The sequence below is a fragment of the Ambystoma mexicanum genome, chromosome 2q (assembly GCF_040938575.1).
Source record: "Ambystoma mexicanum isolate Mex_15411 chromosome 2q, UKY_AmexF1_1, whole genome shotgun sequence".
NCBI lineage: Eukaryota > Metazoa > Chordata > Amphibia > Caudata > Ambystomatidae > Ambystoma > Ambystoma mexicanum.
Window position 1 is genome coordinate 1,272,436,954 of NC_090924.1, and position 144,179 is coordinate 1,272,581,132.

Below are 144,179 nucleotides of genomic sequence, written 5' to 3' on the forward strand. Positions count from 1 at the left end.
TAGGCGAAGACAAGAGAAGTAGCTAGGGTACGAGGTGCAACAGTCATGCTGCCATATGATCCGAGTACCTAGACAAAGTATAACAATACCTGCCAGATAATGTGAGCGCATGAGCATTCAATGTGAAAGCCTATTATATGGTGAGAATACCGGAGTACAAGATTTCAATGTTTCCATTACATTTCCATGAATAAAAATGCATATTATGGCAATCACTGCCTAATGGTGTGAGTCCCTGGGCATATAATGATAACATCTAGAAAATAGCTGTGCCCGCCAGATGAGTAGCTCACATGCCAAGTGCTGGTTTTTGGAATGGTACAATGCCATGCGAGAAGTTTGACACCCTGGAAACACCGATTAGGGCCTTCTTCATTCTGAGGACAATGACTCGAGTACCATTAGCAGGTAATGATAACTCACATTAATACAGAGCTTAGAAGTGGTCCATTTACATGAAGCCCTATACAGATCAAATTATAAATTATATGATGTTTGTACAATGTTAACATTTTGAAATGCCTAGTAAGTTGTGCTTGTTGCTGTTGTCTGATTCACAACAAAAAGTTGGTAATTTGTGTGACTAACCGGCAAATAGGCACATTGCTTTTTGTATGATGACAATACCTGTGATAGGTTTTAGGTTGACATATCCTGGCAAAACCTATCAAATGATGGTAACGAAGACGTGCAATTGTAATGCTCGGCACAGCGTGAACGCACATGGGCAAGTGATCGCAATACCTACAGCAATAGGAAAAGGTTTTCACTGCACACATGCCAAACTGTTGGCTTTGTCATTTATTGTCATTGTTCTTACAATAAATGTGTTCTGCCTTTCCATATAAATTTTTACGCGATACATTAAAAAAACACACCCACAAAGGAAGTAATCTTCTGTGCAATCCCCTCAGCCTTCACACTTCTGGGCCCTTTGCTAAAACTTAAAGTGCAGCAACAAATATAAAGTAACAATATGGCTGTTTTACTTTCTTAGGCAAACTGTTTTGCCTTCCAGTAAAGAGAATAGTTTGGCACATTGACACTATATCACCTGAACACTTGTTTCCAATCCTGGGCTTTTGTGTAATAGATCAATGCGTTCTGGGAGTTGTAGTCGTTTGACTCAACTGGAGTAACATAACAGAAATCAATGATTTTCAAAAGAAAGCTCAGTGGTGTTCAGATGACATTTGAGTCACTAATATGATTGCCCTGAAACTTCCCTTAGGCGGTCAAATGAGCCTAGTCACCAGCTAAAAGGCCACAGATGAATGCAAATTCATCCCATCCTCATATTACACCTTCGTTTGGCCATTCCCTTTGGTCTACCACTCCTGCCCCCACATACTCCTTCACCTGAAGGCTACCTCTGGCCCTGGAGTAAGCCAGCAACAAAAAAAGCCCTTTAAGTCCAGCAGAAACGTCCGGCCCTCCATTCAAGTATACCAGTGATATGCATACATTATCACACTGTTTAAGCATGATCAGGTTCACAAAGAGATCCTAATTTGGGAGGTGTGGGCCTTCCTAAAAACCTCTGAACAGAGTATTAAGCCATTGGCTGCATCATGGGAGGTAGGTGGCTATGGTCAAGGCAGGCGTGTGTCCCCTTCTCCTGCACGTATAGAGCTCAACTGTGTTGAATGGGAAGGCTTCCTGCACTCTCAGGAGGGAGATTAACAGTCTGCCTGCTGCACCCTGCACCGGAACTGTGCCCCAGGCCATCACCCGGTTTGCCTACCCCTAAAAACAGGCCTGTGCAGGAGGGTAATGAGGTTGATTAGATTAGTTATTATTGTTATTAGGGTATTCATTGAGCATGAACCTAGCTTCGAGAAGCAATGGAGCACTTTACAATCATAGGGGGAAGAACACAGTGAGAGAAGCAAAGAAAAGGGGAGCAGGGAGCTAACAGGGGATGGCGAGGGTGGGCAATTGGCAGCAACATATCTACCAGCAACCGGGGAGGCGACAGTGGGGAGCACTTCACAGAGTGTCAGGTAATGTGGGGAGTGCAGGGTGTGTGGACCGAGGTGTTAAGGAGGAGACATTCTTTGAAGAGGAAGGTCTTGAGCTCTTTCCTGATCTCTAGAAGTGATGGGGCAAGTCTGATGTTGACGGGGATAAAGTTCCAGAGTCTAGGAGTGTAGACAGTGAAGGGCTGTCTTCTGGTTGTTTCCTTCCTGCACTGTAATAATTTAAGTGTTCACATTTCCCTACTGATGGTCGATCGCAGCCCTCCAGAGATGCTCAGTTTCTCAGTGAGGTAGCTTGGGGACGTCAGGATGACAGCCTTGTAGATGGTGCAACATGATTTGAAGATGATACAGGCTTGCCGTGGCAGGCAGTGCAGTTAGCTTAGGGTCAAGATTTATGGGAATTTGCGGAGTCCATTAATGAGTATTGCTCCTGCATGCGGAACACATTTTAGGGTTGCCAGAGTATTCGCCAAAAGGTCTTCCAAAAGGGCATTACTACCATCCAGGTAGGAGAGGACCATGGCTTGGACAGCTGATCTGAAGTTGTTTTCTGGGATGAATGGCTTGATTTCCCAGAGGAGAGAAAGATGTTATTATGCTATTTGTGTCTTCTTTGCTATGTTTTGTTTTAACAAAGTGTCTGTCGATGCTGAACCCAAGGGTCATAGCACAGGGGGCCAGCTGGGTTGTGAATGTTGTTGGTCAGCAGTAGGAATTTAGTCTTGGAGGGGTTGAGCTTCGGGTATGCACTAGACATCCAAGACTGGATCAATGTGAGGCAGGCCTTGAGCCTGCGGATGTCTTCAATGGAGGATATCTTGAGGTAGATCTGCTTGAGGTAAGGGATTTGCGCTTTAGTCTGAAGGGCCTTCAGTGTGGATTCAGGGACGATGTTGTGCGCATACAATGTGGACTTACAGGATGCTAAGGTGAAAATGAGGTCTTCTAATGTTTGAGCCTTGAAAGTTGTCCAGGTAGTTGTGGTTTTGTGAGATGGGATGTGTAGTGCGCTCTCAGTTGTGGCGTTGGTGTCTGTGTTGGTGGATCATGTTGATCTTGTTGACGAAGAAAGAGTTGATGGAGATGGATTTTCTGAAGGAGTGTGGGTTGGTCGGACAGAGGGTTCATTCTGTGCTTGACGGCTTTGAAGAGGGCTCTGCTTTCATTGCTGGCCTTGGCTATGGTGTTTTGGTAGAAGCTAGCCTGGCAGTGTTGATCAATCGCCTGCTTGTAACACTGAGTTCTTTGAGCAGGGCGAGGTCAGATGCGCTGCAGGATTTTTGACAATTCTTTTCTTGTTTTCTGATGGTTCGTTTGTTGTGGTTTAGTTCTTAAGTTTAATAGTGAGAAAAACATTGTTTCTGTCTCTGAGAGACAATGCCTCTATCTGAAAATGTATCACAGTGTGTGGGCATGACATGTTGCCTTCTTCCGAAGAAAGAACAATGGCTTCCAGAACCTACCTTGGCGAATTTGATAGGTTCCTGCAACATGACATCTGTAGTTCTCCTTACTCTGCTTGAAGCGGAGGACACCAGTCCCTTTCTCTAGTGGAGGTGTGGTTTACAAAAAGAAAACACCTGGAACCTAATATGCAATTAACTTGGCACTTTTAATAAGACAAATCAACCTGGGGATGGGCAGAATCTAACCAACAATGAACAGAAACAAACCATTTGTCCATTAAGATACCAACGCTTTGAATTAATGTAACGTATATACAAAAAATATCCACTTGACAAATCCCAGACAATGCAGTTCAGTGAGTGACTGCTGTGATCATAATTCGTATACATCTTTGCTGTGTGAAAAAATAGAAAAATTTCCACTTAACATGGGGAGAGCTTAAAAAGACACCACAAGGTTTAATAGAAGATGAAAGCATACATGGGAAAGCTTTCAGAAATGTATGCGCATTCATGGAAAAAACAGAAATTGAAACACGAAGCAACCCCAAATGCAAAATGATTCAATGCAAGGAAGTTTAGGAATCATTTCTCTAATACTGGTGACTCATAAAGTGATGAGCAAGTAATTTCTCCAAGCACACATTTGCTTAAAAAAGATCCCTTTGACACTTCCCCTGATGAAAGTCTAACAAACAATTAAGGAAAACTGAAACATGTGTAGACATTTAATAAGTAATGCATATGTAGGTTTGAGGACAGGCAGTAACAAGTGTAGAATTTGGAACAGGGCTCAGAATGTTCTTGATATCCTAAGATTATTTGTCAGCAATTATGAGACATCTAAATATGTTATCAAATGAACATGTGTTTATGATGTGATGGGGGGTGGTATTATTGTTAAATTTGGTACATGAATATATTTGTGTATATAAATTCATTCATTAGAACGATGATTGACACAAATCTGTGTTTCTATTCATTATAGGTAAGATGATGTGAATGACCACCGTATATCGTGTCATGTCACAGTGTTATATGGTAGAAATGCCAGTACAAACTAACTTAACCTCTCAACCCTCCTTGCGGAATAGTGCAGAAGCCTGTAAATAAGGCACTGAGGATGTTGCTTCTTGTAAGAGTGATGGCAATGGTCAGCATCTTACACCAAATGGGTATTGGCAACAGGCAGCCAAGGAGGGGATCTTAAGTCTAGTATTGTGTTGCCTCTCCATGTCAGTCATAAAGGGAGCAAAAAGGTCCTGGTTACCTTGCAGTTAGAAAAAATATTTAACCCTTGTAGATAAAAAGGATCTCACGCAGATTGCTGTGTTTCCTTGTGTGGTTTTATTATCCATGTTTTAGACACTAGGTCTAGAGAGGCTGGTCAGCTAACAAGTGTTTCAAACCCAAAGGGTCTTTATCAAGGCAGGTAGGTTTGATCTATGGGAGGATTCCCAAAAGGTTCAAGAGTGCCGCTTCGTAATATCTAATATACAAGACAGTCTGATGGATTATTGAACTTTGAGTTAAAGTAGAGCTTTGTAGTGGGAGTTACATGGATTCACACAAAACACACAAATATTAAACATGCTAAGACTGTCTTACCATTCTCAATTTTTTATTCTTCTTGTAGAGAATATATATATCAACCATGAGAAGAATAACACGGACTAATTGGATAATTATATGAGTCCAATAACAATGGAAGGGAAATGGTATTGGCTCCTTATTCTTAGATAGATGTGGATGAGAAGACAACACAGGTCAGTATTTTGAATTTAATGTCACAAGGAAGGGGAATGAAATTCATAATCACCACACAAAGAAGGGAAAATCCTTATCATTGATTGACTGATTAGATATATGGAAATGAATATTACAACTAAGTGTGAGGTCACATATGGTTCTCAGTTAACATAATGAATGACTAGAGTCCCTTTTTTGAAAATTGGGATTTTTTGAAAACTGCAATTTATGAATTCTTACACTAATGTTATGGCATTGTAATTAAAGGTGTATGCAAAACTGAGTTGCATATTGTACAGAAGAAGATAAAATATTGATTATGTTTTTTGAATATATTATTTATAGAAACATTAGCCCCTGAAGAAGAGACATTCATTCTCAAAACGCGTTGGGCATTAAAGAATTAACATTTAAAAACAAAGAAGTCCGGAAAATATTTTTCTGGGAACAAGTATCATTTGAAGTTTGAACATTTGAATAATGAACCTTCATGGATGAAATTACCTCTAAAAAAAACTAAATTGAAGTTTAAAGTACTCTAAAAAGTTGGGCTTCCTTATTGAGCCAATTACAGTGTGCAGGGGGCGCGAGTTACCCAAATAGGGAACTTATTTATTCCTATATTTTGTGAAGACTCAGTTTTGCAGTCTTAAGAAATAGCACACAATTGTGTAGCTATCCATGCAATGGTACCATTGCTGTTCTTATCACACTTAACTTTGGAGACAAATGAACTCCCCTACCTCGCAAGAAGCTCGTCAATGTCATTTTCCTTGTTTTCAGAAGGGCATTCAAATGTAGCTTGAGGGCCTCGCATGGAGCTAAAGGGAGCCATATGGACTTGCAAGGTGTTTGGGGGAGGAAGAAAGCCGTTACGGAGGGAAACAGCCCGATCTTGAGACAAGTAAAAGTAGCTATGCAGCTGCTGCCAATGTGGGCCCGAGCCTCGGGCAACTCACAGACCGGCCATGTCAAAGTCCCGTCCTTTTCTGGGACAACCAGCGGCAAGTTATCTAAAGTCCATCTTCTAGGTTGCAATATTATCTGATAAATTGGAACGCAGATTATATGATTAAAAACTTTGGAAATGTTTACTGGTAGGATTGACAAGCAGCTGCTGGATGACACACTCTCAAGAATCAACACAAGTATACATTTCTGTGGGTTGGTGGGAAAGGTATTGCCACACCCGCTGGAGTGTTAACGTCTCCAGGAATCACACAATCTTATTTGTCAGCGTAGTACGTACTATATTTTCCAGATGTGTTACCCTTACGAGGTTCTTGCAAGTGATATGTAATCAAAGTCAAGCTAAGTGTGATATCTAATTCCCCCAGTGCCCATACAATCAGGCCAGAAACTATTTCTAAGATCAGTTTATGCCTAGAAGGTTAATGGTCTACATGTGGTGTGCACACAGTAAATAGCACAAATGTGTAAGTAGTCTTTATTCACATGGAAATTGCCTTTGACGTCCATCTTGTTTACTTAGAGCGATACAATGCCTTTAACAGCAAAATAAGGCGTTTGTACGTTGGGACTTGACAGGGGATGACGTTGCTGCCATAAAGATACTGAGGGGGGTGGTTAAGGCAGGGATGTGTCCTGGCCCCTGCCCTGTTATGTGTCTTAATTAACAAACCAGTACAGATGCTGATTCCATTAAACACTGATGCCCCAAAGCTGCCCAGGTGGGATTCCCTTGCCCATATTAACTTCTTTGACGCCTGTAGAACATAAGAAGCAATTGGTAGTCTTAAATGAAGGATGTAAAGCATATGGCTTGGCGATCCATTTTGAAAAAACTAAAAGTATGGCCGTCCACTATTGTTTTAAGAACAAAGTACCAAAGTTACACCTGGTGGTGGATGGCTTCATTATTGACCAGGCAGTTACAATTATCTTGGTATGAGTTTCATGGGAAATTGTAAATGGTCAAAGGCAGCCTAAAGCTGTAGCGAAGCAGTAATGTTAGGCTCAGGTTTTATGCTAGGCATGGGGACGGGGCATTCCCCCTGTCCTTGAGTTATGCAATTTCCAGGTTAAGGCAGCCGCCTGGTATGGTTCAGAGCTCTGGGTACATCATCAGTCCTTAAAAATGACCGCCATGGAGAATTAGTTACTTAAGAGAACATTACATTTGCCTAAAAAGACAGCGTATCACATGCTTCATCCAGAACGAATCCAGAAATGCATATTGGATCCAGTAAAGGTGAAACGAGAATTGTTTTGGATACGGTTGCCTGCTTCTCATCATCTAGAGAAATACAGGGAGGCATTAGTAATGTGCTAAGGCAGGACCATGGAATGTCCGCCCCGTGGTCCAACCATATGAGAACGGCCTTGATGTCGCTAGGGCGGATCCACTCGTGGTACTTTTTTCGATTTTGTGTCTTACAGCAACGTCAAAATATAAAAGGAAAAAATATAAAAGCTGCAGACCTAACACATCACAAAATTAAATTAAAAAAATCTTTAAGTGCAGCAATTGGCAATGCCCCGTTAAAAGCGCTCCATTCGGCAATAAAGTGCCTTCGCTAACACAAAAATAGGTTCATGAAATAATAGTTCAAATTGGAATTACAAATGGAAACTGGTTGCATTTCTAATCAACCGTGCTCTGTGTATATAGTTGCTCACTGAAGCAGTTACTACAGTTTTTTTTAATCCACCTGCATAAAGAAGGGCTTTAACTATAGAGTTCTAAATTTAAAGTATCCCAGGCAAAAAATTATAATGTGTCCTAATGTTTCTCCTGTAGTCATGCAGCCCGGGTACATGTCTCAGTGTAAAATATTCACAGCTTTCGACTAGGATTCCAATCGCTACATGACAGCACGTAACTCCATATATAATGAAGGATCTTGCATAGTCGCTCTTCAATAGGCAGGGGTCAGAGGTCAACGTGTGCCTTATACCAGGGCTCTAGATTTCATAGCTTGTCCATATGCTGTTTTTACAGTGGGTTTTGCCCCGGCACTGGTCAGGGCAGTGTTAGACCACGAGTCCCTTTACCAATTGCCACCTATTTTTTTCTCTCTTGGGAGATTGGGATCACGCAATAGTGTGGAACCCATCTCCCGAAAAAAAATAATGATTTGCACCCCCGAGCAAACCCTGGGGTGCGAATAGTAATCGCACCCAATGCCGGGGGCATGCATGGGCAGTAACGGCCCGCAGCTCTGGCCTGCCTTGGCTCGAGCTAGTAGGCCTTTACTGGCCATGTACGCCCCCCAGCCCCCTGCCTGGGGTGTGATTGCTACATTAATCAAATACAATGCCAATCCACTTTCCTAATAAGAAGCAGGGCACTATCTAATGTAGTCTTCCGTAACTATGCCCCCCACCCCATGTGGAATTTGGCCTTCGGCCTTCCTTAAATAAAGTACATGCCGCATTTTCAGCAGAGCCCTGTAATTGGTTGAGATGAAATCACGATGCAAAGTAATAATTCTATGAAAGCTCTGCGCATCTGTGCAGGGGATCAAGGAAACAGCTACTCTGCTTCCAAGCCCACCCAACACATATGATTTCTAATGGCATGGTCAGTAAATCAGCATTTCCCCATTCAGCGTGGCCATCCTAGAGCCATGAACCCTGCCACTGTCTGTTCTATGCAAACTTCTAAGGGGTGGTGGGGCACATGGCAGCTGTCAGCATAGCAGCAAACGAGACCTCCCCCCTCTCTCTGGGTTAACCCCAATAGGCCTTTGATCTGCGGCACTTTCCAGCCACCTCTCACGACCATGGCATGATGCTGACTTTACTATGCAGCGCCAGGGGTGTCACTGTCGTATTCCTAGCTTCGTGTGCTTTTCACTGCCACCGTTTGGGATGGTGCCCAATGGGAACTTCACCAGTCTTGCTTGGCTGGCCCCTAACCATACCAAATGTGACAGTTTCCAAAGGCCCAGTTAGAGGCATTGCAGGATCGACATAACAGATAACCATTAGCCACGTATTACACCTGTCCAGTAGCATGTGTTGTTATGTTAAACATATGCAACACCATAGAGTACAATACATATATCAAGACTGCTTGGGAGACTGCACTAATTAGGGCCAACCTTCCCAACAGTTTTTCATCAATTATAAGACACGGACACCACTCCACACTCATCACAAATTGAACCCCCCCCTAAAACATATTGGGCCTCATTACGACCCTGGCGGAAATCGCGGTGCAAAATGCAAAATGCAAAATGCAAAATGGAGCACGGCGGAAAGCTGCCGATAGCGCCATGGGGGTTGGTGGATTTTCCGCCCCATTCCGACCTTGGCGGGGCGGTAAATCCTCATCCCCCATTTTACCCTTCCCCATTCCCATTTTTGCCCCATAGGGTATAATGGGAGTGGGGAAGGCGTTAATTACGCCACCGTAAAATACGGTGGCGTAATTAACAACAAGGTCCCGTAGCGCCATGGATTTCTCCGCCCGGAAAAACCAGGCGGAAAACGCTCCATGGCGCTACGGGAACTCGTAGTAGGGCGGACGGGTCCGCCGCGAATAACGCTGGCGTAAACCCACTCCGCCAGGGTCGTAATGAGGCCCATTAAACCCTTAAGTGCCAAGGACGAGTATGCTCGTCCTTTTTGCATAGACTTGCATAATAGCCTGGCAGTTCATTAAATTGATCTTTTATATCGCGCTCCTAGGACTGGGATTAGAAGCTCTGACGCTCTGCATTGTCTTGCTTCCGAGACAAACGCGTTGCCCCTGGGCTATCCTGGGCAGCAAGAACTTGTCATACCGATGGATAACAACCTCATAAACGTCCACCGTCAGCTCAACAACTGCATGCAACCCCAACCACCCAGTCTCGCTCTAAAAATCCACTAACAGAACTCCTAATGAAGCCGAACCCTCATCCACACTGTACCTACCAGCACCCTTACACTATTGAACGCAGGATAGCACAGTGGCAATGCGCTCGTCTTGGAAACAAGATTAAGCAGAGCAACAAATGTTTGAATCCCAGAGCAGTTACGGTATTACGTGCGTTATAACAAAACAATTAAATAAATAAATGGACATAGCTCTCCACACATGGCAGCTTTATATGCCTGGTAGCACTACCACCACCTCATTGCATGGTCTACGACACCTTTAGTTCTGTAACACACCTTTCCCATCCCAGTGTTGCCTTCCAATAGATTTTGAGTTCTGCACACCGGATCAATCACATAATCAAGCGTCACTGCCATGTACCATGTGGAGCCATGATAGCACTCAGGACTCAGGGACTACTGGCCTGCACTCAACATTACTTCAGGTTTTGTATTTTCCCGCTCTTCTACCCAAGTAATGTGTTACCTCCCCTTTTTTCGTGCAAACTTATCCTCCGCAAAGTTCCCAAAATGGCGGGAGTGTGCTATAAAAGACCCCTGTACATGACATTGACATGCCCAAAACAGATACTACCAGTATACTTATTTATTTATTTGCGTGCACATGTTTGTGACCTCACCATTATACAACAAAAAAAATTCAAAGGGATGGCTGTTTCCACTTTCTTTTTCAAAAGCCTGTTTCTAAAGTATTGCTCGTTTCCTTTGCCCAGTAACATACTTTGTATATTAAACATATATAAAGATACATACGGCTAAAAGCATTCTATAATATCACGTTTAAAGCACTGTTTGAGTATTTATTTCTTCCTCTTCCAGCAAACCATATTTGTAACTGAGCCTCAGCGCTGTCATCCCGAAAATAAGGAATTTAATAATAGTATTTCCGAATGTTTGAGCTGAACAAAAGGTGACTGAGGACATGTTTGACTTGGTCGCTTACCAGGTCTCCTTACCCTCTTAAGTGCACAACATTAGGCTTTGTTTCCTGTAAACAAAACAACAGGCTGTGTTCCCAGAATGTAAGAAAGTTCTTCTCCAAAACTGTGGTTGCGTCAGAGGGCAGCGGGCAAGCCCAGGTTCACGCTCATTCAAGTCGTGATGGGGGCTTTTTTGTATAGTTGCAAAACCACCCGGTGAAATCCTTGTGGTTTGAATCCTAACAATGTGCCTAAAACGGAACTCACAGGGGGAAGTAACAACATAGCTCATATTCAGGGAGGTTATCCAGATCATAAATTCACAGCAGCGCCTTGAAGTTTGTTTCAACAGTGGGACCACACCCTGAAGAGAGCAAAACGACCACATTAATATATAATAATATAAAAGCAAAAATCAATATAAACACAGACATTCTTTAGTTAAAGCGCGAAACATGTACGTGACAGGTTGGCGCGAATAAACATTTAGTTCTCCAATATGTGTGAGTCTGCAAAAGCTTGCATATAAATTATCAGCAGAGGCAAACCTATAAACATGTAACAATTCGCTTTTTACAGTGATGCACTCTTCCAAAAGTGTAAGACCATGATGAGAATTATTTATTTTTAAAGGGCAACTAAACCCAGGAAGGATCCGGTGTCTCTGCACTTGCAAACAGGAGAAACAAAGAAAAAAAGACAAAAGAAAGAAAGGGCAAGAGAGACAGAAATAAGAAATACAGAGGTAGAAAGCAGGAAAAGGGGAAAGAAAGAAAGAAAGAAAGAAGGAAGGAAAGAAAGAAAGAAAGAAAGAAAGAAAGAAAGAAAGAAAGAAAGAAAGAAAGAAAGAAAGAAAGAAAGAAAGAAAGAAAGAAAGAAAGAAAGAAAGAAAGAAAGAGATTATGGCCTGAAAAGTCCCAAATTACACAGAGATCTTGGAGCCGGTTCAAACCTGACGCAATAACAGAAATAGACAAAGTGCAAGGCAAAATGCAGCTTTATTATCATCAAAATAAAGCATGGACAGCATACAAGCATTGAAATCTTGGCACTTTTGCGGTTCACATAAAAAAATAATGGTTTATATATTCAACATTTGTTATTACTAACATCATACTGTGATCTTAGTTACCAAAACCTACAGGGTACGGGTATTGGCTATTAGTGGTGATTACATATACATTCTATAGCGGTTAGGTTTCTATTTGGGTAACGCTTTTCTGACTGCCCCTCCTGCGACCCCCTCAAAATTGATAACAGTAAAAAGACATAATTTCTGCAATGCGTAATATGACCGGCATACCATTGGAGATTTTCATTGGTTGGCTTCTTTTCTAACTAACCTTGGACAACTGACAGGTCGTCAAGACATGAGCCAAACAGAAGTAGGGATAGAGAGAGAGAGGTCTACGGACTGCTTTTCTTTCAATTAAAGAAGATAAGGAAGGCGGAAGGCGAAGCCGGCCGGCCGCAAAGGCTGGACCAAAGACCAGTGATCCTCTCTGCAGCTCCACTGCGTTCGTTGTCTACACCGGGTCAGCAGGACCCCCAGCAGGGCACAGAATCCATGCCCTGCACTGACTCTACAGCTAGGGCAAGTCCTGATAAGATGGCCGCCACAGAAACACCTGACTTCACAAGCACACTGTCGAGGCCAGGTGAGCCCCATGATTAGCACCGCCAGGACCTCAAGCCATTGGTTCATCCAAGCCGGAAGGCGACGCCGGACATCCCCAAAGACTGGACCACGAGGCCAGTGATCCTCTCTACAGCTCTCCTCTGCTCGTCGAACGAGGCGCTGGTATCAACGCATCAGGTTGACCCCAATCTGCATTGGGGAAGCTAAGCCCTTCATACTTGATTGTACCTATGGTGCTTATGTTGAAATTAACGAGGTCGCAAGAGTTTTCTGCCCAAGGCACTTCCCCTTATCTCAACCATGCATATATTCCAACAAAGCCAACCCACATACACCGCTATTAGCCCCACCACCGGGCCATACTCAAATGTTAAGCGCCGAAGATAACATTGAGAGAGCATCGCCTGAGCTCACCGGACCGGCTAGTCAGTTAACTCCTCGTGCTGTGAAAACAGAAAAATAATATGAGGCCGGGAAGCCCAAAAGGAAACACACCAACACAGGTTACAAAGAAACATACAAGTGCTTTATTTCAAGCTACAACAGTTACCAAGTCAACTGACAAACGGATAGCTATTCGGCTCTCAGTATAACATAACAAACTTCAACGAGGGTTCGATGTGTTCAGTGAGAGACCACACATTGGAATACCCGGGCTATTTATACAATTTGTCCAGCCCTTGGCCAACCCTCTTGCGGGTTAACCATTCTGCGAAATACAATACTGGTCTTAGGGTTCCTTGCCAGGTCAACCTTTAATATATGCATTTTGATTAGTTTCGCTGATATAAGTAGTACATTTACATATAGGTCAACAGTAGGACAAGGTCTCTGTTGGCGACCCCGACAAGTGGGCTGCAGGCATATTAATTATTCAGCTGTTCGGAGGTCACAACGACCAGAATCTTATTCGGAATGTCATTTGGCCTCCATTTTGATGTTCAGGGTGACTTCTGCATAACAAGAGAACCTAAAATGGCGGCTTAATCCAAGATGGCGGCTTACATTGATTTCTCTGAGGTCAAGACCTTGCCGTGGAGTTTGTTCGCGCATGATCTCTTTCCACTGCAGGGGCCTCCCTCTGGAACAGCCTTCCTACCTCCCTGAAACTTGAGGAGAACCACCTCCGGTTCCGGAAGCACCTCAAAACCTTCCTCTTTGCCTCCGCTTTCTCTCCCCCTCTCCCCTGCTAATACTACTGAAACTGCACTGAATCTGCAACTGGGCCATTCACCGTTCTCGGCCCAGCCACTCTCCCCTGCACTGCCTCCACGGCAACCCCTGCACTACGGGACTGTGTCTGTATCCATACAGCCCCCCTTCCCAGCACTTGTCTGCACTTACCTCGCACTTGCCACCAGCTGGCCCTTGTTATTTATCCTGTATGCTGTATGCTTATAACCCTGTTCTGCACTTTCCCCTCTCCCTTTCCCCCATGCACTTTTCCCTTCCCATCTACCCTTGCACTTGCGCGATCTGAATGACACCTGGCCTAGTAAGATCGTTGTCTGTCTCCCCTTGTTCCCCCCCCCCTGCCTCGTCGCGCCTTGAAACACTTGTGTATAGGCGCGTTACAAATGCCTTATCATATCATATCATATCATGATGTTTAGACAACTTGGCGTAGGCCAATACACATACAACTATTACAATAGGAGGCATAATATTATTTCTATTCCGACAAACCACCCTTTTGGCCTATGCCAAGTGCTAATACCATTTCTAATGTCTTTGTAAATAACTCCATGCATTGTCGTCCATACATCCTGAATCATTATCTGTAATATCTATTGCCATTAGGTCGTTCACCAGAACCTCTTGCAACACAAACTCTTTAGATGTTGTATCTGGGTCATACACTTTATGTCCTATCGTGCTCACCGCCTGAACGCAACATCCCCCTAGCACTGCACATATACTTGGTAGACATTGGATACAACAACAAAGGAATAGCAGAATTGCCAAAATAACCAGTATGACAGAAAGCACCTTCCAACCCCAGGATCGTAAGGAGTCCCAGAACCAAGCACTAATACTCCAATCTCCCACAGGAACATGCACTTCTAAATTAAGGACGTGCAAGTTATGTATTGCTTTGAAAATTGTCGGTGAGGAATCTGGTACGAAAACACAACAAGCGGACCCCACTAATTTACATACTCCACCACGTTCTGCCAGAATGACATCTAATGCCATCCGGTTTTGGAGCGCTACCAATCTTATTGCTTTCTGTTCCAGTGTCATATTATAGAGTATATCCATGGTCCGGTTGATGGTTCTCTCCAGTACTCTTGCTAGCCCCCTAATATTTTCAGAATTTGCTATCTGTCCCCAAAATGGCACAACTGATTTTGCTATATCTCCCAAGATTTGCCCAGGGGTATCTCCATTCTCGTCCCGCCGTGGGTGAGCCTTAGAAACTTCCAATGTACTAGCTATAAATACCCCAGGTAACAGGATCCCTAAATAGCAGGTTCCCTGCCAATCTTTGGGCAACCAGGGAAATGCTGTACTACTGCAAACAAAATAGACAGGCCCCCCTACGTACAAAGGCCTGTTCTCACTGGTCAGATTTACAACGTTCACACAACCTTCAAAATCTCCCATTGACCGGGTGCCATTCCTTTGTACACAGAAGGGAACTGAATCGGGGCTATGGTTAATAGAGTAGGAAGGAGGCACGGCACCCTTATTGCCTATTGGAGCCATTTTAAAGGAAATTAGAGTTTGGAAAGGAAGAGACAGTTTATCAGAAGGCCTAATAGAAGCAACATTAGGCTTACTTCTAGTTGCAAAAAGCGAGCATCCCAGGGAAGTCAATACACGTTTCTCAAAAATTAGTTCCATCAAAGTTCCCTGAGATGCTATCATTCCAACGACCAAAGAATAGCGCTCTAAGAGAGGCATAGCAAGCAGTCATTAAAGGTAAAGGGTGAATATACCATCCTAGCCCCTTGTTCCCATGTTGCGGTAAATGGGTGCAAATCCAGCAGTTACTCTTATTAAAAATGGCATGCGTTGAATTCATTATTATCATTAAAGTGTTATTGTGATACTTTTGTCTATGTTGGGAGTCCCTAGGTGACAAAGTATGAAGGTGTACAGAGGGAGTCAGAGCAGTAGGTACACTTTCAATTGGCAAAAGAGGCCCCAGAGGATACATTTCTTCAAAGTACCAGAGTCCCACGGCAGTAACTATACAAATTCCAATTACTATTATCACAACACAGCAATACGTTTTCGGGGCCCAGGCACATTGTTCATTGTCCGAGTTGGTCACCCCCTTATTTACAAGTCCAATGCGAGCAGCAGCGGTGGAGGTGGCAGACATCGTAGTTTCTCAATTGACGACCCCAATGTTCGTTGCTGGCGACACTACGGTCACGCAACTTCTTAGTCCTTCTCCAACCCTAGCCAGCAGAATCCCTTTTTTTCCCAAAACTTTCCTTTGCAAGAACAAAAACTCTCAATGACTCTTTTCTTTTCCAGATGCACAGGCAAAACCCGTGCTGTAGTTCTATTTTCTTCGTCCAAGGTCGTACCTGGTGGTTCCCGGTACTGTTTGATCCGGAAATAAGGTAACGTCACTTCCTGAGGGAAGCGACGTGTCAGAGGCGACGGAAGTCACAGAACTTGAAACAACGTTTTCCGGAAGTGACCTTTCCAAAGAGTGTGGAGACAAAATGGACTGTTCCCCAAGCTCCACAGGCTCAGAGGGATTCTCCGACACACTCACAGCGCTATTTGCTACTCCAGGATCAGAGATTGTAGCATCAGCAAGGGGTTCTGCTTCTTCTGTAACGTGTGGCGTCGGGTGAGGAAGTTTCTTGACATGCGTCGCGTGGATCCAATGCTTCTTTCCAGCCACCCGCACTGCTGTCTGGGTGACCAACAGCACCTGGTAGGGTCCCCACCAGCGAGGCGCGAGGCAGGAAGACCTTCCGTAGGCCTTCACCAGGACCTAACTTCCAGGCTGAATATTGTGTCCTGGGCCCGTAAACGGTACAGGTAAAGCTGATCGAACCTGATGATAAATGAAATACAGATTTTTAGTCAACTGGTTACAGTAGTCTGCAAGCAATATATTTTCAACATCTCTCAACGCTTTAGGCTTCGGAAGACCCCAAATATTAGCAGGCCTCCCCATCACCACCTTGAATGGAGAGAGCCTCGTCTTGAGTTTGAGGTGTGGCACGCATGGCTAACAACACAATAGGTAAGGCGTCCGGCCATTTCAGTTTGGTGCCGGCGGATGTTTTAGCAAGCTTATTCTTTAGGATACCGTTATGTCTCTCTACCAACCCAGCACTTTGAGGATGTCTAGCCGAATGAAATCATTTTTCGACGTGTAATGCTGTGCATATCTGCAAAATTACTGCTGCAACAAAATGTGGACCCTTGTCCGACCAAATTACTCTTGGCAACCCAAATCGTGGGAATTATTCCTTTACCATAGTCTTCGCAGTGGTCATGGCAGTAGCATCTTTAAAGGGGAAAGCCTCAACCCATTTACTAAAGGCACAAATGATCACAAGGACGTATTTTAGATTGTTACACCGTTCCATCTCAATAAAATCAAAGTGGATGACCTCAAAGGGGACAGAAGGAGGCCCAAAACTACCCCTTGGAGTTGCTGTCCCCTTCCCCACATTGTGCTGCAAGCAAATCATGCAATCTTGGACATAGCGCTGCACGATTTTCAAAATGTTATCATTTACCCAGACTTGTTCTAACATTTTCGTGATCTGCTGAGCGCACACATGCGTAGGACCGTGTGCCATCATAACCATCGCCAGCACATATGAATTAGGGAGCAACCATTTCCCTTCAGATGTGTCCACCCAACACCCATCTTCATCTAGTTTCCCCATCCCTTCGGCCCACTTCTTAGACTCTTCTATTGTGGCATCAGCTTGGATATCTCGTACAGACCCAATACCCTCATCCATTACATAGGCATCTCTTGCTTCTCTTAGAGCATACATGTCTGTGCTAAGGTCTGTGGCCGTTTGCCTGGCTATCTGGTCAGCAAAAGCGTTCCTTTTCCCCACATCATCTATGACCTTACGATGCGCTGCACATTTCATGATCGCTAACTGACTAGGGAGCGCGAGTGCCGAGAGCAATTGCACTATCAGGGGGCCATGCTGAATCTTGGTCCCATGTGAGGTTAGGAACCCTCTTTCCGACTAAAGCCTCCCAAAGTTGTGGGCCACCCCAAAGGCATACTGGCTATCAGTATATATATTTACTGTATGCCCTTCGGAGAGTTCACAAGCTCGGGTCAACGCTATAATTTCTGCGGCCTGCGCGGAGTTATGCGGAATTCTCTTAGTTTCAACAACCGTACTCAATGTAGTGACTGCATAAGCAGCTTTAGATGTACCATCCAGAAGTTTGAAGCAGGAGCCATCACAAAACAGCTCCCCTTCCGAATTATCCAAAGGAGTATCTATAAGGTCTATCCTGCCCTTTGTTTCCTGTTCAGTAGTATACAGGCAGTCATGTGATTCTTCGTCACCGCAAACAGTATTTTGCGGGAAAGATAGGAGTTCAGCCGCATTAAGAACACAACACCTCTTAATTTGAATGTGAGGGGCAAACAAAGTCAATTCATACCTCATCAGCCGTGCAGAGGTGAGGTGCTGTGTTTGGGTTTTATTCAATAGGACATCTACAGAGTGAGGTACCATCAGGGTTAAATCATGGCCTAGGACCATTCCCTCACTCTGTTTTACAGACGCGGCAGCAGCAGCGATGGCTCTCAAACATCTTGGCAAAGTGCATGAGACAGGAACAAGGGCGGAAGAGTAGTAGCCGCACGGTCTATTCTTCCCTCCGTGTTCCTGTGTTAACACAGCCAAAGCACATCCATCACATTCATGCACAAACAACACAAAGGCCTTATTGTAATTTGGAGTACCCAGAACCGGTGCAGAGCATAACGCGATTTTGAGAAGCTCAAATGATCGTTGAGGTTCCGACTTCTATGGCAGCGGCGAAGAAATGCTCTTCTTCGTCAAGGCCAACATCGGTTTTATCACTAGTGAGAAGTTCGGGATCCACAGCCTACAGTAAGAAGCCATACCTATTAAGGCTCTGACTTCCTTCTGTGTATTTGGGACAGACATGCTAGAAATGTGTTTTATTCTTTCAGGTGTCAATCTTCTCCCCTCCTTTGACAGGAGATAGCCTAAATAGCCGACCTCCTGACAACAATATTGACATTTCTTAAACGAAGCTTTATGACCATGTTCAGCCAAATGAATAAGCAACAATACTGTGCCTTCTTTACAAGCACTTTCAGAATCTGCAGCTAAAAGCAAGTCATCGACATACTGAAGCAGTGTACAAGTAGATGGCAATTCAAGGGTGTCAAGCTGCTCTTTCAAAGCCCTACTATAAATGCTTGGACTTTCAGTATAACCTTGAGGTGCACGAGTAAATGTGAACGAACGTTCCCCCAAGGTGAACGCAAACAAATATCTACTATCCTTGTGTATAGGAATACTGAAGAAAGCATTCTTCAGATCCACAACACTAAAGTGAGTAGCTGTAGCAGGGATCATCGTTAGTATCGCTGTCACATCAGGCACAATTGGAAATTGTGGGGCGACAACTTTATTAATAGCGCGTAGATCACTTATGAAACGGAATGGGATTGCATTGTCGCCTTTCTTGTACACGGGTAAAATCGGACTTTTACATAAACTACCTGCAATCTCTTCGATCACTCATTGATGCACAAAATCGGAAACAATGCACTTCAAAGCACGCTCGCCCTCAACTGATATTTTATATTGCGGAATGCCTGGTAGTTTAACTCCATGTTTCAAAACTATTTTAACAGGTTCAACCTGTAATACCCCGACATCATTGTCGTCAACCGCCCCCAAACATTCCGGGACAACGCTAAACTAAGGAGGCAATGGTCGAGTCAGAAACTGAGAACTGGGAAGTTACTGTGGTGAAATCGTCAGTCGCGCTCCGTCAGAGGAACAATGAATTACTGCATTTAATTTCTTCAACAGATTTAACCCCAGCAAATTCTCTCCACAGTTTGAAGTCAAGAGGAATGGACAGTGGTCCGTAAAGGGACCCAAAGAAACAGGCACCGGCGAAGAAACCGTACAAGCAACTGGTATGCCAGAAAACCCTACAGAAACATTAGTTTGCCCTGACAGTGGAATGTTTGGAGCCCGAGAATGATCAATGGAGCACTTCTGTGCTCCAGTGTCTATCAAGAACTGATGTTTCCTATTCCCCACTAACAGTTCAACGTAGGGACCTTTTTGACTAACGGGAATAGGTGAAGGTTCCAAACCCTGCTTCGGGCAATCCTAACGAAACAAGATGTCGTCGAAAGGAACCTCTTCAGAAAGGTAGGCAGCAGAAGGGTGATCAAATATGTTTCTTGTGTCCACACTCGAAGTCTGATTATGCCGTGAAAAAGGTTGCTGAGGATCTTGTGAGAACTGACCTCTATCAGGGCCCCACACTCCGGGGCGACCTCTAGGTCGTCTACCCATACTCCCAAATGTGTTGTTTGACCTCTGTCGAAGGACGGGGCACTGTGCACGCCAATGACCTTCCTGGCGGCAATAGGCACATTGATTAATATTCACAGGACCCAAGGGGACGTTCCCTTGCGGAACATACTGACCTCTGGTCTGTGATTTACCTCCTCTGGGATTTCTAACAATTTGCTGTAACAATACTTTAGTCTTCAAATCTCCTTTCCTCTTCTCGACTCTATCTTTTTCATTATTGACACGGTTCTCGTAATACTGAGCCATGTGCAAAACTTCAGATTGGGATTTCGCCTGCCCAGCGCTCTCAGAGGACATTATCTGTGACTGGATGTCAGGCAGCAATCCACGCACATCAAATTTGTCCACAAACAACCTTTTCCCAGACTCTGTGCCCAAGTCCTGTCCACTGAAGTCAGAGAATACCTGTTCGAATCGATTAAAGAATTCGGTGGCACCTTCAGATTTTCCTTGAACACAGGCCGTAAGCTTATCCCAAATAATTCTTTTCTCAGGAATTATGGTTTTCAATTTTGCAACAACCCTATCAGGCAAAATGAGTATTACCTGCGGTGGTTTCTCACCAGCCGGTCTTTCCCCAACAAGCCTAGTTATGTTAGCCCACGTATCTCCCAACCCAGGCACATCATCTATTGTTCGAACCTGCTTCCATAAATCTACGGGCAGAAGTACAGAGAATAGCAAGTTAATATCACTTAGGGTGAACACAGAGGACTGTAAGATGGACTCTATCTCTTTGTAGAATCCTGTCAGATTTTTCCCAATATCAGGAATTGATTGTCTAATAGTGTTCACTTCCTGTCGCGAAAACGGGACGTGAACAAATTGTGATACATAATGTGCAGGAATGTCCACAGCGGGTGCACCTGTCCCAACGTTAGCAGGAATATCAACCTTTGGGACAAATGTCGGAGGAACCTCTCTCATTGGCAACTGAGATATAGGTAATTCCGATCGCTTACTAAGCAACAGATCCAGGTCGAGCGGTAAGGCAGTCGAAGAAGTGTCGGGCGAAAAAGCCCTCTTACAAATACCCATTAACTCTGTAGGACAACTAACCTTCTTCCTTACACATTCATCCTGCAGGTACTGCACCATTACCTGAATCACCTTCCTCTGCATTTCTACTGTATACTGACTATACGTGTCATACACTTCAGATCCATCGAATCGCATCTTTGATACAGATTCGTACTTCCTCAGATGCCGATTTAGGACACGGAAGGAACCGTTTCTGTATATACATACTGTCGTCTTCATCATCCTCATCCCGCAATTCTTCTAAGTCCCTCCTATACTCAAATAACCTCTCAACATGACCATGTACTTTCTCCTCAGTGTCCCTCGAAAGCGCTAAAGTATTCAGATCCCTCAACCCTTGTGGGAGATCTGCATTATGTAATCTACCCCACATTACACATAAATAAGTCCCCAAACCTTCAATAAAAACATTTTACTCAGAAAATTTCCCATATTTGATAATGTGGAGAAAACATCAGCTTGATCACCTCTCTCCATACAATGCTTAGCCCATGCAAATAATTCCCATTTCTTTTCTGCAGAGACAGTATTTCGAGTGACAATCTTTGACCCCGCACCCTGATCAACTTCAGTCGGTACAGAACCACTCGGGAGCGGAGGTGCGGGCAAATTCAATGGAGGTATTACTATCGGCGCAGGGGGAAGAGGTGGTAGCGTAGGTGGAGGAACAACAGCTGGAGGAATAGGGGCAATAGGTTGTACAGGGGGAACAGGAATAACAGCAGGAATGGGCAGAGCACCAGGGAGAGGATCATACGGAGGTGGCGCAGAGGCACCAGGCCTGCGTTTGTTTAACAATTTATCAAAATAAATTCTTCGGAAACATGAAAATCTCTAGAGGGATAGATTTTCTGGATACCGAGTGAGAAAGCCCTATCCATACTCTTGACTGACTCTGAATGTTTTTCCTTATCATATAACAACGCCTTTTCGGCATTCGTTTTATGACGGCGTGCATGCTTATCCCTACTTTTAAGCTGCTGCAACGCTTCTTTTTTCCAATTCTGCAAAACATCAAATGCTGCAGGTCTGGCCTTCTTCTTTAACAAGACCGATTCTAGGTATTCAATACGGGGGATCTCGAAACTACCATTGATTGGCCACTGAAATTTGGGGGCATGTCTGGTTTGTCTGTGTCAAATGTCATTAAATACCATACTTCCAATGCCATTCTTACAGTACATAGTACACGCCGGCGACCCCTCCTGTGGTGCCGGGTGGCTAAATTCCAAAGATTGCCGATCGCTGCAGAACAGTGCCCTAAAGCAGCTAGACAATTTCCCAGGCATTTCACAAAAAATTGGTGTTACCTGGTCAATAATTGTGTCTGCAGATACAATACGCCAAATTGTCAGGGTTAAATTAAGTGTCGGGTCACGACTACACCTGACCAAACCTAAGGAGGACCATACGGTTTACCAAAGAACTTACCTAACGAATTTTACCTTGTGTTTGGTGGTTTCGACAAATCTGCCCGCCTCAAAAATGGACCCTCGTCAAGATGCCGTGTCAGACCACAAGACTATCATCCAAGGATCGGATCGTGCAGCGTTGCCGAGGTATCGCGTCTCGTTCGGTCGTGCCCGCAGTATCACACTGTCCGATCCCTGTTCGATAGCCTGCGTCAATCTTCAATGATCCGGCATCAATCTTGAGGGTCCCTATTCGGGCGCCAACTGTGAAAACAGAAAAATAATATGAGGCCGGGAAGCCCAAAAGGAAACACACCAACACAGGTTACAAAGAAACATACAAGTGCTTTATTTCAAGCTACAACAGGTACCAAGTCAAGTGACAAACGGATAGCTATTCGGCTCTCAATATAACATAACGAACTTCAGCGAGGGTTCGATGTGTTCAGTGAGAGACCTCACATTGGAATACCCGGGCTATTTATACAATTTGTGCAGCCCTTGGCCAACCCTCTTGCGGGTTAACCATTCTGCGAAATACCATACTGGTCTTAGGGTTCCTTGCCAGGTCAACCTTTAATATATGCATTTTGATTAGTTTCGCTGATATAAGTAGTACATTTACATATAGGTCAACAGTAGGACAAGGTCTCTGTTCACGACCCCGACAAGTGGCCTGCAGGCATATTAATTATTCAGCTGCATGGCGGTCACAATGACCAGAATCTTATTCGGAATGTCATTTGGCCTCCATTTTGATGTTCAGGGTGACTTCTGCATAACAAGAGAACCTAAAATGGCGGCTTAATCCAAGATGGCGGCTTACATTGATTTCTCTGAGGTCAAGACCTTGCCGTGGAGTTTGTTCGCGCATGATGTTTAGACAACTTGGCGTAGGCCAATACACATACAAATATTACAATAGGAGGCATAATATTATTTCTATTCCGACAGTGCAATACCGGAAGACGCAAAGTACACACCTGCTGCAAACACAGGTCCCAGTAGGTCTAACTCCACCAAACACCACTCTATGTAATCAGCACGCAAGACACACTTCCAGGTCGATACACCTCGCTGCCTCCTGGACCAGGTCCATGAGCCCTTCCTCTAATCAAAGCCTGAATGTCAGCAGCAAACTGCACCCCAAAGGCTTGTACACAACCGAGTCACAGGAACACTTGCTACTTCCTACCCAGTCCATAAGCTCACACACACCACATCTCCCCCTCCATCCATCCCCATTTTCATCACAAAACCTATACACTCCACCCCAGCCTCCACAGCCTATAGAAACTTCAATCTGAGCTCGAGAACATCAGTGGCACTAAAGCACTGCCTTCTTGCTCTCAACACAACACAAAACACCCACCTTAGGGCCAGAACCCATATAAGAGACCAACAACTCCTCTCTTATAGAGGGCAAGCACCACCCTGCAAGCCCACTCAGAAGACCCCACTACAAGCCGGCATGACCTATAATTCAGCCACTGTCCCTCTCCAACAACACGCCAAGCCCCTGCTTAGTCCGCAGGGCAATCTACACCAGCTCAAACAACCCAAGAAACAACCATCCATCATAGACACACACTATGCCAAGACCTACGCTACTAGCCCAGCCCCTCCTAAGTACATGAAAATGCTTGCCTCTGTCCCCAAGCCTTACCTTCTTCATGCAGCCCTCATTAATGCCAGATCTCTCACTGCACATGCCCTGGACATAAATTACCTCATCACCTCACATAATTTAGACCTCCTGGCCATCTCCAACACTTGGCTCCTGCCTCAGGCCCTGCACTATTCCCTCAGACCACCATATGCTTTGCTTCTTGCTCTCCCTACAGAAACAACCACCACTCACTACCAAGAGTCTTCCACCCACTCTTGCATGACGTTCTAGAAACATCACCAAAGAATCCATCAACCCCTAGCCTCATCCCCCTTGCTTTTGATCATGCTGACTCGTCTGACCCAGAATTCCTTGCTAAATTCTATTCAACAACTCAAACCAACACAGTAAACATGGTAGCCCCGCCCCTCCCCTCCCAAGAAAGGCTGAAACTGTAAGCCACATCAACTCCTGGTTCTTTTCTGACCTTTTAGTCCCTACGTTCCAAAAAGAGATTAGTGGAAAGTGCATGTAACAAAGATCCCATCACCCTCACCAAATCCACCTTTACAAGCCTAGCTAACGGATACAAGCATGCTATCATTGGGGAGAAAGCCTCAGCCTACAACCTAAGGATAGCCAATGCCAATTCCAACTCGCAAGAGCTCTTAAAAATACCCAGAGAACTAGAGACCCCCTCTGCTCCACCAAGTACTGTCATTAAGGATGAAACTTAGTGCAGTAGTATGCAGAACACCATGCAAGTCAAAATAACCTCCCTTCAGCAAAAAATTGCCAAAAAACAAGCAGCAGTTAGCCCTACCAACGTGTCCACCCCTTCTAGGACATATCACACCATCCCAGTCTTTAAATTCAGAAATGTAACTGAAGCTGAAACAGCTAAAATCCTCAAAACCCATAAAACAACGAGGTGCAAAGGGGACGTATGTCCAGCTACAATTATCAAAGAATGTTCTGAAACTATAGTCCCATTTATAACCAGATTTTCCAATGCATCCTTCTCATCCAACTTAGTCCCTTAGAGTCTAAAAGATCCCAGGGTACTCCCACTGCTAAAGAAACCCTCACTTTACCCACTCTCTCCAAACAACTATCGTCCCATCACACAGTGCTATTTCTCCTAAAGATCTTAGAGAGGGCAGCATAAATACAAATTTAGGCCTACCTTGAAGCTAACCATATCCTAGAGATGCACTGATCTGGCTTCCGACCATGCCATGGCACAGAATCTGCCCTGTTAGACCTAAAAATGCAAAGATGAAGGCAAACCAGCACTTCTTCTTCTCTTGGACCTATCGGCTGCCTTCAACCTGAATGGCCATAACACTTTATGCCTCCATCTCATCACAGCTGCCAACTTCTTCCCGGAAGTCACCTTATGGATAGACTCCTTTCTGACCAACAGATCTATGAGAGTCTTCTCAGACACCGATAGTGCACCCCCTAGCCCTCTACCCTGTGAGGTCCCACAAGGGTCCTGTGTCTCCCCCTCATTACACAATATCTTCATCAAACCCCTGTCCGACCTCTTGGACTCTATGGGAATTTCCTACACTAACTACTCCAATGTCACCCAAATCTTCCTCCCCTATCTGGATCCTAGCCGGACGACACACTCACCATTAAAAGAATCTACACAACCATCCAAACCTCGATGGCAGCCAACCACCTATGCCTGAACGACAACAAGACAGAGATTCTGCTAGTGGGTTCGCCTGCTTGGCTCAAGAAACTCAGTGGTGAATTCACCTCCTTCAACATAGATGGACTCAAGATACCAATATCCACCTCAGTAAAAACACCTTCACCAAACAAGTGAACGCAGTCGCCTCCTCGGCTGCTTACACAACAAAACTAATGCTGCCAGATGCTTCCTCTCCCCCCTCAAGTTTCCTAACCACGCCAGAGCAATCATCGGAGCAAGCCTAGACTATTGCAATGTCCTCTTCGCTGGTACTTCCAAACATAATGTGGATAAACTACAAGTCATCCAAAACAATGCTCGCCGGGCAGCCATTAAGATTTCTAAAAGAGAATGGCTACCTACTCGGGGAAAGAATCATATTCAAAACTCTATCCATCACGCACAAATGCCTCTCCAACACTGCTCCACAATACCTATGCCGGAAGATTGAAAGATCCACTACTATCAGGCCAGTAAGAACAACCCATGCAAACCACCTAACTGTACCAAAGGTCAAAAGGACAAGAGGAGGAGGGACCAGTTTCCCATCAGTCACAGCCAAACAATGGAACTCCCTACCGCCTGAGCTAAGAGCAGAAATCTCCTACTGGCCCTTCCGAAAGGCCTTAAAAACCTGGCTCTTTGCCTAATCTGAACCACCTTTGACATGACCTCCAACTACAGACAAGCAAGATTCCTCCCTGCTCTTTGTGAATTTCAGTGTAACCTGTTGTAACAGCGCCCTGATGCCTCTGGGCTTGGGCGCTTTACAAATGTAAAAATTAAAAATAAATAAATATCATCCCTCATTTCTAGGCTATGAGCCGGGGTGATCACCTTGTATTTGGCCTTTTGTGGCGTCTTGTGTCTGGGGATATGTGTAAGGAGTATGGCAGAAGTCTTATCCGTGTTCATTGCTAATGCACTGTACTGCACTGACTTTGCACTGCAAAAATAGACTGCACAGTTCCATGAATCAGGGTTTGTGTCAGCAGTGGAAAGTCACTTTGAACCGTGCAAAATATTCTATGAATTGGGCCCAAAGGCTGCACAGTGTCTTGACATAATAATGGCAAAGAGAGTTTAGCACTATACCAACGACATGCACAGTGTCTTGACATAATAATGGCAAAGAGAGCTTAGCACTATACCAACGACATTCCTCATATGTATGTGTAACAGAATGAAGCACAATATCTCTACAGGGCCACCACTATGTTGGTGCCCAGAATTTTTTTTTTGTCACTTTCAAATCCTGTTCTGGACAATGCCAATGTCTGGATCAAAGTGCCCCATTCTTTGGGGTTAAGCAGAGGAAAGGGTTGGCAACACGATCCAAATGGTGGTGGACATGTTTTACACAACATCATTGACCTGGAGTTAAGAGGAGGTGTTGTCAGGATTGACCCTGCCGAGCCTGACGCTGGAACAGGAGGAGTGGCTCGATGCACCATTGACAGATGTACAAGAGATTATTAAGGCGTTGCCTACCGGGAAAACGCCTACGGATGATGGGCAACTGGGGAATTCTAGAGAGGATATGCGAATACATTGGCGACCAAGTAGTTAGACAAATATGAGGAAGCGTATGAGAATGGGAAAGAGAATCCATCAAGCGCTTTGGTTTAAAGCGCTATTTAAAAATGTAATAAATACAAAATACAAATACAAAGAATAGTGCCTATTTAGAAACTGGGGAAGACCCCTCTGGAATGCAGATAGTATAGGCTTCTCTCCATGATAAATACTAATTGCAAGATTCAGAGGGCCACACTGGCGCAACGATTAAAAAAGTGATAGGCGGAATAGTGCACTTGGACTAGAAAGGGTACGTTCCAGGCAGGAATACTTCCTGGAATTTACAGGGATTACACCATATAATCGACTGCACCAATAGTGTTCAGGGGGCATGCTCAGTGGTTTCCCTGGACGCTATCAAGGCGTTTAACTCTGTCGAGTGGGATTGGTTATACGCTACACTACAACGATTTGGCATGGGCCCGGCCTTTCTGGGATGGGTACAAGTGATCTATGTGGCACCAAGGTCTAGAGTAAGGATGGGGCAGCCTATCTCTGGCATCTGAGAGCTCAAAAAGGGCCCAAGACAGGGTTGCCACCTGTCTCCCATGTTATTAATTCTGGCCTTTGAGCAGCTTAGAATATAGAGATGTAGGTATAGCAATAAGAGAGACGAGAGATGTCATATCGTTTTAGACAGATGCTATGATGCTTTATCTAAGCAGGCCAGAGGATAATCTTCCCTATATATTAGACGTATCATAGAGGTATTTCAGTGATCTGGATCAGCAGTGACAAATCCAGCTTGTTCCCATTGGGGGCCCTGAGGGCCTTGGACAAAAATCAGCTCCCGGACCTAGGCATAAAATGGACGCTGAGGTCGTTCAGATATTTGGGCATGGATATCTGGCATGACCTCACAGACACACATACGCAGAACACGCAGAGGGTGTGGAATGGTCTTCAAAAGAGCATGCTATTTTGGAAAGAATTACCATTATCAATGACAGGTAGGGCAGCGCTGATTAAGATGGTAGCACTGCCGAGATAATTGTATCACTCGGTGAACATCCCATACAGCATACCTGTTGCATTTTTTCGCACGAGTGATAGAACCATCAGGAAGTTTCTGTGGGTGGGCAAGAGATGCAGGATAGCATTGAGGATGCTGCCGAGCGATCATGCTGAAAGAGGAATAAGCATACCTACCCAATTTTGAGGCATACTATTTAGCTGCGCAGCTACAGTTTATTATTGGGTGGATGGCGGATGAGCCTACAGTGGATACGCAGCTTATGCAACCGTGGACCGAACCCCTCTACCTGAAAAAGATATTGTCGGTGGATGACAGGAATCTAATAAATATGCCACATTTGTTGCCCCACGGAAATAAGATGTGGAAGAGAGCCTGGAAAGTGCTAAAGGTAGAAGACCCCTATTCCACACACATTCCATTGGCAGGGTTAGTGAATAGGCGTCGGGCATGAAGGAGGTAGTCAGAATCCATTGAAAAGAAAAAGGGGTAGCCACGGTGGGTGATTTAATGGAGGGAGGGAGGTTGGGAGAGTTTGAGACTTTAAGGAAATTCTGAAGGGACAGTTGTATGAATATGGTGGGATTCATTGTGACGAGATGGCCTGAAGTTTGGACAGGGATAGCGATGGATGACACACTGGCAACCATGTATGATGTTACGGAGGGAGGTCATACGGTATCTAGATTATATGACTTGCTGATGGGAAAGAGAGAGCAAGGGCTCACAAAGACAAGAATGGGGTGGGAAGTGGACCTGGGCAGAGACTTTACAGACGCAAAGTTACTTCTTTACAGAAAACGGGTGTCCAGAAGTGCTAGATTTAAGTTGATCCAATTATATGTAACGCACCGTAGTTATATGACACTGCATAGGATAACACAGATCCCAGGGGTGGGTAAACAGGGCTTCCCGAGGTGCTCGGCTGGAGAGGCAGGAATGCTCCACAGGTCCTGGGACTGCCCAGTCATACAGACATTCCAGGCAGTGATTGTGGACAGAGTGGAAGAGGGAGGAGTTGACTTGAGGGGATGGCCGCCCGAGGCATGCTTATTAGGGATGTTTCTAAGGGGTAAGAGAGGAGAAGTATTAGGTAGAAAAACAGTGCATCTGAAAGATTTAATTTGCATATTGGCTAAAAGACAGATAGCCATGGCCTGGAAACAGGCCAGATGCCCAAGCATTGAAGTATGGTTGGGAGATTTACGAAGTTGGGCGATGGCTGAGACAGTGGTGCGGCACAGGGTGATGGAAAGGGGCCTAAGAGAAAGGAGTGAGGATGTACTGGCCTGGAACATGCTTACCCAGAATATGTTTGAGGCTGTGGAGCCAATGTGGAGGAGGGTAAAGAGGAAGGGGAGGAACAGGTCAGGCGAGGTCCTCCGGGGGGAACTAAGATGATATAAAGTAATAGAGGCACTAATGGTTGCGGACCGAAGTGTGTAATACGATAGTGAACAATATGAAAGGTGGGCCAGAAGACTATGACATGGCCTGGTTGGCAGAAGCCCAGGTTCACGAATCACATAAGTGGTGAATCAATAGTGGCTTTTGCACTAAGGTGTAGAATAGTTGCATAAGCCAGAAGCTTAAGGTGTTTGAACAATTCAGAGACTATACCCCATGGATGTATACCGAAAATATATTTAATGCTGGATCCCTTGAAGGGGAGTGGGCTGGGGATGGGATGGTGGGGTTTAGTATTTTGTTTGTGCAATGAAAACAATAAAAAAGGGGACTCACAGATTGTGAACCACCGTGACACGTCTGTGGGCAGGCCTTAGAATCTCAGGCTTGGAAAACAGGAGAATGCTTGCCACAGCATCACATCCCAAGAAAAGAATGTCTGCCTTGCCATCTTTAAGGCAAAGTTATTGTGTATCCAGGATCCTCGCCATCAATGCAGTCCACTCCAGATTCAAGGTTGATAAATGTCTTGGTGAAATCAGCATACAGCAGAAATGCACATTTAAATTTGCCAATTACAGACTACAGACCATCTGGGGGCAACAGGGAGATCGGTAAATATTTGGCCACTGTGATGAATCAACTTCCGGGGCACCAGTGATCCAGGGATGAATATCGGTTTCTAAACCATCAATCACAGCCACACCTCTAGTACACCAGAAGGGATCTGAACAGATTGGAAACACAAGTAAATTATAAACCTCCTTGTCCAATGTTGGTAACGTGGATGGAATGTCAGGTTTATCTCTTATCGTTGGTTAGTTGCAACACAGCGAAAATACAATTATTACCCAATGATAAAAGGGATTGTCCAGTTAAGGTTGTGTACAAATATGTACTTTATTATTATTATTACAACAGACAGTTCTAGCACACTACAAAATACAACCCACCCTGTAAAGGAACACAGAGGATACATAGTTTCAAGAAGGAAAGGGGATGCATTCTGAATACTGACAGGGTGGTAGTTGGGTAAAGTAATTAATCACAATGTTTAGGGATACTTAGTTTTAGCACAAAGGGAGCAATGGGTCTTAAAATGTCACCAGGGGCCTTCGGGGAAGGACCAGGGTGACAGAACCACAATGTACCTTGTGCTCGAGGCAAGATGCTTGCATCTCCTGCAACAGAGTTCAAAATGGGTGACAGCTGCGGGTCTCAGGCGGCAGGCAGTTTGGCAAGCGAGGTTGGACGGATGGCTGCAGGCTGGACTACATGGTGGATCTGGGTCAAGAATAATTTTCTCTGTGTTGATTGGCGGATCTGGAACAATGGTTGAGGCGTCTAAGAAGGCTTTAGTGACTGCAGCGTGACAACATCAGTGGTGCAGCCGGCCGCAGTTCAAGGGCTCAACTACCTAGAAAATATCCTTAAAAGAGGGAAACTGGTTAATGCTTGTCATGACACTCCACCTAGCTTCTTCACATGGCTTGTGTTGTACTTTAAGGCAGATGGCCCAAAGCTGAGGAGAGTTTTTGCAGGCAATGGCCTTGTCCTTTGTTAAGACACTCTCTGGCACTTCCCACCTAGGAAGCTTGCTGGTGGAACCTAGCAGGGCACGCTGTGTGCTGGCTGGGTACCAGTTCTGGAGCTGCTGGATGGGTCCTCTGAGTTCAGTATCTACCCCAGTTCCCTGGGAGATGTTAAGTGAGGAACCTTGCTTCCCTCTTGGAAATCCTGGCCTTCCTTCACTGGTGGAAGCGGTAAGGCAGAACTTACCTTCATCCAGGGTCCAAGTGAGTCCTTCTTCTTACTCCATTCAAAGTCATTGAATGATCTCCTAAGAGAGGGGCTCAGCCCTCTTTGAAAGCCAAATGGGCCACAGTGATTGGGGCAGGCTAAGCCTACCTTAATGAACCAATCCTGGGTCCCATCCAACAATTTTCTATTATGTGTGAGTCAATAACCAGTGTGCTTTGCAACAGGAAAGCTAAACGTGTGAAAAACATGTACCACTAAATCCAACCCATCTTCCTGTCTGTTGTGGATAAAAGGGTCTCTCTTGTTACTTGAGCTCCCTGAGGTCACTGAACAAAGCGCAGGTCTCCCTTGAAGTTATTTTGAGAACAGACTTTCTGTCTCCATCAAATCACATACTTCTTCCCTCTGAAAGGCAGTCCCCCTGGCTGGGGTTGCCTACTGTAAACAGTTGTCCCAGACATGGCGTTCACTGTCCTTCATACTAAGGGGTGGGAGCTGACTTCATTTGACACAGATGCATATCAAAAAGATGTTGGGTTTCCTGCCCTTTGTTAGTTCTGTGGCCAGGCCTCTTTGCAGGCCTGCTTCAATTAACTCTCATCAGTATGCGCTGCCACCACACAGAACTGACAATGAATAGGGCGGATCCATGGAGCCTTTGATATTTTAATTAGGCTGGCCATGGCAGGAGGAAGGTGTTGTCTTTGCCCTTCCTGAGATTCTTTGAACTACCTGTGGCTGTCACATTCCAGCTGAACATGACAGGAGGACTGCCCCTGTAGGCTGTATCCGCCAGAGTACATGTGACTATGTGTTTGTTGTGAAAATACACAGCAGCATGTTTATCAAACATTAGAAAAAGGAAAACGATGTTTACCCTGGAAAGCCAACAAGCCTCCATACACAGGCAGCCATTAACCAGTTCCTCCATTCCTTGGATTTCTGGGGATATGTTTAAGAAAAACAGGGATGGGCACTTGGATAATTGTCCTCAGAACCAGAGCTCTTCCAGGAGTCTGCATTCTGGAACCTTGAGGAGTGATCTATGTGGGCATCAGGCAGGGGAGCTGGGGGCGAGGCCACCTCCCAGGGAAAATCAACCTCTAACAATGTTAATACTTTTTGAATGCCACTGTCCTAAAATCCGGGCTGTGGCACCCCTCTGGAAAATGCAAACGTTGGCTCCTCTGCCACCACACAGCTTCTGCATCCTCACCCAGTCTCACCTAAATCAGCATATGTGACGAATCAACTTCCGGGGTATCAGTGGTCCAGGGGCAACTATCGGTTTCTAAACTATCAATCAGCCCCACACCTCTAATACACAAGAAGGGAACCGAACAGATTGGAATAACAAGCAAATTATAAATCTCCTTGTCCAATTTTGGCAATGTGGATGAAATGGAGACTTATCTCTGAAAGGTTGTGGATCGTTGGTTATTTACTACACAGCGAAAATACAATTATTACCCAATGATAAAAGGAGTGTCCAGTCAAGGTTGTATTAAAAATATCTACTTTACTAATTACAACACACAGTCTAACAACACTACGAAATATAACCCACCCTGTGCAGAGGAAAGACAGTTTCAAAGAAGGGAAAGTGATGCACTCTTGATAGCATTATTCAACTAAGTCTTCAACATGGCTTAGAGTTGGAGGCCTGTTTGGTCAGATGTACTATATCTTCAGTTTGTTCTTGTCACATTCTGCTCATATACCGTCCTCCTGGCCCGCTGGGTAGCTTTGGGGAATTACTGTCGGACTTTGTGACTAATTTGCAGATGAGATATACTCCCCTGGTAGTACTAGGGGACATTAATTTAAAATGTAACCTAGCCAGGTCCCGAGCACTGAATCTTTTCTTTGATAGCTTGCGTGATCTCGACCTTCATCAAATGGTATCTACCAGCACACATAAATTGGGTAATATACTGGACTTCATTTTTGCTAAGAATACCTTTTTGTCAGTGCAGTCAGTTGAGCCGGTAGTGTGGTCTGACCACCTCCTAATAACATCCAAGCTCAATGAATTGGCACCGTGTGCCAAGATCCCGACATCTAAAATCTGGCGCCGTTCATGGCGCTCTGTCGATACACAAGACTTGATCTCTCATGTTACAGCAAAATGTAACTTCTCCTCCTGCATCTCCCCATCCAATTTGGCCCAATCTATTCAGCAGGCCGCGGACAAGGTTGCCCCACTTAAACTTATTTTGCCACGCAGGCTACCTTCTGAGCCCTGGTACTCTGCTTCCCTTAAAGCAGAAAAGCAGAGACTTAGACAGGCTGAGCGCGCTTGGCGCAGCTCCTATGATCCTCATCTTAAAATATTATTTCGGCAGCAGTTAGCAGACTACTCTGTAGCCGTGAAGGCAGCTAAGATACACTACATCTCTGAGAAAATCGAAACAGCTCTCTGTAAACCCAAAGCGCCGTTCACGACTGTTAAATCCCTGTCATCGTCAGATAAACTAACCTCTAGTGTCAGGCCCTCACAAAAATTATGTGATGATCTATCTCATTTCTTTTTCACTAAAATTAGTGATGTTCGTCAAATTATTGCGAAGGCGGCCTCTATCTCTGCTAGCAATGCATATGGTCTCAATCAGTTGGCAGAGTCCATGGGATCGCCTAACTGGTCGGCCTTTCCAATCTTTTCTCAAGAAGCAGTTCTATCAGCTATCCACAAGATCAAATCATGCTCCCCGTCCGATGCCATCCCCATAGCCATTATGAAAAGGATTTCCCCCCAATCTTTTAGGGGAAATTACCGCAGCTATAAATCATTCATGTCAGTCCGGGTTAGTTCCATCTGAGCTAAAAGCTGTAAGAGTAATCCCTCTCTTAAAGAAGCCATCACTTGACCCCGGTGTTCTTGCAAATTTTCACCCTATCTCTCTTCTTCCTTTTCTTGATAAATTGTGAATCTCTGGTGTCCCCTTTGCTCTCTTCATTTGTGGAATCTTCCTCTCTTCTTGACCCTGCACAGTCCAGATTTAGACCTGGCAGAGGCACTGAGAGTGTTCTTGTCTCTGTCCAGGATGATATGGCCAAACTGGTGGACTCAGGGGGGTGGGTGCCCTGATTCTACTAGATCTATCAGCGGCCTTCGACACTGATGAGCAACCCAACCTGTTGTCCCACCTTGGCCAGATGGGTATATCTGGTCAAGTACTGGCATGGTTCACCTTGTTGCTGGCAGACCATACTCAGACTCTCTCTATGCCACCTTTTCTATCTACTTCCTGTCCGCTCAGCTGTGGAGTACCACAGGGTTCCACCCTGTCTCTGAATCTCTTTAACATCTATATTTGGGCTTTTGTTTGTCTCATCCGCTCCTTTCGCATCAGGCGTTATTCGTATGCCGACGACACTCAGCTCCTGATACGTTTAGATCTAGATTAGGCTGAGATGGCGTTGTGCGTGTGAAGATGCCTGACTGCTGTTGGTGAGTGGATGAACAACAACTGGCTCAAACTGAATGGAGACAAGATGGAGGTCCTGGTGGTGGGGTGCCCCCCTGATCCGTCACTCTGGGTGTCTTCTTTCTGGACCCTATCCTTTGGGTCCCTTCCCACTCCTGCTGGGAAGGTGAAAAATCTGGCCGTAACACTACCGGCTTCTTTATCTATGGACAGTCAGATCACTACTGTTTGTCAAACAGGTCACTTTCAGTTGAAAGTCCTGAAGAAAGTGCTCCCTTTCATCTCTGAGCCTCTTCGTCCTCCAGTGGTTGCAGCTTTCCTACTATCCCGGTTGGATTACTGCAATTCCTTATACTTGGCTCAACCAAAGGGGCTTATTCAGAGACTGCAACATTTGCAAAACCTGGCCGCTAGAGTGGCCACTGGCTCCCCGTATGGAGCCCATATTTCGCCTGTCCTACGGTCTCTGCATTGGCTACCTGTGAATCAACGTATCAGGTTTAAGGCTATGTGCATCGTGCACCGGGCTATACACAACTTGGGAGCTGAGTTTCTCCAGGACAAATGAGCGCGCTACTCTCCCACCCGCCAGTTGCGTTTTGCAACTGTGGACTTACTTATTGTGCCGCCATATCAACGTGCACTTGTAAGTGGTAGGGCGTTTGCTCTGGCCACGGCCTCCACTTGGAATGAGCTGCCACTTCCTATAAAGAAACTATCTGATCACTTTGTCTTTAGGAAAGCGATAAAGACATTTCTTTTTGTTTAAGACTGGCCTCTAATTTTGTTATCCTCATTGTGAGATCACTGCCTCTTTTCAGTGCCAAGATGCCTTCTGGTGAACGTTTGTGCTTTAGAAATAACATTAACATAACATAACATAACATAACATACTGACAGGAGCGAAGTTGGTATGGTTAATAACCACACTAGTTTCTTAAGGTTTCCTGGCAGTAGCACAAAGGTAGCAATGGGTCTTCTGGCCTTCTGGACCGGGGGGACAGAACCACAATGTACCTTGTGCTGGAGGTGTTATTGGTGCTCGACAGGGTCAAGTCGGCTTTAGAGCACTTTGCAGGCTTCTGTGACAGAGTTTAAGATGGGAGTCAGCTGCGAGTATCAAGCGGAAAGACGGTTTGGTGAGTGGAGGTTGAAGAACGGCTGCAGGCTAGCCTACACGGAGGCTCTGGGTCAGGAATCATTGTCTCAGTGCTATTCAGCAGTCCTGAAGCACTGGTCGAGATGTCTCGAATGTCTTTAAGCAATGGCGGCTTGACAACAGTAAGCACTTGTTAAGGATTTTAAAGATGCGGCACACTCCAGACCAGGACTCTTTCTACTGGCCAGGGCTGCAGCACACAATTGAAATGCTTTTAATTTTATTCTATTCAGATTCAATTTTTGAGAAGGCAGCCAACCCGTCTCACAACCCCCTTAACATACACCCTGTGTCGCAATGGACCATGAATCAGGCCGGTGTGTGATAACAAAATATTTATTTATTTTTATTATGAATAAAAATCAAACACATTCAATACAGGGAAGCAATCACCAGAGTGATGATAATTACACAGTAAAATGATAGGATACACTCAGTTTAACCTTGTAACATGAAATACTCAATGCACCAATGACTGAAAGCAATATTACTTTTCGGGTAGTATTTTCAAATAGCACCACAATTAGGCGTTCCCCCGGCAAAACTCCTTGATACCCCAGTTAACCAAATTGTATGAAAAATGAGCAAAATGGCACTCGGAACTACGGATTAGTTATTTTACATGTGCGGTTGAATGAATAAGGCAAGAATGTGTGTGGCGGTACTAACGACGCAAGAAAACCTACGAGCTACAAGGCAATGCACTAAACAACGGAAATACAGTTTAGAAAATCGGCTTTGGAAGGAAAAGACAGTGCAGCAAGAATCACATGTGGCAAAATTGCAATTGCTACGTTTCACAGGTTTAAAATAGCAAAACGGCTTGGAAAATTAGCTAAACAGACATAATCGGAAATCGGTTTTAATGCTAAGGTACAAAGGAACATAACAGTTATAATATGAAAGTGAAAGGGTGACTCTTGATGGGGACAGTATGGGATTCTTAATGGAAAATAAATCAGATTTTTTAATGAAAGCAGTTACAAGAGTGAAACCGATTTTAAAAGGAAAATGACAGGGTCTACTGAAACTATTTTTTAATGGCTAGATTAGTTAAAAAACTCACTGCCTGCGAAAAGTTTAATTTGCAATGTTAACCCATTCACGCTGTGTGCCTCTTTATATGGGAATTAATTAATTTATTCCAAATAGTACTAAGGATTTATATAGTGCACTAAAATGATTCGGAAAGAATGGCGCTAACACATGGAGCTTAACACAGATTTTCCCAAGGACAGGATACACAGAGGATTCTGACAATTTAAAGAATTTACTAGGATCCTTATAGGATTTCTTATAGGTTTTCACATGGGGTTTCTTATAGGGTTGGACAAATGGCAAGGTAACAAAGCATTGGATGCAGCTTTTTCATATTAGGGAAGGGTAATACTTACAGCAAGCAATTGAATGGAATAGTTTGGACAGCCAGCTGGTCCTCTGGACATGGGACAGGGGTCTGGTCACTGCACAGCGGCGGCTCTCCTCTCGGGACACAGCAAGGCAACCGGAGTCTGGTTTCAGTGGACAGCGGGGTGCATAAGCTGGGCAAAGCAGATAGCTGGGCAAAGCAGGTCTGGTCACTGGATACATCCAAAAGGGTTCAGCAGCCTTTCCCCCTTTCTCCCTGAATTATTTGGAATTTTTGTAAGTTTTAATTCTGGATAGTGGTTCTGCCTGGAAAGGAGGTACTGCATGGATCAGGATCAGCTACCTCTGTTCTGGCACTGGAACCTGGAATCTTGCAGGGTGAATGTGGAATGTCTGGATCTCTGGATGTTGCAGCTTTGATTTTTGATTGGTGGATTTGTTTGAATGTCCTGAATTTTGAATATTACCTCCTTATACAGGCCAGATGACATCAGATGATTTTTAAAATGTGGGAGGAAATAACCTAGACTTACCTCTAAGATTGGATAGGTTAGCCTGTGAATGTTGCTGCCTGCCTGTAAGCAGATTGGACTGGAGGAAGTGACTCAGTTTTAGTGTGGGTGTTTTTATGAGGTGCTTTGTTATACCATAGTTTCTTGTGCCAAAATCAGTTATGACACAAAATCTCATATTTATAAACGTCACCCTTATAAAAATTAGATAGACAAATACCATATTTCACATGGAGCATACTGTTCCAAACCCCAAGTTTGTACGATGCTGTTTAGTCCTTCTGTCAATCTTTCGCAATTTCTATGGCAAATATTACCCCTAAAAATGTACAAATGGGTACACTGAAGCTTATCAATATCGGACATATTTGCATTTAAGTTTCATAAATGTAGCATGTACGCTTCCCCCAGAAATGACACTTTAATGCGGTTCACATCCCCCACATGCTAGGAAGATCCACATTGTCTTAATTTCATGGCGAAACCATTACATTCAAACTGTCAAAATTGTACATTACTGCTTCTTTAGATTACAGACATAAATGTCTTTATATGAAAAGTCTTTTCAATCACATGGGCTGGCTTTGCTCCAAAAAGTGGGCAGTCCCTTCAACCCTCCAGCCAAATGTCATGCTCTGTCAGCTTTGCCCAGAGGTTGCTATGACACCCCTTTGATCCTAGGCAGTTGAAGCTGAGTAGAGGTGTTAGAGGAAATTATACTTCAGTGACATGGCTTGTCCATTGTCCCATGCTACAGCAAAGCCATTCCGTCTGACGAATTCGCCACTTCCCACACCTCCGGGCTTTTCATGTGGAAAAGTTACTTCCTTTCCCATGGGGCTGGCATGCAAAAACTGGTTTGACAGCAATTTCTAGCCATGATGTTGAAGTTCTTTTTGTGGGAAAAAATAAACTACACAGAGTACAATTTACCTATATGTTAGCAGCTTTTCTTCCCAACATATATAGTTGTGTTAGTTTTGTTCCTGGGCATATTACAGTATTATTTCCATTGAGCTTGTACAATATCCACTCACTGCTTTGCAGAGCAGTGCAACACGGGTTCACTTTACTTTCCCTGGTCATTTACAAATGCGATTTTCCTCGCATCTTCATTCTGAACATTTCCATGGTGCTGATCAATTTCTAATACACAGGGATCTGTTCAAGAAAATGGTTCTTTGAAACTGACATAAGCAAAGGGAGAGAGAGAGCTTCTTGTGAGGAATGTTGCTTGTGTTACTTTGTTGCAAGAGTAAACGCTTGACGTATGGCCTGAAACACATTTTTCTGCTCATTCACAGTTTTCACTTGACACACATGCCATTCAGGGAGGAATGCCCCCATTTTCTGGTGTACAACCTGAATATGGATGAACATGGCTGTGTTTTACTAAAACCCAAGCTGGGTGATGTTCAAAAATGAAGATAGTACCATTGCAAAGCTCTTTTACATAGAACATTTTTTTGGCAGTTTGAAGTTTATGCAAATCCCAGCATTTCAGTGCTGATCCAGGCTGCCTTTGAATTCCTCTTTTTGGATTCCTATGAAGAATATAAATGCAGACATTCTCGGGGTGTCTGTGCTCCTTCTCGCCCCATATGTGCACAGCAGACATGGCGCAGCCATGGTTTCTGTAACTGCTAAAATGCAGTTTTGATGCAAAGGAACATGTGCTCAGCCGCCAGAGCGCAGCCATTATTCTGGTAACTGCTGCAACGCAGTTTGATGGTGCAGGTGAGTGCTGCAGGGCTGGTAAATGTACCCCACACACTGCTGTTGTTTGCAGATCGAGGAACTGAATTGGTTTGAAAATTTCCTTTAAGGCAGACGCCAGTAGATGCTCGTCGAGGCACTTCTCCCAGCTTCTTCAATGTGTTTGTGTCATCCTTTAAGTCAGACGGCTCACAGCTGTGGAGTGTGTTGCAGGCAGTTGCCTTGTCGTTGGCTGTAGGTTCATAGATCTTCTGGCACTTCCTATCGAGGAAGCTTGCTGTAGAGACAAGCAGGGCATGCTGTCTAGTTGCTTGGGTACCAGTTCTGGAGAGGCTAAAGAGTCCTCTGGGTTCTGAATCTCCTTCTGGCCTGACAGGCTCAACCCGGTCACGGATTGCCACGTCTGCAGGGAGAGGAAGGCCAGTTGTTGGTTGCTCATCCCCTCCCTGAAAACGGGTCTGGACGTAGGCATCCCTGCTGGTGCAGGATGATGCAGTCACAGGATCGGGGACAGGATTACACACAAGCACCTCCGCGGTGGCCTGTGCTGCCTCCTGTCCCTGTCCCTGCCCCTGCACTGCACCACTTGCACCAGTGGAATCCCCACCTCCAGACCCTGTGTGTGTCCTTTCCACAGCCTCCTCCTCCACCGAACCCCCCACCACCTGGATGACTCCATGCCATCTTCCTCCATCGGACCCTGTGGGGTCTCAGCTGCCCCTGCTGCTGCCGAGGAGTCCACCTCCGACCTCTGCCTCTTGGACATACCCTCGGCAGCTGCGGCCTGGGACGCTGCACGAGACTCCTCACTCTCCGATGAGATGACCACCTGGAAGGGGAGCCGGGCCTTGCGTCTCCGGCTGGTGGTGCGATCCCTGCCGCTTTGCTCCACCCTCTCTGCCCTCTTCATCAGTTGATACTGCAAACAGGAAGAGATAGAACACAGGCATCAGGGCACTGTACAATGGACTGATACACACATGACAGTTGCACATGAGTGGCAGTGTAAAACTACAGACATGACATCACACTCCCCAACACACTTGTCATTTCAACTCACACACATGAGCAAATCAACAGGAATCTTGCACCAGGCAGCACTGTCCATACACAAACAACAGCATGAGCAGCCGAAGGTGAGCCTGACGTCACATGAAACACGGGGAGTGCACAACACATGCACACACGCCACCAGACTTACATGCATGTGTACATCGCCACCAACTGTCGCAGTGATGAAATCGCCATCCATGTCACATCTGGCAATCAGCCTCCTACATGTCAGTGTCACATGCATCCATGTTGCATCACAGTTGCACACTTGTCAAATACACACACGTAGACATGTACACAGTGCAGATACATGCAGTAGAAACCACCATCCATGTGTGACACCACAACCATGCCAACGTACATACACAGAAATTCAAACATGTGTGCCCCCACACCTGCATTTGGCCAGCATGCTTAGCAACACATACACCATCAATGTGTCTCACACATGAGAGGACTCACATGTGGCAGCCTCACGACCCTGTACATACACATCCATACATGGCCCTTCAAAAACACATGTGCAACCTGCACACTACTGGCACACCACAACACCACAGCATCCAATCAGCATGCATGTACACTTACCGCTCGACTCCAGACGGGTCTGCCTCTCAAGGACTTGGACGTGGAGCGCTGGGCGTATGCATTCCAGGACCCTCATTTGGTGGTCGGACAGGAGGCCCCAGAGCCCCTCCGCATCCTCTGCCTTCAAGAGGCGCCGGGCCTTGTCGAGGGCCCTGGACCTGAAGTCCTCCCAGCGCTTCTGGACATGTTTGATGTCGCGGACTGCCACCCCCTCCACGTTGATGGCAGTCACGATGTCATCCAGATCCTGGTCCGTCCTTCATTGTCGGCGCGCAAACTTCCAAAGAGGGCATCATACTGCCCCAGGACTTGCTCCACCAGGACACCAACTTCCCTGGCACTGAAGCTGGTGGCCCTCTGCCTCTCTGGCTGGGGGTTGCCAGTGGTGCCAGATGGTGTTGTGCCTGACATGGCAACCCCAGAGGCAGGTGTGGGTGGGCAACTGGGTCCTGGGGCTGGGCTGTGGAGTGATGGTATCCCAGTTGGGAGTCTTCAGTTCCAGCAGGGGTGGTCACACAACTGCACCCCTGACTGACGTGCAGGCACCAAATAGCAGGGCACTTGGGCAGCAGGCAGGCAGCAGCAGATGGCAGGTGGGAGTGTGCTCGGGGCTCTGGGGGGCAGTAATTCGGCCTTCTGGGCAGGAGCAGGCTCTTCCGTGTATTGTTGCATGGCCAGCTTGATACGGAGTGATTTGGCACGTGAAAAAATTGCACGTCAGCGTGTAATTCGAGGAAAGGCCCTTAGCGCGTAAGCGCGTCTGTGACGTGACGTGCGCGGGCGTTTCCCTCGTAACGTGGGCATAGTGGTTCAGCGCGCACGTGAAAAAACTGCACGGCCGCATGTGAATGCGTGTAATCCGAAGAAAGGGCCTACTTGCGTGAGTGCCGCGACGCGCGCGGGTGTTTCCCTCAGTACGGGTGAAAGGTGAGTGGGGCCAGCAGTTCGCTGTACGTGCCTTTCGTGGAGCCCGATGTGTATTGCTACTTCGTGTTGTTTCGTGCACCATCACAACTTCACAGCGGATCAAGGACATATCTCTTCTTTTGGCGGGGTATTGGCTACACGTGTTTTTCATTATCACGCTAGTCAGACGGTGAGTCGCGCATGCTATTTTTCCCACTGCGGGTGCCCCTCTGTATTGCACCTGTTTTCGAGGTCATAGTAGCCTGCGTCTCCTGCGTATGCATTTTTCATGCTACAGGGTGCCACTGCGTTCTGCGGGAGGTTGATTCCACGCATGTAGGCTGCAGGGTTGCGTGCACGGTTTTACTGCAGTTTTGGGGTGCCTGAGTGTTGCGTGACCCGTCACTACATCACCGGGGTCACATACAGCCTTGCAGGTGCAGGGGGGCTATTAACATCTTGCATCCCACCCCTTCACCCCAATTGCCCAGGATAATTGTGGTGTACACCTCCCATTGGCACTCTTCCATCTGTGCCGGCACTACTCCATCTGTGCCATAGTTGGGAGGCCACCAAAGGTGAGGGGCGCCTCAGCTGGGCATCCTCCTCGTGGTGGGCATGGTCAGGGACGTGGCCGGGGTGACCAGGGAGTAGAGGGACTCCAGGGTGTCCAGGGTGGCCGCAGAGTGGGAAGAGTCAGGGGTGCGCCACTTGAGCACGATGTTGTGCCATGTGTCGGTGCAGTCATGCCACCACACTCTGTGGTTCCGGGAGATGCAGCTTCTGCATCTGGCACTGGCGCCCGTGTGACCCGGCAGTCTGTTTCATCGACTGCCACAGGCCCAAGGGTAGTGGTAGCTGCAGGTGCAGCTGTGGACACCAACACCCAGGCTCAGGGTCTGCCAGCACAGGCTGCGTTGGCACTTGAAGAGCCCTTGGAAGATTTCCAACAGGCCAGGAGGGAAACCCTAGGTGCACGCAGGGCTGCCCTGACCCAGACACGTGTCCCTGGGGCAGTAATGTCATCTGCTGCCCCGAACAGCCGGGTGTTGGAAAGTGCAGGGGCAGATGCAGCCAACAACACCCCAGTTGTGAATCTGCCAACCAGGACAGTCCCGGTCAATGACCCTGCCACAGCTGATGTTGCTGCGCAGGGTCCATTAGAGGGCACCCAGCTGCCACTGACTCAAGGCAGGCCTTTGGTCGTCCCTCCACCTGCCACTCCCTTGGCTCAATCCACCGGTGCTACTAGCCATAGTGATCAGGGCGGCATTTGCCAGCCAGGGTCTGCGCAACAATCCAAGAGGAGGAAGGTTGCACCTGCAGAACAGGCTGGGACCCCACACTCAGCCACGACCTCCTGCATGTCGCGGAAGAAGCCTTTCTGCAACCAGGAACTGGACTACCTCATGGACTACGTGCGGGACCACAGCCGTGACATGCTAGTGGGTCCTAATTGTCAGACTACGGCTGCCCACCGTGATACCCACTGGAAGCAAGTTGCGGAACATATGAGTGCATTCGGCCATGAGGTGCGCACGGCGCAAGAGTGCAAAAAGCTTTGGAATGACCTCAAATGCAGCGCTAAGGCTAAGCGTGCCTCAAATTACGACTTGACTCTGGTGACTGGCAGTGGGCCTGCACCTGAGGAGGAAGATCTCACTCCGCATGAGTCACTCGTTGCAGAGTTCATACCATCTGAATCGGTCGAAGGAGTGGGAGAGATGCCGGACTTTGATGCCCAGTCCAGTGAGTGTTGCTGCGTGTTTGTTGTGGACATGTGTGTTTTACTTGTGTGATGTGTTGTGCATGACTGCCACTACATGTCACATGTACATGGTTCTGATGTGCAAGTAATGCAATGCTTCCCTGATGCATGTCTGCTCTGCTTGATGGTGGACATGTGGAGCGGACGGGGACTGTCCGCATCACCACTATTGCACCCTACTCACATGCTGGTCACCAGGATGCCCCTCAAGTCCATGTTCCAGCTCACTGGCCCTTCTGCATGTAGCGTGGGGTGACCTTCCTCTCAGCCCAGGGACTATGTCACAGCATGACTGACGTTCATGTGTCCTCTGCCTGCATCCGGGTACTCCATGTAGGCATGCTCCCTTGACCCTCCACCCCCCCTCTGAACCCCAATTCCACCTTAGCACTGGTATGCTTCAATTTTGCCGTTGAGTACTTCCCTGTTCATGCGTCCTGTGTACATGCTAACTTCCAGCAGCCAATCTGCCAGACATATGCTGTGTAATACATCCTTTGTACTTGATGCAGGGTATCTCACTTGGACTGTGCAGAGGTCAGATGCCCCGCAGGGACATGAGTGCCCATTCATGCTCCATGTGTATTCCACTCATGCCCCTATGTGTCCTTGACTGGATGATCATTGTAGTACGAGTCCAGGGGGACCTACATTGCATGGCATTTCATCAGCCTTCCCATGTCCACTGTGGCTCAGTCCTGCGTCGCACACATGGTTAGGGTTTGACAGTCTGTGTGGGTCACAGGCCTCAGCCTGTTTAATGGCCAATGACTCTGTCCAACTGGTGTAGTGTCTTCTTCACACGTCGGTGTACTCCGGACGTTTCATCATGTGTCCTGCTTAATGTCCCATCATCATTTGCTGTGTTGTCACTTGACTCAGATGATGCAGTTGATGCTAGTCTATACTGTCTGTCAATACACAGGTCTATGGTCAGCCTTTTGATACCATGCTAGACATCCCTGCAGTTGCACCTGGGGGGAGGGGTGGTTTACTTGTAGCCATGCTAGCCATTGAATTCAGATTGCACGTGATGGCTGAAGTTGACCTTGCACTGCCTTCACATTTTCAGATACACACCATGAAGTACTTGTACATGTAGACAGTGAGTAACGTACAAATTTGCTGCACTTCATCGACCCACTTCTGTGCAAAATGACACCATTCTACATGCCTAATTACAGAAGCAGTGTCAAGTTGACCCAGCATGCATGACAGGTTCTCTTTTGTGTGACATGTCTGCTTGTTGTGTTTGGTGTCTGTGTGATGTATGTGTGTGTGTGTGTTGTGTGCTTCTAACATGTGTATTGACCTTTTTTCTCTCTACTTTTCAGATGATGACGTAATGGATCCAGAGGATGGTGTTGTCATGCCAGGCACAGGGTTGTTATCACTACAGCAACCCGGCACAAGTGGGGGTCGTGGGGTGGTAGGCCACGAAACCCACATGTGCTACAGTCCATCTTGTCTCTGGCTGGCAATGAGTCTAGCCCTGATGACCACGCTGACGTTCATGTCGAGTTGGATGAGCATCAGGTCCATATGTCAGGGGTGAGTGATTCTGATGTGGGCATTCCTCTGTCCGCGACACCTGCACTGAGGGGTCAGACAGTCTTGGAACCTCTGCCTGTGGTGGATCGGGATGCAGGGTCACCCTCCACACCAGTCACTGATGTGCCTGGGCCATCACGTCGACAGGGGCATGTAGTCGTACAGCCGTGGGCGGTGCCAACACAACGAAGACACCCAGTCCTTGGGTCCCGCAGGGGTCAAGCGCAGCAAAGCGGTCGCGGCACGCAACCGCTGTATACTGAGTGGGAGCAAGACATGGCTGCCAATTCTGAATGCCAGGGGGCAGCAATGGAGAACATCGCTGTGAGCATGGAGCGTGTGGCCCAATCCGTGCTCCCCCCTGCTAGGCAGGTGCTTCTGCAGCAGCAGGTGGCACAGTCCACGGCCCGCTCGCTCAGGCTGGGCATGGCGGCCTCAGACAGGGCACGCCAGGCTGAGATGGTGTCTTTGCATTGAGCAATTGCTGCTCACGCAGAGGCACACATGGAGGCCCTGAGGGAGGAGTATGCTTCCCTTAGATCCACTCTGGGTATCCTTATGATGTCCCAGAGGTAGCGGGCAGAGGAGAGGTTTGCGCAGCTTGAGCGTACCATCTCGGCTGAGATACATGCTTGCCGGGAGGTGCAACAGTTGTGCAGCCAGGCCTTGCAGGAGGAAATCCGTGTTACACATGTTACCTTGCAAGAGGAAGCACGCGTATCACGTGAGGTCCTGCATGCAGACCTACGTGTGATCGCCGCACAGAGCCAGGCTCACCCTTCCGGCAGACTTGCTGCCGATGAGGGGCAAGCTGCGGCTAGGCGTGGTCAGGCTCCTGTGCCACGTCCTCCTTTCCAGGAAGAGCCAGACTTGGACGACAATCTATCTCCCACATAGGTCGGACGGTGCAGGCGTTGAGCCCATGGAGGTTTTTTTTTCCTCAACATCATTGCATGTGGGTGTTGACAGCACCCTGTACCTCTCCCCTCCTGTGTGCCTCCCCCCCCGGGTCGTATGTGGCCATTTTTGATTTTTCTTTTAGTTTAGTTAGTTAAGTTTCTATTTGATAGTTAGTTTAATTAGGTAATGTAGGTTTTTCATAGTTAGTGTAATTAGTTAATATAGTTTAAAATTGCTATTGTGCTTTCATGTGATGGTGTGGTGCTTTGTGGCTTTTGAAAGCATCCACTGTCCGTTCCAGCTGGGCCCTTCAAGCTTGTCTTGTGTATGTGTTTGCAGCTTGGGGTCCTTGACTCACATATGCCACTCCTGCTTCCCTTATCCATGGGCTCACAAGGATGGTTTAGTGTAACAGCCTATTACACAAGGGCTTTAGACAGTCATATCTGTGGCATGACTGCTGCTGTCCAACTTGTGTTAACACCCCTAGTTGGGATGATAGGGGTGTTATTGACCACTGTTCTTCTTTCGCTAGATGGGTGGTTTCATGATTCATGTATACATTCATTGCTATGCATTGTGTAGTATGTTTCATATCTTTACTGTACATGTGCTTGCTGTAATTCATGCCGTAGATAATGTGTTCCACACTTTGCCTGTGAAAGACGGACTGATGGTGTGATTTCTGATGTACCTCTCTGACATGGTCCAGTCATGAAATACCTGAAGAGACACACACAGATGAATTTAAAGCATTAATCATGTGTTTCATGCCCTTTCTGCAGGGGGATGAGCCTCCAGACCACCTTTGCCAGCAGACATGGGCCATTGGACATCTGGAAGCAGGACACGTTTGGTGGTGCCGACATGCGCAAGCAGAGGCACAGGGATTGCGCTCATACATCCAAAAACAGCTGACGTGTTTCAAGGGACTCCAGGCAAGGTGAGCAGCACAGGGGGGCCACAACACAGCAAACCTTCACCAGGCCAGTTGCACATGCATGCTTAGTAGCAGCACTGATGGTGAGATTGGACAAATATTGGTGTTGAAGCGCACAATACAGCTGAGATGTGTTGGTGGACTAATGGCTAGTTGATGGGAAAGTTGTCTGGGGCACCTGCAGGGGCAGTGGCACATACCCTCCGGTCCACCATGGTCCATTGAGGCACTTGTATTAGCCATGTAGTGTTGCAAGACATGGAAAGAAGCAGCTCACAGGGACAGACAGCAAGGGACAGACTTGTGTGCAGTGCATTTCATTTCTATGTAGAATTTGACACATGCACTACCTACTTTATTTCGGTCAGCCCTAAAGGGCTGTGCCTTAAAGGACCAGAGTGACTTAATATGACAATATGAACATGTATTAAGCAATGCAATTAAATGGCACTTACCGCTCGCAGTCCACCAAGTCACTTGCATCACTCCTTAAAACATAACAGGCTGAAATAAATGGATGACAGTGAGTGACCCAGAAGCAGTTTGTAGCTTTGGAGACAATGGCGAAAACTACCATTCGTGATGTGTGGGGCAATGTGAATATCGGAAACCACACAGGCATACATTTTAGTACCATAAGCAAAACATACTGCAGAAATAGACAACCAACACATTTCAGCTCAGAATTAGTGTACATTTGCCAATAAGGCACACAAGCCATGACTATTAACACTTTTTAAAGTAAAGAACCCTTTCATGGGTTAAAACCATATAAATAATGTTGTGTTCATATATTAAACACTCACACTTACACATTTTCCTAACATTAGGCCGGGACGAGCATTTTTCCTGCCTTTTCTATGAAAAATGAATCACCACTTTTGTAGTGGGAAGGATGTGTGTTGTAATAAATATGATATTTGCAATATAAGGCCTTGTCTTGTTTTCCCAACTAATCTGGAGCTGTCTACCCAAATCTGCTTCTCAAAATCCTGATCATAACGCTTTCGGTACCTTTTTCTACCTACCAATCCTAATTTCTTTCTCAGTCCTTTCTATGTATGACTGTCTTACTCTACAGTCCAGCTACTTCCATTATATAACAATTATGCATAGTCCTTATGGTCATGAAACACTCACCTCAACATAACAGATGACATATAGTGAAAGCTCTGCACTCGTACGCTAGCCCTCTTCATCACTGGATTTGCCAATACCTCCTTCTGCACATGCATAGTGCCTGCGAACATCAAATCTGATTGGGTCACTCCTCTACTGAAAAAGTCCTCCCTGGACCCCTCATTCCCCACCAACTACCAACCCATTACAGTAGTCCCATTCCAACTTAAAATCCTGGACCACCTGGCCTAGGACCAGGTCCAACACTTCCTAGAACAAAACCACTTGCTTAGGAAAAGGCAATTTGGCTTTCGCCTAAAGCATAGCACAGAATCTGCCTTACTGGACCTGAAAATACAAATGGTCTCCATCCGCGATGCGGGCAAAATAGCTATCCTTCTACTCCTTGAACTATCATCGCCTTCGACCTTGTTGATCATGATATACTTTGCCACCAGCTCAGCCAGCACTTCCACTTCTCCCCAGAGGCCACTCAGTGTATCACCTCCTTTCTTAGGGGCCTCACCACACAAGTCTTCATTGGTGCCTCAGCAGTGGATGCCATCCCTGCGCCACGGGGGGTACCTCAAGGTTCCTTCCTCTCGCCCACACTGTATAATACCTACACCAAACCCTGCTTCGACCTCCTCGACTCAAGAGAAATCATCTACACTCATTTTGCAGATGATACGCAAATCATTATCCCCCTCTCAGGTGAGCACACAGTGGATTCCATTAAAACAAAGTCTGTATATTCCACAATTCACTGCTGGATGGCCTCCCACAATCTATGCTTAAATGACGAAAAGACAGAGCTCCTCATCATAGGCTCCCTTCACCAACTCATACACCTGGATTCTACCTATTCTTCCTTCGGTATTGATGGTACATCCATCGCAGTACTTAAACATATATAAACACTGGGTGTTCACCTTGAAGCTGAATTGACCATGACGAGGCACATCAACGCCCTAGCCTCCTCCCCTGCCAACACAGCAAGACTCCTCTCCCTGAGCAGACAGTTCCTCTCCCCAAGCAACTGCATCACACTTGCGCAAGTGCTGATTCTGTCGAAGCTCGACTACTGCAATGTACTTCTCATGGGCGCCTCCTCCTCCAACCTATCCAAGCTCCAGCTTCTCCAAAATAAAGCACTGCCTTCTGCGCTGGGGATCAAATGCTCTGACCACATCTCGAACACAAGATGTGAATCCCACTGGCTCCCCATAAAAACCAGAGTGGAAGTCAAAACCCTATCCATTGCTCATCGCTGCTTCTACAATGAGGCTCCCCTGTACCGCAACAACTGCATCACCCAATCTGCCCCGGTACATGCACTCAGATCTAACTCCAGCACCTCACTGTTTACTCCCTGCTTCAAGAAAAAAAGAGCAGGCGGTGCCAGCTTCTGTGTGACTGCCCTTTCCCTTTGGAACTTGCTATCCTCGCACATTAGAAACAAGCAATCTTTTGCCACTTTCAAAAAACCACTCAAGACCTGGTTGTTTGATAAATACGAATAATGTCTTCCCTCGGTTTGCACACCCTGGTTACTCCTACTGTCTGCTCTGCTAATTTGTACTGTACAACGCTGTGATACCTTCGGGTCTGGGCATTTTCATAAATGTTATAAATAAATAAATAAATAAATAAATAAATAAATGGTCGAAGAAAGGTCCTTATCATTTTCTCTAGATATTTGCCATTGCAAGGAAAAATCTTGGTCTCGAGAATCTAGCTTTGCATTTCTTTCCAATATATTGAAAGAGGGCCATTGGCCCTGCTTTGCAAAGGGCACAGTGACAACGAAGAGCAACAGCTAATGTGCAGGGTCTTACACTAGGAAACAGCAGCAGATGACAGTGTGGGGGTGGGGAGTACACCACAGCCCTCTAATAAGGGATTCCTCGCTGTAACCCTATGTGATGACACAGAGCCGGGGAGATCTCAAATTCTCCTATGTCTAAAAGACATTTCTCATTGCAAGCACAGGACTGCAACTGCAAGTGGAAATACCAGAAATGGATACATGTTAAAAGAGCCATAAGAGCTATGGCTTTCACCAGGATCTCCACCAGCTTTATACAAATCCTCCGACTCAGGTCATGGATCAGCCAATATCCAATTCCCTAACATGTTACAGGTCACAAGCCAGCCAATATCCAATTGTCTAGCACGTCACAAGTCACAGGTCAACCGATATCCAATTGCCTAGCACAATACAGGCCATGGACCAACCAATATCCAATTGCACAGCACATTACAGGTCACAGGCCAACTGATATCCAATTGCTTTGCACATTACAGGGCACAGGCAAACCACTATCCAATTCCCTTGCACAATTCAGACCATGGGCCAACCAGTATCCAATTGCATAGCACATTACACGTCACAGGCCAACCAATATCCAACTGCTTAGCACATTGCTGGGCACATACCAACCACTGTCCAATTCCCTAGCACAATACAGGCCATGGGACAACCAATATCCAATTGCCTAGCACATTACAGGTCACAGGCCAACCAATATCCAATTGCGTAGCACATTGCCGGGCACAGTCTAACCACTATCCAATTACCTAGCACAATACAGGCCATGGGACAACCAATATCCAATTGCGTAGCACATAACAGGACACAGGCCAACCACTATGCAATTGTTTAGCACATTACAGAGCACAGTCCAACCACTATCCAATTCCCTAGCACAATGCATGCCATGGACCAACCAGTATCCAATTGCTTAGCGCATTATATGGCATGGGCCATCAATATCCAATTCCCTAGCAAATTACAGGTCACTGGCCAGCCTACATCTAATTTGTTAGCCCCTTACAGACCTCTCCAGTAAGGCAGCAAAACACTTCATAAACTACAAGCATGCAACCAAAGTTACTTCAATGTAACAGTATTCCTTTTCCCGGTTGGTGTGTTAGGAAGGCCAGTCGCAAAGAGGGGAACCCCAATATAAATGTGAGTATCAGTTTCTCTTCATACCGATCTATTATTTTATATCTGAAAATAACTATTGCCAATTTTAAAGAGGGTACATGAGAGACTGAAACGACTACTCTCGTACAATTTAAAAAAAGAACTGTCTGTGAGAAATGTTGCATTCTGAAGGCTAGTAATGTGGCGCTCTAATCCACAACACATGCGTAAGAGACACAATTTACTTGCTGTATAAGCGCCTTACAAAAGCACAATAAATAAATTAAATTAAGACTACAGTGAGTCATTAGAGTGAAGAGCCAGGTTGGCTTATAGAACAAAGACTACAAAGTAAGTGTGGTTTTTTGTGAAAGTTATAAAGGTGGTAATGATAAACATGTGCCGTGCAGAGCTAATCAGAGCATCTGTGTGCGTTATTACATAATAATAATAATAATAATAATAATAATAATAATAATAATAATAATAATAATAATTCTGATGTTTTATGTAGCGCTGCTATCACCGGGAGACCCGTTTCAGAGTGATGTTATGTATTACTGTCATTGTTACCCTATGTGGTACTCAGTTTGTGTCTTCGGAAGGATGAACGCATTAGTCAGTACCAAAGGAGAATCAAACTTGTGTCCATGCAGCCACTCCTACTCACCAGAGGGGGCAAGCTACGTGTGAAGTTAGCTATATCACTGCTCCCTCCAGATCACTTCCTAGGCCTGTCCCCTGCATTGTGTGTCATTCATCTTTGCTTTCAGCAACTAAGATAGAGCCGCCTGTCGCCTGCTGTGAGGAATAAGGGCTGGAAGCGCACAGGAGTCACACGATTTGTCTCTTAATTCTTTTTGGGCTAGTTTTGGAGGCAAAGACTACAATTCCCAGCAAGCCACGGGAGGTTAGTAGTTCTGTGCACAATCAGGAAGAAGGTCACGTGCGCGTTGCCAGCTGCAGTGATTACAAACAGCATAAAGAGCAACGGCGCGTGAAACAGGTGTGGCTTATTACGAATCCAGGAGCGGTTGGCGTGAGGAGCATGTCGGCGAAACGCTGAGGAAACCATGGGCGGCGAAGCTCTGCCCTAAAGCTACACGAGGTTTCGAGCATTCTCTCGCACTGAGTTGCATGCGGAACGGCGGCAGCATTTTCAGCGTGCTACTAATCCTCCGAGGAGTCCCGGGGGGCCTTCGGAGCTCAGATAAGTGCAGAAGGCATTGCAGGGTGGGAGCTTATGATGCATATGTTTTCTCTTGCATGAAGATGATACTTGGCAATCATGGAAGGGCTGAATTTGGGGATAAAGCAATTGGTTTTGTGTAATAAGACACGAGGACATTACGGAACATTTTTGGGGCATATTCTCTCGAATACAGCTCATTAAGGGTGACAAGAGTATTCACTCTCAAGGGGTGATGATGTGTATTAGTTTGTCTGGTTAAACCACAAGGACATGCATTTATGTGTTTATGTATTGCGGTAGCAAGCTTGCCCTACGGGCCATGTGTTTCGTTCTTCATTGATGGGAAAAGTTCCATTGTCCTGTGTTCATCCCGCTTGCTACTACATGTGCATGTTTTGTGCTCTATGTTTGTTCTGAAGTCAGGGGCATACGTATTAAGGTGTGTCCTGATCTATGTTACTGGGTATTCATGTAGTCAATGTTACAGTGTGTCAGGAACTAGGATATAGAGGTATATGAAAGGAAGGGTTTTTCCCCAGTGCTTCCCCCTACCTATCCAACTTAGGTTTTGTCCTAACCCTTTTCCCGGTTTCCCTAACTTCCCCTCCCCATCCACAACCTCTCCCTAACTACGCTTCCCCCCATTCGCTGCCACGTGGTGTCCTGTGTTACACTTCAGGCACCTATGCCAACCACGGTGGGAGGGTCGAAATCATTCGGCTTCTGTGGTTCAGGGGAGAGTGTCGATTCTCTCCTCCAAGTAAGTGTGTGTTTTGACACCTGCAACTGAGATAGAGCCGCCTGTCGCCTGCATTGCGTCTCATTCATCTGAGGAGATAGAGCCGCCTGTTGCTGCTGCGTGACAGATATTTATGAGCTAACAAAAATGTGGATGACTTTTTGGAGAATTTAGGTTTGCAATTTCTTCCCCCATTATTGCCAACTATAGACAAATATGATAATAATTAGCACTGTAATCGCTGGCTCCTAGATAATTTAAATCTAAGGTGTGACTTTAAGGAAGCCTACTTGTGATAGAGGTAAAGTTGCATACAAGTATAGGGCCATTTTGACAGAGTCAAGAAAGTGACAAATATCTTAAGAGAGCAGAGAAGCAGGGCAGAGCGTTAAAGGGAAAAGCTACTCCGCCTGGCCTCTGCCCCCTCCCCCCTGGCCCCTGAAGCAAGGGCTCAATCACCAGAGTGAGAGGCGGATCCAGAGGAATGCGCATTAATTCGAATTCAAGGTAGACGTCCGCTGGCTAAATCATTTGATGCAGCTTGCATGAGCGTATTAGGCGCTCCTTGGCTAATTGTGCAGTGGCCCTGGCTAGGTGATCACAGAGAGGGCTTTTTGGTGGAGAAAAGGCAGTTTGGATATACTGACAACTCTCCCTATTTTGGGGAATAATCACGATATTTTGGCCCCATATATTTATGTTTTAGAACTTTTTTGAACCATCTCCCACATAAGATTGACTTTAATGCAATGCAATGTTTTGATGCAAACCTTCCCTCTTAGATTTTGCCAAATGTTGGGTGGCACGAGTACATTTACTAATGCAAATCACAGCTACTCCGACCGTGCTTAGCCAAGCCAAGCCATTCAAATCAGCATTTATCCCTGGTTGGGCGATCATTCTTCATCCAGACAAAACCACTAAGATCCTAGGATATCATGCAAGATCATTGTTCCCAAAGGACTAGTTGGAAGGCACCTTCTGTAGCATTAGCCAATCAGTTACTGGCCTATAACTGCCCCTCACTTCCTATCAACATTTGCACAGGGTGGAGGTTAAGGAAATTCTGCCCCCCTCTCAGGGACGTCATTTGGGAGTTACCAGGGGTCGCACCTGTGACCCCTGAGCTCTTCTTTGCGACCCCTAAAAATACATTTTTAAAAATCTTTTATTTTTTTTTAATGGGAGCTCCTGGGCCGTCGCCAGCGCCATTTGGCTCTTTGTTTCTGGAGTGGCTTGCTTTCTTGTTCAGGTCTCTTAAAAAAAAAAGAGGGGTCCACACATGTAACACTTCGAGCAGTGATCCTAGATAGGAAAGAATAGGAATAACAAATAGTCTATCTGGAATTCTATACATTAATTGCTAGATTCATATAAGGTTTATTTCAGGAACACTTCAGGGGATGAGTCACTGATTTAGTCTGTTCTTAAACACCTCAAATTCACAATGCAGACAAAAACTTCAAAAAGCATTTGGAGTAGAATAAGCATCTATTTCGGACTATGTATTTTGCTTTTCGCATGTTGCAGTTATAGAATTTTTTTTTCTGCCGTTGTCTCGGTTTCATCACAAGACATTCCATCTTGGTGTCTTCGGTCACTTGACAAAATCTGTGTGCCTAAAAGCCTGTGTACAGTGCAGACATGGTTGACCATAGCACATAAAGTGGCCCTTGATTTCATTGTGCCACAATTAATGCTTTGTTGTAATGTGTCTCTCTTTCCTATCTCCATGCTGTTCAGGATGTCTTTTTGCATCTATGAGGTAACGAATGCCCAGAGTATGGGATGCCATGTGAGTGCCTTGCTTTCCCTGCACTACTAAAAATTATTTAATACACAGTTATGAACCCTCGGTATGTATTTTTGCCAACCTCTGAAGCCTGAAAAGTAGATGCACACAGGCTTGACATGTGGCCAACTTTGCACCAAACCTGCATATGAACTGGCCTGCTGTTAAATCTCAGTTACCAGTTTAATGGTATCCACTACAGAGTGCAATTTGCTTTCTGACTCTGAGAACATTCAGACACGTAATTACTCCTTTTACTACGGCTGGTAAGGTAGCTATAGCCGGTACAATAGCCCACTAGGTTGAGCGCTCGCTGCTGGGATGTGTGTGTGATATGCAGGTTGCAGGTTCAAATCCTGGCAAAGACAACGGAGCCTTTCCTCCTTCTGAGGTTGGAAAAAGAGTATCAACAGAGGTTAGGTGATATTTTATTTATATTTGTTCTATATAAAGCGCTTAAGTGCTATATAATAACAGATCATTATCATTTGGACTTGGACGTCTGCTTGCCTTCACAGTAATTTTGTATACATGCTGGCCGTTCGGTGACCAGGAGATGGCTTGCCCTCAAATGGAGTTGGAGGACTGTGGCGAAATTGACCCAATGTTTGACTGACTCACTCTTGAACTTGAGTATAACTTTTCAAAACATTGGCGTGGGGGTGGCTTGCGTAAACGCACTCTATTATATTATCATGCACAGTGTGAAAAGAGTCATCCGAGAGAAACTCCTTGCATGTGGATGGCCTTAAAAGCTATTTACCACATACTAGACTTTTTCAGTCAAAGAGTCTTAAACGGAAACATCTGGCTGTGCTAAAGCAACAGAGGCTGTCTTCCTGAGACTACATCATTGCTAGGAAAAAGGTTTGCCAATTGCATAAATCTAGTTATATCACTTAAGATCGAATCAAACTTTTGTAATCACCAGTCCAATCTTTGGCAACTTTGCAATCGCAGGGAAAATAAGTTCTGGGCTACAATCCTTAGCACCTTGGGCCTAAAAGGACTGGGTATGAATTCTCCAATTGAGGAACAATCTTGGGTAGACTTTTAATGCAAACACATTTTACCTGCCCGATTGCTTCAAAGTTACTCAGACCTCGGTTTTGGGTCTGGTTAATTTGGGCACATGCACATGGCACAAAGATGATATAATGTGGGCATTAGGTAGACTCAAGCCATCTTGTGCGCCGGATCCGGGTGGAATTCCTCCGTTTGTTCTGAAGGATGCTCCTCGGATCTGGTCAGGGCTTTTGAAACCTATGTTTGACCAAATATACCTGACCCACGCTATTCCTGTCTCCTGGGCACAATCCATTCTGATTCTTAAAAAAGAGTGATCCTCAGGGCCCTAATAACTACAGGCGGATTGCCCTCTTCGATGCTACTAGCAAGGTCTTTGCTATACTGCTTCTGAGGGGGCTTCATTTGTTTATCAGACGGTCCCATCTACTGAGCAGATCCCAGATGGGGTTTAGGGAGCAACTGGGCACTTCAGTTATTGCTACCCTTTTTGGCACATTTACGCCATAACATCCATCATAGTCAAGCTAGGGCTGTCTATTTGGCCTCCCTGGATATGTCCAGCGCATTTGACTGTATGGTTAGATCTACGCTGTGGACAAAACTCCTCAACATGAATGTCATAGAAAGTTAGTGGAACTGCTTGCTCTCCTTCATACTGACACCACACTACGAGTCCGCATGACTAAAGAGGGGTCATTGTCTAGGCCCTCCTAGATGATTTAGATTGCCAAAAATATATTAACATATGGAAATAAGCACGGACAGTGCAGAGGAGGAGGGGAAGCGTTTTGGGTGCGGATAATTGGCGGGAGTTGAGAGTCATACAGGGGATAGGTATTCTGCAATTGAATTATGGAGACTTTAGTATACATATATGCATGACAGTCATAACCTGAACTAACAGTGCATCTATGAGTAGGCATGATTCCTCGCAAGCCGTATTTTCACAGAACAACACAAGGCCTTATCCCTCACCTCCCCATTGCATCCCGATTCCCGGGTGCCGCAAGGGAACACGCATATGCCCCTGCATCAGTTAGACCTTTGAACTAATTAGGTAGGAATGTGTGCAAGGGAATAAATGAAGGGCTGCAGCCTGGCACCAAGGTCGTATTCCTGGGAGCAAAGGCAGAGGTCTTAGGATGCCAAATTATGTACCAGGATTTAAGACACTGCCCCCCGCCCCCAGAATGATGGTCATTCTATTTGAGCTACCAGATGTTCAGGGAAATAGGCTCTAAATCCTTTGTGATCTGGATTGATTAGTGGGACACTAGCTTTACCCTTGGGGAGGGGAACTGATAAAGGAGAAAACAGAGAATGACATGATCCATGTTTTGTGCCACCGAGAGCTAAGAATGATGCCCATACAATGCACGGCACAATAGGGGCACCAGCGTGGCTGGGATGAAAAGAGCTGCTTTTTTCAAAAGGACCAGACTGACCTCAAAATTGCCCACTGATTTCACAGTGATAACAAGGTGCATGTCATGTGGATAGGATCGAAGGCAGGGTGGTGCTAGTTGATATTAACCAAATGTTTTTTAGCATCCATTGATGGATGAAGATGTTACCCATGTGTGGTGAAGAGGAGTGAGAAGACAGTAGAACCAATTGGAGGATGGGCTATATGTTATCATTAGCATGTACATATGTGGCAACCAATGAGGGTGGGGTATCAACGCTTTATATTGATTGCGTCATGAGTGATGGTGTGTGTACTTTTAATGTGAGTTTTGTCCGAAAGACATCAGAGAGCCCTTCAGCAGTGGATTTATGATACCCTGTCCCTTTTTCCTTTTTGTATACAACATAAAATGTCTTGTGTTTCTCGAAAAAGGGTGCACCTAGCCTTTTTCCCTAGCAGGTTGTATTTTCTCGGTCTGATCGCTGGGAGTTGCTCTACACCAGCTCAACCACACTTGACGAAGAGTCTTTCATATGTTCCAAAGCTCACTCTTCTGTCTAGGAAGCGTCCAAGAGCTGTGCAGATGATTCTTCCTCCAGGAAAGGGATGGGTGGCAAGATAAGAGTATGATTTCCTCAAACCAGAGAAAGATTGGAAAAGCCTTTGGCTGGATTGGTGGATCAGGATGAAGAAGAAAATCTTCACATTTTATTATAAGAAAGTGTTTCTGATTGGAAGAGTCCCTAATTCTCCTACCGTGTGAGCAGAAGTGATTCTGAGTAGTAACAGGGCTGTGAATGATAAGAGCATCAAGCTAATGGTGTCCAGGGACTCAGAGGGGGGAGGCTGCATGGTCCTGATCTCAAGATAAGGATCCCACTTGGGGTACCAGAGTATCCTTTCAGTTGCCTTCTCAACACGAATGTCATGATCTCTGCTTCCAAAAGGTCAGGGTTTTCCCAACTCCCTTGGAAGCAGATCCATAACCCAGGTTCCGAGTGCCAACCAGTCCCAATTGGGACCTTTTGGACCCAGCCCTGGCGTCAGTGGCACCAGGCTCATAAATATGCCCAGTCCCAGCGTTGGAAGCGCTGGGCTCATAATGCTTGGGTGGACTTACCTGCAGCAGACCATGCTGCTTACTTGCCTGCCAGTTGAGCCTCTGATCCTCTTCTGTTTGGAACTACTTTTCCTGTTGGGTGGGGCAGGAGCCACTCCCTAGGTTCAGAACACTGGAACTCTTCTGGAAAGCAGGAACTCTTTTCTTACCTAGGCGTGGCTGTGGAAGGAGACACCTAAGCACTACAGGAGGCTATTTAAACCACACCCGATGGATAAATCTTGCTTTGCGTTATTCTGCATCCTCTGCAGCAGAACGCTCATCGTGTCTTCTGCATCTGATGCTGGGCCTAAGGAAAAAGGCTTACCATCCTGAATCCAGTCTTCAGCAACACCTATAAAGACAAGAAAGAACAGGTTAGCATTACGGTCTTCAGTGACAGCGCTTCACTTACCTGGTCCATCGGCTGTCACCAACGCCTCGCGCTGCATTCCGGCATCTGAAAGACAAAGGCTTACCTACTCTTCATGCGCTCCGGAGGTCTTCGCACTGCATTCCGGCATCTGAAAGACAAAAGTTTACCAGCTCTTTGCACGCTCCGGAGGCCTTCGGCGCTGCATCCCGCATCTGAAAGACAAAACAAAGGTGCATTTAAAGACATTGGAGAACTTTAATACTCACGTGCCATTACTCCTTTCCACATCTAACCCAGTGGGTATTCCGGCACCCTGCAGCCGCTCCGAACTTGTACCTGCAAAATAAAAGACAGTTAGAGCACATCCTGAAGCAGGCAACAAGCGCTTACTTACGTGCTTCCAGGCGCTTCCATTCATCACACGGGCTCCATCTTCAACTCACTTCAGCCCGTCATCCGCCATCGCCGGAACCCTGCAAAAACAAGAGACATCATTACTAAAGACTTTTAAAGACATTAGAATTACTCGAAACTTACCGTTCGTGCAGTAAACGACGGACAGCAGTCCTCTGAAGTCAAGAGGCCTGCTCCCCTTATCCAGTGAAGAAACTGGTTACAGCACCCTGCCCCGAGGCAGATGGAGAGCACGGCGTTCACTTACCTAAGGTGAGAGCGTTAACCTTGGGGTTCTACAGGAGAAGAGAAAGGGAAGAAGAGAGAGACATTCAATAACCCAGTTCATTAATCCCATATTTTCTATCTGCAGACATCTTACCCTTCGAGTCAGACATACAGTGCACAGAGGTCCAGCCCAAAGAGCCAGCCGTGTGTTACACATCACCTTTGAAGATACGGTATACGCCCAGTCAAGACCGGCGCCTCTACGGGAATCAGGTGAGCGTTACAGAACGCAAAGCCTACCGCAAAACTCCCGTCCAGGCGCTATGGAAACCTCGGATACCGACCAGCTAGCCCAGTTACTTGGGGAACTAAGGGCAGAAGTGCATGCAGCCCGTCAGGAAACGAACGCTCTAAGAAGGGAACTGATTATTTCCAAGGAGCGAACAGATGATCTCGCTAGACAATTGCTACAGTCACAAGCCGGACAGACCCCGTTACCCGCATCTGGGGGAAATCTTCCTTCTACATCCTCTATGAATCCAGTGCAGATCAACCTACCTGGGAATGTACCTCTGGCTCCGCCCAAACGATTTTCTGGTGACCCAAAGAGGTTTGCAGTATTTATCAATCAGTGCCGGTTGCATTTCTTATGCCGGCCAGCAGCATTTCCAACTGATCAAGCTAAAGTAGCGTTCGTGCTTTCGTACCCTAGTGGCAATGCGGCAGACTGGTCGATCCCTCTAGTAAATCAAGATGATCCGGTCCTCCATGATTTTCAAGCTTTTCAGCTCAGTATGGAAAAACTGTTCGCAAGACATTCACAGGGGCAGGCCTTGGACAATGAGCTTCTTTCGTTGCCACAAGGTAATCAAGACCTTTTGGCTTATATTGCGTCTTTCAACAGACTGATAGTGGAAACTCAATGGCCTGAGGACAAAAGGATTACGCTGTTTTATAGAGGTCTACGTGGAGAGCTCAAAGATGTGTTAGCCCAAGTAGTGAATCCCCCACAAGATTGTTCGGACTATATAGACTTAGTCGTTCAAATAGATCACAGACTGCAGAACAGGAAGGCCGATCGTTCCAAGTTTGATGCTCGAGTATTTTCCAAACCGCCAACTCCTTCCAAAGGAGTAGACTCCGGGGAACCCATGCAAATAGGGGGCCTGAAAGGTCCTCTAACACAAAAGGAGCGGGAAAGGAGAAAATAGTTGCAATTATGCCTCTATTGCGGAAACTCAGGGCACTTTCTTCGAGACTGTCCGGTGAAACCTGCCAAGAAGGCAGTAGGAGTTGCAGTTACCAAAGTTACAAACTCTGAGCAGGGAAACGACCTCGCCCGACAAGAATAGAGGTCCTCTTGCCGAGCATGAAAACCAGTTCCGTGACGTCGCATTTCGTGATACCTATGGTCCTCATTAGCCCTGATAATCCGGATCGATTACATGCAATTGAAGCTTACGTCGACAGCGGTGCCATCGGCAATTATGTGGATCATGAAATGGTTTTGAGGATGAATCTAACTCTTTGTCCCAAGGCTGTAAAGGACGTCATTACTACGGTGGATGGAACGGAGATAGCCTCCGGACCAGTAACGCATACCACTCAAGAAGTGACGCTAGTAAGTCAAGATGGACACCATGAGAAGATCGTTTTCGATGTGATCAAGGCTCCTCAGTTTCAGATTATTCTAGGAATACCTTGGTTAGAGAAACACAATCCTCTGATCGATTGGCGAGCAAGAACGGTCCAGTTTCCAGAAAGTGTCTCTACTTGTCACCCTCCACCTGGTGTTGCACTGGCAGCAATTTCTTCAGAGACTCCCCAGTTACCTCCCGAATACCTAGAATACCAAGATGTTTTCCGGAAGGACCAGGCTAACTCTCTACCTCCTCATAGGTCTTATGACTGCCAGATAGACCTGATACCTGGATCTACTCCTCCTTGTAGTAGAATTTATGCCCTCACCGAGCCTGAGAACCTTCACCTTCGACAATACCTGGATCAATACCTGGCAAATGGGTTTATTCGTCCTTCCAAGTCCCCTGCTTCTTCAGCTTTGTTCTTCGTTCCAAAAAAGGAAGGAGACCTTAGAACTTGTATAGATTATCGCTCCCTGAACCAGATCACCGTCAAGAATAGATATCCGTTACCTTTGATCCCTGAACTCCTGGACCAAGTCAGAAAAGCATGCATATATACAAAGCTGGATCTTAGAGGAGCCTACCACTTGGTACGAGTAAAAGAGGGCGATGAATGGAAGACGGCCTTCCGCACCAAATATGGGCTATTTGAATATCAGGTCATGCCCTTCGGACTTTGCAATGCCCCGGCCGCCTTTCAATATTTTATGAACGATGTCCTCAGAGAGCTCATAGATGTGTGTGTTGTTGTTTACATTGACGACATCCTCGTTTATTCTTCATCGGAATCTGAACATCGGAAACACGTGAAGATGGTCCTCGAAAGATTGCGTCAACACAAACTTTTCGCTAAGTTGGAAAAATGTGTTTTCAACGTGACTGAAGTTGAATTCTTGGGATTCATATTATCACCTGGCGGAGTGCGTATGGATTCAAAGAAGGTCGACGCAGTTCTCAAATGGCCATCACCATCCTCCGTAAAAGGTGTGCAAAGCATGTTAGGCTTCGCTAACTTTTACCGCAGGTTTATCCCCGAATTTTCTCGAATAGTCCAGCCCATCACTGCCTTGTTAAAAAAAAAAAAACGTTTTGAATGGTCTACCGAGGCGGAACAAGCTTTCCAGGATTTGAAGACTAAATTTATCTCTGCACCAATCTTAAAACACCCTCGCCCCGAACTCCCCTACATCGTGGAAACTGATGCTTCAAGCCTTGCCATGGGGGCAGTTCTATCACAAAAGGACCCGGTAACCAATCAGTTGCATCCCGTGGCATTTTGGTCCCGCAAATTCTCGCCTCCTGAAATCAATTACACGATTACTGACAAGGAACTTCTGGCTATCAAGTCTGCCTTTAAGGCTTGGCGGCATTATCTGCTGGGGGCCCGACACACGGTTACTGTGATTACGGATCACCGAAACCTGCAATATTTGAAAACCGCAAAAGCCCAATCCTCTAGACAACTCCGTTGGGCATTATTCTTTGCAGAGTTTGACTTCATAATTACCTATCGACCTGGTACAAAAAACGGTAAAGCTGATGCCCTTTCTCGGATGGGAGTGGAAGAACACTTGATCAACCCTAAACCTGTACCAATCATTCCCGAACAAAGAATTCTGGGTGTAATCGCCACACAATCCATAGAGGAAGTTAAGGATAAAGCCAGGCAACTTGTAACTCCAGCAGACATACAGAATTGGCATCTGCAGGGAAAGGACTTTGCAGTAAAGGACAACTTATTGTATTTCCAAGAACGATTATACCTGCCCAGCACAGATTTACAGAAAAAAGTAATCTCTTGTTATCACGATTCTTTAATGGAAGGACATCCCAGTATGGCCAAGACCTCAGAAAAGATCAAGCGCTACTTCTGGTGGCCGTCTTGGAAAAAAGATATCAGAGACTTTATAATGTCCTGTGGAGTATGCGCCCAAAACAAGAGTCAAAAGGAAAGACCAGCAGGCCTCTTACGCCCTATTGACATCCCACCTCGCCCTTGGCATACGCTTTCTATGGACTTCATCACCGATCTACCTCCATGCTCCGGATATAATACGATTCTAGTAATCGTGGACTTATTCTCCAAGATGGCACATTTCATTCCGCTCAAAGGCTTGCCAACAGCAGTAACTCTGGCCCGAGAATTTCTCGAAAACATCGTCCGACTGCACGGTTTTCCTTCGGTTCTAATTTCGGATCGAGGTAGTCAATTTATTTCTCATTTTTGGCGAAGTTGCTGTCGGTCGGCTCAAATTGATGTGAGACTATCGACCAGTCACCACCCTCAAACCGACGGACAAACCGAGAGGACCAATCAAACTCTGGAACAGTATTTACGCTGCATGCTGCAACAAACTGAAAAATCTTGGAAAGACATCCTTTGGATAGTCGAATATGCCTACAATAACTCTGTCCATTCGGGAACTGGGAAAACCCCGTTTTTTCTTTTATACGGCAGTCACCCTCGAACCTCGGAGTTGGATCCCCTCCAAGATCTTGAAACACCAGCAGTAGACTACCTGCATTCTACAATCACCCAAGCCTTTAACACCTTCAAAGGGCTAAAGAACAATACAAGAAAGGAGCAGATCAACATCGGAAGGAAGCCCCTCAATATCAAGTAGGGGATCAAGTCTGGTTATCCACCAAATATCTACCTCTAAAAGGGCCACGCACATTCAACCCAAGATACCTTGGTCCCTATTCCATCACTACCATAGTAAACCCAGTAGCGGTCAAGTTGGACTTGCCCCCGCACATGAAGATACATCCGGTCTTCCACGTCTCTCTATTAAAACCCGTGCAACCTCAAACCCGACTAACTAAATCTCCAAAACCCATCCTAGTTGATGGAGAACTCGAGTTTGAAGTCAAAAGCATTCTGGACTCCAAGATCTCCAAATCTAAATTATTTTACCTAATTGACTGGAAAGGCTACGGCCCCCAAGAGAGATCTTGGGAACCTGCTGAATATGTCCACGCTCCTCGCCTAATCAAAAGATTTCACCGAACATTTCCTGACAAGCCAAAACCCCCGGAGAAGCCCGGTTTGGGAGGGGCCTTGAGGGGGGGTACTGTCATGATCTCTGCTTCCAAAAGGTCAGGGTTTTCCCAACTCCCTTGGAAGCAGATCCATAACCCAGGTTCCGAGTGCCAACCAGTCCCAATTGGGACCTTTTGGACCCAGTCCTGGCGCCAGTGGCACCAGGCTCATAAATATGCCCAGTCCCAGCGCTGGAAGCGCTGGGCTCATAATGCTTGGGTGGACTTACCTGCAGCAGACCATGCTGATTACTTGCCTGCCAGTTGAGCCTCTGATCCTCTTCTGTTTGGAACTACTTTTCCTGTTGGGTGGGGCAGGAGCCACTCCCTAGGTTCAGAACACTGGAACTCTTCTGGAAAGCAGGAACTCTTTTCTTACCTAGGCGTGGCTGTGGAAGGAGACACCTAAGCACTACAGGAGGCTATTTAAACCACACCCGATGGATGAATCTTGCTTTGCGTTATTCTGCATCCTCTGCAGCAGAACGCTCATCGTGTCTTCTGCATCTGATGCTGGGCCTAAGGAAAAAGGCTTACCATCCTGAATCCAGTCTTCAGCAACACCTATAAAGACAAGAAAGAACAGGTTAGCATTACGGTCTTCAGTGACAGCGCTTCACTTACCTGGTCCATCGGCTGTCACCAACGCCTCACGCTGCATTCCGGCATCTGAAAGACAAAGGCTTACCTACTCTTTGTGCGCTCCGGAGGTCTTCGCACTGCATTCCGGCATCTGAAAGACAAAAGCTTACCAGCTCTTTGCACGCTCCGGAGGCCTTCGGCGCTGCATCCCGCATCTGAAAGACAAAACAAAGGTGCGTTTAAATACATTGGAGAACTTTAATACTCACGTGCCATTACTCCTTTCCACATCTAACCCAGTGGGTATTCCGGCACCCTGCAGCCGCTCCGAACTTGTACCTGCAAAATAAAAGACAGTTAGAGCGCATCGTGAAGCAGGCAACAAGCGCTTACTTACGTGCTTCCAGGCGCTTCCATTCATCACACGGGCTCCATCTTCAACTCACTTCAGCCCGTCATCCGCCATCGCCGGAACCCTGCAAAAACAAGAGACATCATTACTAAAGACTTTTAAAGACATTAGAATTACTCGAAACTTACCGTTCGTGCAGTAAACGACGGACAGCAGTCCTCTGAAGTCAAGAGGCCTGCTCCCCTTATCCAGTGAAGAAACTGGTTACAGCACCCTGCCCCGAGGCAGATGGAGAGCACGGCGTTCACTTACCTAAGGTGAGAGCGTTAACCTTGGGGTTCTACAGGAGAAGAGAAAGGGAAGAAGAGAGAGACATTCAATAACCCAGTTCATTAATCCCATATTTTCTATCTGCAGACATCTTACCCTTCGAGTCAGACATACAGTGCACAGAGGTCCAGCCCAAAGAGCCAGCCGTGTGTTACACATCACCTTTGAAGATACGGTATACGCCCAGTCAAGACCGGCGCCTCTACGGGAATCAGGTGAGCGTTACAACGAAGCTCCTGGGAAGACATTATAATAATTCTGACACACCGTCAACCTCCCCAAGGCTCTTCAAAGGCCTGAATATCAGCCCACTGTCTCCTCATGGTTGAAACAGGTACCCCCACTGAGAAACAATCCTGTAGGAACTCGAGAACCATGGAAGCAGGGCAGGAAAGGGATAGAATTTCGTGACAACTGCGCCAATTTCAAACGCGCCCCAGTGCTTTGCATGTAATTTCAGTGTGGAGGGTCTCCATGACATCTGTACTGAGGTGGCACCCTAACAAGATAAGCCTTCCTCTCTAGGTCCTGCCTTTCAATTTGTAGGCTGCTAAGAGGAGGGGCCTTGATTGACCTGCCCGTTGCTGATCCCTGAAGGGTATGTCGGGCAAGAAGCTTTGGTAGACAGATAGTTGTAATATTATCAGGAACCAGGGATGGTGCAGTCAGTAACAAGTGATCGTTATTAAGAAGTGACTCTGATTGTTCCTGCTCGCCAATTTTCTGTGGATCATAGAAAGGCATAGAGTTGCTGTGTTGGCTGTAGAAGTGGCAGGGCACAGGAGGCCCCCACAAAATTGCTTTTGTTTTTTCCTGTCTAAATATAGACACAGCAGGGTGTCTTGATGATTGTTTGCTCATTTTACATACCATTGAAATGTATTTGAATGCAGTGGCATGTGGTGACTTTTTTCTGTGTTAGGGGAATAAATATTCCCCTTGAATGTGCCCGAGCGACCAAGCGTAGCAAGTAAGCCCTTAACAACCAGACATCTCTTTTAAATAATGGGTCAAAATGGTGCATTTTATAGCACACTTCTTGCGGAAAATTGGCTAACGACCATACAATTGAAAACGTTTTTGTTGGGTAATATATGAAAAAAATCCAAAAGATACCAGGTAATTTTCAAATCCATTTTCATGATGCCTTTACCTACAATATAGAAAAGTAAACTTTCTGTCTAAGAAGTTATTTTCATTCTGGCTATGCCCCATCCCATATATGCCAGCATGCACATGCCCATAAATGCAAGTAAAAATGCCAATGATATAAATTATGTCCATGACGGGTACAGTAATACAGGCCAGTATCCACACTGCTGAACATTCATGTTGCCTTCCCAGCAATACCAGCAATAATGTCACTGAAAGAAAACATGGCCATGCCGGCTGTTAAAATGTAGGCCAGTATCACAAACATTCATTTTGCTTGCTCATAACGCCATTAATAATGTCACTGAAAGACACTATTTCTATACAGGCTGTGAATATAGGCCACTATCTGAACATAAAAACAGTTTTGTTGCTTTGTCCTTAATGTCTGTGTTAAGGCCACTGAAAGAAACCATGCCCTTGCAGGCTGACCACCCTACACACCGCCCTTCTGACTCACACTGACTCTTCAGTTCACACAGCTCTCTTCCCCTTTCCAGCTTGGCTCGCACTAGCCTCTCCCATATCATATCCCGCTTTCTCCCACTCTTCCCCCAACCCACCGGATGGCCTGCATTACCTTTGGAATACACACACAGGCTCACTCGTGATACACAGTCACAGACACACATTAACACAACACAAACAAATTCACATTCACTCTACAGACACGTTCACATGCACGAACATAGTTTACTTAAGAAAGTTTACTTGGTGAGATTCCCATGCCTGGTTTAATCAGCTCTCTTCCACTAGAAACCAGCGAGGGGAGTTGATTGACGTTTCCCTCCATGTGCCCTGCCTCCAGCACAACTCCCATGCCACCCACTACCAACACTTGGTGCAGCACTGTAACTGTTTGCCTTGAAAGCAAGAAGTCAAGCGGAGGCCAAAGTCTTTTGCTTCATCTCACATTTAATGCAGAGACAGAAATGATGGTTGAGGGGGCACCCACCTGACCACAGAGATGCAGGGGGACCCCCTGCCCTTCAGAGGCTTTGAGGGGAGCTGTGGAGGCTGCAGTTACACCTTTGGCGATTGATGTATTATTTTCTGTCCCAATGACAAGAGTGCGACCCTCGATTTGTGGCATTGAACACCACCCCCACTCCTTCCAATATGAAGAGGAATATGGTTGCCCCTAATTCCATAGTTCCTTTACCTCTGTCTTCCCCAGTGTAGCACCCCAGCCTAGTCAGCTGGCACTGATAATTATGGAAATGGGTTATTTATTCGTGAATGATTTGTGCGCATGTAATTGCTTGTATCTCCGTTTTGAATGTTCATTGTAAACGGGGGCCGAGCAATTTTTGTCCCCCGTTGCCAATTTTAAGGATGTGGGGGGCAACCTTGCACCCCCGAAACCCCAAAATACCGAACATAGGGAGCGGGAGACACACCCGCAGCCCACACTCCTCATGTTCGGTATTTTCGGCTGCGCACAAAACGATAACACCCTATGCGATCCAAACGTCCATACCGACAGTTTGATGCGATCAAATTCGGTGTTACCATAATTATCACATTGGCCCGTGGGAGCATCCAATGGTCTGGTGTGACGAAATGACTACTGCCCTGTAGAGTACAAGGATATCCAGGGCCGGTCTTTCACCAGATTGCACCCCAGGCGGGAGCATCGTTGGCGCCCCCCTCCAGCCCGACCCCTAAAAATGACAACCAGAAAAATGTGTTACAAACGTTGTAAATAGGGCACTTCGTTAAGAACGAGATGGAAATACAAACGCAACAGAAAATGCATACATTAGGCACTAGGTGACAGTCTTAGAATGTTACCTTTATTATGTGTTGAAAAAGTAACTTTTCTTGACTTTGCCCTTGCAAATTAAAGCACAGCATTGGATAGATCCTTTGCCAGGGGCTGCATTCAAATCGGCAGTAAATCACCCCCCTATTTCAAGATAATAACATCAAACGCGTAAGCCCTCACCTCTTAGCAAGAGACTGCCACCAAACACCCTGCAACTCATATCAGTTGTAGAGAGTGGGGTGACATGCCCAGGTACCCACCTCTTTACAAGGGCTGGGCAGTCAATGATTTGTGAGGAAGTGCCCTCAAGGAAGTGCCCTCAAGTGGCCACTATATTCGATAATTGCACTGCCATCACTGCTTTGGGAGTCGCAGCGAGATGCATTGGCTGATGCCATTCATTTTAATACCGAATTTACGTGTTCATTGAATGTATTAAACACCCCCTTGTTATTTATGCTCTCTAGGCCAGCCCCCCAAATAGATATTGCTGTTTGACTTGTAAGCTGCCCCCACACCCTTGACTTTACATCCTGCTTAAACAGCGTGTATCCGTAAGGTCTGTCTGCAGGAAGAGGATTGCAAGGCACCTCGTGTCACCCCATAATGTCACTTCCAGTACCACCCTTTAGTCACTTCCCCTATAGTGCTTAGAAAAGTCCTCAAAGTGATGTTAAGCGCTAAAGGAGAAATCTGCATACATAGACTCATATTTGCAGTTTTCAAACATAGTATTAAACATTTTAAATTAATTTTGTATGATTTTGATTTTGATTTGCTTATTTGTTTAAACTATAATTAGTCAGGAATCCGGATTGGCACCAACTACGAGCCTAATGTCATTTGGCAAAAGGAGAAATAGATGACCTAGAAATAAAGCGCCTAGCTACCTCAGGGTTCAGCACGCTATATAAGCAAATAAAACAAACAAAACAAACAAACAAACAAACCTGCGCAGAAGTTGTTAAAATTGAGGCACTGTGTAGAAATGCACTACCTAGCCAGCAATTCGCCAAATACGGTACAAAGTGCAATTATCACGTCTGGACTACATTAAGGTACACAAACTGCCGCAGTCCGCATGCCTGCATCTTGGCACGCTGCTGCACCCCTTTGCAATTTAGAGATTAGAATGGTGCTCTTTTTTCTTTGATAAACTTGAAGTTTTTATCATAGAGTTTCACAGTGGAAGGGAGGATTTCCTTCAGGGAGGTAACTGAGTCAGAAGTACGGGACTTCATCCCGAGAATCAAGCCCTCTAACTGCAAAGGGGATGCCTGCCCTGCCTCCTTAGTTAAAGATTGTATTGATTCCCTAGCACCATTCCTGACATCTTTCATTAACGCCTCGTTTAAGTCTAATTCAGTCCCGTCCACCCTTAAAGAAGCATGAGTGCGACCACTACTCAAAAAGCCAAATCTTGACCCTGAATCTCCAAATAACTACAGCCAATCACCACGGTCCCATTCCTTCTAAACATATTGGACAAAGTTGCCCACACCCAAATTCAACAGTTCTTTGAATCTAACAACATCCTAGGCAAGAGGCAGTTAGGCTCCAGACCAGGACATGGCACTGAGCCTGCCCTATTGGATTTCAAGATCCAATTGGGCAACCTGGTTGACAAAGGCCAACCATCACTTCTCCTCCTACTGGACTTGTCAGCAGCCTTTGATCTTGTGGATCATGACAGTCTGTGCAAACACCTTATAAATGTGGCTCACTTCTCCACCGAAGCCACTGCTTGGATAACATCCTTTATCAAGGGGCGACTCATGCGGGTCTTCTCAGTCCATACATGCACATCCCCCACCACCCTAATCTGTGGTGTCCCACAAGGCTCTTGCACAGCCCCCACACTCTAGAATATGTTCACCCTTCCCCTCTTCAAGGACTTGGACGATCGAGGCATAGCTTACACTAACTATGCTGACGACACCCAAGTCCTCCTCCCACTCACTGGCTCCTATACACAAGATGCTCCCGCCCTCGATAACATCTACGCAGCCATTCAGAAATGGATGTCAGCAAATGGACTATGTCTTAACGGGGACAAAACCGAGATCCTCCTTGTAGACTCCAAAGAAATGCTTGATAAACTTGACTCGCAATACCAGACGTTCATCATTGACAACACACCCATTAAAGTCTCACCAGCAGTCAAAACCCTTGTTTTGTTTTGGGATTCAACCTTATCCATGGCACGCCAGGTGAGTGCTGTGGCCTCAGCCTACCCATTCACCACTAAAATCATCAATGCAGTGAAACCCTACCTATCCAATACCAACCACCTAACAATAGCCAGAGCCACAGTTGGGGCAAAACTTGACTATTGTAATGCCTTCCTGCTGGGGACCTCCACTAAAAACCTCAATAGGCTGCAAGTTACACAAAAAAACGCCGTTTGAGCCGCCCTTAGCATCCCCAAAAGGAAACGCCTCCCTCAAGCCAGGAGGGAAGCACATTGGCTCCCAGTGAAAGAACGCATCTTGTTCAAAACCATGGCCATCACGCAAAAATGCATCTTCCAGAGTGCGCCTGGCTACCTAGCTGAGAATATCATTCCCATCACTTCTACCAGACCGATCCGTTCACACCTTTCCGACATGATGGTCGTCCCCACTTTCAAAAGAGCTAAAGCAGGTGGGGCTAGCTTCCAACATCTACCACCCAAACACCAGAACACCTTGCCTACAGCCCTCAGAAATGAAGCATTCTACACCACCTTTCGCAAAGTTCTTAAAACCCACCTGTTTAATTGTTGTGATTAATCCATGTTCCAATGTAACCAAGGGACACACTGTATTTGCCGCTTCATGAAACTTATCCTCAGTGCATATTGTACAATGTTCTCAAATGCCTGCTCTGTCTGTACTACCATCCCAACTAAGTAAGGTCTCTGCAACAGCGCCACGATGCCCAAGGGCTGATGTGCGCTTTACAAATGTAAATAAATAAATAAATGCCTCCAAGTAGCCTTTATTTAGGAAAGCGCCATGCCGACCTGAAAGTGAATGGTTGACTATGTACACGAGTCCTGGATTCCCCATCCCAAGGCTCACCTGAATCTAAATTGCCTCCTTCATATTCCCTGACATCCTTGGGAAATATGGTTGGGAGAAGGAAATATTTACAGAATTTGATATTCACTTCTGCATTCTGAGCAGAATCATGGCTTGTGAGAGTATAATTACCATAAAGTTAGAACAATACAGGAAGATTCCATTGTCTGATGTAATCTACTGGAGTCTTCGGAAGCAATTATAAAACAGATTCCTATCTGCAGAAGATTGATACAAGTTATTTTCATCATACTATAATAGTTTTATAGCATGATGAAAATAACTTGAATAAAACATTGGGGCACAACATGTGCTGGGCCACTGACTACACGTGTTATCACCACAGGACGTTCACGACAGTGGTTAGCAGCAGCATTAGCAGCACACTGACTTACCTTATTGATCGGCAGAACTTAAGGCAGAAGCACTCGGCACCTGCGGGCTGCACGGACCGGTCACGGTGACCCAATGGCAAAGTCAGCAAGCTCTGGCTCACTGGGTTTGGCTGCAGCTGGGCGTTCTGATCCGTTTCACGATTCAGCACAATTTCGGGACAGCAGGTCAAGGAAGGGGAGACTGCCCATGCTGAGCCCTAATCAATCCTGGGTCAGTGCACACTGTGCACTCGCATAGCCTGGAGGAGGGCACGTGCGCCCAGGCATGGGGCCTTGCTGGTGTCAGCTGCGCCACCAGGGGGTTTGGGAGGAGTGGAATAAAGCTACAAATGTTGCTAATTTGCTAATTGCTGCCCTTCCTGAGGGCCGAGGCTGCAGTGTGCTACTGCTAGCAATACCCTTTCGGGTGATTGTGCCAATTGTCCTTCCCTCGAACAGGCAACCCTCTCTTCTGCATCCCGCACTCTGCACGCTAGCAGGAAACACAAGAGGCAGGTGAATACTTGGTGCGCCGACTCCTCGGTTGTGGAAGAGTAAAGTGCTTGGCTGCCCAATGTGATTGTTATTTATTTATTTGGTACGCGTACCCGTTACAAACAACAACCGTGCACGCTTCGTCAGTGCTCATTGAAGCCCAAACTATCATAACTCACCAATGCAATTTGCGGGGCATGGATATGATAAGATATGATATGTTATTTTTAACGCACTTAATACCCAGAGGTTTCTAAGCGTGGACCCGGGGATCAAACCCATGTTGCTCCGTGTCGTCCTGCTTCCAAGGCGAGCACGTTGTCGCTGAGCTATCTGCCCGAGATGGATTGCAGCACCTGGCCAAAAACGTGTTACACAAAAGGTCTTAATTACTCTGAAACAAACAAAATGCCCTAAATTCAAACCTGCAGCCCCTCCCACCCATGCCGCATGTAGGTGGAAACAATGGTGGAGGTGATGAGCGTCTACACAGTGATGGGATGATGCGAGGGCTGAATGGACGTGCTTACCCAGATTTATGTTCTAAAACAAACCTCCCTAGCTCCCCATTCCTGGTGCCAAAGTTAACATGCGGGTTGCAGGTAATCTAATTATAAGCACAGCCATCTGCTAAAAACCTACTGCCACGCATACTTTCGCTTTTTGCCATTTATGCTGCTCCCAAACAAAACTCAGAGCACCAAATGTAACATTACATCCATTCTCATCAAATCGCACCCATTGATGGTATGGCACGGTAATATTGTGAAAGTGCACATCCAATAGTGTTACCCATCGAAATAGATCTCTAAAACATGATGCTAGCTAAGGATTCAATCTAAGCACTTTTCCCTACTTATGGGATACACATGTAACTGGATCATAGCGCCCTGATGCATGAGGGCTTTGCGCTGTACAAATGCAAAACATTTCAGAATTAAAATGCTGTTACTCTGACGGCTTGCTCATGCGTGACCAACTCTTTCATTTCAATCAAACAAATTACTGTACATTAGAGAGTTTATTGCCGCCCTGCTTTTTGGCCTCACATCCCAAAAATACTTTGAAGTGGAAAACCAGCTGGTAATAAGATAACCCTCACCACTCCGCAAAATAAAGCTCTCTAACTTCCCTGGTGAAATTGCTGCGAAGCAGACACAGTTCACCCGCGTTAGCACCTTCCATAGTGCTCACATTTTAACCCATTGGACTATTAGGATAATAGCCACTGGGCCTGCCTCCCCATGTGCTCTTGCATATTAACATGGTCAGGAAACAAGGAGCTTGACTTCTGTGCCACCCTGCCCAGCACTAAACTATTATAATGCTGGAGCGGGAAATGGGGGAGGGTGGTGGAGGCACACAAGAAGGCCCCCTGCCCGCCGAGGCAGTGCCTAGTAAACTGCATGCGCAGGGTCTGCATGGGATCCCTGACCCTCAACCCCACTCACCTCTTATCCCCTCCAGCCTGTGTGCGTCCAACGTATTTAAAAAGTGATTGTGGCTGGCTGGTGCTTGCGTCCGGGCTTTCCAGGAGCACTGGCTCTAAGATGGAGCGATAACAATGCAGACAGACTGCTGTCTCGTACTCGCTACTCAGGCTGGCTGGCACCCTTGTGAATGCGGACTAGTGCCGTGGACTGCTGGTTCGGTGCCCCCTAGAGGCTGTCTGATGTCAGGCAGTCACCTGAGCTGCCTGACACAAAGACCGACCCTGAGGATATCTCTCGCACTTTGCAGCTGAGAAAACCTTAGAGCCTCAGCCCTCAAGAACTTACTCCTTTGCTGCTTTCGGAGCTTGTGTTCTAGTTACTGCCTGGATTATGTCTGGGTCAAGAAGGTCCATTCCTACTTACATGGAGTTTTTGACTGCAACACAGTGCAGGGAGTTGTTACCCCTCAGACTTAACTCTCCCATTGCCAAGGGGCAGTAGCTCAGACCATCAAACCTCCTCTTCGACTGCTTTGGTCCTGGGTTTACTGTACTTCCTTCACCCATCGTTTCCTGACCGTCGCTATGCTTGCAGCAGTGTCATGCACAGCAGGATACCTTCCCCCATTTATGGAAACACTGTTCAAAAACATCTTGGCGTTGGCGTAAATTGGGCCTTCTTAAAGAAGCAAGTAACATTCCAACTCAGAGTTAAGGCACTTGTAGCCACTTCCTGACCAGTGACGTAACACAAAATGTGGCGCCCCCCCCTGTGAGACCTCCCAATGGGTCCCCCTAAGCTCCGCCCTGATGTAGGTATACCCCGCCCACCTGTTTAGACCACGCCCACCACCATATGCCCGCCCACACACATTTGCTCCACTCGTATATTAATGCTCCATGCATAGCCATTTATCCCACTCATACCTTGACGAGCATCTGCACTCAAGTACAACATTCTCAATTTTATTTTGTAAACATTGCTACCAATTAATGTACAATGTATTGTATCTAATACATAACACAGTCAGAATATAATGCAATACTTATGTTATCCTACGACACATACAAATCAAGCAAATATACATAAAGAAGTCAAGGACTGCTTCGGGTCGAATGGCTGTGAGCTAATCACGCTTGTTGAAACAACTTTTTAAAATTCTAGTCAGAATGAAAGTGTTTAATCCAAACAGGTCTTCATTGGCATACAGATGTGATCTGACTGATTAATGGAGCACGTACGAATGGTGTTGGTCAGAAAATAAAAAATATTACATCCATAATAAGGCTGCAGGTCAAATGCAGAGCTTGGCAATCGGGCCATCATAGAAGTATTGGGAAATTCAAAATACCTCTCTGAGAGTGGGATAGGGGACAAATAGCACCAATGAGTATTCATGTATACTTTGCATTAAATCACAGATCATTTCAGGACTATAACAGTGATCAGAGATCTCTATATTGGATAAAGAAGTCTGTGATAAGAGGAATATATGTGTGAATCCCTAAATTCATACTGATGCATGGCTTGGTGCTCACATCACGGTACACAATACTCACCTTAACATTAAAATGTTTGTAACCGTGGCCATACATGCTCATTTGGACAGCTTACATTTTTGAATGCAAGTATTAAATGGCTGCAACATGATATGATATGGCATTTATAACGCGCCTATACACAAGTGTTTCAAGGCGCGACAAGGAGGGAACAAATGGAGAACAGACAACGATCCTACTAGGCCAGGTGTCATTCAGATTGCGCAAGTGCATGGGAAGGGGGGAAAGGAAAAGTGCAGGGGGAAGGGAGAGGGGAAAGTGCAGTACATGGGAATTTAGAATAAATAAGATAAATAAAACGGCCAGCTAGTGGCAAGTGCAAGAAAGTGCAGACATAAGTGCTGGTAGGGGACCTTAGGGATACAGAAAAATCGGTCCCCAGGTGCAGGGATTGCCAGGGAGGCGGTGCAGGTGGTCAATTGACAGGGCCTGGGCCAGAGATCAGAAAAGGTGGCCAGGTAACCAGTGCAATTTCGGTCAGGAATTCAGCAGGGGAGAGGAGGAGAGAAATCAGAAGCAAAGAGGAAGGTTTTGAGTGTGGTTCCGGAACCGGAGATGGTTCTCCTCGAGTTTCAGGGAGGCAGGAAGGCTATTCCAGAGAGAGGCCCCTGCCGAAGAGAGCGATCTGCCACCAACTCGTTGCTTGGAGAAGCGACTGACCCTGAGGGAGTTGGAGGCGGATGAGCGTGTAAAAGCAAAAGGAAATATCGAGGCTGAGTACCACAAAAGGAAATACACCAAACACAGGCTTATAAAGATTCACAGATCTTTATTCTACTGCGCAGTTACAAAGAAACAAATTCAGATAGCTATCTGGCCCTCAATACATCACAATGAGTACTAGCCCTTCAGTGTGAGGAGTGAGAAGTTCTGGACATCTGGACATTTGAATTTTTATACACTTCAGCAATAATGTCCAGCCCCTCTACAGGTTAATAATCTGTGGTCTAGAGTTTGTGCCGAGTTTACTTACGGCTCATACAACAATATGCACAAGGATTACTTGTTTACATTTCAGGCAAGTTACAATGGCAAAGCGTATTCCAGGAATTAGCAGTAAGCCTTAGCACATATCGCTTCACAATGCAGTTCAGCTAGTGACCACGCTCGACATTTGCATTACATTGTCCTCTATGTTTATTCGTGGATGAGGCTTGTTGATGCAGACAATCCTAAAACCACAAGTCATGTATGGGACAAAGTCTCATTACTCCGTCTAAACATTCGGCCCATGGACAGTCTAACCATTAACTAGGGACAAAGGTCGGTTACAAGCTGGAAACACAGTCCACCATTTTAGAACACAGACTCACATATGAACAGAAATCAAAATGGCGGATGATCCCAAAATGGTGGCAAAGTCGATCTAAAATCAGAACTTTGCAACACGGTTTTCTTCGTAGAGCGACTGGGCTTAGGCCAGTATATATATCAGAAGGAGGCACAATATGATTTTCCATTTAACAAACCCTCCTTTTGGCCCAAGCCAAGTGCTAAACTACTTCTAGTCACTTTACAAGTAACTCCACGTCTCAACGTCAATACATCCTGAATCACAATCATCAGAGATATCGATCGCCATAAGGTCAGTAACACAAACTTCTTTCAACACAAATTTGTTTCTCATTCCTTCTGGGGCACGTACCTTTTGTCTTAATGTTCCCATAGTCTGTGCACAACATCCTCCTAACACTAAACATAAGACAGGAAGACATTGTATACAGCAACAGCAAAACAACAGAATACCCAGAATAATCAATAAGATTGAGAGTAGCTTCCATCCCCAAGATCGTAAGAAGTCCCAGAACCAAGCACTAATATCCCAATTTCCCTCAGGAACGTGCACTTCTGAACTAAGGACGTGCAGATTTTGTATTGCCTTCAAGATGTCTGGGGAGGAATCTGGCACGAAAACGCAACAAGCGGACCCCACTAATTTACATACTCCACCACGCTCAGCCAGGATGACTTCTAATGCCATCCGGTTCTAACCTTATCGCTTTCTGTTCTAAAGTCATGTTATAGAGTATTTCAGTGGTCCGGTTAATGGTCCTCTCCAGTACTCTCGCTAGTCTTCTGATATCCTCAGAGTTTAATATTTGCCACCAAAAAGGTACAAAGTATTTTGCTACGTCGCCCAGAATTTGTGATGAAATATCGTCATTCTCATCCCGCCTTGGATGAGCTTTAGAGATTTCTATGGTATTTGCTATGAATACCCCGGGTAACAGAATTCCTAAATAACAGGTTCCCTGCTAATCCCTAGGTAGCCATGGAAAAGCTTAATTACCGCAAACGAAATAGACAGGTTTGCCTACATACAAAGGTCTGTCCTCACTAGTCAAGTTCGCAACATTGGTGCAGCCCTTGAAATCACACATTGACTAAGCACCATTCCCCTGTATGCAGAAAGAAACTGAATCGGAGCTGCGGTTAACAGTGTAGGAAAGTGGCGTGCCATCTTAAAAGAGATCAGAGATTGAAAAGGTCGGGACAGTCTATCAGAAGGCCTAATAGAAGCAACATTAAGCTTGTCCTATTCATGAAAAGTGAGCATCCCAGGGGCGTTAGAACTCGTTTCTCAAAATCATTCAAATTCGTTCCATCAAAGTTCCCCGAGATGCTAGTGTTCCATCGGCCAAAGAATAGTGTCCTTAAAGAAGCATAACATGCAGTAGTCAAAGGTAAAGGATGAATATACCAGCCCGACCCCTTATCTCCATGTTGCGGTAAATGAGAGTAGACCCAACAATTAGACCTCTTAAAAATGGCATGTGTGGCATTCATTATGAGTAGTAGTGTGTTATTGTGGTAACTCTGACTGTGTTGAGAGTCTCTAGGAGATAGAGTGTGCAGATGCACAAAAGGTGTAGAAACAGTGGGTACATTTTCAGTAGGCAAAAGAGTTTCAAGCGGATGTACTTCTTCCAAATACCAAAATCCTAAGGTAATTACTATTGTCAAGCCGGTTAACATAATTATAAGACAACAGTATGTTTTAAGAGATCATACGTTTGATTGTTCATTGTTTCGATTGGTCACACTGTCACTTATTTGTTCCGTACGAGTGAGAGCGATTGCAGGCATTGTTTCTTCAAACGAAATACTCCAGAGTTTATTTGCTGGCGATCTCCTGATTGCGCATTTTCTTAGTCCTTCCCTATCCCTAGCCAACAGATTTCCTTATGTGAAAAATACAGGGCCAAAAGACAAGCCTTATGATGATTTTCCCGTTGGCACAGCCGAACCGTGCAGTAAATCTAGCTCCGTGGACGCAGAACGTACCTTGTGACTCCTGGTACGGCGTGATCTGCAAACAACGTGTCGTCGCTTCCTGATGGAAGTGGTGGATTTGCAACGGAACCTAACAATGGTGAAAAGGGATCTGTCGGAGAGTGTGGAGATAAAGCGGCTGTTTCCCCAGGCCCCACGGGCTCAGGGAGAGTCTCCGAAGCGCTCTCTATGCTGCTCAATGCTGTGTGATCATTGGGAGCAGCACAGGTAGGATTTTCTGTATCTTCTGTATCGTATGGCAAAGGGAAGGGAATCCTCTTGATATGCGATGCGTGGATCCAGTGCTTTCATCCGGTCACTCCTACGGCAGTCTGTGTGGCCAGTAGGACCTGATGAGGGCCCCTCCACCGCGGTGCGAGACAGGATGCTCTTTCGAATGCTTTTACAAGCACAAAGCTACCAGGCCGAATGCTGTGACCTGGACACTCATATTTAACTGGGAGGGATTCTCGCACCTGTTGATAAATCAAATACAGATGTTTAGTTGACCGGTCACAGTAGTTGGAAAAAAGTACATGTTCACTGTCCCACAAGGCCTTTGGCTTAGGCAGATTCCAAATGTTAGCTGGCCTACCCATAACCACCTCAAAAGGGCCCAGTCCTAGTCTGTGGGGTTGTTCTCATTGATAGTAACATGATCGGTAAGGCGTCCGGCCATTTTAATTTGGTGCTGGCACACGTCTTAACAAGCTTGTTCTTTATGATTCCGGTGTGTCTCTCTACTCATCCAGCACTGGAGCATGTCTAGCCGAATGGAACCGTTTATCGATCTGTAATCCCGCACATATCTGCGGAATTACAGCAGCGATAAAATGTGGACCATTGTCCAACCAGATGACCCTTGGCAAACCAAACCTAGGAAAATATTCCTTAAGCATGCTTTTCGCCGTTGTCATTGCTGTAGCATCTTTAACAGGAAAGGCTTCAACCCATTTACCAAGGGTGCAGATAACAACTAAAATGAACTTGAAGTCATTACAGTGCTCCATTTCAATGAAATCAAAGTGTATAACTTCGAAGGGGACAGAAGGTGGACCAAAACTACCCCTAGGTGTCGATGTGCCCTTTCCCATATTATGCTGTAGACAGATCATACAACTCTGAACAAAACGTTCAGCTCTTTTCGAGATTGTATCATTCATCCAGATATTTTGCAACATTTTGGAAACCTTCCGTGCACAGATGTGGGTGGGCCCATGAGCCATTGTGGCCATCATTGTAATTTACGCATCTGGCAGCAACCATTTTCCTTCTAACTTGTCCACCCAACACCCGTCATCATCCATCCTTGCCAAACCTCAGCCCATTGTTCAGATTCCTCTAATGTGGCATCAGCTTGAATATTCTTTACAGATTTGATACTCTCATCCATACTACAAATATTGGTGGCTTCCCTTGCAGTATAAATTTCTGAATAGAGATCAGTGGCAGTTTGTTTGGCTATCTGGTCAGCGAAAGCGTTCCCTTTTCCTACATCATCTATGATTTACTGATGCGCTGTGCATTTCATGATCGCTAACTGAGTGGGGAGTGCAAGCAGTGAGAGTAACCGTACTATCAAGGAGCCATATTGGATCTTGGTTGCATGTGAGGTCAAGAAACCGTGTTCGGCCCAAAGGCTACCGAAGCTGTGACCTGGACACTCATATTTAACTGGGAGGGATTCTCTCACCTGTTGATAAATCAAATACAGATTTTTAGTTGACCGGTCACAGTAGTCGGAAAAAAGTACATGTTCACTGTCCCACAAGGCCTTTGGCTTAGGCAGATTCCAAATGTTAGCTGGCCTACCCATAACCACCTCAAAAGGGGAGCGCCCAGTCCTAGTCTGTGGGGTTGTTCTCATTGATAGTAACATGATCGGTAAGGCGTCCGGCCATTTTAATTTGGTGCTGGCACACGTCTTAGCAAACTTGTTCTTTATGATTCCGTTGTGTCTCTCTTCCCATCCAGCACTGGAGCATGTCTAGCCGAATGGAACCGTTTATCGATCTGTAATCCCGCACATATCTGCGGAATTACAGCAGCGATAAAATGTGGACCATTGTCCAACCAGATGACCCTTGGCAAACCAAACCTAGGAAAATATTCCTTAAGCATGGTTTTCGCCGTTGTCATTGCTGTAGCATCTTTAACAGGAAAGGCTTCAACCCATTTACAAAAGGCACAGATAACAACTAAAATGAACTTGAAGTTATTACAATGTTCCATTTCAATGAAATCAAAGTGTATAACTTCGAAGGGGACAGAAGGTGGACCAAAACTACCCCTAGGTGTTGATGTGCCCTTTCCCATATTATGCTGTAGACAGATCATACAACTCTGAACAAAACGTTCAGCTCTTTTCGAGATTGTATCATTCATCCAGATATTTTGCAACATTTTGGAAACCTTCCGTGCACAAATGTGGGTGGGCCCATGAGCCATTGTGGCCATCATTGTAATTTACGCATCTGGCAGCAACCATTTTCCTTCTAACTTGTCCACCCAACACCCGTCATCATCCATCCTTGCCAAACCTCAGCCCATTGTTCAGATTCCTCTAATGTGGCATCAGCTTGAATATTCTTTACAGATTTGATACCCTCATCCATACTACAAATATTGGTGGCTTCCCTTGCAGTATAAATTTCTGAATAGAGATCAGTGGCAGTTTGTTTGGCTATCTGGTCAGCGAAAGCGTTCCCTTTTCCTACATCATCTATGATTTACTGATGCGCTGTGCATTTCATGATCGCTAACTGAGTGGGGAGTGCAAGCGGTGAGAGTAACCATCCTATCAAGGAGCCATATTGGATCTTGGTTGCATGTGAGGTCAAGAAACCGTGTTCGGCCCAAAGGCTACCGAAGTTGTGAACTACCCCAAAAACATACTGACTATCAGTATATATATTTACTCTAAGCCCTTTTGGAAAGTTCACAAGCTCGAATCAATGCAATAATTTCTGCGGCCTGCACAGAATTATGCGTGATTCTCTTGGTTTCCACAATCGTGCTTAATGTGGTGATGGCATAAGCAGCTGTGGATGTACCATCTGGAAGTTTGAAACAGGAGCCATCACAAAACAGCTCCCCTTGTGGGCTATTCAAAGGAGTATCATTCAGGTCGATTCTGCCTTTAGTCTCTTGCTCTGTGGTGTAGAGGCAGTCATGTGACGCTTCGTCACAACAAGCAGCACCTTGCGGGAAAGGTAAAAGTTCAGCCGGATTCAATACACAACACCTTTGAATTTTGATGTGCAGTGCGAACAAGATCAATTCGTATCTCGTTAATCGTGCTGAGGTGAGGTGTTGCGTTTGTGTTCTGTTTAATAGAACATCTACAGAGTGAGGTACCATCAGGGTTAAAGCATGGCCTAGGACCATACCCTCGCTCTGTTTTACAGACGCAGCAGCAGCGACAGCACTTAAACATCTTGGCAAAGCGCATGCAACAGGATCAAGGGCGGAAGAAAAGTAGCCAAATGGCCTATTCTTCCCTTCATGTTCCTGCGTTAATACAGCCAAAGCACATCCATCATGTTCATGCACATACAACACAAAGGCCTTTTCATAATTTGGTGTGCCCAAAACTGGTGATGAACACAGTGCAGTCTTGTGCAAGTTCCACGGCAATGGCAAAGAAATTCCCTTCTTTGTCAAAGCCAACATTGGTTTAATCGTTAATTAGAAGTTCGGGATCCACTGCCTAAAGTAAGAAGCCATTCCTATCAAGGCTCTGACTTCCTTCTGTGTATTTGGGACAGACATGCTAGAAATGATTTTAATCCGTTCAGGCGTCAACCTTCTTCCCTCCTTTGACATGAGATAGCCTAAATAGGTGACCTCCTGTCGACAATATTGAAACTTTTTGAGTGAAGCTTTATGTCCATGTTTTGCTAGGTGAATAAGCGGTGCCCTCGTTAAAGGCACTTTCTGAGTCAGCAGCTAAAAGAAGATCGTCTACGTACTGAAGCAATGTACAAGTGGTAGGCAACTCGAGTGTATAAAGTGCTCTTTCAAAGCCCTACTATAAATGCTCGGACTTTCCGTGTAACCCTGTGGCGCACGGGTGAATGTAAACGAGCATCCCCCTAAGGTGAACGCGAACAGGTATCTTCTATCCTTGTGTATAGGAATGCTAAAAAAAGCATTCTTAAGGTCTACAACACTAAAGTGAGTAGCAGAAGCCGGGATCATGGTTAGTATCATCGTTACATCAGGCACAATAGGAAATTGGGTGTCCAGTCAACTGGTCGACAACAAACAGGTCGACTGCAATTTGGTCGACACCATTTGGTCGAATGCCAAATGGTCGAATTTTTTTTTTTTTATATATATATATGTGTTTTGTGGGTTTTCGTGTGGGGAAAAAAAATAAAAAAGAAAAAAAAGGGGGTTGGGGGGGGGGACCCCCCCAAAAAAAACCAAAAAATGGGTAAAAAAAAAAAAAAAAAAATTCGACCATTTGGCATTCGACCAAATGTTTTCGACCATTTGACTGGTAACCGGAAATTGTGGAGCAACAATCTTATTGATAGCCTGTAAGTCAATGATAAAATGAAAAGGAATTGCATTATCGCCTTTCTTATACACAGGCAAAATCGGACTATTGCTCAAACTGCCTGCACTTTCCTCAATTACCCCTCGATGTACAAAATCGAAGACTATGCACTTCAAAGCTTGCTCACCATCAACCAAAATCTTATACTGAGGAATACGTGGCAACTTTACTCCGTGTTTCAAAATGATTTTAACAGGCTCAATTTGTAGAACACTGACATCATTATCATCAATTGCCCATAAACACTCCGGAAAATCACTAAATTCCGGCGTTAAAGGTCTAGTCAAGAACTGAGAGACAGAAAGTTGCTGTGGTGAAATCGTCAAACGCACTCCATCCGAAGAACAATGAATTACGGCATTTAATTCCTTCAACAGATTCAACCCCAACAAATTCTCTCCACAGTTCGTAGTCAAAAGAGACGGACAGTGGTCCATGAATGGACCCAATATAATCGGTGCCGGCGAAGAAACTGGACAAACTACTGGTGTACCAGAAAACCCTACAGAAACATTGGTTTGCCCTGACAGTGGAATGTTTGGAACCCGTGAATGGTCAATGGAACACTTCTGTGCTCCTGTATCTATCAAGAATAGATGTTTTCTCTCTCCCACTATCATTTCAACGTAGGGACCTTTCTGATTAATGGGAATAGGCGTCGGTTCCAAACTCTGCTTCGGGCAATCCTAGCGAAACAAAATGTCATCAAAAGGAAGGACTTCAGATAGATATGCAGTAGAAGGATGATCAAAAATGTTTCTATTATCCACACTCGGAGACTGATTATCCTGTGAAAAAGGTTGAGAATTTTGAGAAAACTGACTTCTACCAGGGCCCTCAGCCCCAGAGCGGCCTCTGGATCATCTACCCATGTTACCAAATGTGTTATTCGACCTCTTCTGGTGGATCGGGCATTGTGCTCGCCAATGACCCTCTTGTCTGCAATGAGCACATTGGTTCGCATGTATAGTACCCAATGGCACATTACCCTGCGGATCATACTGTCCCCTAAATTGTGAATTACCCCCTCCAGGGCTTCTAACAATTTGTTGTAATAGAACTTTAGTTTTCAAGTCTCCTTCTTTCTTTTCGGTCCTCTCTTTTTCGTTATTGACTCGGTTTTTATAGTACTGAGCCATATGCAATACTTCAGACTGAGACTTACCTTGTCAAGCGCTCTCAGAAGTCATAATTTGTTACTGGATATCAGGCAACAATCCACGCACAAACTTGTCTACAAATAGTCGTTTTCCAGACTCTGTGCTCAAATCCTGTCCACTGAAATCTGAAAACACTTGTTCAAACCGATTAAAGAATTTGGTAGCACCCTCAGACTTCCCTTGAACACAAGCAGTAAGTTTGTGCCAAATAATCCTTCTTTCAGGAATTATGACATTTAGTTTTGTGACTATTCTGTCAGGCAAAGTCAGTAGTACCTGTGGCGGTCTCTCGCCAGCTAGCCTTTCTCTATCTAATCTAACCATATTATCCCATGTGTCCCCTAACCCTGGTACATAGTCTACAGTCATAATCTGTTTCCACAAATCAATAGGTAGGAGCACGGGAAATAACAAATCTATATCACTCAGAGTAAATACTGATGACTGCAAGACAGATTCTATCTCTTTATACAACCCTGTTGGATTCTTTCTAATATCAGGAATGGATTGTTTAATGGTGTTCACTTCCTGCCTTGAGAACGGGACGTGAACAAACTGCGACACATAATGTGCAGGAATGTCATAGGCAGCTGCACCTGTTCCGGCATCAGCTGGAACCTCGACTTTTGAGACAAATTTCAGCTGAACCTCTCTCATAGGCAACTGAGAGATAGGAAACTCTGAATGCTTAATGACCAACAGAGCTAAATTGAGCGCTAGAGCAGCTGAAGGACTGTCAGATGAAAAAGCTCTCTTATAGATATCCAATAATTCTGCGGGACAACAAATCTGTCTTTTTATGCATTCATCCTGCAGGTATTCTACCATTACCTGTATCACTTTCCTCTGCATTTCTGACGTATGCTGACTATACGTGTCATATACTTCTACGGGATATATCGACATGTCTGAAATCCATCTAATTGCATCCTTTGTGCAAATTCATGTTTCCTCACTTATCGATTTACAAAGAGGAAGCAACCGTTTCTGTACAAAAATAGCGCTCACACTATGACCATCAATTTCTACATTCCGTAACCTTTCCAACTCCTTTCTATACTCAAAAAACCTCGCGACGTGTGCATATACTTTCTCCGCAGTATCTCTTGAATATGCTAAAACATTCATATCTCTCAACCCTTCTGGGAGACCTATATCATCCAATTTGTTCCACATTACACAGAAATGAATTCCCAACCCTTCAATAAAAAAAAACTATCTAAATTAGAGAGTGTGGCAAAAACATCAGCTTGTTCACTCCTCTCCATGTACTGTTTAGCCCATGCAGTCAAATCGCACTTTCTCTCTTTAGACACAGTATTCCGCTCCCTTATCAACTAGAAGCGGAACAGAACCACTCGGAGAAGGAAGAGTAGACAAATCTTGTACAATCGGTAACAAAGGTACTATCACTGGTACAGAAGGCACATTTACCAGACATGTAACAGTAGGCAAAAAGGCGGAGGTGCAGGTGGAGGAGCAACGATAGGAAGAGGAACAATAGCCGGAGGAAGAGGAACAATAGGAGGAATGATAGGAGGAGCAGGAATTACTACGGGAGGAAGAACGACAGCAGGAAGAGGTAAAGCAGCAGGAATAGGTACATACGGAGGTGGCACAGTGGCACCATGCTTTCGTTCATTTAGAAGTTTGTCAATTAACTCATCAGACACATGAAAGTCTTTAGACGGATACATTTTCTGAATAGCAAGTTGAAAAGCCCTATCCATATTTCTAACTGGCTCAGACTGTTTGCTTTTTCGGCATTGGACATGTCACGGCGCGCATGTTTCTCTCTACTTTTAAGTTGCTGCAAAGCTTCGTTCTTCCAATTTTGTAATATGTCAAATGCTGCAGGTCTAGCCTTTTTCTTTAATAATATAGTTTTTCTTTAATAATATAGACTCTAAATATTCTATACAAGGTATTTCAAAACTACCATTGGTCTCAGAAGCTCCCTTCTTTCTCACCTTTTTATCCTTGTTGGCGTTCTTCCGGGATGTGGCTTCTTTCTTTTTCACTGACCGTGACTTGTATAAGATGGAACGCGAGTCCTCGGGTTCCAGCGTGGAAGCTGGCTGTCAAGCCGGTAGCGTTCGAATATCCAGGAACAATGTCAATTAATCCAGGAAGGAAGATACCAAAAGGTAAGGAATAGAAGGGGTGTTCCAGGAGAGAAAGAATGTAGAATGCACGATAAACAGAGAGCAAACCTGAACACGTCTAGTAACTCGTAGGGGTAGAGTTGAGATGTGCGGGGCCGCGGGGGCGTGCCGGTTTTCTAGGAAGCTGGCGAGTGCACGCAAAGGCTAGACCGCCGCAGCTCTGTGTCAGTGGCCATTTTGGTTGGGTTGCAGAGTTAATGCCGCGGTGCATCAAGGACCATGAAGTCCAGAAAGGTTGAACCCGGCCACTCATGACAGCATGCCTCCTCCTGAGCCCGGACCCACCTGGTTTGCCTGGGTCTATTCGATGAAACTTTTGTAGTAGACGAGGAGCATTCATGTTAGAAACTGGTTCCCATGTACGTTCACTAGTGGGATAGCCTTTCCACTCCACCGAGTATTGTAGTTGGCCTCGTCTATACCTGAAATCACATATCCTGGAGACCTAAAATTCAACCTGATCGTTGATGAGCACAGGATTAGGTCTAGGAACGTACATATGGCTTCAATAAGGAGGTGTGAAAGACCAGATGAATTTGTTTCCAGGAGTCTGGGAGCTGAAGTCAATATGCCACTGGGTTAATGATTTCTTTGATGGTGAAGGGTCCATAATACTTGGGAGCCGGTTTGTTAGGCCGTAGATCTCGAGGAAGGAGTCTGGAGGATAGCCAGACTTCGTCCCCTATTGAATTAAAAGGGCTAGGTCTTCGCTTAGCGTCTGCATATCGTTTAACAGCTATACTGGCCTTTTCCAAGTGTTCTTTAGCATCCTTGTGGCCGTTCACCAATTTTTCAATCCAGGAATCAACTGCGGGTACCGGGGTAGGATGTGGCAGAATTGATGGTAAAACCGAAGGATGGAATCCTTGAATGGAGAAAAAAGGACTTGTCTTGATGGCCGAATGGTCTGAATTGTTGTAAGCGAATTCAGCTACTGGAATCAATAGTGACCAATCATCCTGGACCTTGCTAGCAAAACAGCGGAGATATTGCTCTAAAGTCTGCTTGGTTCTTTCTGTGATCCCGTTGGTTTGAAGATGATATCCTGAAGACAATGCTCGCTGAATACCTAGTATTTGACAGAGGTGTTTCCAGAACTGGGATATGTAATGGGGACCTCTGTCGGAGATGATCTTGGATGGTAATCCATGAAGTCTAAATATGTGTTCAATAAATATCCCGGCAAGTTCAAGTGAAGAGGGCAAATTGAACAGTGGTGTGAAATGAGCTGTATGGGTAAACAAGTCAATTGTAACCATTATGGTTGTATATCCCCGGGATGGTGGTAATTTCACAATAAAATCTATACCGATGAACTCCCAAGGACGTGTTGGTAATGTAGGTTGATGCTGAAGACTGGCAGGTTTTCTATTGTCGTGTTTGTTTTGATTGCACACAGCACAGAATTGAATGTAGGCCTTTATGTCTGTGATCATTCTTGGCCACCAAAATTGCTTCTGTATGAGCTGAAGGGTAGTAGTGATGCCTCAATGTCCTGAATGAAAGGTATCATGACAGAGATTCATGACTTTATTTCTCAGTCCTTGTGTAGGGATGACCAGTCGTTGATCCTAGAAGAGATAACCATCCTTATTATTCAAGTTTCAATGATTATTATGGGTGTATTGCTTCCAGAGATTTGAGGAAGGTGTATGGGCATGGATGTCTTCCAGGAGGCAATTAGCTTGTGCCACAAACACAGTTTTTGGAAACATCTTGTGAAATGCCCTGAGCTCCACATATTCGTAGTCAGGGCGTCTGGACAAGGCATCAGCAACGATGTTATTGATTCCGGGAAGGTGGTTGATCTGGAACTGGTACTGTGCAAAAAAGAAGGCCCAACGGGCCTGGCAACTGTTTCTGCACTCCAGGGATTGTAATACTTGTAAGTTCTGATGATCTGTTCGTACTTGCACTGGATATTTAGCTCCCAGGAGGAAATTACTCCAATCAGTGAATGCTTGTCGGATGGCCAAAAGCTCTTTCTCCAGGACCGAGTAATGACATTCACTTGGGGTCAAGGTACGGGATAGATAAGCAATTGGATGTTCCATCTTGTCCTCAAATTCTTGTTTTAGGACTGCCCCAATAGCATAGTCAGAAGCTTCGGTTTCCATCAGGAAGATTTGATCTATGTCGGGTTGGGCTAGGATAGGACCTTCAGTGAATTTTCTTTTTAGATGTCTGAAGGCCCTCTCTTGTTCTGTAGACCAAACAAATGGTGTATCCTTCTTTAAAAGAGCCATGATGGGTTATACAATTGCAGAAAATGGAGGAATGAATTTTCTGTAAAAGTTTGCAAGTCCCAAGAAGGATTGTATTTGCTTCACAGTGGTAGGCGCCGGCCACGAGAATATGGAATCTATCTTGCCAGGGTCCATTCCAATTCCTTTAGGACTGAGCACAAAACCCAGGTAGTGAACGGTTTCAGTATGGAATAAACATTTTTCAGGTTTGGCCAGGAGTTTGTTTTCTTGTAATCGCTGTAGAACTGCATTAACATGCTCTTCATGAATCTGAGGGTCTTTAGAATGAATCAATATGTCATCCAGGTATACGATGACAAATAGGAACAACATATCCAAGAACACTCTGTCCATGAATCGTTGGAATACCGCAGGAGCGTTGGCCAGATCAAAGGGCATGACCAAATACTCGAAGTGGCCGAAGGGAGTTCTAAAGGCCGTCTTCCAATCATCACCCTCCTTAATTCTAATGAGATGGTAAGCACCCCTAAGGTCGAGTTTGGTGAATATAACAGCTCCTCGAACGGCCTCCGGAATATCCGAAATGAGTGGTAATGGATAACGGTCCTTGACAGTACATTGATTAAGACCACGGTAATCCAAACAAGGTCGTAACTCCCTTGTGTTTTTCTTTGGAACAAAAAACAAGGACACACCTGCGGGAGACTTTGAAGTCCGGATAGTTCCATTTGCTAAGTTGGTATCCAGGTACTCATGTAGGGCCTTCTTTTCAGGCTCGGATAATATAAACATTCTCCCAAATGGAATCACAGCGGAAGAGTCCGTTTCAATGGCGCAATCCTCAGGTCTGTGGGGCGGAAGAGCTTGAACAATGTCTGTTGAAAACACATCAGAAAATGCCTGGTAAGTTTCCGGTACTTGGATAATGTTGCACACGCTCAGGGAGGATGGTTCATGGTTCTGAGAGTTTACTAGAGGGATCCAGGATGTGTCCTGACATAAACAGTGTGACATACAAAACTCAGAGCCAAGGAACAAGGAACCCGCTGTTCAATTTATGTAAGGGTTGTGCTTCTGTAACCAGGGCATGCCTAGTACCATGGGATAGTTGGCAGCCTTTATGATGTCAAACCGTATTCTTTCCTGGTGGTTGTTTATTGTCAACTGTAGTTCCCTTGTTTGGTGAGTAATAGGACCTGAAGACAAAGGTATTCCGTCGATTCCCTCCACAGGTTGTATCACTTCTTTGAGCTCTCTCAGAATCCCATGAGCGGTGGCCCATTCATGATCAATGAAGATCCCCATGGCACAGCAGTCCACGAGAGCCAAGATGGGAAAGGATTCATTCTCTGTAGTTGTCAGTACAGTTTGTAGAAGTACTAAGGTGTCCTGTCCTGGAGTATTCAAGGAAGGAATGGATGCAGAGCAGGCATTTCTCTTCCGAAGCTGTGCTCCGTTTAGGATCAGGAGCTGGCATTTCCCGAACGCCGGGGTGGTGCTATAGGACATTCTCTAACCAAATGTTTGTCAGAGGCACAGTACATGCAGAGACCAGTATCAATTCTGCGGAACCTTTCTTGTGAAGAAATTGGCCCCCTAAAGGCACCTAGTTGCATGGGTTCCGGATCAGGGGTTCATGGAGCAACGGTCTCTTTGGTAGTTAGGTATTCAGTAGCTGTCTTTGGGGAGGTTTTTGCCTTTCTTTTCTCAGCCTTTCTCTCCTGGATCCTGAAATCTATCTGCAAGGAAAGATCCATAAGGGCCTGGAAGGTTCCTGGATGAGCCTCTCTGGCTAGCTCAGCCTTAACTTCATTGTTTAAACCTCTTCTGAAGAGAGTGAAACTGGCTTCTTGCAACCAATCTGCTTCTTTGGCTGGCTGCTTGAAGCGAGTGACGTAAGAGAGCATATCCTGGCTCCCTTGTTTGAATTCAAGAAGTCTTTCTTGTGCGCTGTAGACAAGCTCAGGTCGATCGAACATGGCTTTGAGAGCGTCCACAAATCCTTCGTATTCATCCAAAAGCTGATCTCCAGAATGAACTAAGGGAGTAGCCCAGGTTAATGCATTACTCGTTAAGTGGGATATCATGAATCCAACCTTTGCTCGTGGTGTAGAAAAATAGTAGTGTTTGAAAGTGAAGTGCACTAAGCATGAATCAAGGAAGGAACATAGGGACCTAGAAGATCCATCATACTTATCCACAACTCCGCCAAGCAGAACACTTTCCTCGACTGCGGAATCCCAGGATAGGACCAGCTGTTTTAAGGCTGCATTTTCGGCTTTAAGATTTTGAACCTCAGTAGTTAATTCTTGCATACATCTCAGGAGGTCTTGCACTGCCGCTTCCATATTAGTTTCCGTATCAGGTTCCGGGCGTCTCAATCTGTCAGAAGCTCCCTTCTTTCTCACCCTTTTATCCTTGTTGACGTTCTTCTGGGATGTGGCTTCTTTCTATTTCACTGACCGTGACTTGTATAAACTGGAACGCAAGTCCTCGTGTTCCAGCGTGGAAGCCGGCTGCCAAGCTGGTAGCGTTCGAATATCCAGGAACAATATCAATTAATCCAGGAAGGAAGATAACGAAAGGTAGGGAATAGAAGGGGGGGGTCCCAGGAGAGAAAGAAGGTAGAATGCACGATAAACAGAGAGCGAACTCGAACACGTCTAGTAACTCGTAGGGGTAGAGTTGAGACGCGCAGAGCCGCAGGGTCGTGCCATTTTCTAGGAAGCTGGTGAGTGCACGCAAAGGCTAGACCGCCACAGCTCTGTGTTGGTGGCCATTTTGGATGGGTTGCAGAGTTAATGGCATGGTGCATTAAGGACCATGAAGTCCAGAAAGGTAGAACCCGGCCATTCATGACAATTGGTTGACCACTGAAGTTCGGAAGCATGTCTAGTTTGTCTGTGCCAAATATCATTAAACACTATACTACCAATGCTGTACTTACAGTACATAGTACATGGCGGAGACCCCTCCTGTGGCGCCGGTCAGCCAAATTCCAAAGATTGTCTGTCCTTGAGGAATAATGCCCTGAAGCAGGCAGACAATTTCTCAGGCACATCAGATTCCTGGTGTTGCCTGGTCAATAATTGTACTTGCAAGAACAATGCGCCAAAACAAATTATGAGGATACTTAAGAATTGGGTCACGACTCGCTTGATCAAAGGACAAAGGAGGTCCGATCGGATTACAAAGGACTACAAAGGACCCACGTGGTGGGTGATTTCGGCAAAACTGCCCACCTCGATATATGGACCCTCGTCAAGATGCCGTCTCGGACCGCGGGCTCACCGTCCAGGGATCGGGTCGTGCAGTACTGTTTAGGTATCGCTTCTCATCCAAGAAAGGGGCCCCCTTTTTCACCATCTGATCCCGGTCATATAGCCGTGTCAACCTTCAACGAGATGGCATCAATCTTGAGGGTCCCTGTTCGGGCGCCATCTGTAAAAGAAAAAGGAAATATCGAGGCTGAGTACCACAAAAGGAAATACACCAAACACGGTTTATAAAGATTCACAGATCTTTATTCTATTGCACAGTTACAAAGAAACAAATTCAGATAGCTATCTGGCCCTCAATACATCACAGTTAGTACCAGCCCTTCAGTGTGAGGAGTGAGAGGTACTGGACATCTGGCCATTCACATTTTTTATACACTTCAGTAATAATGTCCAGGCCCTTCACAGGTTAATAATATGTGGTCTAGAGTTCGTGCCGAGTTCACTTATGGCTCATAAAACAATATGCACAAGGATTACTTCGGTTTACATTTCAGGAAAGTCACAATGGCAAAGTGTATTCCAGGAATTAGCAGTAAGCCTTGGCACATATCCCTTCACAATGCAGTTCAGCCAGTGTCCACGCTCAACATTTGCATTACATTGTCCTCGATGTATATTCGTGGATGAGCCTTGTTGGTGCAGACAATCCTAAAACCACAAGTCATGTATGGGGCAAGGTCTCATTACTCCGTCTAGAAATTCGGCCCGCGGACAGTCTAACCATTAACTAGGGACAAAGGTTGTGAAGGCTCGGTTACAAGCTGGAAACACAGTCCACCATTTTAGAACACAGACTCACATATGAACAGAAATCAAATTGGCGGATGATTCTAAAATGGCGGCGAAGTCGATCTAAAATCAGAACTTTGCAACGCGGTTTTCTTTGTGGAGAAACTGGGTGTAGGCCAATATATATATCAGAAGGAGGCACAATATGATTTCCTGTTTAACAAGAGAAGAGCTTGAGAAGGAAGATATTTAGGAAGAGAGAGTTGAAGGTATTTCGGCCTCAGACCACAGAAAGCCTTGTGTACAATGCAGAGGGTTTTGAACTTAATCCTCGCAGCCACTCGGAGCCAGTGCAGAGATTTCAGTCCTGGAGAGATACGATCCCTGGGCTTGAGGCCAAGGACAAGTCTCGCAGACCTATTCTGGATAAATTGCAGAGGGCGAAGAGTGGAGGCAGGCAGATTTAGATAGCCATCAGCCATCAAATGGGGTACAAAGGCTCTTTTGCTTCTTGTTTCTGAAGATTTGTAGATGAGGAAGGGCAGGGTCTCAGTGTGAGCATGTCCAACCCAAACAAAGAAACATCTTTAGGGAATTATATCTACAGACAGGACAGGATACCACACAAGAGACCCAATAAACAATGCACAGAAAGGATACACATAAAGGATTGTACCTCTTACAAACTTTAGCCTGACTAGTAATAAACTGATGAAGCGTTTTAAACAAAACTGGCTTCTAATGCATGGTAAAGGGTCCACAGTTCCCCAGCCACTAACTCCTCACTATTATGCATTACACAGGCCTCAGGGGTTATTTCAGCAAAAAAAGAGCAGGCCCATCTCTAACAGAGCTGGCATTAGCATCTCTTATTAGTGCTGGCCTGCAGCTAGTGAAAATCATGGTGTGGCAGTGTAGAAAGGGGGTACAATTTGAGGCAACCTCTTTTATTGCTTTATGTGTTTAAGTGTGGGCACAGTATGTCATGCTCATCAGAGCCACATAAACAAAACAGTCCAGTGTGCTATTGTATGGTCATTGGGCACATCCGAAAACAACAGGTATATGTGCTGTTACATAAGGGAACACCACATAGACACCATTAACCAACAGGGTGGTGGCTTGGGCAGCACACAATTCACTGCTGCACACAAATCCCTGCATTGATTTGCCATGGACTACTGTCTGCATGGTGAACTCTGCTTTCCTAGACTAGGTGCCAAGCAGTATTGAGGTGCCATCTGGTGTGCGCGCTAGGCAGTCCTTGGCTTGTTTAGAAAATTAAAAGACCTTTGCTGCTAAGCTGATGCATTTAGTCCATGTCTCAAAGCAGCTACTAGAATACTTGAAAGAAAATGACAGTGAACCTTCCAGGCATGGGCCATATGTAACTAAAAGTGATATACAAAAAAGGTTTTGGTGTGTCAAATAAAGAGACATGAACATAAAGAAAATAATTTTCAACTTTTCTGTGTGGCTTGTTAATTCTCTTTTGCATAGGTTTGATCAGCTAACTGACACTTGTGCAGGCATGGTGAATAAAAATGCCCCATGTTCAGTTCTTAACATTGAAATGTTAGGTACATACTGTATAAAAACAATGGCTTGTTAAATGAGCCATTGCTTATAAATTGCCCCACTTGAAAGGCTGTCAGTATAAAGCATGAGGGGCAATAGGTGGGTGTGTGAATATTGAGCGTCTTACATGCTGCGTTTGGAATATGCATTCCTTTGTTTGCATATTACGAACGCATCGCAGTCAGCAGAAATTACACAGAACTCAGGAGGCTGCCTTTGCACTACGATGGTGGAGGTGCGTCTGTGTCCGTGCATGACCTCAGGCATGTTTATGGCCAATGTGCCATGCCCTCAAGGCCCAGCCACACAGAAAGCGTGTGCGAGCACAACACAAGCATAATATCAAATAAAAATAACTTACCTTGTGAAGTCCTGAGTCCCGTCCACCCGAACTGAAGCATTAGATGAGGCAATGAATTATAATGTCCGATCCCCTCCGTCTCTCACTATAACAGACCGTCACACGCTCAGCCGGAGCATGGTGTCAGGGTGCGGCTCACTCTCCTCTCTAAGAGCTTGTGCAGAGGCAGGACTTGCCATAGCTGTAAGTGCGACGCGAAAGAGAAGGCATTAGGCAACTGTGTGTGCGTGTGTGTGCCTGGCTAATTTCACCGGTGACTGCTGCCAGCCCAGGAGGCGCCGCGGCCCACTTCTGTGCAGCAGTGCCAGTGCAGAGTTAGTGCCCCAACCCGACGGCACCGTGAGACCCAGCTGAGACAGAGGGCCACTGTCTGTCAGGGTTATACGATGGTGCCGCCATGGGGGTGGCTCTAACGAGCACAGTGATGTTGCCGGGAGAGCAGCCGTTTGGCCCCCCTCAGCGATGACAGCGTGGGGGGCCCTCGCACTGCAGGGGGTGCAAGGTCCCAGTTACGCCACTGTTCCTGACCTAGCGGGACTTAATTTGCTAAGATGTCCATACTTACTATGGCCTCAGCCTCCAGGAGACCAGCGGTCACAATGGCATGTTTGGGTCTCCCTCTTGGAGGCTGAATCTCCATTTCTGTGTGTCATCTCCCCACGCAAAAAAAAACCTCAGGCCATTGTGGGTGCATGGTTCTCAGTGCTAGAGGGGATCTATGTGATCACTGCACGCCTGAAAATACTGCAAATGGAAATCCTGAATGCATAAAAGCAGGCGCGCAGTGATCACATAGATCGGACATCTGTGCTTCAATGGCACAATCCTGGCCTTGCGACTGTGGGGGACACCCCTGCATCCTCTAAACTCCTCATTGGTGTAAGTTGGATGCGGAACACCCCGCTGCCCCCGATCCCCCTGTGCACTGTAACAGTATTTTCGCCATTTTCATTACTGCCTAATAAGAGCGCAGTAAACGTACATTTGTTTGTTAGTTCTCGTTATTTCCGAGTGATACCTGCTAGTACACTCACTCTTCTTTTCTGTGGAGGTTGAGCAATCATGGGTCTAGGATTTCCCTTTATGTTTTGGGTGGACCTTTTCTGGAAGAAGGATCATAACCCTGTCCTTTCCCGTCTTATGTTTGGTATTATCAGATGCCTTGTCATCTGGTTTGGATGTATTTGCCTGAGCCTTCTTCTGGACTCGGGTGCTCACATACCTTTATGCAACATTTGCATGCTCTCTGTGGTTTGGGATACTGTTGTCCAATAAATGCTGGTGTAACTCCAGCTCACAAGTTTTCCCCGATATTCTCACATGCAACCAAATTAAACATGCCCCTAAAAGTTTCAATTTACCTGTGACCTATCCAGTCAGATAATGTAAGGACTAATGTACAAATGCCTTAAAGGCCTGACTTCCCTTCTTTTTCAGCTCTCTAAAGCCCCTGAAGTTCTGTTCTGTGGTTTTGCCGAACTTCCTGGGAATGGAAGCCTTCATTTTGGCATAAATGGGCCTCCCTTCGTCCTCCACCGTCTGTAGGTGGAAAGCAAACTCCAGTGTTTTGAACCTGTTGAAAATGTCATCCCCACCCCATTTGGCTGGACTAAGTCCATGGGGATGTAGCACCTAGGCTTTCGTTCGGGACCCAGTGCAAAAGACACATCCCTCCCCACTGGAAGTTTTCTAGCGTGCATCTTTCTGGCTCAATAGCTCAGGTTTGTGTAACTTCACAAAGTCCCTGTTTCTTTTCCTCTAAAGCCACCATCAGCTCCTGTAAGTAGATCTGCCACTCAGCCAGCACAGCCCGGGAGTGACCACCCTGGCACCAGGCTGAGGTACGGGACCTAAGTGAATACTGGGATCTGACAGAACCCTGGGACCTGTGAGAGGCAACACTCCCCTCCCTCGCGGTGCTGGGTTGAGAACTTCATTCTTCAGCACCATCCTCTGCTACCTCCACACCCCATCGAGAAAGGGGTACCTGAACTGGAAGCACAGATTGAAGCTAGCACCTTTGGACTCTTCTACCCCTGGTTTCCTCAAAATCCTACATGCTCTTCAGAGGTTCAGCTTTCTTAACCTTACTGCCATGAGGCAATCCCCTCCCTTGACACAGCTACCGCAGTTCACTTGCTTTCAAGCTTGCTCCAGCGCTCATGTCCAGGTCCATGGTAGCAACAATGCCTGTCAGTGTTTCTAATGTTAACTGCAAAGACATTTACTTTGCAAAACTAAGTGGGCACAATCTGTCTCAAATCCCTAGCACTTCCATCAGTGTGACAAAATGACTTCTGCTCTGCAGGGGTACACGGATGATTAGTGGCTAAACCGCCTATTCATCCCCCACACGTCTACAAATCAACAGTTTGTACAGATTGGTTGTAGACTAAACCGGCATGAAATGCAACAAGGAGTTCCAAATGATATGTCCTACTGGAAGGTGGACCAGGAGGACAATGTCCCCTCAGCACACCTGATTTATAGACGATTCAATGGGGTTGAACCAGGCTTCAAGATGCTGAAGATATAGGACGAACAAGCTTTGGTGCAGCAAGTCAAACTGGGTCAAGCTGCCTGCGGGCGTTGAATCAGTGAAAAAAGTGTGCTTGATGCAGTTCGAGTGCGGCATTTGAGTGATGAAGTTTGTATGGCTCACCACGGTTGTTTCAAAGGTCAAGTCAGTTTGAGATGTTCGGTAACCATTTATTACTGTCGACGAGTGATGTAATGCACCAGCGGCTGGAGTCGAGGTCCGTCAACTCAAAGCTGTGATCCCGATTGTCTGATGCGAAGTTCGAAGAGGCGGCGGTTTGAATTCTTTTGCACTGACAAGCTGGCTGTTCAAGATGAACAGGTAGCGTGTTTTGCTTGGTTCGATGTGATGGACAGCCAGTTTGATGGATGCAAAACAGATGTGTTTCAAAGCTTCAGATAGTGCCAAAAGCAGCACTGCCAGGTAACTTTGGTTTGAGTGTGGTGAACAAGGATCAAATGTGGTTCGATCAGTTTGATGAAGTGAAAATGGGGATCCTCATTGTTTTGGCACTCAGGATGCTGTGAGACTTACTGCAGCGGGCTCTAGGACAAGCTGAGTCTTTTCAGCCCCTTCTATCCCAGCCTATGGAGGTTTCCATGTAGAGTGGTAGGCCTTGGCTGTCATCAATGATCAGCCTGTGCACCCTGGGACTGATTAGGTAGCAGATCTTGCCTCTGCTGTGGAGCACTAATTTTTCACCTAAATGGCTGAGGACTTTAGAAAGATCAACTTTCCCAAAAGAGGTCAAGATTAATTCTTCCTTAAGTCATGGATGGTCCAAAAGTGAATCAAAGAAGGGGTAGGCAACCCCCTCTTTTTTAGGCAAATGTCCCCATGGGATCAGAAGAAAGCACGTCTGATTTAAGGGGTCCAATTCCTTCCCTTGTGACAAGCGCTCTTTGCTTCTTGCATCATACCCAAAGTTCTTTGTGTTAAAGGAAGTGTAGGGGACAGAAAGGAAGGAGAGGTGCAGAGAAAAGCAAGATGGTCGAACCTGTCCGCAACTATGCTGACCACTGTCTGCCTAAAGTAATTGCGCCCCTTCTCAAGCCCATAACATCAAAGGCCCTTTGGTATTAAGCACCCGGTGTGAGGCTAGTCCTCTTGTTTAGAGAGAACCCTCCGGAGCCTGATTCCTGATGGGAGCATCCTGGGAAGATCAGAGGCGCTACTCGCCCTCACATTACAGAGACGTTTTTATGGGAGGTCAACAAGGCTAGCTGATCTAAAGAAGTAAGATTAAATTGTTCACCAGTCTTAAATAGCACACGTCAGGATATTTTATGAGGTGCTGCTGAGGCTCTAAACCCATTGCCTTTCTGTTTTGGCAAGTGCATTCTGCCTTGATCAATTCATCATGCATTGTTTTCTGTGTTCACTGTGGTATACATAGTTTGTGTGTTCCTTATGGCACAACTCTGTAGCATGCTTTCCTTCCTGTGGGAATTGTGTTAATCATGTGCAATAGGCAATGGTGAAATGCATATTGATAAATTAAGTGCCACAATGGTTCAGAAGTTGGCTCGGTGTGAGAAGCACCCATATCAGAGATAGGTGCTCTTATGCAAAATTAGAATATCACATTCCAACAAGGCTGGCTGAGCCTTTCATATATATAAAGTTTATAAACCTGCCTGCATATGTACTTGGTTTTACAGAACAACATCTGATATTATCAGCAATGTACCTGTACCAGATAGGAGTTGCCATAAAAACTAACATATCATCCCGATGGTGAAGATCTAGAAATTGGTTGGTTCAGATGGGGTGTTGTGGAACCTAGGCAATCGCCTCCAATGATGGCATAAGCTGTTAGTTCAAGAGGTGAATAAGTATCTAAATTCAAGACTATGGAACGACAGCATTCATGTTTCTATTCTGGATTTAGCAGTACAAAGGAGGTCAAATCAAAACAAAAACAATCCCCACAGCAAGGTCCATTACATAGACCTACTGTTTTCACTCTCTGGGGACCCCAAGACAATATTTTATAGTATAGAAGAAAACAGTTCAAATTCACATTTTAATGGGAAGGAAAGGTGTAACACACAAAAGCTATATCTTTAAGAAAAATATTTTATTATAGAAAAAAGACATAATTCTCATTAAAACTGTGTTAAATAATACACAGATTAAGGAACAACCCTAAAACCAGGTTATCAAAAAACAGGATGATTACATACACAACATCAATGTAAAAATAAAAAAACAACCATACCACATTAACTTAAAAAACAACATTTACCATACAAATATCAGTGAAAAATTCATTTGTTGCAATCTATATAAAACCCAACATGTTTCTGTCTGTTGACTCTTAGATGTCTGACATTCATCAGGGGTAGCTCTTCTTAAAATTCTACAGTGATCGTCCCCTCCAGTCCTGGTGGGCATGGATCTGAACTTGATCCTTAATGCAATCTTGGGATCTGTGTATTCCAAGGATCCAATGTCGCCAATAATACAGTCACATCCAGCTGGATATCAGCCGCTTATATTAGTAATCCTTTTCAATGGATTTGAGTAAGAACACACTTGCAAAATGTGGTAGCCAAATGTGTTCCCAAAAGAGAATAAACCTTTGAGGAGAATGATCAGTCTTTAAAGTGAAACGGCTATTGTGTCAAGTTCTAACTCTTCAAACACAATCCGTAATGGACCAACAAAAGCCCAAAGTTCTTTTTCAACCGCTGATTGCCGTGGTTCAGGTGCCACCATACAATCCTCTCAACGCCATTGTTGTAAACACACAAAAAAACGCCGTTTTTGTGTGTTACACCTTTCCTTCCCATTAAAATGTGAATTTGAACTGTATCCTGGATTTACCAGCAGACGATACAGTGATCCTGGTCAAATCATCTAATATATCTTGCATTACTGTGCTGTCTTCTGTGAGGTTTGCCTTCTTGCATGCTGCTGGTATTGTTTAGAGGAGTTCCCAGATATGGCTTGCACCCCAGCCCCCCATTTTGAGTTACCAGGAACATACTTGCCTATATATGTGACGGATGAGGAACAAATAAACCAACAGAGAGCAGCGCTAGGACTCTGCCCAGTGCCCATCAGAAGAGCAATGCTTGTTGACGTGCCTATAACCAGACAGCCATGGGTAGCCCAGTACTCACTGAGACAAACGTACCAGCAGTTAACACGAAATGAAGACTACCTACAGTCTGTCCCCGAAGAGACCCAAAGAGCCTTAATAGAAGGCGAATGGTGATGACACACGAGTCCGGACAGATGTACAGATGAACATAAACGACAATCGAAAGATGACACACAAAGACGAAATGTAAAGAATAATGATGTAATGGACTTGTAAGAAGAAATAATGTTGATATATAAAGAAACGTAACCAGGAAGTGAGATGAAAATATGCAACTAACGCCTGTAAATAGGCTTGGAACGCAAGAAGGTAAGGAAACGGTACTGCTTTCTATGCTTAGTAGAAGAATAGAGTAGCAAGCACCAATTATATATCTGCCTCAATGAAGCACATTATACAAGTGCAACTCCATTTTGTAAAAGCAGAATTAAGCCCAGGCTGCAAGGGGCCAACCAGGCCGAGATTCATATACTAGCTCAAAGCCAGACAAAAAATCAGAATCGAAACTCAGTAAGAGGCAGCTCATGCCTGGGAATTCGAGGTCAACTCCAGGAAGGGAGAAGAGCGGCAACCAGCCAGTGAAGGTCGAGATAAGGAGGCCCCAGGCAGGTGGCACGGCTAAGGAAGAATCAAATACATGAAAAGAATGAAAATGAAGCAGATTCACGGTGAACAGACACGTGACCAGCCAAGCGCGAAGAGGTACCAACGTCTGATGTCACCCAGAACCCGAGGATGCCATAACTTTTCCTGATAAGAAGCTACAATTTCGAGGCCAACTAATTGACACATAGCCCTAAAGTACTGATTGATGGAAGCGAGGCAGGGTGAATCTTGGGGCACACCGCATCTGGGTGTCCATTCTGCATGCTGCTAATTAAAGTGGAAATTTATGTTTAGGGGGTGTAACCTACCCAATCATAATGGACCAAATAATCTAGGGTCCTAAAGCTAGTAGAACCAATGAGACGTCGTACTTGTAGTGACGTCTATCACAAGTGACGTAGAGGGATGGGCGTAGACGCCCACCCGATAAGAGTTATCCAATCCTCACGCTCTGTTACCATATACAGTTGTAGCACTTATACTTAAGTTACCTTTTCCGACCAATAGAATTGCATGACAATTTTGGAGTGTAACACATCAATGATGAAGAGAATGTACTATAAGAATTGCTGCCTGAATGAAGAATTTGGAAGTTGAAGCGAGACAGGCGATCGCATCACTGTTGATTTCCATTTGTTTCCCCGTTTTTTGTACTTGTCATTAAACAGACTTCCCTTTGCCAAACTACTGAGTTAATCAGTAGTTAATCAGGAGTCAATCTTATTGATTGGTGTTGGAGTAAGAGAATCCTGCACCCCATCCTCCTCAAGGTGCAGTTATCTCGTCTCAAAAGTACTTGAGGATGAGCTCTGATCCCATGGGCCGGTCAGAAGTTGCTCCACCCTACTGTACACTTGATAGGGGTGAGGATGGTTTTGACCATCAACTATTGAACATTCATTATTGATAAGACACCTATTGACACCTATTGACCCGTCGACACGAAGTAACTCTTGGTCTTCAGCAATATCACAAGTCCTTCGCCCTTTTGGCCGAGTAGACTGTGAAGCTTCCTGTGGACAATGATAGTATAAACTTGCCCTAAAAAACTGCAGGGGGTTGAAAGCACATGTTTTAAAAAACATAAACCCTTCCATTCCTACAGGCAGTGAATCAGACGAAAGACCAAAAAAAGGCGGTAAAGGAGGCGGTGATCCCGAGGATCCAGAGAGGAACGATGCGAGCTGTGAGTGAAACAAAAAATTCAATGCTTTGGCAAATGTTTTATAGGCATTATAACAAGTAAGGGAAAGGTAACGGAGGGAGGCGGAAAAACAAAACAGTCAGAAGTAGAGAAGACTGTATATATATATATAAGGGGATAATGACTCTAGAATAACTGGATAAAATAGTGAATACCAGGGTGGACACCCGATAAGAGAGAGGATACAGGGGTGAACACCTGAGATAAAGAGAGAGGATACCGAGGCGGACACCCGAGAAGAGAGAGAGGATACTCCTTGTTACTGTGCTTTAATATAGCGGTCAGAAGAAATGTGAACTCATAGTCCCACATAATAGGGAAAGAATAGGCTACTACGACGATTAAAGACGTCGTAAAAGGAGTTTGTTTAAACTCCATGTTGGGGTATTGATTAGAAGGCAGAGATATATGTGTCCAGCTGGTGTCTGTCTAGTCTGTTTAACGTTTGTCATACATGTTCTGTTGATGTGTCATATGTACGGGAATTTGTCTCCTTGCTGTTTGAAATTGCTTAGGGGTTTTACGCGATTCTATAGTTGAGAGGGAATTGCACCTGAATTGATATTCTTGAGTAAATTGGTGATATACAATTTTGGCGGGAAAAGATTGGATTGGAGCTTGCAGTATTTGGTGTTCGCTTATATTTTTGGGAGTGGCAAAATTGCATGAAAGTATTGTTAGAAATAGAATTCAAGCATGGAAGATATTACTCCACTAGCTAACTTATGTAAACAACTGCCTAAACATGCACCCAAGCTTAAGAAATACAGTACGGAGTGGGTTAAGGGTACCACCCACAAGATGTTTATGCCGTGGCCACAGAATGGGTCCTTATCCAAAGCCGTCTTACAACATATGACGACTTACTTGCATGCCACATATACAGGCAAGAAATTAGAAAAACGTCTTGCTGTTCTAGAACTTTGGAAGATGTTTGAACAGCCAAAGGAGGAAGAGCCACCCGCAGACTGCATATTACACGTATGCACGGAGGGGGGTAAGACGCCTACCACACCACCAGCCCCGCCTGAGCCAGAAACCGAGGGAAGTAAGTCAGAGGGACTCGACCCATTAAGAGAGCTTAAGGCAGCCACGGGGTATAGCAACCCTGCATATGAGTCATCTACGTACAGTAGTGATGACAATAAAGGGAAGGATCAAGAAATTAATTTCACCTCTGCAGTCCCGAGGGACAAGGAGAGACGCGACGATGAGAGGAAGGATCAGGCACAGATTAGTGCACCTCTTGATAAAGAGAGAGAGGGGACGAAATAGAAAGGAAGTGAGGACAGAACTGATGAGATAGCATTCGCGAAAGACGAATGGATGGGAGGACAGATATTGTTGAAACTTGATGGTAAAGGAAGTGATGATGTGAGACTGAATTAGAAGTCTGATGAGTCACAGAGAAGGGAAAAGGAGAAGGAAAGGGAGACAAGGGACGAGAGAATAAGAAGGAAGGATAGGCTGAAGCGAGAACACCTATATCGCGAAGAGCAAGGAATGCCGCTCAATCGCAAACAGAGCGCAGCCTATGATCAGTACAGATAGAACCTGCAAAGTTTGGAAGAAGAGCAAAGAGTACGTGAAAAAAGAGTACAGAAAGGAGAAGATGAGGAAGTTAGAAGGGCAAATGAAAGGAGAAGAGAAGTAGATAAGGTCAGAGAAGAGGCCAGGAAGCGTAAAGAATTTGATGATGATATCGAACGTAAGTGCAGACAGAGGGCGGGCGATCTCGAATATCTGGAGCGGGAAGTTAAAAAACCCAATCCTGTTGTAGAATGGGAAGACATTGAAGAAGTCTACCCTGCATACGATTCAGTACCAGGCACGAGTGGGGCAAATATTGAAGATGACTTCGACACCGGAAGTATCAAGGAAATGATCGATAAAATATATGATGACATGGGGTTGGAACCAATATCCCAAAGGGAAAGGGAAGACGAGCGTTTGGAAAGCACTCAGCTATATGACACTGAGGATGTCACCTGAAGTAGTGGGAGCAGGAGACTGTCCCTGGACAGGCTAGAAATTAGTAAGAACAATGATGACGCGAGGAGTTGCGCAAATTGGCAACAATCAATGTCCGACTCCGGAGAGGAGATGCAGTGAGAGGCAAATGAAGAAGGGAGATGACGCGAAAAGCGGCTCCCAAAGAACAAAGGGGTACGATGGTCAGATGCTAGCGAGTCCGCACCAAGGGCATCAGAATCCACATCACAGTCTGACCGACATGAAGGAACATCCCAGGGTCAGAAGGGGGTGTCAGCATCCGCCTGTGCAGACAGGCTGAGGATATTGCCAGGTAGACAGCAATGCAGGAATAATACCCCAGCGGTAGACAGGAGAGCTATGGGGAAAGAGAAGGAAGTCTGTGTGTTCCAATTTCCTCTGCTAGAAAAGGGGGGAGTAAGACCACAATATATTCCATGGCCACACATGGATCGAGAGAACTTGAAAAACAAGCTTCCAATGCTGACATCGGGAGCCGGGAAGTGGATACACAAGTTAGAAAAAATGACAGGGGGTGTCACATTAGCTATAGAGGACATTAAAGGTCTCCTGATTGCCATACTCGTTGAGAGAGCAGACGATGTATGGGCACGGGCTGGGTACCCTGGTGTTGCCATAATTAATATTGACCCTCATGGAGCGCCTTTTAATAATTGTAGAGCAGCAGTGTGGAAAGCACTATGAGTACTGTACCCAGACACTTCCGATAGAGGAGCGATAATGACTCGAAAGATCAAGGAGTCAGAAGATCCATTGATTTATATCCAGAATTTCCAAGATGCGTGGGTGCTCGAAGCACATAAATATTGAACGAAATATATACCTGTATTCTACCACATATTATGCCAAGGGTTGCCAGAACCAGTGCAGAAACAGCTTGAGAAATTGGTCGGGGTAGAGGCTAAACCTTGGGCTGAATACAGCTGACTATTGCACATTACTGTGGATTGTTGCAAGAAAATAATTAAAAAAGGAGGCAACTCGTAAGGGTGAGTGAACAGAGCTGGTGCAAAAGAAATGATCAAAGTATGCTCTCGAAGGAGCCATGCTGACTAGCCCAGCTGAACAGAATGTACAACAGGTGGCTAACCCGCAGCAGAACAACTAGGGCAACGTGGGATTGTACCCTAGTGGAAGGGGATTCAGAGGAAGAGGATGGCAGAGTAATCAGGGAGGTTTTCAGAGTAATCAAGGAGGCTTTCAAAACATGCAGATGGGCAATCCAGATATGTCAAATGGACAAATATCCCAACCACCGCCAGTGTGTTGGCTGTGTGGAATGACAGGGCATTTGGCGCGCTCGTGCAGAAGCCAAGGCGTGTGGCAAAATGGCCAAGGAATGGGAGCAAGCACGGTCAATCTGCCTGCAATCTCCCAACAGGGCGGTGCACAGAATCACACAGTGCAGCAGCAAACACCAGGCATGCAGCAGGGTGCGCAGCACGGGGATTCAACCCCCAATAATGGGGAACTTGCCACAAGGGCAATTCCAACAGGCACCACTGCAAATGTCTCAGGGCACAAACTTTGGAAGGGGAGGTAACTCTGGGAATGAAGAAAATCCACAAGTGTACAGTGGACCGAACTTATATATGAACTAGGACAGCTCACTGGGAACCCTGATGTGCTCTATCCTATCAGTGACACCAGACCCTAACAAGGAACCAAGGGTGAATGTTGCCATAGAGGGTAAAGAATATTCCTTCTTAGTTGACACAGGGGCAACACGCTCGAGAAGGCAAGTTTTCCTTGTCCGGCGAGGCTATAGATACTCAGAGTTTTACAGGAGCTCACAGTCGAGTTCCCTTTACAGATGCACTCCCAGTCTCCATAGGGGAATGCGAAATGAATGTACCCTTATTGTATTTGCGTCAGACCCCAGTAAACATTTTGGGTCGAGACTTAATGACAAAATTGAGCATGACAATCTCGTTCACGGAGGAGGGCATTGAATGCTCCACTCCAGGAATGCATTATTTAACGGTATGTGAAATGATCAGAGCATACTCAGGACGCATAGCCATCAGAGCTATACCATTAGAACCAGAGGTCTTCGCATATGGCATTCGTGTGCTTATGGCGGGACTGCCAGGCCTTGCAGATAGGACCATGAGAACCCCTGACGAGTTTCTATTCAGACTAAGAATACCTATGCATGAAGAAGAGGGACAAGTATCTCCCTTGACGATACATACTGCAGCAGTACGAGGGAAAGTAGCATTGGTCGAAGGGTACGATGATGAAGGCAGACAATGATGCGCAATTATCGCCATTGAAGAAGGGTATCGAGTGACTGACATCACCGATGATGATCTGTTTGAAGGACAACCTGACTCAGAAGAGACAAGGGTGGAAGTGAGTCTCATATTTTGGGTGAAAATGATCAAAAGAGAAGTGCCTCAGAGAATGATGTTGGCACTGATACGTCCAGAATACTTTGATGACGACATGGCCCAGGTGCCTGTCTGAGTATGGACTACAGGAACTTATGACGTAGGCCTCCTGAAGGGTGTGGGAGAAGTGAAAATTAAACTGAAACCAGGAGCAATTTTACCTAGAGCGCGACAATATCCCATGTCCAGAAAAACAGATGAAGGGATCGCGAAGACAATTTCCGCCATGATGGATCAGGGCATCCTAGTGACGTCAGAATCATCCTGTAATATGGTGATTTACCCCGTCAAGAAATCAAAAGGTGGGTGTTGGCGTTTAATCCAAGATTTAAGAGCATTAAACGATATTGTTGAAGCCGAGTTCCTTCTAGTCCCTAACCCATCTACGATCATGTGTAACATACCGATCAAGGCGAAATATTTCACCGTGATTGACTTGAAAAATGCTTTAATCTCAATCCTGTTACACTCACAAGACCTGACGTCATTTACATTCAGACAAATGCGTCTGAAAAGCACGAGGTTATCACAGGGGTACTGTGAGTCCCCGTCCATTTTCAGGTGTGATTCTTTCTAACTACTGACTATACTGGCTGAGAAAGGATATAGGGTTGACAAGGAAAAGCTACAATACTGTCAACAGGAAGTGCTGTACATAAGCCAGCTAATTTCACATGAAGGAAAAAAGGTGACCCCAGAAATTTGGGCTGAAGCTATCATGAACACGGCTAAGCCGCTCACGATAAAGCAAATGCAGAGCTTTTTAGGCCTGTGCAATTATGTTAGAGCATGGGTCTTCGATTACAGCACTTATACCAAGCCCTTGCTCCAGGCTCTAAAGAAGGCCCAGGTGACAAAGGAAAAAAATAAATGGACTGAGGCAATGGAAAAGGGGTTTACAGCATTGGTGGCTGGTGAGTTTGAAAGCTGGTGGGGCGTAAATTTCCTAGGGGTAATTTGGCCAGCGAGCGCACGAAGCGTGCCCACACCACACAAGGGAGGTCCAGGGGTTACTGCCCCCCGTGAAATTTTGGGAAAAATGTCCTAAAAAATGTGCAATTTACTGTTTAAACACACTGAAATATGACATAAGCATTAGGTTTTACATACTAATGGTGGTACATTATTCTTACGTGTGCAAGTGTGATGGTGTATTTTACAGCAGCTTGTATTGAGAATAGCTGGTACTATGGTGTAGGCATAGTGTGAGAGAGAGTGAGTGAATCTTAGTGTTGCGACTTGCGGCTGTCGCCCACAAGGTATAAGGCAAAAGATTCTAGGCGTCAAACACACAACACAAAGCACCTGTAATCATTATAACAGGGATACATATAAATGGGCCGAATCATTTTGCATACCCACTTGTGCTACATTATCCCCTGACAGTCACTTAAAAAGCTCAGCAAGATGTCCTTTTAACCAAAGCATTGCCCTATTGTTCAGCCAGCTTCGTTCTGCGTTAAGCCTCCGCTCCACACCAAACTCAGACAATGCCCAGGCGATCATTAATGAGAACGCAGCACCCTAATTTCTGCTCATCCGAGGCCTGACATCTTCAATTCCCATCAGCAGAAAAGTGACACAACACGAGGCTGGCCAGGGCCTGACTTCACATACCACTTCCCATCCTTCCACCAAACGCTGCACAACATACTCTTCCAAGCGCCACTCCCAGTTGCAAAACAATGATTAAGTCGCATCAAAAGAAACCAGCTCCTGGTGCATGGGACTCTTTCATTCACAGAACAGAAGTGGGGGTTGCGCTTTTGCGAATTCACTATTATATTAATGAGGTCTGGGGGTCTGGGGAGCACTCAGAAAGCTTCCAGGTCAGAGCTAGCCCTCACCCCCGCACTTTTCTCCGAGTTCAATTCCACCTAAATGGCTTTCGACATAATTGGGTAGTGAAATGTGTATTGTTCAATAAACATACACTTAAGAGGCAGAGTCTCATTGACAGAATTACACTCCTTGCCCATCCCATTTCCTCCAAGCAGATGCGATTAATAGCCTTCACAGAAAGGGGTTGGGGCCTCCAATAACATACCAGTAGCTGTTTGCATGCCCATCCTGATACATTAAACCCCTAGCCCCCGATGGAGGGGGCTGCAGTGCAAAGGTAGCGCCCGTGTGACATTATACCACCCCTCCCCCACGCAGAATGGCCATAGATCACAGTGCGTGAGGGATCATTTAAGCTGGTTCTCAGACTGCTCGCCGTTAAAGGGACAGGCTCGCAGGCAGCCAAAGGCATCAGAGATCGCCGCAGCTTACCTTTCACTTGCGTCTCGTATTGCGTCTTGTATTCGGCGATTATTTCCTTGTCCTTCTTGAACCTGCTGGGGTGTTGACATGATTCCAGGATTTAAAAGCCACAGGGCATTGGGGTCTTTGCCACAGCCGAGCACAGATGCAGCAGGACCTTGTAGCCACGCATGGACAGTGCAACTACACTTTCCAAAGTGGAAGTGGGCCGTAGGTGGCACGCACCCTGCGTCACCACCCCGCTCTCAAACTCAAATGTCATTGGCTGGCAAACTGCCAATGACATTTCTGTTTCTCTATGTGTCATCAGGACTCAGACACAGTGGAATCTTATTGCGCTATTTGTGTATATGTTATTACTGGCGGGGCCAGAACTCAAGCACCCTGCCAGCATACTAGTTTAAATGGGTTTACGTAAAGTGCGTGGAGCTACGAACTCCATGAACTTTACTATAAGAAAAGCTGTATAAACAGGACGTGCCCCGCTGTTATAGCCAGCCCTGAAGACTGTGAAGCTCACAGCTGACTGAGCCTAACGGTAATGACTGGTATTTAATTCTTATTGTGATTTTTGTTGCTGCATCGCTGCGCTGCTGCTGGCAATGAAAAATACAATTTGTATTTGCCAATACTCACCAAGATCTGAAAAGTCCAATAACTTTAAATTAAATATACCTCGGCAGGAAAGCGGCCATCACTGGGTTACAGAACTCAAGAGAGCAATTTGTACAGCCCCAGTTCTCAGGATTCCTAATTATGCAGAGGAATTCTACCCATTCTTACACACAGATGGCAGGGTTATGACGGCATTACTCGCTCAGAGAACCTCGTTGGGATACAAGCCCCTGGCGTACTACAGTGGGAGCCTGGACCCAGTCATGAGAGGTCACTTCCCAGGCGAACAAAGCTTAGCTGCCGCAGCGTTCACCATAGAGAAGGAGACAACCATTGTAATGGGATGTTCCATGATGTTATACGTAGAACAATCATTATTTGCCCTTTTGGAGAAACCAAAGGGTACGTTGACATCTCAAAGAGGTCTGCCTATGAAGTGATCATATCTAACCCATCAATCAAAATAGTTTGATGTAAAACAGTAAACCCAGCCACGTTCATAGCTGAACCAGTCACTGAAGGAGAGCGGATACATGACTGTGCAAACTATGAAGAATTCTATGATGAAATCCCCAGGGTGAAAGAAAATGCCCTGGCGGGAGGTGAGATCATTTTTATTGATGGTTCCTCGAGAATCGACCAAGAAGACGGACAAAGATATAAGGGCGTTGCCATAGTAAAACACAAGCGAATGGAGAATTTCAAGTACTCATCAGTGCGCGAATACCATCTCATTATTCAGCACAGGCTGCAGAACTAGTGGCGTTGATACTCGCCATTGAGAATCATGCAGACCAGGAAGTAACGGTGTACAGTGACTCCGCCTATGTGACGTCTACAGTGCACGCAGGCCTAGCACGCTAGAAAAGGAGGGGCTACCTCCGGGTGGATGGCACGCCAGTACAGCACGCAGCCTTATTGGACAGGCTGATAAAGGCACTACAACTCCCAGTGGGCATAGCGGTCGTGAAATGTGCCGCCCACACCAAAGGAACAGATTTCGTGTCACGCGGAATCCATGCAGCAGACACGGAAGCCAAGCGCATGGCATCTAAGAGTGAAACGATCATGGAAGTAGAAGTGGCGTGCACCCATGAACGAATGATGATAGCACGAGCCACACCAGAAGCCTATAGCAATATGGGGAAGACCCAACTGATGGAACTTCAAGGGGAGGCACCTCAGGACGAAAAGAACCTATGGAAACGTCAAGGGTGTTCTTTAAACCCCTATGATGGCTTGTGGCGGCAAGACAGCACTGGTAAACCAGTAATGCCTGTAGCCCTACTAAAAATAACATTGGAACAGTTGCATTACCCATTTCACATGTCAAAAGAGAATCTAGCAGCAACGCTTGCAGAAGACTGGTTTATACCAAATTTAGCAGAGCATGTTGCATTCTTTATGGTGAACTGCATAATCTGCCAGCAATTCACCGCTGGGCACACATTAAAAGTAGTGAGAGGAGTCATCCCCTGGCCAAATAGGCATTTTCAGCACTTACATATCGACTATGTCGACATGATTGAAGTGTGTAACGGGTACAGGTACTTAATTGTAGTGGTGGGTCCATTCTCTAGATGGATAGAAGCAGGTCCCTGTACACACCCAGACTCAAACTGTGCTGCCAAATTCCTGGTGAGGGAAGTGTTCCCTAAATGGGGGGTATGTGAGGTGATGAGATCAGACAACGGGGCTCATTTTGTTAACGCAGTCTTTGAGCAGATCAGCTTGCTGCTTGGTATAAAGCACAAGTTCTCATCGGTGTATCATCCCGAAGGTAATGGTATCTGTGAGAGGCTCAACAGCTTGTTAAAGGAAAGGATAGCCAAGTTGAAGCTTACTCGAAAGAGGGGATGGTTGCACTGTCTTCCACTGGCATTGTATGCTCTTCAGAACCAACCAGGCTCCGACCATCATCTTACACCGCACGAGATAGTCACAGGAAGGAGAATGAACACCCCCCTTACCCCCTGAGACAGAGCTAGATGTGATGCCCAGTCAACCTGAGAGGTCTTGGGAACCGAGCTGCAGGAATACCTGAACTGCATGGCATCCAGCCTTACTGTAATTTCAGGCCAACTACAGCGACGACTAAAAGGGTGCAGCGCAGCACAAAACACAGCAGGAGATGCTGAAACAGACGCAGTTCAAAGTCTACGCATGCCACTCATCTTTCCTGGAGATGCGGTGTTGGTGAAAAACCACACGAGGAAAAGGTGGGACGAGCCAAGATTCAATGGCCCTTTCATCGTAGAGGACTGCACTCCTTCAGCTGTCAAACTGCAAGGTAGAAGAGCATCGATCTTTCTCAATAACATTAAGCCCTATATCGGAGAAAGCCCTCTAGCTGCACCCCACCGCGAAGAGACTACAAACAACGGGGGAGAACCTCAGCACGTGCAGACAAGATCCATGACAAGGAAGAAGGACGCATGAGCAGCAAAGCCAAGACAAAAGAACTCTTTTTGAGAGTTGTGGCTTAAACTGGACATTTCCTCTAAGCAAAAAGGGGGATAAGGACAATAACAGACACTCTGTGCATCCCAGTTGCAGGGTGAAGAAGAAAAAAAAGGGGGTAAGGGCTTAAAACGGACACTCTATGCATCCTAGTTGCAGCGTGAAGAAGAAAATTGTACATCCAAACCCACAACAACGTTGGTGATACGAACTTTTGAACCAAGCCACACTTAAGCATTGTTGAACAACGAGACCCAAATAGACTGTGATCAAGGACTTTTATCTTAAGAACTTAACACAGTATCCTGAATCATTAAAAATCAAGACGTTGTTTTGCAGCATTTATGGTATCCCACAGCAGAAATATCACAAGAGATGTACTGTCCTGTTTCCAATTAGTACTAGAGACATATCCGTCACTTGTAGGGAGAGTCACCAGTGTCACAGTCTTTATTCACGATCCTGGCAACAAGAAAGTAATCCGCCAACTGCTGACTATGATCGAGGAAGCCTTCGCTGTGTTACCCGAATACAGTGATAAGGACACAAATGCTTCCACCACAGGCGATAGTAGATTAACTCAAACACGCTTTTCTTTCGCATTATAGAAGAGTTCCCAGCAATCGTCGGGAGAACCACTGACACGCTCACGTTCATTAGAGATCCAAGAAACACTGAACATTTGCACCAGCTGTGGGCTAAGCTCAGCTACCTGGTTGCAGTCCATGCAGCAGGAAAGTGCAAGGACTGTTCACGTCTAGGGAAAGGCTTGTAATCTTGAACTCAGCAAAAGCAGGACAAATGTCCCTGTCGTCCGAGGACAGCCGACTGGCGCATAACATCCTGTTTCGCCTAGTCACTGACTTTCCAGAAACAGTGGGGAGACCTGCCGAGGTTGATGTCATCACCTTCATCAGAGATCCAGCTAATGTCGCGCATATGGAACGCTCCTCCATGGTATCATGCTCCAAGTGGAACTGTCCAACTTTCAAAGTGAGTATCTGAGGAGATTCCAGTGAAACCTTCCGCCAAGGGACGGATCGAGGAAGCCAAGGCAGCTCTTCATCCTTCCGCCGAGGGACAGATCCAGGAGACAGAGTCAAAGCACTTCATGTTTCCGCCATGGGACAGATTGAGGGAGCAAAGACGAGAACTTCACCGTTTTATTTAATTTTATTTTTTTACTTTGATTTTGATTGATTGCTATTTTTCTATTTCTTTGCATTGAACAGGTTCCAGCATGTCCTCAGGACTGACGCAAATTCGGGGGTTGGCCTGGGAATTGACCTATTTTGAATATGCACAATGAATGTGCCTCACCAAAGGTGTTAGTCTAATCTTTTTCCATAGTCTAGCAAGGGAACTGTATCCCATAACCAGAGACAATTGTCACCCACAAGAGGGGGGACACTTGCAAAGCACCAGACAATTTATGATACAAACTTTCTGAGAAACAATAATGGAGTAAGTGAAAAGAATAGAACTTTTTGCTATGATTGAAACGGGGGCCCAGAACACTAATCTGGTCCTCCCAGAAACAGAGTGGCGCCCCCGCTTCCCTGGAAGGAAATGCTGCCAATTGTCATACTGCATGATTACGTGTATATGTATAGTGATTATCATTGTCTTTCTGTCATTAACAATCAGAACTGCATTCTTTATTGGTGCACGAAACATTCCAATTTCAGTGCACCCACCAGATAATGTATGCATGAGTCCCACAAAAGCACCCAGACCCTATATAGTTATTCTAATTCCAAGAAAATCTGATGGTAAGGTAAACGAACTAAAATTGAATGTAATTAGCAGTGATTCATACACACTTGAGGTACAAATGAAGAGAAAAGCTGGAGACAGGGTCAGCGCGGAATGAATGAAAACATAGCACTGACCACTACACGCACACACACACTGAATGCACATTAACCAGGGCAAGTGTCAATGGCTACAGAACCTCGAACAAACACAACAAAAAGTACGAGACTGTCTACCGAACAACCAGTCCAAGAAAATAGTAAACGTGACCGAAAAGAATCCAGTGAAAGACCAACTAAAGCAGACATAGCAAAAGCCCTCAAGAAGACAGAAGCGGCTACGGGAGAATTCACTGCAAGGACACAAATGTTGATAGATCATTTATTCCCGTTAATAGCTAGAGTGAAGAAATTACATGAGGAACTGAAAAATAGAACCGCAGAGACTGTAGTAACAAGCACACCAGCTCCAACACAAGGAACAAGCACCAGGCCCACGATGCAGCCATATGTTGGGCTGATGGCAGACAGGTGTTGGTTAAAGGCACTCTACGAAAGAATACAAGAGGAGAGGAAGAGAGTTGCAAAACGGCCTCCTGGCAAATCGATGCAGATAATGAAAACTGCTTCACCGACCAGATTGATCGAGAGTCCTCCAGCAAGGAAAAGTCACACAGACGCGTTTAAAGATGTAGTTATAGCCAACTACAGAAAGACATTAAGAATCAAGAGAAGCTCACATGAAGATAACAATGAACTGAACGATTACCTCAACAGCACAGCACATCTAGGAAACAACATTTGGTACCAACACATGAAAGAGGTCGGAAGAAGAAATTCAGAAGGAGAATGCTTCGTCTGTGCACTTCTACCGTACAGCATGGGAAAATCCAAGATCTTTGTGGCTGTAGAAATTGATGTCCCTACAGTACACTGTATGTCACACGTGGCAATGTGCAACACCAGAGGACAATTTATGGGGAGAGATGCCTCATTGATATGGGCGACTGAAACAGAGTATCCCGATGAAGACGGTTATGTCCAGGACATCAAGACAAGAAACAGAGCGCATACTAAGAATCACGTGATCAGGTATGAGAAGCCTGAAGTTAAAGGATCAGGAACAAGAAGGGAAATAAACCCGAGGCTGAACGTCCAAGGAAAAACCCCAGAAGAAGATCAAATTTGGAAAAGCAGAGGCCAAATGCAGATTTGGGGGACAGTGGTTTCCTCAAATGGATGGGAAGAAGAAGTGGTGATCTGCCGAGCTTGGATGGTCCTTGGTGCCTGCAAAGAAGCAATAGAGAACTCACAAAGACTGTGCAAACCTCTATGGCCGAAGTTGGTAAAGTTACTAACCTGGGTCGAAGACAGAGGAGGACCCTTACAGATAGTGCCACTGGAAAGCCCAAAATTGTGCTTCAGGAACAACGGCACAAGGAAGATGGGAGAGAATCAGAACTGCGGATGAATCTTCGAGGCCCCAGGAATGACGCACGGAACCACAGTGATTATGGATCATTATTGGGCATGTGGATCCAGAGCATACATCATACTGCCAAGAGACTGGGGAGGCATATGCACAATAGTGAACGTCCACGTTCCTGCACTAGTGATCCTGAAAAGTGACCTGAATATTGACAGTTTCCCGAAAGCAGATGCTCACCTGAGGAAAAGGAGATCAGTGGAGCTGGTATCCTGAATGAAGAGAGAAAATTACTTTTCTGCAAAATCAGAAGAAGCATTCCATGCAATCCCATATGAACACAGGCTGTTCAGCCTCACATCATCAGTGTTCACAATGATCTTCATGCCAAGAATCCAAGTTGGAGTAAATACCAAATGGTTACAGATAACCAGATGGGAGTTATTGCAGACCATCACCACTACCATAAAGGGATTCAACGCTATTAAAGAAGAACTAAGAGCAATACGATTGATGACCCTCCAGAATAGATATGTACTGGACATGATCACAGCGATGGATAGAGGTGTTTGCGCAAAAATGGGAGAATCATGTTGCACATTTATACCTTTGCATGACAAAGAAAATGGAACTTTAACAGAAGCCATAAGTATGCTGTGTATCTTACAGAACCAGATGATCAATGAAACTGACAAAGTTGATGATGACAGCTGGTTTGGAACTCTATTCTCATGGGTCCCACAATGGATGGGCGACATATTCAAGTTTCTGGGAGCCCTGCTATTAATGATACTACTAGGATTTTGTGTTATCAAGATAATCATCACACAATGCCAGAAAACTGCGAAGAAAGCAATTGGGATGAAGATCATGATCGACGTCAAACCAGGATGGAAGCCCAGAGACCTAACTGATGAAGAAATAAGAGACTTTGTGAAGGCCAGCAAATTCGCACCAGAAGGAACAAACTTTGTGTACCCCAGAAAATGAAGACAGTATGAAGGCAAATGGATCTATTGCAGCCCAAATGGACAATGCCGGCTAATGACCTGGAACAAAGACGAACATGTAAAAACAGCAGGAAGTCTGAAAGGAGTGATAAAAATATGGACTCCAAAGAAACACACGTTCACACCATCATGTACAAACCCAGAAGATGAAGAACAAGATACAGAAGAACCAAGTAAGACGAACCCGAAGGAGGAAGCAGAAGTGGTCGATGAACCGACCAGAGGGGGGAGTGTAGAGGAGGTCCCAGATACGGCTTGCACCCCAGCCCCCCATTTTGAGGTACCAGGAATATATTCGCCTAGATATGTGATATATGAGGAACAAATAAACCAACAGAGAGCAGCGCTAGGACTCTGCCCAGTGCCCATCAGAAGAGCAATGCCTGCTGAAGTGCTTATAACCAGACAACCATGGGCAGCCGGTACCCACAGAGACAACCGTACCAGCAGTTAACACGAAATGAAGACTACCTACAGTCTGTCCCCGAAGAAACCCAAAGAGCCTTAATGGAAGGCGAATGGTGATGACACACGAGCCCGGACAGACGTACAGATGAACATAAACGACAATCAAAAGATGACACACAAGGACAAAATGTAAAGAATAATGATGTAATGGACTTGTAAGAAGAAACAATGTTGATATGTAAAGAAACGTAACCATGAAGTGAGATGAAAACATGCAACTAACTAACACCTGTAAATAGGCTTGGAACGCAAGAAGCTAAGGAAACGGTACTGCTTGCTATGCTTAGTAGAAGAATATAGTGGCAAGCGCCAATTATATATCTACCTCAATAAAGCACATTATACAAGTGCAAATCCATTTTGTAAAAGCAGAATTAAGCCCAGGCTGCAAGGGGCCAACCAGGCCGAGATTCATATACTAGCTCAAAGCCAGACAAAAAAGCAGAATTGAAACTCAGTAAGAGGCAACTAATACTTGGGAATTAGAGGTCAACTCCAGGAAGGGAGGAGAGCGGCAACTTCGAAGAAACAAAACTTAAGAGCATAGCAGCCAGCCAGTGAAGGTCGAGATAAGGAGGCCCCAGGCAGGTGGCAAGGCTAAGGAAGAATCAAATACACGAAAAGAAGGAAAATGAAGCAGATTCATGGTGAACAGACACATGACCAGCCAAGCGCGAAGAGATACCAATGTCTGATGTCTCCCAGAACCCGAGGATGCCATAACTTTTCCTGATAAGAAGCTACAGTTTTGACGCCAACCTCAGCCAACTAATTGACACATAGCCCTAAAGTACTGATTGATGGAAGGGAGGCAGGGTGAATCTTGGGGCACACCGCATCTGGGTGTCCATTCTGCGTGCTGCTAATTAAAGTGGAGATTTATGTTTAGGGGGTGTAACCTACCCAATCACAATGGACCAAATAATCTAGGGTCCTATAGCTAGTTGAACCAATGAGACGTCGTACTTGTAGTGACGTCTATCACGAGTGATGTAGAGGGATGGGCGTAGACGCCCACCCGATAAGAGTTATCCAATCCTCACACTCTGTTACCATATACAGTTATAGCACCTATACTTAAGTTACCTTTTCTGACCAATAGAATTGCATGACAATTTTGGAGTGTAACACATAAATGATGATGAGAATGTACTATAAGAATTGCCTGAATGAAGAATTTGGAAGTTGAAGCGAGACAGGCGATCGCATCACAGTTGATTTCCATTTGTTTCCCCGTTTTTTGTACTTGTCATTAAACGGACTTCCCTTTGCAAAACTACTGAGTTGTCCTTATTGATTGTTGTTGGAGTAAGAGAATCCTGCACCCCATCCTCCTCAAGGTGCAGCTATCTCGTTTTAAAAGTACTTGAGGGTGCGCTCTGATCCCGTGGGCCCGTCAGAGGTCGCTCCGCCCTCCTGTAGAATCCGTTAGCCCATTACTTGATCTTTCTTCTTATGTATGATATGATATTTTATTTATATAGCGCTCATACACACGTGTTTCAGAGCGCGACCAGGCAAAGGGAGGAGAACAGGGGAGAACAAAAACAACGATCATAATGAGCCCAGTGACATTGAGAACGTGCAAGTGCATCTGAAAGGGAAAAGGGGGAAAGTGCATGGAAGGGAGGAGAAGTGGAAAGTGCAGAACAGAGGAGAGAATGGAATAAATATTTAAAGGTATCATAAATAAATAAAGGCGATAAACAATGGTATTGCAGCACAGCAAGTGGCAAGTGCTAGGTTAGTCAGATAGGGTATATCTGATAAGTGCAGAAGAAACATGGGTGGAGGACTGTATGGGTACAGATACAGGCCACAGTTCAAGTGGTGGCCTGGAGGCAGTGCAGGAGGGCAGCAGGGTGAGCAGGTACCGAGACCCAAAGGACAGAGGTGCACAGTGCAAATGTAGGCCATTTTGGTGGAAGGGTTGGTAGACAGGAGAGAGCGGACCATATGTCGCAAGCATCAGGCAAGCATATGTTAAGGTCTGCTTGTTTGACACAAAAAGCCGTTTGCTTTTTGGCAAAAGTGAAAGGTTTTTATGCACGTTTATAAATGAAAATTGCACAAGCCATTGTTTTGGAATTATTTAAAGCTATAAAATACAAAAGACAAATCCAGATTAAATGTGTTAAATCACATCAGTTGGTATGCTGGTTCTTATAAACTTCCCTTGATGATGCAGAGAAGGAAGCTAGAATCATTCCCATTTTGCATAACACCCCTCTATAATATTTTGCTTAAAAATGGTCATGTTTATAATGTGATTTGTGTACTTTCCAAGTCTGTTTTTTTTTATAAAAATTAGATTGTTTTAATTCATGGTAAGAACTGGAAAAGAAAGTTTTCAAATGCAGACATTGCAGAGTTGGCACACATTCCAGCTTCACGCCTTCACCAATGTCTGATCCTGGGAATCTCATTTAATCTTGTATTGCCTAACCTTGTCAGCTCTTCCGAGTGATTTCCTTCTCATGGTATGATATTCATAAAAGCCTTATTCATGGTTTCACTGTGTTAATAGTTAGCATATTTATATCGCACACCACAGGCATTTGTTCCTTTGATGTCTAATGGCAACATTATTTGAAAACCATATCCCACTTCTAATCTCAGTCTGTCTGGATAAAGACACCTTCCTGGTAGCTTCTAATCTGCCTCCACTATCCATGCTACGGTATGTGTAGCGTTCCCCTTCATTCCAATTGGTGGTCTCTCTCCATGCTTGAGCACTTTTGCATTCTGTGAGGCAGCTAATGCAAGTTCTCTGTCTATTATGGGTTATATGCACCTTTTACATACGGTCCTGCATTAATACTACATCTACCTTCCCAGATGTTATTGATAAAAAAAAGTATCCTTATGTACTAGAACAGTAACCCCTTTGTAGACTGCTAATGTTGGTCTTCAAATGCTACTTGTTTATCATTCTGAAAGAATGAAGAGGGCAAAGGGACTTAAAGGGAGTAAACGTGCTTATTGTGCTACGAGACAGCATATCAAACTATGGGTTGTGAGTGCAACAGGTGGTGGGTGGGGGGGGTGACCGGTAGTCTTGATCACGTAATTCCTTTGGTTTCGTGGAGGGGGCCCCCCAAAGATGTTTGTGCCCAGGGCCCCAAAATTGCTTAAGATGGCCCTGCCTCACAAAGGATCAAAGAGAAGCTGGGGTTGCTGTCGGTACTCTTGTTCAGAGGAGAATTGCGTGACATTTCGGTGCTGCACAGCCCCAGGGCAGGACAAAGACTGATATTGTTATGCATATTTCTCCTCTGTGAAAGAGATAAAGAGCTAAAGAATCTGGGTAAGACTCACGAAACCAGAACTTATTGGCCAGCAGAGGGATTCCCATGACCCCACCCCTTGCTTTTACATAATTGCTGTTAATACATTCATTAGTTTTCACCAATAGGAAGTGGGAAAAGGTCCTTGACATGAAGTCAACCCTGGCAAATAGCTGATAATTTGCAGGTGATGTATGGGAGCCCTTTCTGTGTACAGGCACCAGAATAGACTTTCTCCAGCTGGATGGTATTGTGTACATCTTAATCACTTGTCTAAAGATTATTTCAAGCACCATCGCCCAGCAGTGAGGCTATCTTTTTAGGACAACTTAAGCTATTTGATCGGGGCCCGATGTCCTTGATGATCTTAATTTAATATTGACTTCCTTGATATCCTCTACTGTAATATGGAGACCCTCACTTTTATAGGATAATAGGATGCTGCAATAGCCTCACTAGCAGGAACATGCTAATTTTACAATGAGCTGATATACATCCTCTAATTCAGATTAAAGATGGGGTTAAACTCCTTTTTCCCTACAGGTTAAACGTCAGACGTTTGTCATTTATATGTTGACCAAAACTTTCGTGAATCAGAGTTGCACAAATCGCTGTTTATTAGATACCACTGAACCATATTGGTCAATTGTTTATGATGTCTAAAACAATGTCTATAATATATTTTCAATTTAATCACTGCATTGTGGTTTTCAAGTTCGGTACCACCAGTTTTCTTAATGCCTCGTACATCAGAAGGAAATTGTTTCTTCCTGGAAGCAACTGCATCATCCTTAATCCCACTATGTCCCTGCCCATGATGATATGATATGATAGTTTATTTGTATAGCGCCGATACACAATGTGTTTCAAAGCACTTCAAGACAGGGGAGGGAGCAAGGGAAAATACAATAACATTCTTACAAGGCCTTGAGACATTAAGGATGGGAAATTAACTATCGTACTAGGCCTGAAGACATTTCTGATAGTCAGGGTGAATGACGATAGGTAAGGGAAAGGGAATGGAAAGGGGGGGAGGAGAGAAACAGACAAGCAACTATCGTACTAGGCCTGATGACATTTCTGATAGAGCAAGGGGAATGGCAAGAGGTAGGGCAACAAGGAAGGAGGGAGGAGGGGGGGAGGAACAGACAACGACTATCATACTAGGCCTGATGACAATTCTGATAGAGCAAGTGCATTGGGTATGGTGAAGGGAGGGGGAGTAGAAGAGAGGGTACAGATAAGGGAGAGGAAGAGAAGACTGAGAAACAGTGAGTGACGTGAAAGAGAAGAAGCAATGCCAGCAAAAAACAGTGTTATAGAGCAATCAAACAGATGGATTGAGCCCAGCCAAGTTGCAGAGGTCAATAATGAACAACTAATGTTGCAAGAGTCCAAAAAATACAAGCCAAAATTCAAAGTCGTTGATGGACACAACATGATTCAGGGCCACCCTGATTATGTGATACTTCAGAGAAGTCCAGCATGAGAACGACGAGAGTCAAGATGGGTGAACCAACATGAGTCAAGAGTCAATTCAAGGCAACAGCAACAAGGTGGTGATGGTACCACCATGATGTGATAATCAAACTCTGACTGCAGGCAGGATTGTTGAAGCAGAGGAGGCGTTACATGTGAGGGATGCCTTGAGAGGGGGACAGCTAGATACAAGATTCAGGCATACAGGCACATACACACAGCAGGGGGGACATCCAGATACAGGGTTCAGGTATACAGGCACTTACATACAGCAGGGGGGACCGCTACAAACAGGACTCAGGCATACAAGTACTTACATACAGCAGGGGGGACAGCTAGATACAGGGTATAGGCATACAGGCACTTACATACAGCAGGGGGGACATCTAGATACAGGGGTCAGGTATACAGGCACTTACATACAGCAGGGGGACCACTAGATACAAGGTTCAGGCATACAGGTACTTACATACAGCAGGGGGGACAGCTAGATACAGGGTTCAGGCATACAGGCACTTACATACAGCAGGGGGGATAGCTAGATACTGGGTTCAGGCATACAAGTACTTACATGCAGCCAGGGGGGACAGCTAGATACAGTGTTCAGGCATAAAAGCATTTTGTTATTAGAATAAATGGGATCTATGTGATCACTGCGACCACACACAATTGCGACTGCTGAAAATGGCAACTTTTTTTTTCTTTTTTTTCATTAATCCTCCTTTACACCACATAGATATGCGGTTGGAGACCCCTCTCATCCCCCACATTAATATAATATCCCATACCCCCGCACATATATATGTGGTGTAAAGGGGGTGTTTAAAAATAAAGAAATCGTGCATTTGGGCCGTCGCAATTGTGAGGGTGACATTTTGGGCCATTTCTGAATAAATGCTGAAAAATATTGATTGTAAATTATCTTTTTATATGACAAAAAATAAATGTGGATAAATACAGAAAAAAGGCCAAAAAATAAATATGGATAAATACCGACGGAAATGGCAGAAAAATAAATATCATGAAACCGGGAGCCTTAATTATAATTTCTTTACATTTCTGTTCTTTAACCTCACTCAAAGAGGCCTCTGACTGTGCACAAATTTGCTGTCCAGGGACGCGAAAACTGTTATTTAAGCACGACGGCATCACCTTATTCCTTCACGTCTCTTCCCTGTCCTCCCCACTCCGTCTTAAACAGCCCGTGATTTGATTATCTTCTGAAGTGTTTGGTACACGATTAGCCCCCTCTCAAACTATCCACGTATCTAGAGTGCTGGCTTTGGGTTGCCTCACATTATGATTTAAGTTCGCCATGGGCGGATCTGTAGATAATAATTGAAAGTGGTTAACAGGTTTCCACACAGGCCAGATTAGCCACCTGAATGACCAAGGCTTATGCCTGCGAGCACCTGTGAGTGATAGTAGTCGGGGAATTTGCTTGAGGGGTAACATTTGGGACCCCCCTTCCTGCTCTCTGCTCTCCTCCTCCTCCTTTTCTTGAACCTCTGTGCTTGTCCACGATTTCTGTTTTCAATTTGGTTCGGGGTATCAGGAATAGATATAGGGGAGAAGCTGTTTTGTATATCAGTGCAATCTGTTGGGGAAGAGGGATAGGCCTCAATAATATCCATCACTTGCCTTTGTGCATCAAATTAGAGTACTAGGATTTCAATCGCTCGAGAGACTGGGATCCTCTCTTTCCACCTCCAACTGGCTATTGCTTAGTTCATTGTCATCAAAGTGGGCCGCTAGCACCACATCTACAAGTTTAGACAGACCTTCTTTCATGATTTACTGCTCTTTGAATAAATGATTGCGGAGTGCAAATAGAGCTTGTAGCATAGTTAAAGACTCTGTGTTAGTTCGTCTGCGTTGGTTAGTTCGTCTCCAGTAGATGTGTCGGACGAAAAAGATCTATCATGTGCCGGGGACGAGGCATAGACGGTGTCTGAAATCCAGATCAAATCGCGAGAGTTTGATAAATTGGAGCCATTAGCAGGCGATATGCCGATGATGTTTTCTGACACCTTCTTTAGTAATGGCAACCCCACTTGTATGTACGCTCCTATTGAATCCCACTGTAGACTTAAGCACATATTCAACAGAGAATTGTAGTCGGCAGGATTATCCAGAGAGTTGCTGGCCTGAGCAAGTGTCTGCGACGCGTCTTTCACCCTTTCATTAAATGGCGATGTGACACATATACCTTGTTCAGCCACTTGGACCAGATCGGATGCAGGAGGTAGTGATAAGGCTCGCATGGGGGCCTCTTGATATGGTGTCCGTGTTGCCGGAATAGTAAAGAGGGAGCCACTTACCACTCTACCAAACTACAAAACTGCACTTTGCAAGAAGCACTGCGCTGTGCTTCGACTTAGAGTGCAGTTTAATTGGTAAACTCTCCTTCCTCTTCCTGGAACGGGCCAGGAGACGCTATGGAAATAGAAAAGGGGCCTCCGGTAGTCCATTTCACCACTGGCAGGTCCGCTTTCATGGTATAACGTGTAACGGGATTACTGCTGTCAACCAGCATTAACTCCCAAGGTGTATTGAGGGTTGACTCACACAGAAGCAGGAGCTTTAGCTTATAATGGTGTCTTATTACAGAGCTGAAAGAGCTGCCTATCTGAGTAGCATTCACAGATGCCCATTCCATTACATCACTCTATGCCCTCTTGCTATGACCCCGTCCAGACTCTTCCCAACCACCTGCATTTCCTGACCACTTCTTCCCCTGAAGCTTTTTTCTCCTTTTGAAGTTATACATTTAATCTTTTTTTTTCTAGGGAGGGGCACTCAAATAAACACCTGACACCCACCTCACTTCCAAGCCTCTAAAATCTTTCCCAAAACCAGATTGTCCTTTCAAAGGTTTGCCGGGCTTAGTTAGCATTGGCACCCCACTTTCTTTATTCGATTGAGATGCTCCGGGTTGCATGACACATAGGCTACAGAGTATCTCCTGAGCAGCAACATGAATTGGATGCAAGCAAAATGGGGGGTGGGGGTGTGGGGTTTGGGCCAATGATGTTGTTGCTCTTTGGACCGTAGCGAGATGGGCACCGGTGGAGGATGTTCGGTGTAGGGACAGGCTGAGTTGGCTTACCATTGTATCTGTCCCCAGACAGTAGGAGAGTAGTGGCATTTTGTCATTAGTACTCTGCAGCCTGTCATGTTCAGCATCCCCAGGAATGCTGTAGGGCGTGGTGGGTCTAACTTAAATCCCACTCAAGAAAATAACTAAAGGAATTGCTTATTCATCCCCTTACTTTCTCAGTCTAGTCTCATTGATACAGGAGCCCAAAAAGACCCTTCTGTAGAGCACAGATGAGAAGGAAAGTGTCTTCACTCTTCACCAGTAAGGACCTTAAGGGGCAGCAAGAAGAGTTCCCCAAAAAGAGAAAGGTCTTTTTACCTCTGTTTCTGGTGAGAGGGTTCTCTCCCTCTCTCTCTCTCTCTCTCTCTCTCTCTCTCTCTCTCTCTCTCTCTCTCTCTCGCTCTCTCTCTCTCTCTCTCTCTCTCTCTCTCTCTCTCCCTTTGCCTCTTTGTCTCTCCTTCTGTCTCTCACGTGCCTTCTCTATCACACTCTCACTCTCTGTCACTCTTTCTCGTCACCTATTTAGGGCTCTTTCTCTCTCAAACGCTCTTTGTTTCTTTCTTTCTTTCTTTCTTTCTTTCTTTCATGCGTTCTCTCTCTCACACACACACTTTCTCCCTCAGCATACTTTCTCACTCTTTTCCCATCTTTCTTGCATGCTTACTCTATTTCACTCTCATTTTTTCTCTCTCCTCTATCTCTTTCTCTCTCTCACACATGTGCTATCTGTCACACTCTCACTGTCTTCTCTTCACCTCTCTACCACTCTCTCTCTCGCTTTCTCCCTTGACTGTTCACTCTCCCACCCACACACACTTTCTCCCTCAGCATACTTTCTCACTCTTTTCCCATCTTTCTTGCATGCTTACTCTATTTCACTCTCATTTTTTCTCTCTCCTCTATCTCTTTCTCTCTCTCACACATGTGCTATCTGTCACACTCTCACTGTCTTCTCTTCACCTCTCTACCACTCTCTCTCTCGCTTTCTCCCTTGACTGTTCACTCTCCCACCCACACACACTTTCTCCCTCAGCATACTTTCTCACTCTTTTCCCATCTTTCTTGCATGCTTACTCCATTTCACTCTCATGTTTTCTCTCTCCTCTATCTCTTTCTCTCTCTCACACATGTGCTATCTGTCACACTCTCACTGTCTTCTCTTCACCTCTCTACCGCTCTCTCTCGCTTTCTCTCTTGAGTGTTCACTCTCCCATCCACACACACTTTCTCCCTCAGCATACTTTCTCACTCTTTTCCCATCTTTCTTGCATGCTTACTCCATTTCACTCTCATTTTTTCTCTCTCCTCTATCTCTTTCTCTCTCTCACACATGTGCCATCTGTCACACTCTCACTGTCTTCTCTTCACCCCTCTACCGCTCTCTCTCGCTTTCTCTCTTGAGTGTTCACTCTCCCACCCACACACACTTTCTCTCTCAGTTTACTTTCTTGCTCTTTTCCTGTCTTTCTTGCACGCTTACTCCCCTTCACTCTCTCTCCTTCTCTGTCTCTCTCTTTTACAGGCTAACTCAACATGCACATCTTTTGTACTTATTGCCAAACTTTCTTGAAAACGGAACGCATTCTAGACATCTTTGTTGAAGGACATTATTGGTCTCAGGTGCTCATTTGGCAGTGATATGGTGCACAGCTGTTTCCCTGAGCAGCTGTAGCCGACTTCCGGCAGGAAGTAAACCTTTGCTGCCAGCACCGAGGCATGTGACTTCAGAACATCTTTTTTTCTTTTTTCACATAGGACAGCTCTCTTGGGATCGGATGTCGATCACTTTGGAGATGCTGTGATCCTCTGTTCATTTCTCATCTCTGAGATGCCTTATCGAGAATAATGAAGCTTTTCGTTTTACATTTACTTCCCATAAAAAAGATAGAACCCGGAAAGGACCCAAGTTGCCCTGAAAGCTCGGGGAATTAAATACTGAATGTGTCATACCTGGAAAAGGCATCTTCCGCTCAAGGTTGCTCTGCTGTACGTGGGCCTTTTGTGAAAAATGAAATGAATTTATATTAAATGAGGAATGTCATCATTTCTTTATATTGCAGATTCAAAGAACATGCCATAAAAACTGTGCAAAATACAAAAATACATTTCAATTGTGAAACAGTAAAATACAGCATAAAACATCACAAATGGCCACTAAAAAATCACCAAGCCCAGATCGTTAATAGTTATGCATGATCTCATTTCATAAAACTCTACTTAGCATTCGTTTCCTCAGATAAAGTGCTGATTTCTGATATGAGAGCAAAGGCCAGCCCACACATGGTGAGTCTGCCCACAACAAGTACATTAGGGTAGGCAAATATTGTGCAAAACCCAGTTCCAGAAATAAAGGGCGTAAGAGCAAGCCTCTAGCCCTCACATAGGCAGCACAGAAAAATACCAGATGGCCCAAGTTTTCGTAGGGCGCCTCACACACAGGGCAGGACCGGTCGGCATCCCCCGCCTCCCAAAATAATAGCTGGCTGATCTTTATTCATCCTTTACAGCAAAAGTAAATTCTGCATTTGTAATTTGGAAACAATCAACATAATCCGGACACCCTGATCTCCTCAACGACCTTCAGTTCATGACCTCTGATGACAACATCCTTCCATTTAGGGCTAGGCGAAATGGCTGACATTCGCTCCACTGGGAAACTGGAGAATGGTCTGCCTGCTTAACCTGTTGAGCAAAATTGTGTTTTGCATAGCTTTGCCAGAAATGTCATCCAATTTGAGGGGTTTGGACCCCAAATTGCCTGCAATTTCTGCCAAAGGCGGCCAAAAGTGAACTTTCGGATGGGAAACTAAAATTAGCCCAAGAGAGACAAATCATAAACAAGTCTGCTCCTCTGGTGAAGTGAAATTAGAGATGAATTTCAATTTCTCTTTGCCAGCAGAAATTTTGCCCACCCCTAACTAGAAGCCCAGCACCGTCACCATAATCGCTAAGTGCAGAATTAGGGTCAATCTCTCATGCGTCCATCGAATATATTGAAAAGGGAGAATTTGGAAGCACTACCCAAGATGCCACTGATAAGGCAAAGCAGCGACTCTCGAAGCCATGTTCTCCTTCGATACTGGTGTCAAACCATATGTCCCAAACCGTATGTCCCATGCTTAGCATGTGGTCAGGAGCTCCCCTCTAAAGATGCTTCCTCCTGATGAAAGAGCTGGAGAGTCTAGTGAGACTTAGACCACCCGTGCGTGCTTATGACTCTTGCAGGCTTTCATGTGTGGGATATTCTAACCCACTAGGCTCTGCCCTGCGGCATCCCTGTGTGCTGGCAGCACCAGAATCAGCAAAATGGCCGTGAAAGCCCTATGCGCGCCAAAACCTATGAAAATTCTGCTTTGAAACCGAAAAGGATGGCTGCCAAACCTACTTTGCCTGTTGTCAGTAGTGGAAAGGAGACCTCACTGCTGAAACATGTTACTGGGCTGCCCACCAAGTAAAAATGAACACTGCCGAAAAGACAGTGCTTTATTGCAAGAAACCCAGAAATTGCTCTTAAACCCCTTTTTCTTGGTTGCTGAAAATACAGAATGCCAGTCTAAAACATCAGAAAATACCCAATATCTTTGCTGGGTGTTACCTGTCACTTCATTTATGGAATCAATATGAAACCACAATGTCAGGAAAAGTGGAATCTATCATCAAAATATCCACAGTAAAAAATGTGCGCGCCTGTGAAAATCTGTCAAAATATGGGCGCAGTACCAGCGGCCGCCTGTGACTGTTTCAAAAGCCTGCCTTTAAACTGCAAAGTTGCACCTTTAAGATCTAATGTCTTAAATCTATGTGACCTGTCATTAAGAGGAACATAGGTTGTAACTATTTAATCTCCATGATTTAGAGACTGGAATCAGAGTTCTAGCTGCTTGATTAAAAATTGCAAGTTTTATTTTAAATTAAGAAAAATGTTATAAATTGACAGTGGATTTAGCTGAACTCAGAGTCACCAAACCAGTTTTCCCCAGCTTTCCCCTAACAAAAGGCATCCCCCCCTGCTTCCAACAAAGGCCAGGAACTTACACCTTTGTGTTGAGTAAATCAGGGGAGGAGATTTTGGGCTGGTGCTCCTGGAGGAGACTGTTCCACCCACCACCCAGAATTTGGCGAAGCACTCTGACGGAGATCCATCCATACTCCTTGTTCCAGACTACAGAAACTTTGCAAGCAGAAAGTCCCATTTTCAGAGCATAGCTGAACCACTTTCAGCTGGGCCTAATTTCCAGAACCCATCCCTAAACTTAAAGGGGAAAGCAAAGAAGCAGCCAGGCTGTGCCATAACTGCTTGCCTGCCAAAGAATCATCTTCATAACCAGAAAGGCAGATTAAACCCGTCTGGTGCCCTTCTGTGCTGTGCAGACCAGAGAGCCATTGCCGATCCAGTCCATTCATGCGGTGCAGTGTAGACCAGAGCGCCTTGCTGTCCAGTCCTGCTGTGCGGTGTCCAGAGGGCCTTTCTGATCGCTGACCCGTCCAGTCCGGTGTGCCCAGCAGTCTGTCCCAGAATTCTTTGACCAGAATCCTTGACGGTTCCATTCAAAACATTGGTAGTGACTATCCATAGTATAGGATTGTCACTAGCCTATGCACTGTCCATATTCATCCCTATCCAAATAAAATCTATCTCATATCCAGAACTGTATTGTTAGAAATTATTTTTGCCTTGCCTGAACTCTCTCTCTTATCCTATAATCCTTCTGTCATAATATTGTTAAAATCATCTTTGCGCTGATATATTGCATCTGAAGAAAGGCAAGCGTCCCGGCGGGCAAAAACCTGATCGGTGAAGTCCTGGTCTGGTAATTGTGCTGTTGTGTAGTTTGTATCTTCATAGTCCATCCCTAGTGTAAATAAATCTTGTTTGTATTTTAAAAGCGCATCTTTGTTTTACATTTTACCCCTTTCTGAAAAAAACGATCTCCACGAAAAAACGTTCTTAACTTCTTCATACTTTATGCTAGAAACGAAATTTAAGTGTCCGCATCCGAAGTGGGCTCTAAAGTGGCTGTTGGGGTGTGAAGATGTGGAATCTGCTCCTCCAGCTCCAATCCTGTGTTATCGCGTTCGCCGTCTGCAAGAGGAATCACTGCACGGCCGTAACGCGAGCAACTCTTTGGACTTGAAACAACGCCTCCTGCCTCGGCCCCCTGTCTCCACCCCCTGCCCTCCCACCACTGCCTCACATCCTTCTTCTATCTGGTGCATGTGCATCCATGCGCGCGCATCCGAAGTGGGCTCTAAAGTGGCTGTTGGGCTGTGAAGACGTGGAATCTGCTCCTCCAGCTCCAATCCTGTGTTATTGCGTTCGCCGTCTGTAAGAGTAATCACTGCACGGCCGTAACGCGAGCAACTCTTTGGACTTGAAACAAGTAATTGACTTTGTTCATCATGTGGACTTTGAAATACTGAAACAGTGTCGGTTTCACTGCGGCTCACTGTGTCCTCAATGTACTTCCTGCCAACTACTTACGGCAACCTTTGATTCTCCTCTTTCTTAGCACTTCCTGCCTCTGCCCCCTGTCTCCATCCCCTGCCCGCCCACCACTGCCTCAATTCCTACTTCTATCTGGTGCGCGCGCATCCGAAGTGGGCTCTAAAGTGGCTGTTGGGCTGTTTGGCGTGTAGCGAGATGTGGGAGCAGGGAACATTGAATTGCAAAATATTTGTTGGTAATAGCTGTTGTTGTGTAATCATCAGTCACCAGTTTAGTTGCTACTCTTCCTTGTTTATATAGGTGAGCATAAAGCAATTAACAAAGCATTTGCACTATCACAAGTGGGAAGACTTAACGTGTAGCCTCCTAAAGTCACTCATAACACAGCTGCTATAGATCTTCTCATGGAATCTACTTTGAGGAATGGTAAGCGCATTCGCGACTCCTCAAAGAAGATGCCGGACATCAAAATGCCTCTTCAAAACGATGAATCTAGGCAATCCCTTGGGACTGGTGAAAAGTTCTTACTTTCATTATCTGTCCAAGAAGAGGTGTGTGTTGTACCAAAACAAGATGCCCCCTCTGCCTCCTCCATTCCCCAAACTACGGAACCAAAGGTACTGGCAGAGATCATAACAGCACAAAAAATGCACCCTTTACACTAAAGGCTGCTAACGATTCTGCCTTGAAATCTAAAGCTACAGCATCAGGGGTTGTAAATGATAATTTGAATTCTGATGAAGGCCCATGTGATATCTCGTTTGCACCCCCATCAGACACCTCTATGCTCGCTCCGGGGGTAATTGTGGCACTTGAACGATGAATCAGTCTTTCACTTGGCCCCTCAACTCCGGATTCTTCTGCGAGCGCATTTTGTGAACAAGTGCATTTCCATCCGGCACCAGTTCCTTTGTCTTCTTTGTCCAATTTACATGCCAACCACATCAAGCCTCCTAATTCTAACTCATTTTTTGGTGCTTACAAACTTGCTAGTTCACCTGTAAGGGAATTATTCCCTGAAAAGAACTTACAGTTGCAGGCTCAAGATGGTCTTCAATCACCTTCCAAGCATGTCTCTGGAGACACTCCACCTGATCCAAATGTACCCCATTCCCTGGTGTCCTCTATACCTCAAGAGGGTGACTCTGTGCATGCCATGGAACATGAGCTTCATACATTTCCTGTACTTACCAGAATTCTAAATCTTCTGGATAAAGGGCACGAATATACCCATCACTTGTTGAAGGACATGAGGGAAATCCTGTCCTATAACACAGAGAAATTGTCCAAAATTGAAGGGTATAATTTGGCTCAAGAAGCATGCCACAAATTTCACTCAAATTGCCATGAACGTGCTGCAGCTATCGTAAGTAAGAACTTGCCAGCAGCATCTTCTCATCTGGCTGTATCCTCACAAGGGACGCAAACAAAGGAAGACCTATTACTAGCAAAAGGAATTCCCACCTCGTTTGCAACTATATTGTCTTCAAACCCTTGTGTTGGAGAAGTAACACCTGTACCACCCTTCATCGATTTGGTTTCTTTTGCTAAATTGCACCATGAAAGACTATTACAGGTTGAACAAATTTTATTCAATGCTAAATTAGTTCCTCCTGAACTCTTCCAAAATAATTTAGGAGCTCCTGCCCTAAAGATGGACGATGAATCTCCTGACTGTCCTTCGGCTATTACTGATATCCTGAATAAAGTTATGACAGGTCATGCTACAACTGTTGAGATTCCAGTAGTAACAGCCATAGCTTTGAATATATACCATACCTCTAGAAGAACTAAGAAAGTTTTCAGAAAGCCAGTAAAAGAAAACATAGAGCAAAACACAATAAAACATACACTTCCTTAAATGGCTCACATAACACTCAGGTCTCACATGCCAGCTCAGAGAAAGTGTGTACTAACTCAACCGAAGAACACTTCCTAAATCTGAGTCAACTCAATGAAGAAAGCAAAAAAGCACTACAAATCAAACCATTACATAAGGCAACACCTGGTGTATCATGAATGAAGTAGATCCTTTATACCATACTAAACCCATGATGACTATTGGAAGTGAAGTAGGAAAGATTGGTGTGCCTTCTGTACTATCTTCTAATTTGAGTCATGTTGAACCTTTAACTTTGGTGCAAGCAAATATGAATACTTATTTTCCGACTGTTGAAAACAAAAGAAACCTGTTTGTCTGCAACGATTGTGCCTCCGACTGCAAATATTTCAGGACCAACTCATTTTGTTCCTATTGTTGTTCAGGCAATGACCCATCCTCCACCTTCTCTCTTAAGCAAAGAGGAAGTGAGCGGTCAATCTGTATCCAATCCCAATGTATCTTCACTAGAATCTTATAATGACGGATCTGCATGTGCTGATATTCCCTGTCGAGACCCTCCAAAAGGTCCACAGTCTTTACTTGCTCAGGAACTAAAGCCAGAAAAAGTTTTGAAGTTGGACGAATCTACTTTTCCTATATTTCCTTTGGTGGTGCATAATGAAGCATTACTTTCATTTCAAGAAATCCCCTGTGAAATGCAAACGACAATTGGATGGATTAGCAATTCCCAGGTGAATGGTGCCACACGTATTAATCTTACCTTTCAAATGAATACTCTTTACAAAATTCCATCTCTTCATAATCTTGTTACACAAGATGTAGAGTGGGTCAAGCTTGCAAATATTAACAATAACCGCATGTTATGTAAAGTCCAAACTGCTATTATGGCAAAATTACTGTGGGGAATTCAAATCAGATCCGGTTTTCTTGGGGCTTGAATTACATGCATTCCTTTCAACTGAAAAAGCCCTGGATTTTTTGGAGTTCATAAATCCAGCGGCATTCTCTCGTCATAAGGAAATTGGGCCATCTTCTGTCTCTCAGAATGATAATTCTCAGATTTGGCACAATTAGCTTTTTTAACCACTGAATTAAATGGCCTACTAGGTATAATACCTCTCACAAAAGCAATCACTTCAAACTCTACATTGCTGCCTTCGTAATGTAAAGATTTAATAATTTGCTCTTGGAATTGTTGTGGGCTGAAAAATGTAAATACTTGGTTTCTTACCAGGGGCCTTCAGCCGACACCATCAATCCTGTTTATTCAGGAAACGATGTCCATCAAAGATATTCAATTTGATGGCTTTACTTCATTTCATAATCCCACCATCCAGAACAATCAGGGTCGGCCTTCAGGAGGTGCAGCCATGTTGCTCAATAATAACCTACGGTTCACTGTGAACCATACTTTTAATACTCCACTTTTCATTCTGATCGATCTCAACATCTTCATTTGCAGCCTAAAAAATGTCATTCTTATTTCGCTATATTGGAATCCTGCTACTTTGTCCATTCATTCTGCAATTAATATTCTAAATAACACATTAATTGAACTAACTTTAAACAATCCTCAAGCAGAAATTCTTTTGGGAGGGGACTTTAATGCTTTTCTCTATGCTATCACTAACTTAGATATGTCTTCTTCTATGTCCAGTTGTGCCAAACTATCTTTTGTCAATGGTAGATGGTCTCGATTCTTCTCTGATTGGAACTTGTTTGCAATCTTCCCGACTTCATTGGAAAGTTATTTTACGTGGAATAGAGGAGTCTTTAAATCTACTATCGACTTCATTGTCACTTACTTCTTCCTATTGTCTCCCTTCCTGTTACTTTTGGTGATCACGCTATGATTCTCACCACTTCAACGATTACAGTTGAAAATGTTCCAATACTACCAACTTTAGCTCTAGCTCAAACTGACAGAGCTTTACTATCAATTCACTGCAATGTTTCAACTTGCAGACATCTAACATTCCTGGTGAATCGGGATCTTCGGACAGAATGTGACCAACATAGTTATCCATCTGAAAAAATTCTTAAATGGAACCTTAATATGATTCAAGCGCATCTTAAATCCTTGATTCCACACTCTAAAACTAGTTTGCCAATAAGTGTGGGATGCTCTTTTTTCTGTCTTGCTAGCCAACTTAAAGACACAAAAAAATGTAGAAGATGTTTAAAAAAAGGGGGGGGGGGTTTCCCCGGTACTGCAGAATACTGAACTGCAAAAAAGTCTCTATAACTGAAGTTTAAAAACGAAACTAAAATAATTTGTTTTCAAACTACTCTCGAGCTAAATCAAAAAATGGTTTGTTACATCTGTAATTACAATACTAGAGACATCTGGCGATTCTTATGATCTGTAAATGGAATAGTACACGATTCATTAGACTCGTCTATCGACGGTTCTACCTGGTACACATTTTATGAATCCAAATACTCGCTCCCTTCTAGGTTCTCTCATTCCGATAATGTAAACTTATTGCCTACTATCCCCTCTTTATGGCCTTGGTCTACTGCCGACATTGTCTTTGCTATCACCAAACTTAAGCCATCTAAATGTGCGGGTCCTGATGGTCTTCCATCATGTGTGGTTAAAGACGACCCACAATTTTGGGGAGTTATCTTTTTAAGGATCTATAAAATTATCCTTAAAACCAAATCAATACCTGATTCATGGGTCACTTCTATTATTATATCACTTCATAAAAAGGGCCCCTTGAATGATCCTTTGAATTTCCGCCCTATTGTGCTCATCGACGTTGCAGCTAAAGTGTTTGGGCTATTGATACTTGGCAAGGTAGAAACTTTTATAACCAAATATTCTATCCTCAATAAAGCCCAAAGAGGGTTTCGCAAATCTATGGGTACACAACTGAACGCAACGATTCGGGCTCATTAAACCGCTGCAGCTCACTCTTCTACTCATGAGCCCATCTTTATCGCCTCATTAGACCTTTCTTCTGCCTTTGATTGTGTGATCAGAGGCAGAATTTGGCAAAAGATGATGAAATATCATTTTCCTCCCTATCTGTTGCACTCATTTCTTTACTCCATCATAATACAAACTTTCAAGTGAGAATTTCTAAAGAAGGATACCTAACAGAATCAATTCCGACCTTTATTGGAGTTAAACAGGGGTGCAACCTGGCAGCTGTACTTTTTAACCTCTACTCATCAGACATCAGGCATATCTGTAATCGCAATAAATCATTTGCAGTATACATAGGTAAATTACAATTATCATGGCAAGCATACGCTGATGATGTGCTTCTCTTAGACCGTACGCACGCAGGGCTTCAAAACAAATTGGAATTCTTCTCTCAATATTGCTAGATAAATAACCTATCTGTAAACTCATCGAAATCTAATATCATAATTTTATCATCAAATAAAAAAAAACTGTGGATATTTCATTGGACGATTGACTCAACTGAAATTCAACTTGTTAAACTTATTTAGGCTATAATCTCGCAAAGAATTTGTCATCGATATTTTGGCAAAAAGCCCTTGCTGGGAAATTAACTCCCTTGATCGGACAAATGAAAAAAAAAATCGTACATTTTTTACATTTTCATTGATCCCCCTTCTTGAATACTATTTAAAAAGGTGGAAGTGATCATACTTTACGGGTTGGACCTTTGTCTCTTAAACCTGGATTCTTTCTTAAATAAGTTGTAAGCGAGGATCTGGAAGTCAACGGTGGGTCTGCCAAATTACTTACCGAACGCCATACTAAGACATGAATTGGGACTAAATTCTCTAGTATCACGTTATAATTGCAGACTCGTAAATACTTATATAACAATGCGCTTTCCTCCTTTGAATTCCCTCTATGAGGACTTCTCTATGATGCTAACCAATTCTCAACCAACTTCTATTGAATTCTTCCAGAAACGTATTCTTAGATTGCTGTCTCAGATTAATATCTCTCCGGAAGAATTACAATGGAAATGGCGCCTGGCTAGAAAAATAATTTTCCTAAATGATTGGGCCGCAACGTCGGACTTAATTTCGACCTATTCTTCTTTTTCTGAATATGCCAGTTTTAGGCATAAGTAATATCCTTGCTTGCAATACTTATCCCTTTGCCCTTGTGTAGCATCCCCTAAACCTTACATGCGTTTTCGCCTTGATCTTTTTCATACTAAATCCAGAACAAAGTACTGGACGACACAATCAAATTCACATGACACCCTTGCCTGTCGATTCTGCAATAATGAACAGGCAGAAGAAACTCTAAAACATCTTTTTCTGTTTTGTACACACTTCGAATCAGAGCGATTAAACGCAATGAAGGTTTTTCATCATGCTAATACAATCACAGGAAGGAATCTTGTGTGGGCTAGCTGCATGTGGGGAACTTGTAATTTCATAATTCTTGCAACTGTACATCTTCTTCGAATCATTTATTCTGCTCTTACTGTATAAAGTTCCAAGAAAGGTTGATATAATCTAAGTATACTAGTTACTAGTCCAAAAGGGACATAAGATTACATATTGGGCATTTTGCATTTTGGAGAAGCAAAAAAAAAAAATAACCCTTTGGTTGTTTTTATCAGTAATGATATATTTTTTTTTCTTTCTATAGGAAATATTATGATGATTAAGCTATTTTTATCTATGTTGTATGTTTATACATTTTATGTATAGGTAAGCGATTAAGTTTTCTCTTCTCGTTTTGCCATTTTAAGTCTATTTTGAATAATCTGTTTTTTCTTGAGTGTATTCTGATGTCAACATAATGTAACTAATTTATAAGAAAAACAAAGTTGTTTTTTTGTAAAAAAAAATAAAAAAAATAAAAAAAAAACAAATTAAGTGTCTACTTGAAGCTAACAACCCAAAACCGCATCTCAACTCCTTATAGTTTTTCCACAATTGCGCTTACCGTGCGCGGACAAGTTTGCCGCAAATTTTTCATTTGGCTCAAAATCTACAACGTGTGAAATAGTTTTTCATTGCACCCGACCTCAAAATTAAGTTTTCAACTTGCTTATTACTCTCGAATCATTGCTAATGTTTTTCTGAACCCATACAAAGCGGCTCGCATTAGTATTTCAACCATTTCAGCGAATTAAACCATTTTCAGTATTTTACCCATTCATGCAAAGCCAACTTTAAAACCATTTTTGACAAGTTTGCAGTCATTCCTGTTTCTCTCTCTGTGTTTGCTGGGGGAAATTGGGATTGATATATCGCATTGATTTCTGCATTTCTGAAACCCGTTCTCTCTCCTTCTGTCTCTTTATATTGCATATTGGGGGGATTGAGGGGTGTTCAGGGGGAAATATTAACCACATTGCCATTTGATTGAACCCACAAAAGTATTATTTCTATGCTGCATTATTTTTTCCCATCATTGCTCCTTGTGATTAAAGAGATTGTTTAGTGTGACATCACCCCATTGGTGATCATTGTACACTCATTAAAATAGTGTGATATATTGTGCAATACACAAATAAATATTTTTAACTTTGCAAACCAGCCTGATTCCTGGTTCAGTGTGACCGGGGGAGTTAAAAGAGAGGGGCGTGACATAAGTGGTACATCGTTCAGAATAAAAGAACTTATAGACACAAATAATTAATTAAGGGTTTCAGCTGTGCATCACACGCTAGACATTGACTTAGGTGAAGTGCTGGGTTGAAATCACTTACAAGATTGGGGGCTCGTCTGGGATTTCTGAACTAGACATACCACTTGTGACAGTCTAATACAGTGTGCTAACTAACGGGGTACATAAACCCTGTGGGCTACCACGCTGTGTTACACTGTGAAAAGCACCCCTCAATAGGAACGCTCTAAGGAAATTAGTCTGTTTTGAAAAAATAAAATAACTCTTGTAAATCAGAAAGGAAATTAATATTTCCGGAATGGCGACCTTGGTAGAAATCAATATGGAAAAAGAACACCTACTGCACAAATTATTCATCAGGGGTGAATGGACAGAGCAGGATCAGAATGTGTGGTTGCAGGAAATCAAGGAACAGGCCACTTCAACCGGATTAAATATATGGCAGGATCACGGTCCATTACATATGGCACTGAGTGAACTGTATATGGCCCCTAAGGTAAAAGAAGAGCAAAGTAAGATTGCCAAAATAGCGGCATATCTGTACCTCCACAATGGAGCAATGCAGGACAAATATGGCGAAAACCTAGATCTGGCAACCAAGCAACTACAATCATTAGAAAAAGCCCAAACTGATCTGGACTCTGCAGAGCAAAGGGTACAGAAGAGCCATGAATCAGAAAAGGAAACCAGGCAGTACCTGATAAAAATAAAAGAAGACATGGACATCCTGCAGCAGGAGAAGGTAGAGCAGGAAACCAAAGTGCTGGCGCTGCAGAAGGAGTGCCAGGAAAGTTTGGACTCTCTACTGCAGAGCCAGAAAAAGCTGGAACAGCAAATACATTTTAACAGGGCATGCACAGAGCAGGTAGTCACCCTGCAAAACCGCCTAGACCAAGAAAAAGAAGAAAATAATAAATGAATCCTCAAAGACCTGGACACCCAGACAGAATTCGATGAGGAGCGCCAGAAAGCTGGTGCGCTCCAAAAACAAAGGGACGACCTGGCTGCACAGAGGGGTACTCTTATTCATGAAAGGGACAACATAGGCCAGGAGGTCAGTTATTTAAAAGATAAGATGCAAGAAAATCACCGGGCCCTCCAGGGACTGGGTGAGCGCCAAAAAGATGACACAAAACTGTTAGAGCACTCCAGGAGGATGGAAGATGCTCTGGCAAAGAGTGACCAGGCCAGTAAGGACAGGACTCAGGAGGTTACCCCCCTGCAGCAAAAATTGGCTCAGTACTCTAAAATAACACAGGAAGCACAGAGAGACAATGAGGCTCTCTGTGAGAAAAATGACAGGCTCCACAGACAGGTAGCTATGCAGGAACAACTGATAGAGACTAGCAAGGCCTTGATAGAGGAACAAAAATGTCAGGTTCTTGCATGGCAACAGGGATCAGGGGCTGAGAGAGATGAGGTCCGCTGGGAAAGGTAAATACCTGAGCATAACCTCAGGAACCTTGGTACCAGAGGCCTTCATCTCTTCCACTCCATGCACTCTGCCACCCCCATGTCCACTGGCGCACATGAGCCAAGGGCCACGGGGATGGCAGACTTAAATCCAATGAGGAATATGGGGCTCATAGATCAGCACCTCCCAGGAATGGATGGGCAGGCATCTGGGTATGGGTCCCAAGCGCTAGGGCTATATTCTCTCATCATGGAGACTCCAATGAGGGGAGGGTCAGAGAAATGGATCCTCAAAAATACAATTTACCCAGAGACCAGATGGTAAAATTTAGTGGGGAACTCCATGAGAGTAGGCCAACTAAGGGCATCCTGAAAACCTCTACCCAGCTAGGACGGTGTGGGGGGGGGCTACTCAGCAAATCCTGGGAGAAAGGAGGAATTAGAAGACTCCTCTGAGCACCACCGGATTCAAGTAACTAGGCCCCCACATTCTACCAGCCATTCCCAAGCTCGCAGAATCCAGGAGAGCATAGAAGACCATGCATGCACCTCTGGTAGCAGTGCCTCTGAGTCAGAGGGTGAGTGGACCAGGGTCACCCGAACCAAAAAATCCAACAAGGTCAAGAGGGCCTTGCTCAAGGATCCCCTAAAACAAATAAAGGCCATTAGGAGCGTCATCACGCCCTATCATAAGAATGCAAAATATTCGGTTTGGGAGCACCTTGAGCTCTTTGAACAAATGATGGAAACTTTCCATTTGAAGGACAACCAAAGCTGTATTCAATATGTAAAGTGGACCTTCTCTCTCGGGTACTCCAGCTTCTTTGCGGGGTTGGAGGATGAGAATCATTCCAGATGGTCCGCCTATAGGGCGGCCATCTTGAAACACTTTTCTGTGCACAGGAATCCCCAGGAGGCTCGCAAGGCAGCCTACAACTTGCAATGTGGGGAAGATCAGGCCCCACAAGAATTTGTTCAATATTTCAAGTGTACTTTTGTGCAGACCACTAGACGGGTGCGCACTGACAGCAAAGAGTTTGTAAATACTTTCTTCCATGCTCTCCCTAAGTACATCATGACTCAGCTAGTGAGGGACTTTCACGAGAAAAGATCACTAGACTGGGTCAATGAACAAGCCACATGCATTTATGAGGTACAAAAGCCAGTGGAAAATACAAATAATCCAAAAGCCCCAAAACAACCAACACCCCTGCTGAAGCTAAGGTGGTGGAGGTGAAGGTTTCCCCCATTTTAGATTTAGAGATGGGGGGCCTAAAAACCTGGCCGCACAGAATCAAAACAACCGCAAACCCAGAAGGCCTTCGGGCCAATCACATAAAGGGAGTGGGAGGCAACCCCACAAATGGGACCTCTAACTCCCATCCTGGGTTATGTGTGGACACCTCCAGCCCAAGGGGGGGATCCAACCAGACAGCAGCTAACCCAGGGAACTTCCCTCCTCACTTCCTCCAGGAGGGCAGTAATCCCCCAAATGCTGGACAACATTTCCTTCCAAGGTACCCGCAAAACTTCAACCCCCAAAACAATCCATCCTTCCTTCCCCACTTTCCTGAGCCCAGACAGCCCAATCCAAGATAGGGGAGGCCAAGGGTGGAGGGGTACCCAAACTTTCCCAACCCGGGGTATTTCAGGAGAAGGGATAGCTACCCTTTCCGGGATCAGCCCAGGGGAGACATGAGGACCCCGTACCAGCCAGAGAGGGTGTCCCAACTAGAGCGCCAGGTCCAAAACATGGCACAGGATCTGGGTCGCATGCTGAGGGCTCAACAGAACCCTCAGATGAGCATGGTGGCGCAGAATGCCTCAAATCCAGGACCTGGTGCTCCAGAGCAATGACGGGGGAAGAACCCTGACAACCCACCTGTTCCCAGGGAGGAGGCACAAGGGGAAAGGGGGTGTAGAAAGCCCCTGGAAACCCAGGAACCCGAAACCAAAATCTCCTGCCCCTGAAAGTCTGCCACCCAAGGAGCAGAGAGGGGGTAGGAGAAATAAAGAGCCCAAAAAGACCCATTTTGAGGAGGAGGTACAAATCTTCCAGTTTGAAGGAGAGGGGTCCTCAGAGGATCCTGGGAAAAGGATCTTCTCCTTCAGAGATGGGGGCACTCCTCCCTAAGAGAAATGGGTCCCAAAGGATTCAAATCCAGACTGGGTAGATGTGGGGACCGAGTTAGCACCGCCCATCATCAAACCCCAGAATCACCAGCATGAAAATCCCCTGGTTCAAACCCAGCCTGGTGACTGCCTCCAAAAAAGGGGGCAGGAGGCAGCCCAGAAGCAGAACCAGGGGAACCCAAAACATCCCCCATAGCTAGATTCCACCTTTTTCTTATTCCAGGGACTCCAACCAGAATCCTGCCCAAATCACCTTCTTGTCAGTGTCTAAAACCAAGAAATTAACCCACCAGTTGTCCAAAAATGTACATTATCTGTGCCCCCTTCAGGAAAAGGAGGGAAGATTTTATGCCCCGGTCCAAATACACCGGCACTGGCAATGGTGGACACTGGATGCCAAGCTACCCTTCTGTCGAAAAGGGCCTTTGATCAACTGAATTCGGGAAGGGGGGATAAGTACCAAATTCCTCTCACCCCTCTTCCTGGACATCTTCAGAACTTCGACGGGAAGGAAATTCCCATCGAGGGGACTGCGGATTTGGATATTAAAATTGGGTGACACAAGGTGAAGCACCCGGTCATAGTTGCGACTCCAGAGGGCACACCTTGTTTACTAGGGAATGATATCCTGCGTGGATTGTCAACTCTCATAGATTGTGTAAACAAGGTCCTCTGGACCCAGACTAACCGACCAATAAAATTGAAACAGAGTGTCAACCATGTTAGTTTAAACGGCACATGCCACATGGTTGAACAAAAACCTGACCAAATAGAATTTCACTTCCAGAACAACCAAATCCCAGACGTGACAGTAATAGAAGTAGGACAACAAACTAGTGATGGGGAGTACTCTCTATTTCTGAAAATCAACCTTCCTTCCAGTCTAAGGTGGCATTCCACACTGGAAGGAAACACTCTGAAAGTCTTTACAAATTCACAATCAGAAAATTCCACTCCTATAGTCCAGAAAGATGAGAAATCAGCTCAAAGCCTGGCTGATATTTAGAAAATTGGAGAGCAGTTGTTCATCCTTTTCAGTTAAATGAAGGGAAGGACTCTGTTCTCGCCCAAGTATGTGTGAACAATGGTATTAGCGAAGCCATGTTCCGCCAACTCCCAAAAGATCCAGTCATTCCCACATTTACACTTATAGACAAATGGGAAATGGACCTGGAAACACCCAATTCCAAACATCTCCTGCCTAGCAGGCGTATGCTCAAAATTTCCATAGGCAACAAGAGCATAGTCCATAATTGCTGGGTCGTGCAAGATGTCCCTGCAGCATTTTACTTAGGCAGTGACATTCTCAATCGCTTTGCCATTAGTTTGGACCTAATAAACTTCAAAGCTTGTTCCTGATTAGCGGGTAATCCCATGGACTTTGATGACCCAGAGAAACCATTTAGGTCAGCTCAACTGCTGCCTTATGCAGTTGAAATTCAGATTGAAGAGGAAGTCACCATCCCAGAAAGGACCCGACAATTCTCCCTGGAAGTGAATGTTAAAAGAGGACAGAAACTTAAAAACCCTGACGCCTATGTTCATCTTAATGCTTATTTCCAACAGCAAGGGTTGGGGGTAAACCCAACACCACTAGTCAACATAGAACATGACGCCATTCGAATAGAGTGGTATAACAGCGACTTAAAGAGTATCACTCTAGCTGCAGGCACCATTATTGGAATGGTGGTTGATGACCGACATTTTTCCATAGATTTAGGTAATGAACTGTTAGGACCAATCCCCAAGGACTGTTTTGACATAGATAGCGATGATGATGCAACACCAGACAGGATCTTCACCCGGCATGAGGGGAACTTCCTGGTGTACACTTCCTGCCCTTATGGTAAGGAAGATGTGACCTGTGACTTCAGGAGGGATGAGGTGATCTTCCAAGTCCGCGAGGACTGCCTCCCACACCTGAAGCCACCAGTCCAAATCAGCACTTTGACCAGGGACTTCTCCACCTAGCTGGAGGAGGCCGCTGAGATAGAAAAACCGGAAGTCTTTCCAGGCTTCAGGCAGATGGTTGAAGAGAGTCAACCTAGCTGATGCCTGTAAGACTCTGGAGTAAAGGGAAAAATTGAAACAAGTTTTCTTAGATTTTCAGGATCTCTTTGCGGTGGACTCATATGACTGTGTTCGCACCGACATCCACACAACAATTCCCACGGACCCTGGCATGACTCCAGTGTTTGTGAAGCAATATTGCTTGCCTCTCGCATCAAAGGAGTCCCTTACTGAAATAATTAAGAACCTTGAGTCCCGTGGGATAATCCGTCCAGTCCACAGCACCTTCAATAATCCGGTGCTGGGGATTTTGAAGCCAAACGGCCAGTGGAGACTCTGCGCCGACCTAAGGGAGCTCAACAAACGGGTCCATACTTCCCGATGGCCTCTTCCCTACATTGACCATTAGCTGGCCCAGATCCAGGGGTCACAGGTATTCACTGCCATGGACCTGACCAATGGGTACTGGACTGTACCTGTCAGTAGGGAGGACCAATACAAGCTGGCCTTCACCTTCTGGGGGCAGCAGTACACATGGACCCAGACTCCCTTCGGATACATCAACTCCAGCAATGAATTCAACATTTTTCTACACAAGGCCATGCCCGACCTGGGTGAAAGGGGTAACCTGGCCTATGTAGTTGATGTTCTAGTCAAAAGCTCAACTGTGGAGGAACACATAGTGGAGATCCGTTATGTTCTAACACAGTTGAGGGCTGCCGGAGCAAAACTCTCCTTTCAAAAGGCACAGTGGTACAGAAACCATGTCAATTTCTTGGGCCATGAGATTACTCCTCAGGGTCTCTGTCCCCAGGAAAAGAAAGTGGAAGCACTCCAGAAATTAAAAGACCCCACCACTCTGTGGGAACTAAGGAGCCTCCTTGGACTAACTAATTACAGCAGAAAGTTCATTGAGGACTACGCAGAGATCACAAGACCCCTGATACATCTTTTGAAGGGAGGGGTCAAGTGGGAGTGGGGTCCGGAACAAGCCGAGGCAGTAAGACCACTCAAAAGAAGACTCTCACAAGCGCCTTGCCTAGCTTACCCTGTCAAAAACAAGGAGTTCTTCTTGGAGACAGAGTTCTCAAATACATGCTTGACTGCAGTATTATATCAAAAGCATGACAAGGTCAATA

General features: G+C 45.2%; 1 long non-coding RNA gene across 1 annotated transcript; it reads right to left on the reverse strand.

The window, feature by feature from the left end:
- Positions 1-10,605: 10,605 nt before the first annotated feature.
- Positions 10,606-109,198, reverse strand: LOC138569078 (uncharacterized). Its single transcript, XR_011303108.1, has 3 exons — positions 109,025-109,198; positions 47,925-47,973; positions 10,606-11,269 (listed from the first exon to the last, which is right to left on the reverse strand). It is a non-coding gene; the product is annotated as an uncharacterized lncRNA (long non-coding RNA).
- Positions 109,199-144,179: the final 34,981 nt, after the last annotated feature.